Consider the following 144179-nt stretch of genomic DNA (forward strand, 5'->3'; position numbering starts at 1 on the left):
ATCACAAAAGCAACACATCCTACGAAGCGCTAAAAACAGGCATGCCAAAAATAGTGCAGAATATGCAGTATTATAATCAAAGTAGCACTAAAGGTGCTGTTCAGATCAAAATTAAATTGGAGAAAATTCTCCTCATTACCTGCCTATATAAATTGCAATTTATATATCAATTCAAAGGACACAAATTGACTAGTCACCCAAAACACGAGAGCCACAGTAAGTGGTGAAACAAAGGCATCAACACCCACAGCAAGTGCCGTAAAACGGCTCTTACCAATCACAGGGCGTCCAGGTTTCAACTGCCAAGTTCTAAAAGCGACCAAATGGTCACTGCATGACGAATGAACAAAAAGGATCTCAGTCGAGGACCGGCGCCACCTGGATGGTCAAATCAGAAAGAAGGGAAAAACGCTGTGGTTGCCAAGACTCGGGTCTCCTCAGGCATTGATCTTCCGCAGCGAGATCCCAATCCTTCGTCGCGACCAATCCGTCGGGCGTCAAAGTCGCCGATGAGTCCCTGTTCGGGCACCAATTTGTCGTAGCAAGCCTCAGCAAGGCCTACTAGTGCAAGGGGTTCGCCCTTCTCTGCACAAAGTCCTCAGACCAAATAGGAAGAAGTTGGCACAGAAACTGAAATAAAAGACAAAGGCCCTCATTCTGACCCTGGCGGTCGGTGATAAAGCGGCGGCCAAGCCGCCAACAGGCCGGCGGTCTAAAATATGCAATTCTGACCCTGGCGGGAACCGCCAACACAGCCCGCCGTATTAACACTCCGCCCGCCACGGCGGTACAAACAAACAGCGCGGCGGTTCCCGCCAACAGCCAGGCGGCAGACAATGTACCGCCCACCCTATTACGACCCACCAATCCGCCACCTTTTCCGGGGCGGGAGCACCGCCGATAAGAACACGGCGGAAACAGACTACGAACGGGAAAACGCTCACCTCTACGCACTCCACGCGAGATTCCGGCAGTATGGAACCAGAGTTGCAGGTCATCCCCGCACTCCTATACCTGCTCATATACCAGGAGCACGCCCGGCGGCGCGGAAGACATCGGTGAGTACTGCACCTACGACACAGGGGAGGGAAAAGATTACCGGCACACACCCACCCACCCACACCCACTACAACACACACATCAATGCATTCCCACAGATCACTGTCACAACCCACAAACCACCCCCCTCCGAAATAATGCAAAGACCAAAAGAAGAGATCATAAACGGGCAGATATATTGAAATATGTACACCAGTAATCCCAATAAATAAATAAACTATGTACAAAATATATACAGCTACTAAATGTAGTCCAACCACTGTCCGTGGATCACAGGGGTCCTGTGCAAAGGGGCAAGGCCCAGTCCCACGACAAGAACTCCACGGAGAGAACACTGCAGGGGCATCAGAAAGAAAATAGGACAGGCACCTCAGGGGGAAGGGAAGGGGGGGCACCTCAGCCACTTGAGTACACGACGCCAGATCCACGAGGGGACTCCATGACCACTGGGCCATCCTGGGGAGAGCAAAGCCACAGTCCAAACAGTCCATACAGTGGGTGGCCTGCCCACTGGGCCATCCTGGGGAGAGCAAAGCCACAGTCCAAACAGTCCATACAGTGGGTGGCCTGCCCACTGGCCCATCCTGGGGAGAGCAAAGCCACAGTCCATACAGTCCATACAGTGGGTGGCCTGCCCACTGGGCCATCCTGGGGAGAGCAAAGCCACAGTCCAAACAGTCCATACAGTGGGTGGCCTGCCCACTGGGCCATCCTGGGGAGAGCAAAGCCACAGTCCAAACAGTCCATACAGTGGGTGGCCTGCCCACTGGGCCATCCTGGGGAGAGCAAAGCCACAGTCCAAACAGTCCATACAGTGGGTGGCCTGCCCACTGGGCCATCCTGGGGAGAGCAAAGCCACAGTCCAAACAGTCCATACAGTGGGTGGCCTGCCCACTGGGCCATCCTGGGGAGAGCAAAGCCACAGTCCAAACAGTCCATACAGTGGGTGGCCTGCCCACTGGCCCATCCTGGGGAGAGCAAAGCCACAGTCCATACAGTCCATACAGTGGGTGGCCTGCCCACTGGGCCATCCTGGGGAGAGCAAAGCCACAGTCCAAACAGTCCATACAGTGGGTGGCCTGCCCACTGGGCCATCCTGGGGAGAGCAAAGCCACAGTCCAAACAGTCCATACAGTGGGTGGCCTGCCCACTGGGCCATCCTGGGGAGAGCAAAGCCACAGTCCAAACAGTCCATACAGTGGGTGGCCTGCCCACTGGGCCATCCTGGGGAGAGCAAAGCCACAGTCCATACAGTCCATAACAGACCCCACTGCCACTGGAGGAGGCAAGTTGGCCAGAGGACATCCTGCAGCCCTGCCCGAGATAGATCCTGCCCTGCCACGTCTGCCAAAGGGCCAGCGGTTCTTGCCTTGAAGGGCCCAGTTCAGCGGTTCTTGAGACGGCGGGGCCCAGTTCAGCGGTTCTTGAGACGGCGGGGCCCAGTTCAGCGGTTCTTGAGACGGCGGGGCCCAGTTCAGCGCTCCTTGCCTTGAAGGGCCCAGTTCAGCGCTCCTTGCCTTGAAGGGCCCAGTTCAGCGGTTCTTGAGACGGCGGGGCCCAGTTCAGCGCTCCTTGCCTTGAAGGGCCCAGTTCAGCGCTCCTTGCCTTGAAGGGCCCAGTTCAGCGGTTCTTGAGACGGCAGGGCCCAGTTCAGCGCTCCTTGCCTTGAAGGGCCCAGTTCAGCGGTTCTTGAGACGGCGGGGCCCAGCGGAGCGGTTCTTGAGACGGCGGGGCCCAGCGGAGCGGTTCTTGAGACGACGGGCCCAGTTCAGCGGTTCTTGAGACGGCGGGGCCCAGCGGAGCGGTTCTTGAGACGGCGGGGCCCAGTTCAGCGGTTCTGGAGACGGCGGGGCCCAGTTCAGCGCTCCTTGCCTTGAAGGGCCCAGTTCAGCGGTTCTTGAGACGGCGGGCCCAGCGGAGCGGTTCTTGAGACGGCGGGGCCCAGCGGAGCGGTTCTTGAGACGGCGGGGCCCAGCGGAGCGGTTCTTGAGACGGCGGGGCCCAGTTCAGCGGTTCTTGAGACGGCGGGGCCCAGCGGAGCGGTTCTTGAGACGGCGGGGCCCAGCGGAGCGGTTCTTGAGACGGCGGGGCCCAGTTCAGCGGTTCTGGAGACGGCGGGGCCCAGTTCAGCGCTCCTTGCCTTGAAGGGCCCAGTTCAGCGGTTCTTGAGACGGCGGGGCCCAGCGGAGCGGTTCTTGAGACGGCGGGGCCCAGCGGAGTGGTTCTTGAGACGGCGGGGCCCAGTTCAGCGGTTCTGGAGACGGCGGGCCCAGTTCAGCGCTCCTTGCCTTGAAGGGCCCAGTTCAGCGGTTCTTGAGACGGCGGGGCCCAGCGGAGCAGTTCTTGAGACGGCGGGGCCCAGCGGAGCGGTTCTTGAGACGGCGGGGCCCAGCGGAGCGGTTCTGGAGACGGCGGCCGGTCTATGGCCAACTGCTCATTGCCTGGTGGTGCCCTCCTGGGCAGCGGGGATGGTGCTCCTTCAATGCCCACCTGGGCTGTGGGTGGTGGGGCCCTCCTGGCCAGCTGGGCTGGGTCCTCCCTGGGCAGCGGCTATGGGGGTGGTGGGCTCTCCCGGGGCAGCTGTGCCGGTTCCTCCCGGGGCAGCGGCTATGGGGGTTGTGGGCTCCTCCTGGGCAGCAGGCCTGCTGCCTGACCTCTCCGACTTGCTGCCCTTGCCCTCCTTAGTCGTGGGCCTGTGGCCCTTTCCTCCCTTTGGAGCTGTGGCTGGTGACTGTCTCTGGGTGGTGTCCGGGGGGGATGTAGAAGGCGGGCTCCTGCGGCGCCCCTTCCGCCTTCTGCTCCTCTTCCCAGGGGGTGGGCTGGCTGTCCCCTTGCTGCTGGGCGAAGATCCAGACATGCGGGCTGGCGGGCTCCAATACCCCTGCACCCTTGTCAAGGGGGCTGCAGGGCTGGTGGTGGCTGAGGTGCTCTTCTTACCCCGACGAGAAGGAGGGGGGGGCTCAGGGTCAGGAAAGAAGTTAGTAGTGGCGAGGAAGAGCTTCTTGGGACAATGGAGAGTGGTAGGTACAGTGGAAATGGGAGTGGAGGGAGAGGATGTGGTTGTAGGTGAGTCACGTTTGCTGTCTTTGGGTGCAGGTGCAGGAGGGATAGGCTGTCGTGAGGTGGATGGCTGTTGGGTGGGTGGGTGGCTGCGTTTGTGTGGTGTGGAAGAGGGGGTGACAGACACAGTGGGAGAGGACACAGGGGACGTGTAAATGGCAGTGGGGGTGGTGACTGCACGTGTGCGGACTGGAGTGGAGGGTGTGCTGGTGATGGAAACACTGTCTGATGGTGAGGTGAATGGAGGTGTGAGTGTAGACGTCACAGGGAGGGAGGAGGGAGACGAGGAGGTGGGGGTCACAGAGGTGGTAGTGACTGTTGGCATGTCTGCATCGGAATGTTGCGTGTGTGAATGTCTGCGTGATCTGTGGTGCTTATGTTTGGATGAGCTTCTCTTGGGTGTTGAGGTGTGTGCAGGCTGGTCTGATGGTGTGGGTGGGACAGGCAGAGGAACAGGAGACTGGGAGGAGGGAGTTAGTAGAGGCAGGCAGGAGACAGGGACAATGGCTGCCGTCAGTGCTGAGGCCAGAGCCTGGAACGATCGCTGATGGGCAGCCTGACCCGAATGAATGCCCTCCAGGTACGCATTGCTGCGATGAACCTCCCTCTCCACCCCCTGGATGGCATTCAAAAGGGTAGTCTGCCCAACAATGAGCGTTCGGAGGAGGTCAATGACCTCCTCACTGAGGGCAGCGGGGGTAACAGGGGCAGGGCCTGAGGTGCCTGGGGCGAAGGAGATGCCCGGCTTCCTGGCAGAGCGGGCACGGGGCGAACGCTGAGGGGCTGCTGGGAGGGCGGAGATGGTGCGCTGGGTGGCGGCTGTACCTGTAATGGCGGGGGGCACGGATGGTGCCACCCCCGCAAGGGAGCCCCCTTCCGAGGACGTGTCCGTGTCGCTGCAGGGTCCAGTCGTCCCCGTCGTGGAGCTCCCCTCGCCCTCCGTCTCACTGGTCCAGTCTGACTCTGTGGCATGGCCCTCCTGGGCCATGTGAGATGCAGCTCCCTCCTGCCCCGATGCCACTTCTCCTCCGCCTGATGATGCTGATGCACACAAGCACAGAAAGACAAACAAAAAGGGGGGGGGAGAGAGAAATAAAGGGATATTGATTACATGGATCTCCGGTACAGTTAGCGGACATGACAGACACAGATGCCCCCTGCACTAAGTTGCGCACTTGGGGTCCGCTACGCATTCCGTGGAACATGCCCTACACGCCTAGAGTTGACAACTGCACCCATGGATGACACGGCCCAGGGATGGCTGTACTGACAAACTACTGAGGGTGGTGGCTGGGGACACAGGGGCTTACGGGGGTGCCCAGCCTACAGATATCGCCCTGGCCTAGGGGGACCCACAGCCCTCCTCCCCCACCCAGACACCTCCACTGCGCGACAACAGAGTAGATAATGCTTGGACTCACCCCCTTGTGTCTGCTGTGCTGCCCTCACGCGCCCATCCAAATCAGGGTAGGCCACCGCCAGGATCCGGAACATCAGGGGGCTCAGTTGACGGCAGGCACCCCGCCTACGTTGGGAGGCCATCCCCAGCAGAGACTCGGCGGTCTTCTTGGTCCCGCGGCGGATGTCCTCCCACCTCTTGCGGCAGTGGGTGCCCCGTCGATGGTGGACCCCCAGGGTCCAGACTTCCTTGGCGATGGCACGCCAAATCCCGATCTTCTCATGGGCGCGGACCTATGTGACACGTACAGGGAGGGAGAAATACCACGTTCAAGTTTGTCAGCATTTTCCTTGCCAGTGGCCCAACGCCCCCCATCCCCGCCAGGCCCCCCGCCATGCCCCCGCCATGCCCAACATGCCCCCCATCCCCGCCAGGCCCCCCGCCATGCCCCCCGCCAGGCCCAACATGCCCCCCATCCCCGCCAGGCCCCCCGCCATGCCCCCGCCAGGCCCAACATGCCCCCCATCCCCGCCAGGCCCCCCGCCATGCCCAACATGCCCCCCATCCCCGCCAGGCCCCCCGCCATGCCCCCCGCCAGGCCCAACATGCCCCCCATCCCCGCCAGGCCCCCCGCCATACCCCCCTGGAGGACCGTAGAGTAGCGCATACTGGGGGAGGACCCCATCCACAAGTTTCTCCAACTCCTCTCCAGTGAAGGCAGGGGCCCTTTCCCCAGGTGCAGCAGCCATTGTCCCTTCCAGACCGAGGTCACAGCAACACTTGCAGTATAGGTCCTCTCCTGTGAAAGTTCAAGTCGCAAGTGGATAAGTAGGTAGAAAATGGCGGTCACGTCCGCGGCGGTGCGTACCGCGGCGGTGCGTCCCGCCACCGCCGGCGCCCTTCGCCATTGGCTCCTGAAACCCATAGGCTTCAATGTTAACCAATGCGGCTTCGCGCCGCGGTCTTCGCCCGCCGCGGTGTGCCACGCCAGCGCATTGACCTCACATCCCATTGTCACATTTCACAGGTCAGGCAGCCGCCATTTCCAGGGCCCACATGGCTCAATTTCAACTGCGTCACACAGGCCTAGGCCTTGCATAGCCACTCAGACACGCCATTCACTGCATAGAGAATCGTTTACTGTGCTAGCTGTGAGTACGTACCTGTGGGTTGCTTGACTGTGTGCTCCATGTTGTCCTTCCTAGGCACCGTCCGCTGGGTTGGGCGAGGAGACGGATGAATCCTCCCGTGTACCGACCGCTGGTGGACCTGTCGACAATGGAAGAACGCCACATTATCCTGACCTACCGTCTTAATCGTGCCACTATCCATGAACTGTGTGCCCAGCTGGAGCCCGACCTGATGTCCCCCATCCGCCAACCCACAGGGATTCCCCCTCTGGTGCAGGTCATGTCAGTACTCCATTTCTTGGCAAGTGGGTCATTTCAGACAACAGTGGGAATTGCTTCTGGGATGTCTCAGCCCATGTTTTCGAAGGTGTTATCCAGAGTGTTGTCTGCCCTGATGAAATCCGTGAGGAGCTACATCATTTTCCCTGAGGTGGGCGAATTGGCTACAGTGAAGGGTGATTTCTACGCCCTTGGACATATTCCCAACGTAATTGGTGCCATTGATGGGACCCATGTGGCTTTGGTTCCCCCAAGAGACAGGGAGCAGGTGTACAGGAACAGAAAAAATTACCATTCAATGAACATCCAGGTGGTGTGTTTGGCTGACCAGTACATCTCGCATGTAAATGCCAAGTTCCCAGGGTCAGTGCATGACACCTACATCCTCAGGAATAGCAGCATCCCTTACGTGATGGAACAGCTACAGAGACACCGTGTATGGCTAGTGGGGGACTCTGGGTACCCCAACCTGTCGTGGCTACTGACCCCAGTAAGGAATCCCCGGACCAGGGCAGAGGAACGGTACAATGAGGCCCATGGGCGTACTAGGAGGGTGATCGAACGCACCTTTGGCCTCCTAAAGGCCAGGTTTAGGTGCCTGCATATGACAGGTGGATCCCTAATGTACTCACCTAAGAAGGTGTGTCACATCATCGTGGCCTGCTGCATGCTTCACAACCTGGCTTTGCGCCGCCAGGTGCCTTTCCTGCAGGAGGATGGTCGAGACGGTGGTGTTGTGGCAGCGGTGGAACCTGAGGAGAGTGACGAGGAGGAAGACGACGGGGCTGAAACAGACAACAGGGACAGAATCATTGAACAGTACTTCCAATAGGACACAGGTAACATTTCAAAGATAATTTAGTAAATGTTAACTACTCTCCTGCATCTCTGCTGCCTGTCTATTTGCCCCAGTGTATGATGACTGAGTTTTGGCTTTTCCCTCCCTATTTCAGATCTGGGGTCCCCACTACGAGTCCTGTGCTTCGTTTCCCCATGGACTACAGCTTTGTGGCAGCTGTTTGTTGACTTCACCATGTACAAGGACATATTTGCACTGTCATGTCAATTACAATATATTGAAATCACAGCCAGACTGCAGATATTTTGGTGCAAAATAGGTGTTTATTTAAGTGCTCAAAATGGGATGGGTGGTTTCAAGTGGGTGGGGGCTATGGTGAAGGAATGTCCATGGCAGAGTCCAGAGTAACAGTCACACAGGTGCATTGTCCAGAGGCCTGTGGAGAGATGGAGCATGGGCAGTTCAAGGATGGACAGGGTGACAATGTGGGACAGTGGGATGACATCAGGTGGTATCCATTGCTGGCGGGGGTCTTGACATCCTACTCTGTCTTCTTGCGAGATCTCAGGGCCCTCTTGCGGGGTGGTTCTTCTCCTGCAGGAGGTGGGGGTCTGGTGGGCTGCTGCTGTGCGGGGGCCTCCTGTCCACTAGCGCCGGCGGAGGTGGTTGGCTGTTCTTGGTCCAGGCTAGTGGCAGGGGCCCTTGGGTGTTGTTGAGTGTCCGCCCTGGTGTTGACGAGGTCCTGCAGCAGCCCTACCATGGTAACCAGGGTGGTGTTGATGGCTCTGATGTCCTCCCTGTACCCCCGATAGTGTTCCTCCTGCAGTACCTGGATCTCCTGGAACCGGGCCAGTACCGTCGCCATCGTCTCCTGGGAGCGGTTGTATGCTCCCATGATGGTGGTGAGGACCTCGTGGAGAGTGGGTTCCCTGGGCCTCTCCTCCCCCCCCTGTCGCACAGCTGCCCTCCGAGTTCCCCTGTTTCCCTGGGCCTCTGCCCCCTGGCCGGTGTGCCCACTACCACTGCCCCCAGGTCCCTGTTGTTGTTGGGGTGGTGGGTTATCCTGGGTGCCCTGTAGTGGTAGACACACCGCAGATTGACGCGCCCTGGAGACAGAGGCATGGGCCCGCTGGGTGGGAGCTGTGCTGGTGTTCCCAGAGGGGTTTGGGTCTGTAGTGGCCTGGGCCTGTGTGAGGGGAACCGACTGTCCAGAGGTCCCCGATGGTCCGGGCTGGTCATCGGTGTCCAGGTCGACAGAGCTGCTGTCATCGCTGACGGCCTCTTGGGTGGGGGGTGTGGAGAATTCTGGCCCCTCCGCCGCGGTGTGTTGACGGTCGGGTCCTGCAGGGGTATAGAGGTATGGTTATAGTTTCAATGTGTGGCATATGGGTGTATCTATGGGTTCTCGTGTCCCCAAGTGCTGGCATTCGTGTGTGGGGGCTTTGGTGAGGGTGGCTTGTGGGGGGGATGTGTATATGCATTGGGCATGCTTTGGTGATGGGTGTCCATGCTTAGTGGACGCATGCAGGCCTAGGTTTTGGGATGTGTGGGTTGTGATGGTGAGACATTGGCGGGGAATAGGTGTGCTGGGGGTGGGGGTGAGGATGGTGGTGGGGGTGAGGATGGTGGTGGGGGTGAGGGTGGGGGTGAGGATGGGGGTGGGGGTGGGGGTGAGGGTGGGGTTCGAGGATGGGGGTGAGGGTTGGGGTATGATTTGGCATGCAGGTGGGGGGGAAGCAGTAGTGAAGCTTCAACTTACCAGTATCCATTCCTCCGCCGACTCCTGCGAGGCCGTCAGGATGCAGGATGTTCAAGACTTCCTCTTCCCATGATGTGAATTGTGGGGGTTGAGGTGGGGGTCCTCCGCCAGTCTTCTGCACGGCGATGTTGTGCCTGGATACCATGGAACGCACCTTCCCCCGTAGGTCGTTCCATCGCTTCCTGATGTCTTCCCGATTTCTGGGGTGCTGTCCCACTGCGTTGACCCTGTCGACAATCCTCTGCCATAGCTCCGTCCTCCGGGCAATGCTGGTGTATTGTATCTGTGTGCCGAACAGCTGGGGCTCTACCCGAACGATTTCCTCCACCATGACCCTGAGTTCTTCGTCTGTGAAGCGGGGTTGTCTTTGGGGTGCCATGGGGTGGTGTGTATGATGTGTGGGGTGGAGTATGTGTATTTAAGTGAGTTGAGTGTGGTGGTGTGTGTTGTTTTGTGTGTGGATAGTGTGTGGGTGATGGTGTTGAGTGGCTGTGGCTGTTAGTTTGTGGATGCTGGTGTCTCGCTCTGGCCTTCTTTCAGAATTTTTTTGCGTTGGGGTTTGTGGGTTATGTGGGTGGGTGTTTTATATTGTATTGTGTGTGTGAGAGTGGTGTGTGTATGTGTATCAGGTGTGTGGGATTCAAATCGTCCAATGTGGCTGAGTTTTGTTCGTTTGTGTGTATTCTGACCGCGGCGGGGTGTCCCGCCAATGGAATACCGCGTTTGAATGACCGCCGCGTGGATTCGTGGGTCGTAATGGCATGGGCGTATTTCTGTTGGCGTGGCGGTGGAGGTTTGGTCACCTCCACCTTTCCGCCGACCGCTGGTCTGGCGGTCGGTTGTGGCGGTCGGATTTTCGGAGGTTTGCCTTCTGCGGGTCAGAATGACCGTGGCGGGTTTCCGCGGCCGCGGCGGTGTAATGGCGGTCTTCTGACCGGCGGTAAGTGCATTTTACCGCCGGGGTCAGAATGACCACCAAAGTTTATTAAACCTCATGAGGTGGTACCACAGTTCAAACAGCACCCTTCGGTAATGTTTGAAGTAGCACACTGAACTAAGAGAGCATGGTCCTTTTATACCCACGCTGGGGCTAAAAAAAGGTGGTACAATTATAGAAGCAAGACTTATATACATATAAGGTCATATGGAAATGCACAGTCGACAGGCAGGAGGGGCTAACAGTTTTCAAGGACTAGTAGACACATTACTGTCGGTTACTAATTACTAACAGCTGCAGACCTTACTTGGGCATGTGCAAAGTGGGAGATGCTAAATATAACTTGTCACTAGACAGATTTTCAAGAGTAGTTAACAGGAAGGTAGGACAGAGCACATGGCGAGCACATGGCAGCATGTGGCAGAGATAATGGCTGCCATGAATACAAAATGGATTCCGCGAAATGTTCACAATAGTTGCTAAATACAAGATGTCCTCTGCTAAGGCTTAATCTAATCGCTACTAAATTACAACAGGGTAGTCCTAGCTGCAGTGGTCACTCCTCCTTGTTTTGCCTAATTTTCACACCGGACCTTCCCCCAAAAGTGGGGTTTGGTCCGGGGGAGTGGGCATCTCCACTAGCTGGAGTGCCCTGGGGCACTGTAACAGGAGGTCTGAGCCTTTGAGGCTCACATTCAAGTGTTGCAGTTCCTGTAGGGGAGAGGTGTGAAGCATCTCCACCCAGAGCAGACTTTGTTCCTGACCCCAGAGAGCACAAAGGCTAGTGGCAGGCTGGTACAGACTGGTAATGCTTACACTAAGGGGCTGGGTAAAATATAGGGGGTTTCTCTCAGATGACCTCTGTGTGTGTTTTACAATAAATCCCACACTGGCATCATTCTGGCTTTATTGTGCTGAGAAGTTTGATTCCAAACTTCCCAGTCTCCGGTGAAGCCATCATGGACCTGTGGAGTATGCAATGACAGACTCCCAGCCCATGTACGTAATATGGCCACACTGCAGTTACAATGTCTATGAGTGGACTTAGACACTGTAGGGGCACCCTGCCTTAGGTCTGCAAGGCCTGCTAGAGAGGTCACTTACCTATGCCACAGGCAGTGGTTTGTGGGCATGGCACCCTGAGAGGGATGCCATGTCAACTTTACCTTTTTCTCCCCACCAACACACAAATTCTGTAATGGCAGTGTGCATGCATTTAGTGAGGGGTCACTTAGGGTAGCACAATACATGCTGCAGCCCTTAGGGACCCTCCCTGGCCACAGAGCCCTTCCACAAGGGACTTAGCTGTCTGCCAGGGCTGTGCCAATTGTGGAAACAATGGTACAGTTTGGGGCTGGTGCTGGGGCCTGGTTGGCAGGATCCCAGCACACACCCAGTCAAGTTAGCATCAATACCAGGTAAAAAAGTGTGTGGGGGTAATCATGCCCAAAAGGGGCACTTTCCTACAATCCCAAAGCCCTGCAAGACGGGTAAGACCTGTAAGTGAGAATTTGAGGGACCGCTGTCCGATTCAGAATGGGCCAGGGCATCTGAGTTGGTGCGTACTGTCTCATGTAATAATAGATTTAAGTTATTACATTTCAAGTGTTTACACTGCACCTGTGTGGCCCCCTATAATTGAATAAAATGCATCCCTCTAGGGATGCCATATGTAAGCACTGTGTGGGGGGGGGTGGTACCACTTTCTTAGATATGGCATGGTCATGTGTTGGAGTGCAACAATATTCAAGGGAGGCGGTCCCCAGAATTGAGGAGGTCACTTGTTTGAAAACAGCTATGACACCGATGGCCTGTTTGCTAGGAGTGGTGGTCAGGCTGAGGGGGTGGAAGATCCCATATAAACTTGCATAGCTCGCTCGCTCGCTTGCATAGGGTCTCTAGTTGGCAGAAGTATACACCCTTGTCCAAGTAGGGACCACAATCCTAGTCATGGCAAGTCACACACAATCCAAATTATCCTGTGCCCACCCTCTGGTAGCTTGGCACAGAGCAGTCAGGTTTAACTTAGAAGGCAATGTGTAAAGTATTGCAATAAATCATATAGTAACACAGTGAAAACACCACAGAGGTTTAGAACAATAGAGAATATTGATCTGAATAAACTAATGTTGAAACAATGAAAATCCAATGTACACAAGCAAAGTTATGAATTTGTAAAGATTAAATCCAACTAAAGCGCCTAGAAAACACAATAGATCCAACTGGGGCTATCATGGCATTGTTAATGGAGTTGTTTCCAAAGAATCAGACACCACCGGTGCCGGTCACAGAGTCACATGGCCCCCTGAGTCCCCTTACCGCCAGCCTTTTCCTGGCGGTGCAAACCGCCAGATACAGGCTGGCGGGAGGGGAGTCATAATCCCCAGGGCAGCGCTGCTTGCAGCGCTGCCCTGGCGGATTATCACCGCCAGGGCTAAAATGGCGGAATACCGCCGTCCCCGGCCGCCGCGGTCCAAATATGGGTTTTCGTACCGCCAGCCTGTTGGCGGTACGAACGCCACTTTAACCCTGGCGGTCACCGACCGCCAGGGTTGAAATGACCCCCAAAGTTTTTTAAACAATATAACTGACAAAGTCAGATTTGACTACAAATATAATTACAAATAACACACATTAAAAACACGTAAAATACATTGTTAGTGTTTAGCAATCAATCTATCAATCAGGATTTATAATCACGGCTAATCACCCGATAGGGTATCCAGGTGCTTGCAGGTCCCAGAGGCTTATTCGAACAGCCAGGTCTTGATAGCCATTTGGAATTCCAGAAGTGAGGTGATGGTCCGGAGGTGTGTGAGGAGGCTGTTCCAGGTTTTTGCAGTAGTGTGAGAGAAGCAGTGTCCTTCACTTCTGCTTCTGTAGATGCGGGAAGCATGGGCAAGTGAAAAGGAGGCTTGGTTATCAAACCAAGTGATAGAAATCTCCTATGTTGTGGTAGTGACACTGGTAGAATAAGAACATATGTGTGTGTATTTATGTTGTGTCAAATTACCTATTCTGTGTGTTGTCCTACTGAACTTGCAATTACTCTTGCCTCAGCTGAAGAAACCAATATACTCAAAAGAGTACCTGTGTAAAAACAGAAGTAAAATCAAGGTATTTATAGGGTTTGCGTTAGAGGGTTTCTGAAGGATATGTAGGTGATGTGTGCCTAACAATGTGGGTGTGGGAGAAGGACAGACATGAGTGAGTAATTGTAGGTTAGTTTTAGTGAGATGAGTTTAGAGTTTTTTTGGCACCACATTAACGTTGGCCAAAAGAGGCAGCCCATATAGCAAGTCAAGGCACGATGTGGAGGAGGCAACCTTCTTGAGAGTAGTGAGATGGAGACGGGATCCAGGTGCACCTCCAGGACACACTGGTGTCAGCTACATCCTGGTCACCCTTTCCATCACCCACCTCTTAATTTGCCATTTTGTTAACATCTCCATGGTGTGTGCCTCCTACCCAAATGTATCAACAGAGTCTGTCACCTCTTGTCATAAGGCTGCCTTCTGTGGTTCACTGAGGGTGAATGGAGGCTGCCCATGTAGCTATTTGTAATGTGTACCAGAAATGTAATTATGAGGGCTGATATTTCTCTTCACAAATGTGGTCTTCATTATTACAGAAAGATTTGGTGGCTGCAGGATCTGAAAATACACAGAGGAAAAGCAGAGCCTATGGTGTGAATGGTATTTATGTTGTTGGAAGGGAATTGGTGTTAGTTGTGTGTATGATTTGATTCACTTGTATATAATTCTGATTCCCTTCCATGTACAGGTCTGTGGCCCAGTTGCAGTGGTCTACGACCCTATTGTGGAAGTCTCCAATAGGTGTGTGAATCATAAAATATGGTTGAAAAAGTTACTAGCTGTAACATTATAATTATACATTATGTTTATGCAGACTTCTTGAATTTGAAAGAGAAATTAAATGAGCTAAGGAGCTCAGCTGAACTAATTAATTTTTACCTGTGCTTCTTTATGTGCAGCTGTTTCTACGGTTGTGCAAACTTGGCCAAGCAAGACTGCACATTAGTGAATGTTTGCCTTCGAAGATGCCTGAAATAGATAAGCTGAAAGACAAGAGGGGTCAGAGTCGTTTCTGGGAGATGCCGGGATATACCAGAGCATGTCTAGGTTTACTCTTATCTACACAAAATGTATGATTTGTTGTGAAAGCTGTCTTTTTCAAAAAATTCCTTCCAACTTTATGTGAAAAGTGTATAAATATTATCTGAAGTACTCTCTTGGATGTCTGCTGGGAGCATTACACTACATTCTACAATGCTAACAACTGACGCTGATTCAGAACATCATTGGTGCCTGTTTTATTTATTGACCATCGAGGTAACCCAGAGCCTTGGAGCTACAAGCTCCTTTGTCAGTTCTGTGGCATTTTCCTAGTGTCAGAAGTGGGATTGCTTGGTTCTCTGTCCACAGGGGCCACTGTGACAGGACATAGAAAGGTTGGGTCAGTTGGCTGAGGCTGGGGAAGTGGGGGAAATTCTTCTTGCCCTTGAACCCATCCTGGACAGCAAGTCAGCAATTGAGAAGTGTCCAGGTAAGGTGCATGGGGACCAGATGATTGATTGAGAGCCTGTTAAAATGGACCTCCTCCTCGTGTGTCTTCCCTCAAAATAGTCCGGACCTAAGGGTGGTGGGGAACTGATGGTGTGTGGGTGAATCCCCACTTGAATGTCTTTTCTGTCTGAGTATGTGATCTCTTGCCTCCAGGTATATGGTTGTCAACTGCCCCGACTGCAGTGACTAGGTGAGTTCCCTGTAATAACCCGCTGATAGGGCCTCCTTGTGTCTGACTTTGTCTTAAACAAATACTCCATTTCTTTGTCTCTTTGGTACTTTTTCTTCTCCTTTGTTGGTTGAAAGGATGGCAGTCATTCTGTGACCTGACACCTAGAGCGCCTGCTCTCCGTATGAGCGTGATGGGTGTGTTTCAAAGTGAAGTATGACCGTTGCAGCAAAAAATAATTAGAGGTGCAGTTATTGGGGGGAAATATTTCCTATCATACTGAGAACAAGCCTGTGGCATATATGTGTAAACACTTCTCTGTATTTACTGAAACTGGGGACTTGTCATCACAAATATTGGTATCACTGTGCCATTTGTGGAATGGATATACTGTTGACAAACCAGTATTGCAATTTCCTGACAATTGTATATTTGATCATAACAAATTGTGATATATGCAAGGTGGTCTGGAGGTTCCACCACCCAGGGCAACTGAACTATTATTATTTGTGCTATAATGAAGCTTAAAAAAAGACATGATTAATTTGTGATTAGCAGATTGCAAAACTCTAATAAGATACGTAAAGAGCAGCTACATGACCTCAAACAAGAGACTAAGAAGGATTCGGGGTGCTTTAGCCCGCACTTATGAGTTGCCGCTGTCCAGGGAAAAGAGACTCACTCCATATAATGAGGATATATTAGACTAATACCTGGAACAGGCCCTACCACTCCGCAACAGCAGCAGGTAGACAGGGGGGCAGCCTACCGCTCTGCAATAGCAGGCGAAGGGGGAACACCCTAATGCTCCACAACAGAAGGTGGGAGGGGGGACATTCAGGAGAAGATTATGTATTTCAGGATGCTGACTTTGGTGGTAATGGTAATGTGTCCAACATGGAGTCAGAGATACCTGCACAGAGTTCAGTGGCCAGAGTGAAGAAGGGGACAGAGTCCAGTAAAGGAGGGAAAATTACTTTGAGAACTTCTGCCCCTTAGGGCATAACTGCCAGCAGCTGACAGGGGCACACCCACTAGTTTATCTTCTGTGGACCACCTTCAACCTCATTCAATGACAACAGACCTTCCCAAATTTAGAGAGCATTTCATTATGTAATTTCAGGCTATTTGTAATACACATGATCCCAATTAGACAGAATCCAATAAGATGTTAGACACTCTTTTTACACCAGCAGAGAAGAGAGCAGTGATTGCCCAAACACTTAAAGTTAACACTGATAATCCTACTACACCAGTATGGCCTCTGGGGAAGCCACAAGTACATTGGCTAAAAGTAGACACATGCATGCATAGCGTAGATATGAGCTCCTGCTGATTTTGCTTCTAGAGTGGTGGATACCAATAGAGCACATATATGGGCCAGGGAATCCAGATTCAGAAGACTTTGCACCCTTAATGGGTATACAGTGTGGGGTGGCAGGTTATGGGATTCTGGCAGCTTGCCGCCATTGCAGTCCACTTATGGCAAAGAATGCAGAAAAATAAGCTGAAATAGATATATAAGGAAGGCAAGGTCCTTACTCTGCAGCTTAAAAACTTACAAGCCATAACTCAGGTAAAGGGGATATAACACAGGCAGTGGGGAAGATCGGGTGGGCTCATACAACAGGGGCCCTGCCCAGAGGATGATTGTAGGTATTGTTGTGGAGAAGACAAGCGGCACAGTCTTGCCCAAGAATTATATCCCAGTCCTGTGCACCTGTCTGAAGCTTCCCATCTTGCAAACCCCACAATTCCTGTTACTGATCCATTTAATTTCTGGTGGTCTTCTCCACACCTATGGTGCCTTGTGCTAGGATGCCCTGTTATGTTTTGAACCCTAGGACCCTCACATTGCCTTCAATATTGACAGGTATCCATATGAGATGCTGATCGGCACTGGGGCGTTGCTGAGCTCCCTGGGGAGATAGACAAATACCACCATCAGATGTTAACACTGCGGTTCAGCGCTTTGCTGGTACCCCAATGAATCTCCAACTTTTCCAACTTTTTGAACCCCTTTCAATCTCTTTCGGTACCATAACAGACAAACTTGTTTCTTCTCAGCCCACAAGCATCAACTTACTTGTCAGGTTGTGCCTTCTGTGCATAATGAGAGCCACAGTTTATTGTGCACCCACAGAGATGTGCGCCTTTCTCCCAAATGACAAGCTGCACAGCCTTTGTTCCATGTTAGCTGCAGAGTCATCTAAAGATACAGGACTTGACTTACCTCCCTTTATACAGCCTACCTGCCATTGTCACCCAAAGTAAAAGAATAGAAGCCCCCTGGAAGTATCTATCGAGGTCTCCAGTGGGCCCTCATAGGGTTGTATACACCCCTGTGAGGTACGCAGGAGGGGGTGTGAACAACATATCTAATGTCACTTAGACATGTGACATGTGGTTAGCTGCGTGGCAGCCCCATTGAACCCTGGTGTCTAATGTTCTGGACCATCTGAGTTGTTTTACACATTTGGAGAAAATGCTAGGAAGACAGCTTTCTGGTATGTTCTTTCAGCATTACTCTCTGTGATGTAATTCCAGTGCATAATACCTGCAAGATTTTGAGGAAGGCAGGGTTTTAACAATACCACCAGAAGCTGGGATTTGAGGGGTAAATAACTGCAGAGTAAAATCTGGACCTTTGAGACTGAGCAGCAGGTTCTCAAATTTCCGGTCCATTATTGTAACCTGAAGATATGAGGGATACTGTGCTGATTGCTTCTGATGGGCCCCTGTATGATCTATGCTTGAGACCCAGAGTGACAGTGCTATTGTGGCACTAACATTTTCCAGACTGATTGAGTTCCCACTCTTGACTACCCGATTTTCATATGCTTCCCCCAGGCGAATGTGACTAGCCTGAACACCACTTGGAGTAGTAGAGTGCAGCATGATCTACCATGTGGGGTAGAACTTCCTACTGGTGAGACCCACAAGGTGGATACCCACTTTCAGGGAGAAATGTGCTTTGTGTGTGGCACCAGCGCTTATAAAGTACTCCCCAAGAACTGGGAGGGGACATGCGTTATCTCACACCCAATATCAGAGTGGTGATGTGTATTGCTGCCAATTCACCTCTGAATCTGGGTAGTTTTGCCCATCAGTATAAAGGAAAAGCACATCTGACAGATACTCGAAAGTCAGGTTTTTATAAGTTTGTTTGTGGGTTGATAACAAGAATAGGCATGTATGATTTGCAGCACGCTATCATTAACATTCAGCAGAATTGCAAATGCCTTCAAATGGAAATGGCATTCAGGAACAGCAGGTATCAGCTAACTTAGTAGTAGTAGTAAGCAGCCATGACCATCCAGAATAGAACGGCCTAGGATGTGCTAATGGAGCAGCAAGGATGGGTGCGTGCTATGAAAAATTAGGCATATTATTATATCAATACGTTTGGAAACATAGAGACTCATGTAAGTTGAATAAATGAAGCCATAGAAGAGTTTTCAAAGAGAGACGGCTAGGAAAGCACCAGGAGCATAGATTTGTCTTGGTTTTGGTCTGGACTGATAAGAGGTGTATGAAATGGCAGTGATAGTAGTTAAAGGCATGGTCACAACAATCCTTTGGGACTGTTCTTTATTGCAACAACCCTGCTGGTGAGGTTTATTTACCCATCATCTGCGATGATATTGCCACAACAGAACATAGAATGCTCCAAATGTATTAAAGGCTTCGAGTGAAAGAACTTGATGAGAAGCGAGAAATAAATGGACTAATGTCAATAAACATGTAAGTGTAAGTCATAAAGAGCAGAGGCTTTCCTGGCTCACAAGGGTAATTACTAGAGAAACTAAACAAACTAAGGAGCTTTGCTGAACTCATAAATGTTGCTCTGTGTGTGGTTCTGTGGAACTATTTCTATGGTTGCCCAAACGTGATTAGGCAAGACTAATGTAGTATCAGGGTTGGCAAAATGACTGACACAGTAGGCATAAGAAGAAATACTTGAAAGGGTTTATTGTAGAAGTCCAAAGGTAGAGACCCAAAGGCAGAGCTCCTGCTTCAGTAAAGAGTCAGTAGAAACGTCACATAGCAACCAGCTCATAGGTTCTACAGATGTATAGAACACAGTATATGCATTTCAATTAGTTAAAGAGATAGCAAACATAATAAGCCAAACAACACTCTGTAACATAAAGAAAAGTAAAGGAATAATAAATGTTAGGCTCTACATCATCTCCCTACTCCCATTAAAACATTTTGCTAATTCACAATCTTTGAATCTTACAGAACACCAGGAGATTCTCTTAGTTGGCACTGGTTCCTGCAAAGGGGTGAAAGTTAAATTATGTGACACAAGCATATCATCAGAATTGTTAGGTTGATCAGTGTGACAGTAACTCACAGGAGCACTGGATGATGTTTCAATATTAATATTAATTTGAGAAGACATGTCAACATTACTAGCAGTCTGAGCCTCGTAAAAAACAGTTTTCGTGTGGAGTACTACTGGTACATTCGAAAATCTTCAATTGATAATTAGTAATAGGTACCAATTTGCTTTTGTTTCACCAACCCTTTCTCTGTAATAATACAGCACTCCTTCCCCCACACTCATTCTTGAAAGGAGAGGTCAACACAGATTGTCCTTTTTTCACTTTGAAAGGTTTCTTGATGAGAACTGAGTTGGCTATAATGAATTCTCTCTCAGATGTGTTTGAAAGCTTCATGATAATGTTTTTCCTGTTTTGTTTGCACTCTTGTATTCAAAACCAAATGTTTTCCTTAATTTGAGAGTGATCACTCAACCAAGTAGGAAAAACTTTTGATCTACACTTTCTTCCTCTCAACAATTCAAAAGGAGTGAAACCTGTGGTGAAATGTGGTGTAGAGTGATAAACAGATATTTTTTCTATCACAAATTGTTTATCATCTGCACTTGATGCTAAAGCAGACTGGATACCTTCTTTGTTAAATCTGTTGGCTCTTTCTATCAACCCATTGGCAGAAGAGCTATATAGTGCCACCTGAATATGCTTGATATCATACTTGGAGAGGAAGGTTTTCATTTGGGTAGAAGAGAAGTGAGTGCCATCGTCGGTTACAATTTCCTCAGGAGTTCCCTCAGTGAATAAAACATCCTGAAGGAAAAGTAAAATGTTCTGTGTGGAAGCTGAATCAGCAAACGAAAATTAGATCCACTTAGAAAAGTAATCTATTAAAACAATTAAGAACGTGTGATACATTGGCAATAGATTAAATGGACTGGCAAAGTGGTTTTTCGTTCTGTTTATCAGAAACTGTACATTGGGGACACTGATCAATGAATGATGTGACTTGACTATTCATGGAAGGCCACCAGTAGTGTGCTCTCAATTTCTTATACGCAGCTGTGATTCCTAAGTGAACTTGATGTGCTAAGGTCCATAAGTTAGGTGGAATAAAACAGCCATTTCTGGTACATATACCATTTTTAATGGAAAGTTCAGAATACATTTGAGCAAAAGGTCTTAAAGTACCACAAAGATTCCAAGCAGGAAGCCAACCCTTTTTGACAAAATCCATAACTTTAAGTAAAACTTCATGTTGAGAAGTGGCATCAATTTAGTCTTTTTCCGTATCAATGGGTGCCACAGAACACTCAAATTCATCTTTAATATCATCACAGGTGGGTAATGGTAGGTGTGAAAGACAATCTGCATTAATGTTTTACCACCTTGTACGTATTTGATGGAAAAATCATATTCCTGTAGTTTGGAGAGTAAACGTACAAGGCGAGCAGCCACTTTACCCAGACCATTCCCATTTAACAAGTTTACTAAAGGCTTATGATCAGTGTAAATTTCAAAAGAAGTGCCCCACAGATAGGTTTTAAGTTTGTGAACAGCCCAGAAACAGGCCAAGGCTTCTCTTTCTATTGTACTAGAATGTTTTTCAGGTACGAGTACATTTTTTAAAGCAAAGGCTATAGTGATTTGTTTGCCATAGACTCTCTGTCCAAATACATATCCCAAACCTACCATGTTAGAATCAACTGAGATAACACATTTCTGCCCAGCAACATGAGGACATAGAGCAGGAACATTTACAGCTACTTCTTTATTGTTGCTGAATGCTTCACTGATTTCTGAAGTCCAAACACATTTGACCACCTTTTTAAATAAATTCCTTAATGGTTGCAATTTGGAGATGGAGTTTGGTACGAAACTGGCATAATATTTACACCAACCTAAAAAAGGATTTCAAGGAATCCCTATTATTAGGTGGAGGTGCTTTAAAGATGGTTTCAATGTGACAGAATTTGGGTTTGATGCCATTAGCTGTTATGGTGTGACTTAAATAATCGATTTGTTGGACTAAACATTTAAATTTTTCAGGTCTAACTGTAAAACCTATAGAGTTTAAAATATTGAGAACCCTTTCTAGCACTATGAAATGTTGTTCTTTAGTTTTGGTAAAAATAAGGATATCATCCTGGAATGCTTGAACAGAAATTACAACCTTGAATAAGATGTCCATTACCTTCTGAAAAACAGTCACCACCGAAGTGGGGCCAAAAGGTAGCCTTAAATATTTATACACTCCAGAAGTAGTGTTTAAGGCTATCTGACAGTAGGCGGAGTATAAATCAATGGTAGAAAAGTACTTTGTTTCCCCAATGTTGGCTAGCATGTGTGGCAATCAATGAGTATGTTGTTATTGAGTGACCTCAAATCCACACTGAGACGTAGTTCCTCAGTCTTTTTTTTTTTTTGCGAGGACAATGAGTGAAACCCATTCTGAGGAACCAGTAGGTGTCATTATGCCTTCTTCTATAAGTTTGCTTAAAAGTTTCTTGAGTCCAGGACGAACACTGATACAAATTGGTTTCATCTTGTGAACCACGGGTATGGCTTGACTTTTTAATCTTATTTTATGTTGAAATCCTTAAACGGTTCCTATCTTATCTTTAAAAATGTGTCAAAATGTCAAAGTCAGTGTCAATTGAAAGAACGGGCATTTCATTTAAAACAATAGGGTTTTTGTGGCCAGGCTTTAAATAAATATTGAATCTGGCCCACCAATTCTTTTCCCTTTACGGCCTCATAAACCTTAGTGCAAATGCTTCTTCCCAGAATGCGTAGTACAGGACAAAAGACACCTAGTAGATCAATAACTTTATCCTCAACAGCTTAGGGACGTATATCTGAAGCTTGTAGTTCAAAATTCCATATGACATCACTGCTAGGAGAGAATATTATATGGGAAGATTATCAAAAATATTCTGGCCAGCAACCTCCCGGAAAATTAAAAAGCAGTGCAAATTTCCTGGAGTAGCATAATCAAGACCATCAATGGTAGACAAACAATTTTTGAAAATCCAAACCAATTGTTTCCGTTTAATTCCGTTTGATTGCCAGGTCTTTTCAGGTATGGAGGAGGATGAAGAACATTTTGTGTAGTGGCCATGTCTAAATGTGGAATTTACAATAATAGTTCAGAAGGCAATAAGGTGAAATATGATGAGATACTCAATGGTTCATCCTCTTCTGAAATGGAAAAGTATAAAATTCAGCCTTGGTACAGTAAAATGAGGATTTAAAGCAATTTGAATCAAATTCAATGAAATATGGCCATTATAAGATTGCCGCTCTGCGTATGACTTAAACGTGCTATTTGCCATGATCCTTAGAGGGCGCTAGGAAGCATGCTGTTGTTATCCCTAGCTGGAGCAAGATATTGCTGCGGAGTGCAGCCTCAAGCTGCCACAGCTGGTAAAGCATAGAGGTGCGTGCGTGGCTGGAGCGAGGTACCAGTGACAATACAGCCTCACTCCCACAACCTATCAAGAGCACGGAACTGGGATGACGTGGTGGTTGCTGGGCAAGTGTAAATAAGGTGGGTCATGCGGAGTAGCTATTCAAATGGTGCGATGAGCGGGCAGCCGAATCCCAGCAACGGAAGGAGTGAAGTAGAAGCGGCAACGGCAAATGGAGGATTTAGTAGAAATAAAAGCAGGCACAGAGTGCAACACACCTGGTAAAAGGCAGGCTTTGAAGTTCCTCATTAGATTAAATGTTCAGGCTGTGAGTCAAACAGCATGTCCAGGAGAGTGCTAAAGGTCATGTAAATCGCCTACCCTGCTCCTGGTACCATATTTAGTATCGGGGTTGTTAAAGCAGAAATCTCGGCTATATTTTAGTCATAGCAGACTAGATAGCAGATTTCATGCATGAGGTCGATGAACCAAACCAAATCTGTTTAAAAGAAAACATCATAGAAAACATCATAGGCATCAAATCAAACACCAAATGATTCACTAGTCATCATTATAAGACCAATATGACATTAATACCCACACCAGTTTATTATGAAGTTAAAATATTTATTTCCCTATATTAACAATGCTAACGTCATGAATAGTATTCTCAAGTTTAATTGATACATGCAAAGAAACAATAAAGGCTGAATAATTTACAAATGAAAAACGATTTGATTAATACTATGAATGTGATAATCTCAATAGAGAAAATACAAATCAACAACAATAAAATCTGAACAAGAGAAATGTAATACATTGAAATTAACAAATAGAATAATCAATAACCATCCATGAGCATGAGAGAAGATAATAACTCACTAACCACTAATTAGCATTAACATGTTGGGCTTCTTGTAAAAGATTTAGGGCTACATGTACCAAAGTTTGGTTTTGCAACTCTCAAATTGCGAGTCAGAGCGACTCGCAATTTGCAAGTCGCAAAACCTTATGTTGCATAGTGTCAATGACACAATTTGCGATTCACAAGGGGGTCCCAAATGCCCACCTCATGAATATTCATGAGGTAGGACCCCCTTGGGAATGGCGGCCCTCACAGGGATGGTGGCCTGCTGGAGACAGCAAACCACCATGTCTGTGACTGCTTTGAAATAAAGCAGTTTTTTTGTTTTGAAATGCAGCCCATTTTCCTTAAAGGAAAACGAGATGCATTTAAAAAAAAAAAAAAGAAACATTTTCGTTTCATTTTTTCAGAGCAGGCCTGCTCTGAAAAAATGTTTTTACTGACATTCACAAAGCGGAAGGGGACCCATGGGGCCCCTTTCCATTTGCGAATGGGTTATTGATTGTTTTGCGACCGCATTCGCAGTCACAAAACAATCATACATGGGACTGCGAGTCGCAATTAGGAAGGGAACACCCGTTCCTAATTGCGACTCGCAATCCCTTTTTGCAATTCGGTAAATAGCTTACCGAATCGCAAAAATAGTTGGAACATGTCAAATTGCATTTTGCACATCGCAAACGTCCCGATTCGCTGTTTACGATGTGCAAACTGCTTCGTACATGTAGCTCCAAGTAACACAAATTTAGAAAAACATCTAGCTATGGCGCTATAAAAAAAATAGGCAGCAGTATTAAACAATAGTAGTTGGTACCTAGAAAACAAAAGACAAACACATTATACAGATCCATATAATTACCTATCCTTAAGGTAATAAGCAATCAGAATATAGCTTCATCAGGGGGACAGCGACATCATCATCAGGACAGGAACAAGGTAGGGAGATGGTTTAGAGTTTGGTCTAGAAGATTACTAAACCATCAGGACATTAGTTGAGCATTTAAACATAGTAAACTCAGAAAATAATAAAACACCAGAATGTCAGTAGACTAACTGGCAAAGCATGAAGTAAAGGCTCTGAAAAGAAATCACTCTTGATCTAAAACAGAATGAACAAAGAATACCTGAAGTCTGAATCTCAACATTAAATTAAACTTGCTAAACCATTCTAATTGGACAAAACTATCACCCGAGAGGGATGACCAATTACATTCATAAACATTATACAAATTTCACAAAATGTTAGCATCCACTACATCTATTGATTTGTATATTTCTGACAAAACTAATACTAATGCAAGATGTATCTTGCATGCTTCCTTCACCGGCTGCATCTGTGGACCCATTGTTTGGCACCTTCCGAATATGCTGTTGCTAGACAGTGATAACAAGGACATAGAAACATTTCTTCCGTAGCTTTCCCTCTGAAAGAACACACAAGTTAGAGACATAACTACAGGAAATACGTAAAAGCAATGAATGGAGTCTGGGTAAGAAATGGATATGAGAATACACAAATGTATCTTTTACAAGAACATCACACACACTGTGGCCTTGTCTGTTTGAGGCGCAGCAGAGAACAAGAAAATGCTTGTATTATTTCAGAAATTGAGCTCTACAAAAACAGTTTAACTCTTAGCATCACATTTACTATTTCACAGTTAGTTTTCATGTAGACTTCACATTAGCTGGTGGCCAATTTAAGAAACCAGATTCCACATAACATATCAAATTTAACATGTAATACTCTATATTTTGAAACATAAGCATGACTACGTGTAGGAAAATATTAATACAGAAACTTTGCTCTCTCAATCCCTCCTCTGATGACTATGTATGTCATCACACATAGAACCCCAAATAAATTCATTTATTTCAATGCACAATTTAAAACCTAGTTTCATTCACATTTTTTAAAGTTTTCTTTCTTCTCTAATTTTCCCCATAAAGTTTTTCCCTTTGAACATCTACCCTCCTCTGATTCTTTTAAAATCTTCTTCTTTTGATGATTTGAAATATTTTATACATCCCCCAAATTCCGATTAAACAAAACACTATAATTGAAATCCATTTGATTAATTTTAACATAATACCTCCTCCTAGGTTTCCAATCCAATTTCCCATTGACACAATTCCATGACCTGCCTTTTCCCAAATATTAGTTTCACTTAATTCTTTTAGTTCTGAATCAAGTTTTGTTATATTATTAATCAAACTTCTAACTATTTACTATTGTCCGGTATTTATGAACAACAGTGACGCGGACCAAGCAATTTATAAACTCTGCCCTCCGTTGCTAAAAGTATGTCTAACGCAATGAGGTTCTGAAGAGTTAGCTCTTGTTGCAGCCATTTCAGTATCTAAGAGGAGTATAGCTCCTGAAAAATCCGTTAACACATTATGTACTACTGTAGACAACCTTTGTATTTTCATTGAATTCAGAACAACTCCCACTGAAGGAATTATTGCTCCACATATGTCACCCACACTGCTAGAAACTGATTTTCGCTTGTAATTCTGTAAATTTAGGAAATGTACTTACGTCATCTAGTTGGTACATTTTCAGAAAGACTATTCCCAAATAACATGTGCCATTCCATCCTCTAGGAAGACGGTAAGAAGTATTTTTCCCACAGATGGGTGTTTGACCCCTGGTGGGTCTTGACCATTTAACATAAATGTCCATTTACTCTGAAACAAAAACACATATCTGCATTCACTTGTTCCTACGTATATTCTATCATAGTAAGATTGCAGTGGATATATACAAATCTTACCTATATGTTGTGCATCTAAAGCTAACCTCCCTTGTTTAGTGATGCCAGTATAAGCATGATCATTTCCAGGGCTTCGTAGAACCATTCCCTTATCTATCTTAGCTCTCACAACCCTTCTTCTTTCCTCAGTGTTCTCTAAGAAGGTCTTTTCAACAGGTGTTAGAAAGCAGGTTAGGTTGTTCAATTGAGCATACACCGTGCCAAAGGTTAATGTGGGTTCATAGAATCCTCTTACTAAAACTATGTTATTACCCTTAGCTACTCTACTCAAATATATGATTATGGGTACAAAAGAAAATACAAGGTCGTGATTCGAATAGAAATACTGAAAACTCTCTTGATTATAGAACTTTGTTAGTAAAAGACTGCAAGTTATGCCATAGGTTTGATAAGAAATTTCCTCCTCAACAGAGGTTGGAATCTGCGTACAAACATAGCAATCTCTTGCATCCATTGTGTCAACATACTCGCGCAATAAGCGATAGAAGACATTAAAAGCTCTTTCTCTTCGTGTAAGTACTTTCCATCTATTTTAAACCTATCTATTGCTGAAGGAGTAGTAATTGATTTTGATGATGTAGTAGTTGTATGTACAGCTATGATATGGTTGGCTCCATTCGAATCAAAGACAATCACACTCACAATAAATAAAAAAACAAACTATTGCACAAACAAACGCCAAACCAATGCCTATGAATTTACAGCATTTGTTTCTAGAGTGTTGCCTACTAGAGTTTTCCATGGTCTGTAAGGAATCATAAAGTAAAAGCAAAAACAAAAGCATGGCTACACAGCAAAAATCAAACAAAAAACAAAAAGGAAAATAAATGTTTTTTGGTTTTTTTTCTCTTCAACTTTCAATCTTCTCTCTCAAATCCCTCCTAATTTTTTTTTTCTAAAGTTCATTGAAATTAACAAGACCCTTTGTCAAAGTTCAGTAGAAGTTGTCAAAACCAGTTTAGCAGCTCATCAAATTAGGTTACCAAAGTCTTTTCAAGTACCATTCAACAAAGTCTTTTCTCCTTCCTTTTCAAATTTTCAATTCTTTCTCAACAAATCTTCATCAGCTCTTTAATTTGCCAACATATAGACCTGGAATGTCTCTATCAAAACAAAAATTCAAAAATTCTTCTTGCCATTCATTAGTAGTTCCATATGCCCATTCAGGACCAGAGTTATTTTATTGGCAACTCTTTTCCTTTTCAATCTTCGACCACTATTTGCTTCTCCCTTCACTTAGATCTTCTTCTCTATTTAACTCATGTTCTTCCTGAATTGGTTGCACCACATTAATCTTTCCTACCTCTAAACTTGTCTCTGGCCAGTTGTCACCTTTCAGAGGTTTTCTCGTTAATGCTTTTTTCAGAATTGAACTCACATTCTTTTCCTTTGACGTTCCTGCAACTGGCTCAGGAGGAGTCAAACCCTCTTGGCTTAGATCTGTCTCAGCTCCCTTTCCATTGGGGTCAGTCACTTGTTCAGTCTGGTTTGTCAGACCATCTGCTTCTGAGGACACCCTCTTCTAAGCAGGTTTCCTCTGGACTGGTACTCTATCTTGTCCTTGGTCTGGTTCTTTTATTGTTTCATTTGAGGATGATTCACCCTCATCTTCCAGGATACCATCCACTTTGTCTGATTCAGGAGTGGGTAAGTTGAATGGAGCCTTTCCAGGTGCAGCCTCCATCTCTACATTTCCTCTTTGTTGACCTGGAATACACTTAGGTGCGGGTAATCTCAACAGCTCTTTTTCTTACTCTGTTGGAATATTTACTTTCTGAATATGACTTACGTGAATCCAGGTTGGAAGTTCTGCACACTTTACAGCTGTAGTAGTTATTAATATCACCTGGTAGGGTCCCTTCCACCGAGGCTCCAAACATGATTTCCTCACATGCTTAGGGATTACAACCCAATCACCAGCCTTCAGGTTGTGTCCTTGGCCTTGAGGTGCTTGAAGTGTGGTAGCTTCCACCTGAGACAAAGATTGTACTACATCAGCTAGACACCTGCCGTATTCTAACACCTATGCCCCTGACTAGTGGCCACAACCCTGGCATAAAACTCTTCTCCCACATGACACAAGGCCCTAATGAACTGCAGACCTGCCCCTAATCATCTCAGTGCCCATGGGGGCAGGACTGCTGGCAGACACCTGTCAGAGCACCTGGCACTAGACAGCATACATACTACGGCACCCTCAGACATCCATCAAAGAGGCATGAAATGGTGTTGGTACTCATCCCCTTGTGGCTGCTGTGGTTCAAGCGCCCATCCAAATCTGGATATGCCCCCGCCAGAATGCGGCACATTACAGGGGTCAGGGCCCGACGGGCACATGTTCCTCGTTGGGAGGACTTCCCTAGCTGGGCCTCGCAGTTCTTCCTGGCCCAGCGCTGCAGATCATCCAACTGCTTCCTGCAGTGGGTGCTCTGCCGGTTGTAGACCCCTATGGTCCATACCTCCCTGGTGATGGCCTGCCAGCGTGCCCTCCTCTGATGGGCGCTGACCTGTATGGGACACACAGAAAAAAAACGCAGAGTTCAGGATATGGCCATGTGATACCGCTGACTATACGTCCCCTATGGGACGGACACTTCACAAGATCATTTCACCACCTCACTCACCGTACTTGCCACACAATCTACATCTGTGAAGGTAAATGTCGACCACACATGCATACAGGCAACCGCCACCATCACACACATGCACGTCATCCGCCTACTCACCTGCACCTCTGGTCATCCATATAACTTGGCATACAGGGGTAGGACCCCATCCACCAGCTTCTCCAGCTCCTCCGTGGTAAAGGCCGGGGCCCTTTCCCCTGTGACACATGCCTTTTGAGTTACCGGAGTCAGGACACAGCAGCACACTCAGTGGAGTACTTCCATGCACGGGATCCAGGAGTCAAGTGAACTTGGGGTGAAAACATGTTGCGCTCTGCGGCGGTGTGCACCGTTACCGCTGGCGGCAATCATGATAGGCCCTGGTTCCCCATTGACAACCATGTTAACCAATGAATGGGTGCATGGCGGTGAACACCGACTTACGCCATAACAACAACCGCCAACGGAATAAGGTCACTTCCACTGCTACATATCTAGATGGCGGGAGGCTGCCATTTTGCTAGCACAACACCGATATTTCCTGGTCATGGGCCCCATTCAGGCCCTATGGACCCAAGCCCTTGGTCGCATGCCCACATGAGTGTTTGTTCCCCACTGCAGTCCAGACGTATCACTTCATACATGTCCCTACAGTTGTTCATCATACATCGCTTGTGTTTATAACCTACATATTGTACAGCAGTTATTCATACGCAACATGTTGTGCATATGCATGTGTGTCCCTCACATGTGTTCCCTCCTCCCCCTAGGTACAGACTCATGTGGAGAGGGAGGGCCCCATCTGTGTACAGACCTCTTGTTGATTTGGAGACCATAGTGGAATGTCACATCATTGTCAACTACAGACTCAATCATACAACAATTCATGAGCTATGTGCATTACTGGAAACAGTACTGAGACCAGCTAATCGGAATCAGCATGCCATCCCTACTGAAGTGCAAGTGCTCTCTGTGCTCCATTTCTTGGCCACGGGCTACTTTCCGGTGACACTGGGCATGGGTGCAGGGTTCTCACAGCCAATGTTTAGCCTCATCCTGTCCAAATTCCTGGATGCATTTGTAGTACACCTGCAGACATATGTAAAGTTTCCCTAAGGGGCTGAACTTCCTGCCATCAAGTCTGACTTTTATGCCTTTGCTAACATACCCCATGTGAGAGGTGCCATCAATGGCATCCACATAGCTCTCATCCCCCAAGAGTAAATGAACAGGTGTACAGAAACAGGAAGAACTTCCACTCAATGAACATACAATTGGTGTTTAGTGCAGACCAGTAGATATCACATGTGAATGCCATGTTTCCGGGATCAGTCCATGATTTATTTGTCCTCATAAACAGCAGTGTACCACACATGATGGATCAACTACAAGAGGACAGAGGATGGCTCATAGGTGAATGTGTATGACACTTGATCTGTACATAGCTGACAGCAAAGCTGTCTGCAAGTAATGGCAGTTTGTTACAGTCCTGTTTCAAACACTTTTGCAGGTGATTCAGGCTATCCCAACATGCAATGGCTCCTGACACCTGTGAGAAATCCCAGGACAGATGCAGAGAGGAATTACAATGAGGCCCATAGACATACTAGGAGGGTGATAGAGCGCACTAAAGGTCTCCTGAAGGCTAGATCCTGTTGCCTCCATCTCTCTGGAGGTTCCCCGTGCTATAGCCCTGAGAAGGTGTGTAGAATAGTGGTGGCCTGTTGCATGCTGCACAACGTGGCTATGAGGAAAGCTATCCCCCTATTGGAGGAGGAGGGTGCTGTATATCCAGACCTGCTTCCTCTGAGAGGGGATGAGAGTGATGGTGAGGATGATGAGGGGGAAGATGTCCACTCCAGGAACCAGCTGATCCACCTATACTTCCAGTGACTATGAGGTACTGTTCACTGATGATGTTGTCTGCAATGCATAATGTCTGTCTGACTTATTCACTATGGAGATGTGGGGTCTGTAGTCATTGGCAATGTTACCTGAAGAATAAGGTGGCATTTGCCATGAAAACAAACATGGTTGACTCCACACAATGTTGTGCGTGGGGTACCATTCCTACAATAAAGGTCTGATTATGGAATTGACAGGCAAATGCATTCACATTTACAATTGATTCATCATTATGACAGGTGGCATATTAATTGGTGTACATGTGTTTTATTTGGTGTCCTAAATGCATTGTTGAGCTTTACAGAGATGGGGAGTGGGCTAATGGTGGATGTCCATACTAGGTGCATGGGCTCAGCGATTGGTGGCAGTGGGTATAGGTCCATCTGTCCCTTGCAAGTTGTTATGTTGCTATTGGCGGGTGAGGATGGTGGCACAGTGGCACACTTGGGAGACAGTCCATGTCAGAGTCACTTCTTAGTGGGGGCCTTGGCCTTGGCAGGTGTTCCAGTGCCATATCTGGGTCTGAGGAACCGTTTGAGGGTCTGGTGCTGGACTGCATGGATAGGGGTGCTGGTCTCCTGTGTGTCCTTTGCCAGTGCCACCCGTCCAGTTGCTGCTGCTGATGTCGATGGCTGGTCTGTGTCCTGGGCAGTGGTAGGGGCTTCCTGGTTTGTGGGGGTCTCAGGCTGGGTTAGGTAGTGGTGCTACAGCACCCCTGCTACAGTGGCCATGGTGGCATTCAGTTGTTTCCACTGCTCCATGGTCTCTTGATGTTGGGCTATCTGCAGCCTTTGAGTCTTTTCAGGGTGGCCAGGATCTGGTCCATCCTGTTTTGTGTATTGTGGGATGCTTCCAGGACCTCAGAGATCACCTCCTGGGCTGCAGCATCCATCCTTTGGCCTCCCCCCGGGCCACTAATACCCTCCCACTAGGCCTATCCCTCTGTGCCTGTGTCCCCTGCACAGGTCTGCCAGTACCACTTGTATTGGGGCCATCGTTATCCTGCCTGTTAGTAGGCGGAGACTCTGACCTCTTTACTTGTGTTCCACCAGTCTGTGGCCTGGAGACACTGGTGTGGGGTCGTTTGGCCACAGCTGTTGTTGGTGGCTGGATGGTAGAGGTGTCAGTGGTGTCCTGGGTGGGGCTGCTGGAGGGTGACAGTCCAGGACTGTGTCACGGTCCTGGGTATTCCTCACTGTCAACACTTTCCTCTCCAGTGTACTGAGTGGGCCCTCTGTCTCCATGTGGGGAGCTGGCACTCCTTGGCCTTTCCGTCAGGGTGGTATGAGTGGTGGTGCCTGTTGGGGGTAATGGACATGTATGTTACATGTACTAATTTGAATGAGGATGCACTGTTCTGTCCTATTTTGTGCAGTTTATTCCCCTCTTGGGCCATGCATGGACCTATAGTGGGGTTGCCATTGCATTTTGCATGTTATGTGGAGGTGCATTGTGGGTGGTGTAGTGCCATTGTGATTCCTTGCAGGGGTAGGGGCTGTGTACAGGGGGAGAGATGTGGGCCTGTTAGTGGGTTTGTAGGCATGCAGGGTGATTGGATGTATTGATTGTGGCCTGGGTGGGGTAGTGGTCCTGGTGGTAGTTGAAGTGGTACATGCATTACAGGTCCGGTGGATATGGGGTAATTGTAAATGATTTACCAGAGTCCATGACGGTGACTGTTATTATCAGATAGTTTTTAAACTTGAATTTTAAACTATAGTGACCATTTTTGAAGTTTTTTAAAGCTGGTGGTTAGTCACCTTCTCTGTAAAGTAAAGTTTTAGGGGACGCTTTATTTTTCTTTGCTCTTTTTTTTCACAAAGATTGCCTATTTGCACAAATAATAGTTGGAGTTTGAGGGACAATTTAGTAGACAGAGAGATCAAGAATTTTTTTTTATTTTTTTTTAATCTGTTTATTGAAGTATTTAATAATATACAGTGATTACATTATTTTATCAGTCTGTGTTATAAGTCGTTTCGCTTTAAAGTTGCATTTCTTCTGTTTAACACTTTAATCACTTATACATTTGGTTTGTTCTGTGAATTACACCCGACAACACTGTTACATTTAAGAGTAAGAGAAGATTATAGCAAAGATGAGGGAAATAGAGAGGGGGATATTATATAAGGGGATAGCAGGGGAGGGTTGATGCGGTTGGGGGAATGCTTTATTGGGATTCTTGGCGTCACATTTTTGGAGGCCTGAGAGGCAAGAGGGACGTGGTGGTCCAGGGGGTACAGCATGAGGATCACATGTTCTTATCTTTGAGGGGGGGCATCAAACAATGAGGGAGGGGTTTCTCAGTCGGGGTATCTTGTATCCTTATCTTTTGGTGTAGGTGTTGTGTCGGTGGTCTAAGGTTAGCGTATGTCATCTTTTTCCTGTAGTTGTTCTAAAAAGATATCCCATATGTCTGCGTTTTTTACTTCAATCCCGATGTCCCATAGAGTACGTAGTACTTGTATTTCTGCGTTGGTCCAGTGAGTCAGACCTTTGGTCCATCTGTGTATTTCTGGGGTTCAAGGCCACTTCCATTGTGTTGCAATGAGTTGTTTAAGTGTAATGAACGCTAAATCCGCACATCTATGTTTTTGTTTGTCTTTGTTATGCCTACGGCGTATTCCTAGTATACAGGGTTCAGGTGTGGGATTCAGCGATAGGCCTGACCACTTAGCTATCTGTTGTGTGGCGTTGTTCCATATTCAGAGTAATGGAGGGCAATTCCAGGTCATGTGGTAAAAATCTGCCTCCGTGTTTCCACACCTTGGGCATTCAGATGTAGCAAGTGGAAACATATGTTTTATACGGAGTGGAGTTAGATATGTTTGGTGTAGATAGTTGAGTTGGGTATATCTGAAGCGGGCATTGCGTGATATTTCTCGTGTGGTTGTAAGGGCCATGGACCATTGTTGCGCTGTGAGGGGTGTTTGTAAGAACTTGTCCCATCTGGTCTTTGCTTGTGTTATGTCCGGACAGGCCTGTAGTGTGCGGTATATCCAAGAGATGCTTGTTTGCGCACCAGCGCCTGTTATCCATTCGTGCAGTGTGGGTGATGTTGGTGGTTCTGAATTACCGTGGACCCATGTTTTACGTATTAGCCCTTGAAGTGCCCCGTGTGTGATGAATCCACCCGGTCCTAGAGTGTATGTCTCTGCAAGTTTCATGTATGAGATAAACTGGTCTTCATCAAACAGGTCACCAACCTGTTGTATGCCTTTTGTAGTCCATGTCACTAGACCCGGTCTACCGTGTAGTTTATGTATTCCTGGTATAGCTAGTAGTGGAATCTTAGGTGAGTGTAATGGTGTGTGGGCACCCTTTGATACATAGCGATTCCATGTACGTTCGGCTACTGTTATTAGAACGTTGTTGTGAGGCGAGAGGGGTTCGCGCCCTATGAGCCAGCCTAGCACCTCTGTGCGTCCCAGTTGTGATCTCACTTTGTGTCCCTCTGGGTTTAGGAGGTCTTGTAGCCAGGTCATGATCCAGTGCAGTTGTGCTGCTGCATAATAGAGTTCAAATTGTGGTGCGCCCATACCCCCTTTCTCTGTTGGGAGGTAGAGCTTGGTCATGGCTACTCTTCTGCGTCTGTTGGCCCATATCAGTTCAGTCAGCAACTTAGTTAATTGTGCGAAAAGTGTTTTTGGTAGTATGAGTGGTAGCGCAGCAAAATAGTACAGTAAACGAGGGAGCACGATCATTTTGGCCAAGGCTACTCTTCCCATGGGCGAGAGGGGCAAGGAACACCAAAAGGGTATGGAGCTTTTTATTGATCTGATTGCTCTGTCTAAGTTACCTTCTTTTAAATCGGAGGCACTATGTTAAATGTGGACACCTAGATATTTAAAAGTTGTGTGTTCCCATTTTAGGTCGTTGTCAATTGTCGTGTTATCATGTGGTTCTGGGGATGGTCGCATGGGGAATATACATGATTTGGTCCAATTAACCCGTAAGCCGGACAAGGCCCCGTAAGTATTAAGTAGGTGTAATATGTGTGGAAGGGATTCAGTGTAGTTGCGTAGGTATATTAATGCATCGTCTGCATATAAAGAGATGATGCGGAATTCCTCTCCATCTGGGATGCCCCATCCTGCTGCTTCATTGCGCAATCTCGCTGCAAGTGGTTCTATTGCTAATGCGAACAGTAGTGGTGATAATGGACAACCCTGTTGCGTGCCACTACCTATGTCAAATTTCTCCGATATGATAGCGCCGGTTTTGACTCGTGCTTTAGGGTTAGTATATATTATGGATATCCAGCGCATGAATCCTGCACTGAATCCCATTTTTTGTAATGTTGCCATCAGAAAGGGCCAACCCAGCGTGTTAAAGGCTTTTTCCATGTCTAGTGAGACCAGCACGCGGGAGTGATCCAGCTCGGAGGTCTCAGTCATGATGCGTAGTAAGTTCCCGATGTTGACAAAGGTATTACGTCCGGGTATAAAACCGGATTGGTCGGGGTGTATCAGAGTAGTCATCAGTGGTAGGAGGCGGTTTGCCAGTATTTTCCCTAGTATTTTGTAGTCTGAGTTTAGTAGGGATAAGGGTCGGTAGGAGCGAACGTTCAAGGGGTCGTGGCCTTTTTTATGTAGGACTACGATTGTCGCCTCACATTGTGATTCTGTGAGTTGTCCGTTTTCGTATGCCTCTTCCAACATTGTTTGGAATGGCGTGATTGTCTGTAGCGTGAAGTTCTGGTAACATTCGATGGGAAGCCCATCTGTCCCTGGGGTTTTGTTGTGTGTCAGCTGTTTTAATGCCTGTAGTATCTCCTCCCTTTCAATGGGCTTGTCTAGATCTATTAATTGTTCTGTGTGTAGTCTCATCAGTGGGGCGTGGCGGAAGAACTCTGCCAGTTGTGTCGGTTGCGGGGGCTTCAGCTTTGTATAGTGTGCTGTAATATTGTTTGAAGGCGTTGTTAATCTCTAGTTGTGTGTTTACTGTCGTGCCTGTATCTTGCTTAATGGCGTTTATGGGGGTGGCTCTTTGAGTCCCTTTTGCTAGCCATGCCAGCATTCTACTAGAGCGATCGCCTTCAGCATGTTGGCGTACTGTGTAGTGTCGGTAATCGAATTTTCGCAAGCAGGCCTCAGTTGCTTTCCATTGTTTTTTAAGGTTATTTAATTTGTCGCTGTTAACTTTACCCGAGGCTAGTTTGCATTTCGTATTTTCCCTTCAATGTCATGTAGCTCTGTATTCAGTTCCCGACGAACCCCACCTGCCATTCCCATACACTTGCCCCTCATTACTACTTTATGTCCATCCCATTCTGTTGCGCGTGATGTAGTTGTTTTTGTGTTTATTGCAAAGTAGGATTCTATTTCTTCTGCTATTTTAACTCGGAAGGGGGGGATTGCGTAGCAGGGTGCGTTGTAGGCACCATGTAGGAATCCGTGTTGGATGTCTGCCCCATTTTAGTGTTGCCATAAAAGGGCTATGATCCGATAAGGTTTTAGCCATGTATGATGCACTGTGTATCATGTGTGTTAACCTAGTTGAGCATAGCAGCAGGTCTATTCTCGTATGGAGTTGGTGCACCAGTGAATAAAAGGAGTATTCTTTATTTGTGGAGTGTAAGCGTCTCCATACATCTTGTAATTCCCTTTCGTGCGTCCAGTTGCTAAGTGCTCGAGATAAGTTCCTGCACTGGGCGTCTTTTATTGGGGGATGCGATCTGTCCATTGACACCTCTATTACGCTATTAAAATCACCACCCCAGATGGTGAGTGTGGTCAGGTCATACGGGATGTGTGTAGTAGTCGTCCGAAGGAACTCTCCTTGTCCCGAATTGGGCACGTATATCCCAATTATTGTTAGCTGCCTTCCGTCTAGTTCTCCGACCAGGCAGGTGTATCTACCATTATTATCTATGTGCACGTCTTGAATTGCATATGGAACGCCGGGGGCGATCCATATTAGTACACCCTTCGCGTATGTTGAGGTTTTAGTGCCACATACCATGCCCGACCAGTTTTTATCTATTTCGCCCAGTTCGTGTGCTGTTGTGTGTGTCTCTTGTAGTATAGCGATATGTACCTTGTGCCGTTTAAGGTAGGTGTGTATCCTGCGTCTTTTGGTTGAGTTAGCTAAGCCCCATATTACTATGTTATATGACGTCATTATGCATGAGTTACGTGGTGTAGTATGTTGCCCGCCCTGGGAATGAGCTTGTTGCACCCCAGACCTTCCGCTGTATCAACCAAAGCCCACCCGACTCTCCCGCGTGAAAGAGTATAGAGCATCTTGTAAGGAAAGGGAGAGAGAAAGATATGATATAACTTACATTGGTTATTTTAACTGGGAACTGCAAGGCACAACTGGTGCAACTGTATACATTGGTTCCATCAAGGTCCATTCGGTAACCCAATTGGGTTAGGGGGGTGTTGATGTGTAGTCCGAGTTGGCTCCTGCGTTTCAGCCCGTTCGGATATGTCTGGTTCCCATCTTGGGCTCTGTATTGTGTCTTTTGAGGTCGATGTTCTCGCATTGCAGTAGGTTTTTTATTGGTGTGCCCCCTACTTGTGTTCCTTAGGGGACTTTGGTTGAAGTTGTCCAAGTGACGTTATCTTTCGAGGAGATTGGACTTGTGTTATATTTGTTGTGCTGTAACAGTTACATAAGTACCTGGGTTTGTGTGGTGGAAGTCCTGGCTTGTTGCTTTAGAGGTCATCTGCTGAACGTGAAGTGAACATTGGGCAGGTGGTTAGCGGCGACGTGAATAGGCCATGTTGACTAGTTGAGTCAGAGTCCGAGTTGTTGGTGTCTTGGTTGGGTTGTGGGCATATACACGCGAATCTGTTCACTACTTTTAAAGCTTGAGCTTGCTCATCGCTGCTTGCGATTTAGTTGGGCCTGATTCAGTCCTGAGCTTTGATCTTTTTTTGCGGCACGGTTGTTGAGTTAACCATTCTTTTTGTACTTGAGTTTCGGCTGTTGGGTCTACAAGTCCTTTCGCGTGTATCCAAGTCCATGCGTCTTCTGATGTTGTGAATATCTGAGATCTTTCGCTATCCACCACTCGCAGTCTGGTCGGGTACATTAGGGAGTATGAATAATTTTTGTCTCATAGTACTTCCTTTGCTGAGTTGAAGGTGGTGCGTTTACGTTGTACTTCGGCAATGTAGTCTGGGTAAGCCGTGATTTTTGTATTTTCTATGTCTATTGGGCCAGATGTGCGAAAGCCCTTTAATACCTGGTCTATGTCCCGGTAGTTTAGGAATCTCGCTATTAGTGGTAGTGGAGGGGCGCCCGGGTGGGGAGGGCCCCCTGGTATTCAATGTGCATGTTCCACTAGTAGGAGTGGTGGGGTCTCTTTTGTGAATATGTTTTCTTTGAGCCAACGTTCCAGGAATGACTCTGCATTTGGGAGTGCAATCTTCTCAGGGAACCCAAGGAATCGCACATTATTGTGGCGTGAGCGGCCTTCTGCTTCATCAGCACGTTTGCGCAGACGTAATATTTCAGATTCCTGGTGCTGAAGTCGAAGTTTCATTTCTGCGATGTCTGGTTTTGTCCTGTTGAGGGTTGTTTCTGCTGTAGTGACCCTAACTGCTAGCTTCCGGTGTTCCATACGAAGGATATTGACTTCAGCCACCACTGTGTCTATTTTGCCCTCTAGTGATGTTCTGGTGTCGAGGATTGCTTGAAGTACTTTCTCCATTTGTGTGGAGTGGGCAGCTAGTGTCTCTGTCACTTTGCGTAAAGCGTTTGAGTGGTGTTCTGTGTCCATTTCTAGTGATGGAACTGTGGGTCTGGCTTCAGGTTGAGCTCTTTGGGGTTTCGGTTTCACCAAGATTATGGGGGTTATTCCAACTTTGGAGGAAGTGGTAATCCGTCCCAAAAGTGACAGTAAAGTGACGGATATACCACCAGCCGTATTACGAGTCCATTATATCCTATGGAACTCGTAATACGGCTGGTGGTAAACCCGTCACATTTGGGACGGATTACCACCTCCTCCAAAGTTGGAATAACCCTCATTGTCTGTTTTAGGTTCGTTGTGCATCGATTTGAAGTCAAGTGTGTGCTTTGCTTTGTGTTTTGTGGAAACTGCAGATTTGTCGCGGGTCATTGAGTGATCAAAACAATGCAATGCAAGAGTGTCGATTTATTTTAGCCCTGGGTACACCGGTTCTCATGGGTTTTGCTTTTAGCTGGGTGAGCTCGAAGAGCTCTTCATACAGGGGGGAAATCCGCCCTGTATCAACAGCAGTGCGGCGTGGTACGGGTAGGTGCGGGGGTGAGAGTGCCCTTAAGCAGTTGTACTATGTGAGGCTGAATCGGGCTATAATATCCAACCGGGCCACTATCGCGCGTACTTTGTAGGAGTCTCTTTTTGTGGGCCTCCTGACTGGATTCGTGTTCATGCCACCTAGTACCGGCACGACACGTGCTCCCCAGAACGACTCTTCGCGTCCCTTAGGTCTCGTGGGATGGACCTCATTGCAGATGGGCCCCTGCGTGGTTTTGAGAAAAGTTTTCTTTTTTTTCCCTTTCTTTGTTCTTATGGTTTTCCCTTTTATTTTGTTTTTTCCGCCTTTTTATGCCTCTCTCCCATGTGTCCTGACCTTATTTACTCCTGGAAGTGCTCGTCGTCGTACTCGATCAGTACAGAGTTCTTTGACATCGGTGAATTCAGCAGAGCTACTCCGTGTTCTTGCCTTTATCTGCGCTGCCAGGTCGACCCGCAGCTTGGCGCCTGCTTCGTCCGTTCCTCCATGGTATTCCGGCCTTCTGCTCAGGTCGGGTGCCCGCCTCGACATTTCGACGGATGTCCATGTCGCAGATCACAGCGGGAGCCCGAGACCCTGACAGCCCCTTGCTCCGGGAATTTTCCAGGTCCGACCGTCGTCCTCACCAGTGCCGGCGGTCGGATTGTGTCCGAGCTTGGGAGGGCCCGGGTGTGGGCGTCACTCCGTCCCCAGTGCGATCACGGTCCAGTTCGCGTCTGTAGTGACGCAGATCTTCGCTGGCCGGCCTGTACTTTGTTATAGCTCACGGCGCTCTCAGTTCTTTATATTTCGAGTCAGAGTGCCCGGGAATTAAGCGTTTTTACAGGATATTTTCTTGGGCCATGAGCGGAGCTCTCTGCTGAGCGTCCTCTCACGTCGCCATTTTGGTCCGCCCCGAGATCAAGAATTGTTAAGCTTCTATTGGCATTTTTGACCTCACCTTCGTCCGTGTTCAGTGGCCTGGTGTGGGGAACTGAGAATTCAGACCGCCATTTTTTCTCTGGAGGAGAAGCACTTTTACAGCCGCCATTTTGGGGAAGGTTGGCAGTATAGTGTCTCTCGGCATTTAGGCTATTTCTAGCCCAGATGCAAGCGACGCGCAGCGGACGGGGAGTAGTGTGGGAGCACTGTTATTATCAGATCATTTTTAAACTTGAATTTTAAACTATAGTGACCATTTTTTATGTTTTTTAAATCTGGTAGTTAGTCACCTCCTCTGTAAAGTAAAGTTTTAGGGGACCCTTTTTTGTTCTTTTTTTTAACAAAGATTGCCTATTTGCACAAATAATAGTTGGAGTCTGAGGGACAATTTAGTAGACAGAGAGATTGAGAATTGTTAAGCTCTTTATTGGCATTTTTGACCTCACCTTGGTCCGTGTTCAGTGGCCTGGTGTGGGGAACTGAGAATTCAGACCAACATTTTTTCTCTGGGGGAGAAGCACTTTTACAGACGCCATTTTGGGGAAGGTTGGCGGTATAGTGTCTCTCGGCATTTGGGCTGTTTCTAGCCCAGATGCAAGCGACGTGCAGCGGACGGTGAGCAGCGGGGGAGCACTGTTATTATCAGATCATTTTTAAACTTGAATTTTAAACTATAGTGACCATTTGGGAACTTTTTTAAACCTAGTGGTTAGTCACCTTCTCTGTAAAGTCAAGTTTTAGGGGACGCTTTATTTTTCTTTGCTCTTTTTTTTTTTTTTTTACAGAGATTGCCTATTTGCACAAATAATAGTTGGAGTTTGGGGGACAATTTAGTAGACAGAGAGATCGAGAATTGTTAAGCTCTTTATAAGCATTTTTTACCTCATGTTGGTCCGTGTTCAGTGGCCTGTTGTGGGGAACTGAGAATTCAGACTGACATTTTTTCTCTGGGGGAGAAGCACTTGTACAGCCGCCATTTTGGGGAAGGTTGGCGGTATAGTGTCTCTCGGCATTTGGGCTATTTCTAGCCCAGATGCAAGCGACGGACAGCGGACTCGTGCAGCGGGCGCGCCGATGGCGCGCCAACGGTGCACCAAATGCAAGTCTGTCTGCACCCGTCCGCCTCTGAACGGGCCCCGGGCCCAGTTCCTCTGCCGAAACCTCAATAAAATATGGAGGGATTAAGTAAATAGTCCAGCCCTTTGGGCTAACTTTGGTGTCTTACGCAGATGACACACAACTAGTTATATCTCTTTCATAGGATTCCTGCTCTATAGAGTCAGCATTTGCTCCATGTCTCAAAGAGGTGGCAGCATGGATGAGAGAAAGTAAACTCAAATTGAATGACAATAAAACAGAGGTGATGATTTTTGGACAATCAGGAAAGCCCATAATGAATCCGTCCGTGACTGAAGAAATGGGTTTTCTACCTCCACCTAAAGATTTTATTAAAAGTCTAGGGGTTTGGCTCGATCCACAATTCTCAATGGCGCATCAAGCTAATAAAATAGCGGCTTCCTCTTTTGGCCTTCTTAGATTGTTGAAAAGGGTCTTTACCATCCTACCGCTCACAGCTAGAAGGATAATTGCACAAGCATTAACTGGCTCCCAAATTGATTATGGGAATGCGCTGTTTATGGGCTCACCGGGTTATGTCATTAAAAGATTGCAGAGTCCAAAATGCTACAGCATGTCTGGTACTGAATATTCCTAAAAAGCAATCCATTAAAGATGGAATTGCATCATTGCACTTGCTGCCAGTAGACAAGTGGATACAGTTCAAAACATTATGCCATATGCATAGAGCTCTGCACAACTGAGGTCCTGTAATGCTGAGGTCATTAGCGACCTTTTACATCCCCAACAGATCACTTAGATCCTCATCAGCATATCTGGCAGTCATTTCTAAAGTGAAGAAAGCCAGATGGGGGGGAAGCTCTCTGGCATATAAGGGGACAAGGTTGTGGAACTCACTGCCGACTAGCTTACAAGCAATGGACCATGAACTATCTTTCCGCAAAGCCCTCAAAACATGGCTATTCAGGGTCTGAACTTTTATTTATTTTTGCTGTATGTTTTTGCTTCAGGTTTGAGTGCTGTGAGGCCTTTGGGCAGTTATGCGCTATATAAATCCAAATACCATAACATAACATTCCTCCAGTGAGTCCAGTGAGGCCCTCAGGGTGCAGGATGGCAAGTACCATTTCCTGCCAGTCGGTGTAGTTGGGGGTGTAGGTGGGGGTCCTCCCCCAGTCTTCTGTACCGCAATGTAGTACCTGGATGCCATGGACCTCACCTTTCCACGCAGGTCGTTCTATCTCTTGCGAATGTTGTCCCTCGTGCGTGGATGGTTTCTCACTGCGTTGACCTTGTTGACAATCTTCTGCCATAACTCCATCTTCCTGGCGATGGGTATGTGCTGGACCTGTGCCCCGAATATTTGGGGCTCGACCTTGAGTATTTCGTCCACCATTGTTCTTTGCTCCCTATCTGTGAAGCGTGGGTGCTTAGGGGGTGCCATGGTGTGTGTTGTGGGTGCTGTGTTGTGTGGATATTGGTGAGGATGCTGGTGTGTGGTTGGGTGTGTGACGTTCTGTGTATGCGTGTTGTGTTGTCAGCCTCAGTTGTCCTATTGGCGATGTAAAGGATTGTGGGGAGTGTATGTAAGTGTTTTATAGTGTTGTGGATGTGTGTCAGGTGTGTGGATTTCGAACTTGCCAATGTGTGCATTTCTTGCTGTTGGGTCCACTTGCTGGCTGTGGCGGTCCGTACCGCCAATGGCCGTTCGACATCTACTAACCGCCACGGTGATTTGTGCATCATTATTTGGAGGGCGGGGATTTGCCTCCTTGGCGGTGGTGGGGTGTGCATCCTTTCTGCCATCAAGGGCCCTGGCGGTGGCTGGAGGTAGCAGAATGTTTGGCGGTTTCTGCTTTTGGTATCATTATTTGGCAGGTTTCTGTTCACGGTTTTTACCGCCATGTTCATAATGAGGGCCTTTATGTCCATTGTCTCCAAGGAAATTTAACAAAGTAACTGTATCGTATTTACACCCTTCTTTTGTTTTGGACGCAATTAACAGATCACCAATGTATTGCACGAATGTTGACTGATAAGGCATCACTAATGATTTTAAATTATTTTTCAAGATCTGGTTGAAAATAGATTGTGACTCTGAGAACCCTTGTTGAATCCTACACCAACAGTAGACTTTGTTCACAAATTTAAAACAAAAGAGATATCTGCTGTCCTCTTAGTAGTAGTAGCACACGTCGCAATTTTCACTGTCTGCTATGCAGACAGTGAAAATCTTTGTGGGGCCCTGTTAGGGCATGGGCAGTGCAGGGGCCCCCAGGGGCCCCACGACAGCCGTTCCCGCCATCCTGTTGGCGGGAAGGGGGTCGGAAACCCCATGGCGGCGCTGGCCCAGGGGAAATCCGGCGGGAAACCGCCGGATCCCCTTTTCTGACCGCGGCTTTACCGCTGCGGTCAGAATGGGCACTGAACCACTGCCAGCCTGTTGGCGGTGCTTCTGTTGCCCGTGACCCTGGCGGTTTAGGACCGCCAGGGTCAGAATGAGGGCCTTAATCACAATGTCATTTATTTTTCTCAGATCCTGCACAAATCGAATTTTCCCACATAGTTTTCGTAACCTATTATTGGTGAGTTACATGGGCTACTCAACACTTCTTTCAAAATTCTTTTCTCCACAAACTGTTCTATTGAGGGTTTCACATCCTCGATTGCTTCAATTGTCATTGGATATTGTGGAGTCTGAGGGAAAACAGCATTTGGCTTCACTGCGACTCGAGCTGGCTCTGCTCCTTTTATTAAACCAATTACCTTTCCTGAAAGATCCCAAACTTTAGACTTAACAGTCTTTTTCAAATCAACAGGAAGATCTTTCACTTCAAAAACTGGAAAGAAACTAATCAAAGGAGCTTCCTCAATCACTGGATCATCAAAACTATTCAAAGGAAATTCTTCAGACATTGTCTAGTTGCTGATAGTAAGTGTTGGGTCTTCTTCATCATCACTGTTTGTTTGAATTTCAATTCTCTCATCTGAACAGGATGAGCATCTTGTTTTGCACAATAAGTCCCTTCCTAGTAGTGACACTGGACTTGAATCACAAACCACAAACTTGTGAAAACCCTTAAAATTACCAATTTTAACCAAGACTGGTTCTGTAATTGGGTTAATCAAATACTGATTAGCAACTCCCACAGTCTGAATTATTTTCCCTGATAAGGGCAAATCTGGAACCTCTGCAGATCTCACTGTTGAGCGAGTAGCTCCAGTATCAACCAGAAAAGAAACTTTGTGACCATGCACCTTTCCCTTAACATAAGGACCCTTATGATCCACTTCTAAAGAAGGAGCCATCATACCTTCTTCCTCATCTGAACTATCTGACAGCCATACATCGTTTATTCAACTCTAACTGTGTAAAGGAAATTGGTGTACTGCATTATTACTCTGATTTATTTTCTGACCTGTGACCACCTGAAAAAGTGCCACCTGTTGCTGATGCATAGGAGACTGCGGTACTTGCAACTGTCTAGGCATTTGATTTTGTTGTGCAGGCACCATCTGCACTTGTGGCTGCATCCGTTGCAATTGGGGTAATTGGACTTGTAGTACCTGTGGTTGCACATTTTGCACATGTTGCACGGGTTGTAAGGGTTGGAAACCCTGCATCAGATTTATATTATTCTGTAAATTTAAAATTTGACCTCTCATTCTTGGTCCTCTCATATTCTGAAAAGCATTGACACCATTTATCTGTTGGACAACACCTCCTTGATTTAACACTGGGCACTGCCTTTTCCAATGCCCGATTTCCCCACAAACATGACAAGGTAACATTCCTTTTCCCTTTGGCTCTCCTAGCATCATCACAGAATTCAAACCAGGACCATAATTAACACTTCCCATACCAGTACAACCCCTACCTCTGCCTCCATTCTGAAACGTTCCTTGATTCTGAAACATGCCATTTCCCTGTTGCTGTTGAGGCTAAAAACTTCCCTGAATCCCTGTCTGTGCAGCCTTGATCTGCATCACCATCGCTTTCTCCTTCAACATTTTCTGTTTCAATTCAATTCCCATTTTCCTAATGCTCTCCAAATTTGTACTTACTCAAGTAATTCTTTAAGATGTGCTTTTATCCCTGCAGACCTCATGTGTTTAAAATCTTCAGTTTCGAAATTTAATCTATGACTTCTTTTCAGGGTTTTTTTTCCAGAAGATATATTCCATATTTATCTGCTACTTCTTCTAGTTGCTGATGTACCTCAGCTGCTCCCTCTGTAATTAATGGACACAAATATCTCAGCTCAACTTCATTGTAAGATTCGAGTCTATTGGTTCCCATTGTCCCTTCAAGAAGCTCACCCAATTCTATTGACAATCTTGTCTTGTTTATAAACTCCTTTTCTTTGAACTGACTCTCTGGGACACTTGAAACACTTAGGCTCTCATTACAACCCTGGCGGTCGGTGATAAAGTGGCGGTAATACCGGCAACAGGCTGGCAGTAACCACCGCCAAATTATGACCATGGTGGTGAGAACTCAGATAGACAGCCACTTTATCACACCGACCGCCATGGCGGAAACGACAGCCACCACGGCGGTAGCCAGACGGAAGTCAATGTTCCGCCCACCTTATTATGAGACAGGAAACTGCCACCTTTTGCAGGGCGGTACCAACAACATCAAAAGCCTGACGGAAACAGAGCACAGAAGTCAAAGGACTCATCTTTGGAAACACAGGGAAGAACCACGCCGCCATGGAGCCCGAACTGCAAATATTTCCAAAGATTTTCTACGTCCTGCTCCACCACGAACACCAACAACGGCGAAGATGAGCACGGTGAGTACAGCCGCCTAGCACACAGGGGAGGGGGTGAGGAAACAGAGAGTGACACACACACCTACTCCCAACACCATACACACAATCAGCTGCAGTACTAAAACATATTTACCCCGTACTCCTGAGGAATAATGCAAGGACAACAGGAATGTGCTAAAGTGAGTATAATAATACCAACACAATAGAAATACGAAAATGCAATGTAACTGGTATATACATATGTACAGTTCAAGGGACACTGCCCAGTCCTCATTGTGCGTGGGTCACAGGCCAAAGTCCAATGCCCCACTTGTCACCTGCACCAACACGGAGAGAACACTGCAGGGGCATCAGTTGGAAAATAGGCATGCACCTCAGGGGGACAGGGAACGGGGGCACCTCAGCCAGCAGATGGAACAGGACCACTGGTTCTGGAGGAGGCAACATGCCCTGTGCTTGGTCCTGGGGACTGCAAGGCCACAGTCTCTCAAGTGGGTGACTTGCCCACATGCTCTGGAGGGGGAAACATGCCCTGTGCTTGGTCCTGGGGAGGCTTGGGTTGGTGAGTGTCTTACCCACTGGTTCTGGGCGGGGCATCATGCCCTGTGCTCTTGATCCTGGAAGTCTGGGGTTGGTGGGTGTCTTACTCACTGGGTCTGAAGGGGGCATCCTGCCCTGCTGTTGATCCTGGGGAGGCTGGGGTTGGTGTGTGTCTTACCCACTGGTTCTGGAGGGGGCATCGTGCCCTGTGCTCTTGATCCTGGGGAGTGCAAGGTCACAGTCTCACAGGTGAGTGTCATACTCACTGGAATTGCAGGGGCCAGGCCGCACAGCAGCCCATGAAGGCAGGACTACCTACTGTCCGCGGCCAGAAATGGCTACTCAGTGGTGGTAGTAGTGCTGCTGCTGGTGGTGGTGGTCGGGGAAGACCCAGCCCATCCCCTGCAGCCTCAGATGGCTGCCCACTGGTGGTGGTGGTGCTGCTGCTGCTGGTGGTGGTGGGGGGAAGCTCCAGCCCATCCCCTGCAGCCTCGGATGGCTGCCCACTGGTGGTGGTGGTGGTGCTGCTGCTGCTGGTGGGGGGAAGCTCCAGCCCATCTCCTGCAGCCTCGGATGGATGCCCACTGGTAGTGGCGGTGCTGTTGTGATGGTGAGGGGGAGGCTCCAGCCCATCCCCTGCAGCCTTGGACGGCTGCTCAACCATGGTTGGTGGTGGGAGCTCCGTCTGAATCCCTGTACCGGGCCCCTTGTCCTTCCTGCCTGCTGGTGCTGGCTCATTGCCCTTCCTGATAGCAGCTGCAACAGGCTCCTTGCCCTTCCTGGCAGCAGCTGGGGCGGGCTCCTTGGTCTTCCTGGCAGCAGCTGGGGCAGGCTGTTTGCCCTTCCTGGCAGCAGCTGGGGCAGGCTCCTTGGTCTTCCAGCACGCAGCTGGAGCAGGCACCCTTTCCTTGAGGCTGCCTGGTGCAGGTTCCTTCAAACTCTGGACATGTGCCCAGGATCCTTTTCAACCACGAGTGGGTGTGGAGACTACTGGGCCCGTGGACTGGGTGGCTGAGGTTCTTGCCTGGGTTTTTGCCACCCTAGCCAGACGTGAAGGACAGGGGGAGGGGTAGGGAAGAGGTCAGTGGTGGAGAGGAAAAACATCTTAGGGACATTGGGGCTGGGAGAGGGAGAAGGTTTGGGAGTGGAGGAATAGGGGGTGGTTGTAGGAGGTGTCCGTCTGCTGTGTTTGGGTACAGGTGCATGGGCTGGATACTATTGTGAGGTGGATGACTGTTGGGTGTCTGAGTGCTTGCCTTTGAGTACCTTGGGAGGGGGGATGACAGACACAGTAGGAGAGGACACAGGGAACGTGTGCATAGATGTTGTGGAGGTGTCTGCCAGTAAGGTGTGTGTTCTGCTAGGTGTGGCGATGATGCTGGTGGTGAATGAGGATGTAGGGCATGCAGGTGTGAGTGCAGACGGAACTGGGAGAGAGGTGGAGAAGGAGGAGGAGGGGAACACAGTGGAAATTGTGGATGTTGGTATGTCTGCATCTGGATGGTGTTTGTGTGAGTGCCTGTGGGATGATGTGTGGTGCTTGTGTTTGCCTGTGCCACTCTTGTGTGTTGTCTTGGGTGCATGCTCGTCTGCCTGTGTGCTTGGGATAGGTTGGGGTTGAGGGGAATGGGATTGGGAAGAGGAAGTTGGAGGGGGGATTGTGGTAACAGTGATAATGGCTGCCATCAGACTGGAGGCCACCAAGCCAGTGTGAAAGCCCTCCAGGGATGCATTAGTTTGTTGCACCTGGGCTGCCAGCCCCTGGGTGGCATTCACAATGGTTGACTGCCCTACAGAGATGGATCTCAGGAGGTCAACAGCCTCCTCACTCAGGGTAGCAGGGCTAACTAGGGCAGGGTCTGAGGTGCGTGGGGCAAAGGAGATGCCCACATCCTGGGTGAGCGGGCACAAGCAACTCGCTGAGGGGCTCCTGCAAGGTCGGTGCTAGTACGGGGATGGCGGCTGTACCTGTAGCTGGGGTAGGCACAGAGGTGTCTGCCACTACCAGGGAGCTTCCATCGGAGGAGTTATCTGTGTCCGAACTGTCTCCTCCAGTCTCCGCCGTGGTGCTCCCCTTGCCCTCCGTCCCACTAGTGCCCTCAGCGTTGGTGGACTCTCCTTCCTGGGTCCTGTGGGATGCAGCTCCCTCCGTCGCCAGTGCCTCTGCTCCTCCGCCAGATGATGCTAATGCATATAAGGACAGGGTGACAAAACAAAAAGGAGGGGAAGAATCAAAGGATACACTGGGTCATTGGCTGCAACAACACCACCGTTGGCGTACACACCATCCTCACACACAGGGAACAGCCCTACGCACTATGCATTTGACTAGCAGTTATAATGCTAGCCACCAAGGCAAAGGGAGGGGCACACACAGCCATATGCAGCACACCTGGGACCCACACAGCCCTGACCAGTTGTGGATGCCTACGAGCTAGGTAGCAGGATTTTCATTTCAGAACCCTGGCCAACATGGGACCTACTCTGCAATGTCGGGCCTAGCCTAAGGGTACCCACTGACACACTTCCCCCACCCGGGTACCCCCCTACCATGCATAAGTTATAATGGTGGGCACTGTACTCAACCCCTTGTGGCTGCTGTGATGCCCTCAAGTGCCCATCCTGCTCCGTATAGGCCAGTGCCAGTATGCGGGCCATCAGGGGGGTCAGGGTTCGACGGGCACCCCTTCCTCGTTGGGAGGCCATCCCCAGCTGGGCCTCTGCCGTATTCTGTGCCCACCGTCTCAGGTCCTCCCACCATTTCCGACAGTGGGTGCTCCGCCTGCTGTAGACCTCCATGGTCCACATGTCCTTGGCGATGGCACGCCATATACCCTTCTTTTGATGGGCGCTGACCTGCAGATGAAATACACACAGGAAATGGTATCAGTCAGACCGTCCTGCCTTTTACAGTTATGGTCCACCATACCCCTTCACATCACCATTTACACACAGATGGCCCAGCACACAAGCTGTACGCCACACAGGAAACATCCACCAACCTCCCTACACGAGGCCTTCACACACACCCTCCATGCATTCATGCCACATGCATTGTGCCGACAGTGTACTCACCTGTTGGTCTGGAGGCCCATCCACCAGTCGCTCCGACTCTGCTGAGGTGAAGGCCGGGGCCCTTTCCCCAGTCATGCTGTCACTGCCGGCGTACATCAACATTGGCCACTGTACCCCATAGGGCCCAATTTTAACCGATGAGGAGTTGCACGGCGGTTCCCGACCGCCTACCACAACGGCGCACAAAGTCAGCGGAATTACCTCACTTCCACCTGTCCCTCCACACAGGACAGGCGGAATCCATTTCAGGGGGAACAGGCCCTGGATAATAACTGCGTCACAGTTAAAAATAGGACACACAGGACAAATCCCACTTAACCATTACAAATTAACATCATATATTGTACTGTTGTGTCTCCAATGTGAAGTTTGTGACCTGCTCCTCACTCTTTTGTCCCTTGGACTGCAACCGCTGCGGATGAATAGGAGATGGAGACATACCCCCGTGTACAGACCCCTGGTGGACTTAGCAACAATGGAGGACAGGCACATCATCCTCACCTATATACTTGACAGGGCCACAATCACTGAGCTGTGTGCCCAACTGGAGCCTGACCTGATTTCTGCTATATCACCCCACTGGGATCCCTCCATCTTGTGCAAGTCTTTTCTGTGCTCCATTTCTTGGCAACTGACTCTTTCCAAGTGACAGTGGGCTTGGCAGCAGAAATTTCACAGCCAATGTTCTCAATAGTACCGACAAGAGTGTTGTCTGCCCTGATTAAACACATGTGCAGCTACATTGTATTCCCCCAGGTGGAGGATTTGGCCACGGTGAAGGCTGACTTCTATGCAATGGGACATATCCCCAACATAATTGGGGCGATTGAAGGAACTAATATTGCATTTGTCCCCCTCCCTCGGCAAAATTAACAGGTGTTCAGAAATCATAAGATTTTCTACTCCATGAATGTACAGATGGTGTGCTTGGCGGACCAGTACATCTCCCATGTCAATGCTAAGTATCCAGGGTCGTTGCATGATTCCTTTGTCCTGGGCAATAGCAGCATCCCAAATCAGATGGCCCAACTACAGAGGCTGTGGCTAATAGGTGAGCCCTGATTCCCACCCAGTAGATGTTGGTGTATGGGTATGGTGTGGGCCATATAGGATAGTGTGTTCCTAAATGTTGTCCCTCGATATTTGAGGGTGACTTAGGTTACCCAACCTATCATGGCTACTGACCCCTGTGAGGAATGCCAGGTCAAGGGCAGAAGAACATTACAATGAGGCACATAGGCGAACAAGAAGGATAATTGAACTGACCTTTGGCCTCCTGAAGGCCAGGTTCAGGTGCCTCCATCTAACTGGGGGATCCCAGTGCTACTCACCCAAGAAGGTCTGCCAGATAATCATTGCATGCTGCATGTTGCACAACCTTGCCTTGAGAGGCCATGTGCCTTTTCTGCTGGAGGAGGAGGAGGCTGGAGATGGCTGTGTAGCAGCAGTGGACCCTGTGGACAGTGAGGATGAGGAGGCAGAGGATGAGGACAGAACAGCAGTGATACGACAATAATTCCAATGACACATAGATAAGACAGTGTTACTTCACATTTTATTGTCATTATTTAGATTATCTTTAGCACTGGCATGCTGTTATTCCCACTTCTATGCCCACTCACTGTACCCTCTGGCAATTCATTTTGCAGTAGTTGGTGCCCCACTATCGCTCCTGGTGTGATCACTGCAGCCAACTACAAGTGTTTCCTATGTGAACATTACTGTACAGTTGAATTGCAATGTTTGAACCTGGTTAAACTAATAGATAGTTACTAAATTTGACATACTCCATACTTATTTTTTCAAAGGGTGTTTATTGAAGTGCTAAGAAGAGAAGGGGCAAGTGCATTGGGATGGGGTAATGATGGAAGAAAGTCCAGGGTATTGTTCCAGTCTATTTGGTGCACAGGTGCTTTGTCCAAGGGGACATAGGAAGGGAAGTAATGGCAGTTCAAGGTGGACTGGGTGACAGAGTGGGACACAAGGGTGACAATCAGGAGAGTCTTATTTTCTGGTGGGGTCTTGGCACTAGTCTCTGGCTTCTGCCTGGATTGCAGGGAACGTTCACCTTCTGCAGGGGGAGGGGTGCTGGTGGCCTGATGGTCCTGTGGCGGGGCCTCCTGTCCACTAGCGGCATCGGAGGTGGAAGGCAGTTCAGATGTCTGGCTAGTGGCAGGGGTCCGCTGTTGTGAGACTGCCTCCCTCATAATGTTGGCCATGTCTGCCAACACCCCTGCTATGGAGACCATGCTATAGTTGATGGCCTGCAAGTCCTCCCTGATCCCCTGGTCATGTCCCTCCTGCAGCCACCTGTTCTCCTGCACGTTGTCCAGGATCTGGCCCAGCGTATCCTGTGAATGTTGGTAGGCTCCCAGAATCTCTGCAAGTGCCTCCTGGAGAGTCGGTTCCCTGGGCCTGTCCTCCCCCTGGCGCACAGCAGTCTTCCCAGTTTCCCTGTTGTCCTGTGCCTCTGTCCCCTGAACCGTGTGCCCACTGCCACTGACCCCTGGTCCCTGATTGTCTTGGGTATGAGGTGTAATTACATGAACACCTCCTAAGCTTCCAATCACTTGAATCCTTCAATGTCCTTGCACTCCAATCTGCACCCTAATTGCTTGGACCCTTTAATACGTTGTGCATAAATCATAATGTCCCTGTCTAGGTAAAAATGGCAAAACTCCTTGGCCAACTCTTAACAGAATGCAGCAACTGACTCAATCCCGCTTCAGAATCTTGCGAGTGAAGGAGACAATTTATATGCATTCCTATCTCCATCTTTGACCACTTTCCCCTGTTGCCACCTCTCTGCGCCTTGTTTCCCAGCCTTCCAGGCTAGCATTAGACTCTGTAATCATATTTGTAAATTAACCAAATACCGCCCAGCTGTTGCATGCCTCTATGTTTTCTGTCCATCAGCCAAGCTCCTCCAAAGCCTCCTAACTTAACAATGCTGTATTTGAAACCCATTTTCAAATGGTAAGTCTTTAACCTGTGCCATGACCGGTAATGAAACAGAGTTAGAAATATCACTTGAATTGAGGCTGACAGTGCTCCTAGTATTCTCGCCAACTGACGCTAAGAAACTCAGTCCGCAACCAACATCCACCTGATTTCCCTGCAAATCTTGTTTATCTTCTCCATCTGTAATTTCAATACGCAATTCAAGGTCTGAATCTGAAACTTGTCTGTATCTGTAGCTTTTTGTAGCTCTGTAGCTTGAATGTGAGGTCAGCCTTGTGACCCTTGGAGTCAACGTCTTTGTAATGGGTAGAAGAGAGAGATAAGGCCCTGTCCTCCTGTGCTCTTCTCAGGTTAAAGGCATCAGTTTCAGTACTCTACTGATCTTCCTCAGGTCAGGAGTGGTCTGGAGTGGATTCCTGGAAACGAAATGCCATATTTATGCCTGGCACAAGCTAGTGAGTGGAAATGACCGCTGGACATGGCCTAATCAATGGAGTTAAGGTTCCTGATGCAGACTCCACCCTCTGTGGGCATTTTCAAGATGGTCTTCGGCCACACCAAACTAGGGTTCAGGCAATTAAGGGTGTGTGTAGGGAGTATACTATGATAATCATTGTGTCCTCCCACAGCTCACAGCAATATCCAGCTTAATGCAGTTCCTATACCCCCAAGAGACCTAGAGACAGAGGTCTCATAGAACAAAGCAGGGTTTATCAGCAATCAGAAAGTAGATATGCAAACATTGTTTTAGCATCCTGCTCTCACCCTTTGAAGTGCACCCCACCTGTGATTTGTAAAACTCCAGCAGACCTATCAAGCAGATTTTGAGACTCTAGAAGGATTTGACTCTGTGATGTGAACAAGAAGCTCACTGTGATTGGGGATGGTCTGGCTTGAGGGAACAAAAAAGGGTGCAAGTCTGAGTGTTAGCTATATCTGCTTGTGGCAGGATAGGCTTCTTTGAAGTTAAGTCAGATTATCACCTGTAACTTTTTCACTGGAGTGAAATGATCACGATGACAAGTTCCCAACTTCCAAACAGGGCACAAAAGCCCAACAATGTCAAAGCTTATAGTGACCCACCGGGAATAGGTGATGGAAGGAGACAGGCAACATCACAAGAATATGGAGACCTCTGCAGCTCCTCGCTCTTTCTCCTCCTAAAATCAAACAACAGTATCTAATGTGAGAATACTAACAGAAGAGCCTGTGACCTGTGTGGTGAAATATACCTTGCATCCCCTCCTCTGTCTAGCTGATGTTAGTGAGTAGACAAATGATGTATCTACGCTACCTATAACACAAAAACAGGCTTATGAGATTCTGGAATACCTAAATAATCTAAAATGTATAATCTGCACTACATGCGTTTCACATACCTATAATGTGAGTGTGCTTGAGCATATACCAATCTCTGGAACTTGAAGATTGTCATATAACATAAATTCATTCACTATCCTGTAGATGCATTAATATACTTATACCTTAAGAAACATTACTAATATCAACATAGCCATTACACATTCAGCCTTCATTGGAGTGTTAAAGTCCCAATCTCAAAACCTTCATAGTATGCAGAAAACAACTTAAATAGTCAAAAGCAGAATATAATGTTCATAAATAAATCAAACCACTTCTCTTTTCTTTCTTTTTCAGGTCCCCAGTTCCAAGCACATTACTCTAAGAAGTTCTAGGAAGACACAGTCAGATAAGTACATTACGTATACTAAAGTGCACGCAGAACATTACCCCGAGTAGAACAGTTGCAGGCTTATCTTAATCTTGAATTCTTGTGTTTCTTTTCAGGCAACTGAGGATTGTATGGGGCAAGCAATTAAAGCTCAATGTGACCAGACACTGAAAAACAGAGGAATGCCACAAGAGCAGCACAACGCTCCAGAAGATCCACAGGACACCAGGAGGATGTGGAGTACAGGTAAGAAAGGAAATGCTTCAGAACTCCGTGCTGCTTCAGAGGTGTAACGCACAGCCTTAAAGGCTATGTGCTTCACCTCCTAAAGGAGCTGCATGCCCAGGAGCCCCTGTTCGGGCAATCCCGACAAGTTAATGAAGTTCCTGGGCCCAGAACAGGCCATTCTATTAAGGGGACAACAGCACCCCCCCCGACCAACACCCTTTTGTTCCTGTCCTGGAAGCAAGGTCACACCTCATTTACTCCTTTTCAAATGCTAATTACTGGATGGCAGAAATGCAGATTAGATTCCAGTGACTTAACACAGGGAAAAGGTAACTTTATAAAACTATCTTTCCTTAATAGTTATGCAAATATCAATTTCATCATTAAATATGATTTTGAATAACTATTAAAAAGTGTCCTTGAAGTATTTTCCTCTCTGCTTTAGAACTGAAATTAGCATTATTAAATGTAATAACGTAACCCATGGTTTTCCAATACAGCAGCCAACCTTACTAAGGTGTAAACAGCTTTTGGATCTGTTTCACTGTAGGAACATATGAAGCAGTAAACGTTTATGTGTCCTACTTTTAAATACCATGCACACTACCTTATGCGCAAAATAAAGCTGACTTTAGGGGTGACTTATTAATATTTAAAATTAAGGTTTTCACCTGTCAAAAAGAGTTTATTTTGACTGGTCGAATTGACAGTTCAATACTTCACATCCAGACTACAAAGGTGGGCCTGGACACATTTCCTGCTTCACTGCATTGGATTGCACAATTGGTCCTGCAGTCCACCAGTTACATTTAACTTATAGGCTCTAGATACACTAAGTACCATAAACTAGGGAATTACAGGTAAATTAAATATGCTAATCAGGTGTATACTAATTCCAACATGTTAAAAGGGGGTGCACAGCACTTCACTGCTAGTTAGCAGGAGCAAAGTCTGCGGAGTTCTATGCCAATAAAGAAATGGATCAGTAAAAAGACAATCCAGGATGTACCTGCTGAAAAGGGAAGTTTCCAACACTTCCTAGTCTGGGCCATAACCAACAAATCCACTGAATACCCTATTGGATGAAAACCTCTTAATAACATTTAAGTCACAGCCGGTCTCACTACCTTTGAGAAACACTAAGGCGCTAAGGTCAGTCCAAATGGAAGACGCAAGACTCTCTAAACCCTTCCCTGCCAATGGAACCTTAGATGATCTTGAGGCGCCCAACAGATTGGAACAGTCGAATTAGCATCCTTTAAGTCCGGTTGAGTCAACCAATCTCCTTTCCTCAGTAAGTCCTATCACAGATGGGCTCCTTCCATCTCTCAATGTTAATACATCACCAAATGATTAAGCTTTAGAAGGTTTAGCACAGGTCCTTGTGTTTCTTTTCCACTAGGAATATATTTTAGACAAACCCATTTGAACCATCTTGACCCAATTTTATTGCTCCGTTTTTAAATAAAACCAATACCACTTATACTACCACAATTCTCTCTTCTGCCGAAAACACTAGCCCTCTTGGTTCACAAACCTGTGCCGAAGGCTCTTTGAATTCTGTCATATCCCTGCACCATCTCCAACACCCAAGCATCCTGTGTTATCTCTCTCAATCTATGAACTGGGCAAGACTGACACCCAGCTTTGAAGGAATAGACATAACGGGGCATGTTTACAAAAATTGACGCATCGCTGCTGCAAAAAAACGTGCACTGTTTTACGACATTTTTCTATGCCATGGATGCTTCGTATTTAAAACACAGCATACAGTGGCATAAGGTCACATGGTGCGTAAAAAAAAATTACCCATCCGTGGGAGGAATGTTGTGAGGAAAACTGATGCATGTGCTGCAAATGTGATACATGGCTGATTCGCAGCATGTAAAGCAAGGCAAATAAGCCATGCTTCACTTTTCAGTGTGTAACACGTCAGAAATCCTACAAAAAGTGATGCATTAAAAAATTGATTTCCCCATTCATGGAAAGGAAAATATAGAGCAGGCAGCAGCAGCCAGGGTAACAACCCCAGCACCAGCCAGGATATCCAGGCAAAGTCCCAGGGGAAGAGGAAAAGGAAGGGTAATTTTACTGAGAAGGAGAATCAAATACTCATTACAGAGGTGTCAAAGCATGAATATCAACTCTTTGTCACCTCAAAATTGCCATCAGGGGAGAAAGAGGACATCTGAAAGTCCATAGTGGATAAAATCAACAGTGTAGGGCATGTCAAAAGGACAGTGACAGACAGCAAGAAGCGCTGGCACAACTACAAGCGCAGGACCAAGGAGAAACTGGCCAGCAATTTGAAGGCCGCCATGCGGCCCAGAGTAGGAGGAGAACCTGAGGTCCAGTAGGAGCTGACATCCTTGGAGGAGCGGGTGGCGTCAGTCATGCCAGCGGAGCTGGTGCAGGCGTGGAAGGACATGACAGTGCAGCCTGTGAGGGTAAGTAGCAACAAGGTAATATCAACAAATATGTCAGGTTCAGCAGCACAGCATGCTACGTTTCTGTGTTGCAGTGCCTTGAGTGTAAGGGAAAGAGATGGAAATGGCCACATGTCCAGTCACACATCATACAAATGTAACTAAGAGAAACACTTACATGTTGCAAATCCGTTATGTGTGTTCAGTCCATGTGTGATGTGCTGCACCAGTCCAGCTTCATCGTTGGATCTTGAGTTTTTTTGGGCAAAGTATAACATGAGTACTACAAGCCCAACAATACCAAGCAAAAGATCTGAAATGGAACACCGCAACATGGCCAAACACTGGAACCCTGACTTGGATAATGCATGCCACCTTGCACTATGATGCTAATGGGTTTCTCTTGTGGCCATGCAACCAAATCTTGACTGCAAAGCAATGAAATGGAATGTGGGTGTCTGAGGATCAATTCCGCAACTGAGAGGGGAGTCAGGTGTTTGGCATGTGAAGTACCACCACATAGGACCACGTGCAGAGCCACATCCAGAGGGGCATAAGTACAACATAAGTACAACAATAGTGGCCCAGGGCAGCACAACAAGGGACCATACTGTGCTGCCCTGCACCACAGGGAAGGGGCAGAACTGCAACGTATTTTAAACAAACGGTGGATTCCTGTTCCTTACCCAAGTGCTGGTGCCCTTATGGCTGCCTAGCGTCATTGCAGGTACACTTTCAACATGTTGCAAGTGAGCCTGCGTTGCATGCAGGAATGTCTTTGTGCAGGAAGGCATTTGTTCCTGCACAATAAAAGTCCATGGAGGCATGTACCTCTTCCCATCCGTGCAGCACAATGCAGCACATGTGGAAAGAGGCAAAAAGGAGGAGAAATTAAGTTATTTCTCCTCATTTATGTCTGCCCTGGGTAGGCAAATGGTTTTTACGCATTTCCAGGTTTGTAAAATCTGGGAATGAGTTGAAAGCCATGGGGGTTGCTTTGGAAAACCCACCACAATGCCTATGGAATGCCCCCTGATGCAGACTAAGGCAACACAGCCATTTTCACTGCCTTGCCTTACTCCATATCTATGAGGTCAATCAAAGGCATGAAAATAGCCTTTTGGGTGGCTTCCTAGATAGGGTTCTGCCATCTGCGCCCCAGGTGCGCATGGGACTTGTAAATATGCCCCTTGGTCCCTAGCATTTACTACATTGCACACAGCTGCATTAATGTGTGGGGTGTAAGCACACAGGTGTAGCCTGCTGTGGTAGCCAACACCCTAAATCCTGGTACGTAAAAAAATCTCAGGGGGGGGAAGCAAGTGATGCATAAAATTGTGAGCTTTGTGTTTTGTCAAGCAATAGATGGTGTGTGAGGGAGGTTGTCCCCTGGTAGTGCTGTTTAATGTAGGTGTGGCTGGACACATGGAACTATCACTGTGTTTGAATGAGTCACATTGCATAGCAAGGAGGTGAGCAGTGGTGTGAGAACTGCAAGGTAGTCTGAGACATCCATATGCACTGCTGTGTTTGATAGTGCCACACATCTGTTGCAGGTGGGAATGGATGACATAGAAGAGGGCATGGGTGTACTACATCCTACATGTGATTTACACCAGGAGGAAGATTTAGCAAGTGTCAGGAGGGAGATGGAAGAAGAAAACTCTTTCCAAGATGCATATGTCAAAGCAGGAGGAGGATAAACAGGGAATTCAGAAGTGACAGGGTGAGCTAGGTTGCCATAACTATGGCCAGTAATCTGTGATGGTTTGAGGCTGCGAAGTATGGGTAAGGTTGTGTGGCAAACCAGAGTAGGTACATGTCATGCATTATCATAACTACTGGCATGTGTGAGTCTAGCCTGACACATAGCTCACAAATACATGCAGCCATGTTAGGCAGTTGGAAGTGGTGAATGTAAATTTAGGTGTTCTGTGTGAGCCACTCCCCTGAATTCCAGGTGTTCAATGGAGCAATTACAATTCCCTAGTCTCGGTAAGGACTAACGTGACGGCGATGAAGAGTACATTGCCCTCTCACAAGTCCTCAAAAGGAAGGGGTTTTTGGGAAGTGAAAAAGACAAAATACCAGCTTCTCCTTTGTGTAGATTCTGGGCAGAGGGATTAGCATGAGTGAAAGTGGAGGGTTGAGTACCAAGTTTTGGGGTATTAATAATGGGCCTTGGACCTGAGGGATCCCTCCATTGCGTGAATGATGTGGAACGTGTTAGGGTCTCCAGGAGCTCTTGATTCTCGGTTTGTAATTTCAAGACTTGTTCCTGCACATTTTGTACTAGAACTGCCAACTGCTCAGTAGAGGTTAATTGATCTGAATCACTTACAGACTCGTGATCCATGATGACTTTGCCCCAAGGGAATTTTAATGTTGTGGCTTTCTTTTCAGTGCGAACCACTCATCTGAATTCCAGGCGTTCTGATGGGGAGATGACAATTCCCCAATCCCGGTGATGACTAACGTGACTGTGACCAAGAGTACACTGCCCCCTCGCAAGTCCTCAAGGGGGAGGGGGTTTTGGGCAGAAAAAAGAGAAAATACCAGCTTCTGCTTTGTGGGCTGCAGAATCGGACTGCTGGACCCTGAACTGTGTGTTGTGTTGGGCGTCAGGACTTCTGATTTCTCAAAATACTGTGTTCTTGGTGTTTTAGGATTCTGGGCTGCAAAATAATGACTTCATTAATACATTGAACTTGCATAGACCATTGTACATTGCATAATGCCAGTTGTTGGTAACACATTGTGCATACGTTTATTTAATGCTGAACAAGTCTCTTTCTTTTTTTACAATACATTTGGAGTCTCTGAAGCAATGTCCAAACTCAAAAAAAACAACTTGACTAAAGGGCTTTTTTGTGTTCTGGCGCAATCTCTTGACAATAATAGTTCTGATAAAGTTGTTCTATTTCCAATCTCCTAATTCTCAGGGAGTGCTTGCTACAGGAAATATGTTTTTCCTTAATGTCTGTTTAGCAGTATCTTGGCTTCCCACCCAAACGATAAATCATGGTAGTTCTTATTGTCATAAATTATTTTAAAGACAGAGATCTGTTTTGTTTCATTTAAGCGATTCATCTTTCTTTACCTTGAAATAAAGTTACTAGCTCGAAAATTTTAGAAGAAGCCAAACTGGGTTTTTTCACCTTTCTTATTTCCTCTCTTTTACAGGAAACACCGGATCATTAACAGAAGACGGAAGAGGAGAGCTAGGACTCTGCAGGAAGCCGACCGGAGGGTGAGGATCACAGGAACTCAACTGGAGGCTGTCCGGAGGAGAAATGTTGGGTCTAGACTGGAAGCTGGTCTGAGAACTAGGAACACTGGAACTCGACTGGAGGCAGGCTTGAGAACAAGGAACTTGACTTGCACTGGAACTTGACTGGAAGTAGGCTGGAGAACAAAGACCTCAACTTGACTGGAAACAGGCGTGCAGAGCAATAGATACAAAGCCAAGCAAGGCCTCAGACTCACAAGTATCCTTAAATAATAAAATGTACACATGTGCCTTTTGGCAGCTGATTGCTTTTTGAAGAAACGAGCAAGTAACCTCTTGGTTGAGGCACATGTTCAATACAGATCACTTTGTGAAGTGCACATGTTTTGGCAGTTACAGTTCCAGCAAGGGGAAAGGTAGTTGGTTACTTGTTAAGGAAATTAGCAGTTACAGCTGGAGCAGGTGGAATACCATGTGCATAATCAACAAGCATTGGTTATAATAAATTAGACATTTAACAAGCATTGGTCATTGCAAAATTGATATTCAAGGATGTAATGAATATACTCAAATAAGTCTGAATGTTGCAAGCAACAGCATCTTACTGTAATTAAGCTCTTGGATGTGCTAGTGCACCCACCACAGTAGGCTTTGGCGTCACATGTGAATCAATGTATGATAAGACTTCCATCTGTGTGTGACAATAAGTGGAGTCACTGAGCCTAAATGTGGATTGCCAGAGGAGTCATTTATGCTTTCAAGTGAGTGGGTCTGATACTCAGCAGATAACCAACTCTGGCAATGATGAAATGGAGTGAGCATCAGTGATAGTTCTCTACCCAGTTTTACTGTGAATATCTCCTCGGAGTTAGCACACACTGTCACCTGTTTACAGAGATATCACACCCATGGTAAGTACATGAACTTACACATTCCAGCAGTGTCGCTGTGTAGGGTAGTGTGGATGCATGCCCAAAATTAACCTTGGCCACATGAATGCACAATGTGATGCACAACAGCACAACGGGACAGACTGCCATAATGTAGCATGTGTAAGGCTGACAGCAGGATCAAATTGAATATATCAAGAAACCCTGTTCACTTTCACAGGAGCTGTGGCCTGAGTAGTGGCCACAGAGAATGCTTGGCACACTGGTGACTTGGGACAATGTTGGTACAATATGCACAGTAGTACTGTAAATACATGAAAAAATGTTAGGAATATCCATCATGAAAAAAAGTGAAAATAACCAACCTTGATGTGTACCTTACCTCAACATTTCTGCTCTGGCAGGACAGGCCCCTGTCACACAGTGGCATGTGAACAATACACAGATACTGCCATCTGAAAGGCAGCTACAGTGCCACTCCTCCTAAATAAATACAAGTCACATAGGTACCACACAGCAATTTTGAGATGAAAGTGAATGACGATAAATACTGTACTACTACTACTACTGCTGTCAACATCTAGCATTGGGTGACATTGACAAATATCCATTTAATTGCAGAGGGAGAAACAACTCCTCCTGACCAGCTGCCTGTCCAGGATGACCAATCTGCTGCCAATGACATGATGCCCCTCATGGATGAAGACACTTTTCAGCCAATCCTGGACTACATTGTCTCACCTTCTCCGGGGTGGAAGGGGCTGACAGCGTCATCGAGTCTCCAGAGGAACTGCCTACAACCCAACCTACCCCATCAGCAAGTCCCAGGCCAGCTCTAGACTCTGAGGATCCACAGGTTGTATTTCAATGCCAGGCGGTAGGAGTCTAGCAGCAGGTGTTGGATGAGGTGCGGCCGGGGTTGGAGACCATTGTGGGCACACTAGAGGGAGTCCATAGGTGCCTCAGTCCCAAAAAGGGCACCTCCAATGCAATTAAAGGCACCTACACTCTGCTCTAGAGAAACAGTCCCTGACTGACATCATAGGTGTAATGAGGCATAGGCAACAATAACAACCCTGCCAATGTGGCACCAGTAAGGTTGCCACCCAGCAGGGGGCTATACTCACCATCCTATAATCTACGGAGCAGAAGCAGGATTCCTATATTACAACAATGGGTGCCGTCCACCGTGACGTTGCTGCTGTGCTGACAAGCCAGCAGGCCTTTCTCAGCACTGTGCTGCCTTCCTTGTTGGCACAGGCAAATGCTGCTTGAGACAGGGGAGCCACATCTTCACCTCCTGATGTGTGTGTCTCAAATGCCTTCTGGCAAACACCACCACCCTGAGGGGAGGCACACCACACATCAAAGGAGTAAGAAGTGAATTTAACCACTTTCAAGCGGGGAACTTCCCACTAACCTTTGTCTGTGGCCCTTGGCCAGTTTCCCATTGGACCTGTGTTGAGTAACATGCCATCCTTGTTGTCATCTGTCACTGTCTACTTTGTGTTTGTCCACCTGTTCCTTTAATACATATCTGGGCTGTCAATGTGCCCTCCCTTCTCTAATGGCAATTTGGATCTCCTCCTCACTGGAATACTCCTCTTCTCCACATGTATCATGACATGTACCTCCCTATGGACTCGGTCTGGACATCCTTTAGTTCTAAAATAATGTTGGGGTTGTTGCTGAAATAACTGCAACTGTGATCCTTCATATTTAACATATGTAAATAAATGCACGTTGTATGTCTGTTGATGATTGGACTAAGTAGACCATGGTGGATGTGCTGACCCCAAAGGCTCTGCCTACTATTTAAAAGCAATTGTGTTTCATAGAGGCATGGGCAAATCTACACGAGCTAAGAGGAATAGTTTATGTGAACCCTATGTGCATCTAAATTAACACATAGTTACCCAAGATCACAAGCATGAAGTGCAACAATTAGTAATAAGTCAATGGTAAGGGTCAATGAGGTTTATGCACAGGTGGGGGCCACCTCCCTGGATACTAACCAGCAAACCATGCTGCTGTGACAATAAAATGGTGCAAGAGTGAGTGTGTAAGTGGCTGGCATCAGTGTATGACCCAAAACCTCCTTCAATAGTGACAATTGTTTGACATAATCACCCATACAATACATATAGCATAACATACACACACAGTGCGACTATATAGGAATACCTGTTTTGTACTATGGGGTCATTACAACATTGGCGGTAAAAGCCGCTTACCGCCGTGCAGAAGACCGCCAACACACTGCCGTGGCCGAGGAATTCCACCACAGCTATTATGACCCACATCTAAAAATCTGACAAAATTCAGACACCCACACAAGTCCGCCACACCAAAGGTCAGTGATAAACTGGTGAAAAAAAACCTCCACCGTCACGCCAACAGAAATACGCCCACGCTATCACGACCCACGAATCCACGCGGCGGTCTTTCAACCGCGGTATTCCATTGCCGGTACACACCGCCACGCTCAAAATACACACACTTCTACAAAACACCGCCACATTGGACAATTCGAAATACACACACCTGATACACATACACACACCACTCCCACACACCCATTACAATATAAAACACACACCCACATTACCCACAAACCCCTACGACCACTATTACTGAGAGAAGGCCAGAGAGAGACACCACCATCCACAAACTAGCATCCACAGGCACTCAACACCATCACCCACACAACTTCCACGCACAAAACACCACACACCACTACATATCACCACACTTATCACCACATATACCACCCCACACATCACCTACACCACCCCATGGCACGGCAAAGACACCCCAGGTTCTCGGAGGAGGAGCTCAGGGTCATGGTGGAGGAAATCGTCCAGGTAGAACCACAGCTATTTGGATCACAGGTGCAGCACACCTCAATTGCAAGGAAGATGGAGCTATGGCGACGAATAGTCGACAGGGGCAACGCAGTGGGACAACACCCAAGGGACGACATCAGGAAGAGGTAGAACGCCCTACAGGGGAAGGTGCATTCCGTGGTCTCCAGACACCACCTGGCGGTTTAGCGGACTGCCGGCGGACCCCCACCTCCTCACCCACAACTAACAACATGGGAGGAGCAGGTCTTGGTGATTCTGCATCCTGAGGACCTCACAGGAGTCAGTGGAGGAATGGACTCTGGTAAGTCAAACCTTTAACTACCATATCCCCCACCCTACCTGCATGCTATCACATACCCCCACCCTTGCCCCCTCCCCTATCACTCCAACTCCTCAGAAATGTACCAATCACAAACCACACATCCCAACACCAAGCCCTGCATGCAACACCAACGCATGGACACCCATCACTAAAGCATGTCCACTGCACATACACCCCCCTAAACCATCATCACATAAGCCCCCACACAGGAATGCAAGCACTGGGGTACACGGTCACCCACCCATTGCACACCATGACACACACAGATGCAATAATCATGCTTTTCCACCCCTGCAGGACCACTACCCAACGTCACCAGACAGGAGGGTCCAGACATCTCCACCCCACCCACAGAAGAGGCCCACAGTGATGACAGCAGCTCTGTCCAACTGGATCTAGATGACCAGCCCGGACCATCGTGGACCTCGGGACAGTCGGTTCCCCTCACACAGGCACAGGCCACCACAGACCTTCCACCCTCTGGTAACACCAGCACAGCACCCACCCAGCAGGCCCATACCTCTGTCCCCAGGACACGTCAATCAGCTGTGTGTCCACCACTACAGGGAACCCAGGATAACCCACCACCCCAACAACAACAGGGACCTGGGGGCAGTGGTAGTGGGCACACGGTCCAAGGGACGGAGGCCCAGGAACACAGGGGAACTGGGAGGGCTGCTGTGCGACAGGGGGCGGACAGGCCAAGGGAACCCACTCTCCATGAGGCTCTCTCCTCCATCATGGGAGCATATCACCACTCCCAGGAGACAATGGCAAGGGTCCTGGCCAAGTTTCAGGAGACCCAGCGCATGCAGGAGGAACAGTATTTGGGGTTCAGGGAGGAACTCAGAACCATCAGCTCCGCCCTGGGCACCATTGTAGGGGTGCTGAAGGAAATACTCAACACCAGGAGGGACACTGTGGCACTCCAAGGGGCCCCTGACACTAGCATGGATGATGAACTGCCCACCACCTCCGCTGGCGCTAGTGGACAGGAGGCACCGCCACAGGACCACCACACCTGCACCCCACCTCCTACAGATGGAGAACCACCCCGCAAGCGGTCCCTGAGATCCAGGAACAAGACAGAGCATGGTGCCAAGACCCCTGCCAAGAAATGAGACCACCCTGATTGTCAACCCACTGTCCCACTTTGTCACCCTGTCCATATTGGAACTGCCCCAGCTCCACTTCCTATGCCCATATGGCCAATGCACCTCTGAGACAAATAGACTGGACTCTGCCATGGACACTCCTCCGCCCTCACCCCTCACCATTTAACTTCCCCCTCCATATTTTGTATGTAAATAAACACACCTAAAGCACCAAAAGATCTGGAGTCTGTCTGTGATTTTGAAATAGTGTATTTGCAATTACAGTGACAAAATTTCCAGGAAATAGTAATGTCAACATACTTATGTCACACAGCTCTAGTCCATGAGGAATCTAAGCAGATGACACACGTTGGGACCCACACCTGTGAAACCGTAAGGGAAAGTGACAACTCAGTGACCATACACTGGGTGAAATCGACAGACAGGTTAGAGGTAAAAGTGTAAAAGTACTTGTAGTAAGCAGGAATGTATTCTCACCTGTGTTTCACTGGAAATATTGCTGGATGACTGAGTCCCTGTTGTCAATGTCTTCTTCCTCTGCTTCCTCCTCATCACTGTCCACAGGCTCCACAGCTGCCACAACACCGCCATCTGGACCATCCTCCTGCAGAAAAGGCACCTGTCGTCGCAAAGCCAAGTTATGAAGCATACAGCAGGCCACGATGATCTGGCACACCTTCTTTGGTGAGCAGAATAGGGATCCACGTGTCATATGGAGGCACCTAAAACGGGCCTTCTGGAGCCCGAAGGTGCGTTCGATCACCCTCCTAGTACGCCCATGGGCCTCATTGTAGCGTTCCTCTGCCCTGGTCCTGGGATTCCTCACTGGGGTCGGTAGCCATGACAGGTTGGGGTAACCATAGTCACCTAATAGCCACACCTGGTGCCTCTGTAGTTGACCCATCACATAAGGGATGCTGCTATTCCGCATCATGTAGGCGTCATGCACTGAGCCAGGGAACATGGCATTCATATGGGAGATGTACTGGTCTGCCAAACATATCATCTGTACATTCATCGAATGATAACTCTTCCGGTTCCTGTACACCTGTTCACTCCTGTTTGGGGGTACCAAAGCCACATGGGTCCCATCAATGGCACCTATGATATTGGGGATATGTCCAAGGGCATAGAAGTCACCTTTCACTGTAGGCAAGTCCTCCAACTGAGGGAAAACGATGTAGCTCCGCATGTGTTTCAGCAGGGCAGACAACACTCTGGACAATAGGTTGGAAAACATAGGCTGGGACATCCCTGATGCCATGGCCACAGTTGTTTGAAAAGACCCACTTGCAAGGAAATGGAGCACTGATAGCACCTGCACTTGAGGGGGGATTCCTGTGGGATGGCGGATTGCTGACATCAGGTCTGGCTCCAACTGGGTACACAGTTCCTGGATTGTGGCATGGTCAAACCTGTAGGTGATGATCAAATTTCTTTCCTCCATTGTTGACAGGTCCACCAGCGGTCGGTACACCGGAGGATTCCACCATCTCCTCACATGTCCCAGCGGACGGTGCCTATGAAGGACAACAGCGAGCACAGAGTCAAACAACTCAGAGGTATGTACCCACAGTCTACACAGAACACAATTAATTCACAGAATCTGGCCTGTATGTGTGTTGAGAGTAGGCCTAGGTATGTGTGACGCAGTTGGTAATTAGGCCATGTGGGCCCCTGAAATGGCGGCTGCCTGACCTCTAAAGTGGGACAATGGGATATGAGGTAACTGCGCTGGCGTTGTACACCGTCGTGGTAGGCGGTCGAAGCCCGTGGCGCAATGCTGCATTGGTTAACATTGGACCCTATGGGTCCCAGGAGCCAATGACGATGTACGCCGGTGGTGATGGTACGCACCGCCGCTGACGTGACCGCCGCGGACGTGACTGCCATTTTCTATCTGTTGAATCACTCGATACCTGATCTTCGACAGGAGAGGACCTACACTGCAAGTGCTGCTGTGACCTCGGTCTGGAAGAGACAATGGCTCGAACGTCTGGGGAAAGGGCCCCTGCCTTCACATCGGAGGAGTTGGAGAAGCTTGTCGATGGGGTCCTCCCCCAGTACACGCTACTCTACGGTCCTCCAGACCAACAGGTAAGTACACAGGGAGCATGTTGTATGGGCTATGCCTGTGTGGAGAGGGCTGGTTGTAAGAAGGAAGGGGGCAGAGTTCTGCTTGCATGAAAGACGGTGGGGGCATGTGCCACATGGCAAGGGTAGGGATGGGGGCCACTCACTTTGACGGTGCAGTTGTTAATGACTTCTCTTCTTCCCCTGTACATTTCATGTAGGTCAGCGCCCACCAGAAGAAGGATATTTGGCGTGCCATCGCCAAGGACGTCCGGACCCTGGGGGTCCACCACAGACGGAGCACCCACTGCCGGAAGAGATGGGAGGACATTCGCCGCTGAAGCAAGAAGACGGCGGAGGCTCAGCTGGGGATGGCCTCCCAACGTGGGAGGGGTGCCCGTCGAACCATGACCCCCCTGATGTTCCGGATCCTGGCGGTGGCCTACCCTGAGTTGGATGGGCGCTTGAAGGCATCACAGCAGACACAAGCGGGTGAGTACACTCTCATTCTGCTGACTTTGCGCTCAGTGGAGGTGTCTGGGTGGGGGAGGAGGGCTGTGGGTTTCCCTAGATCAGGGCGAGTTCCGTAGGCTAGGCCCCTTCGTAAGGCATGGCCCGGTGGTCCCCCACCCCACCTCTGTAGAGTGCCAAGTACAGCTATTCATGCACCTGTGTCATCTATGTGTGCAGATGTCGTTCATAGCCTTGTAGGCCATTTCCCAGGAATTGCACTGTAGAGCCCAACAGCGCGACGTAGTGCAGGGGGCTGCTGTGTCTGTCTTGTCCGCCAACGGTAGCGGTAATCCATGCACTCAACCTGTCTTTCTTCTGTTTCCCCCCCCTTTTTTTGCGGTCTCCCTGTTCTTGTGTGCATTAGCATCATCAGGCGGAGGTGCAGTGGCACTGGAGCACGAGGGAGCTGCATCCCACATGGGCATGGAGGCCCACACTACGGACTCTGAATACACCAGTGGGACGGAGGGTGAGGGGAGCACCACGGCGGTCACAGGATCTGCAACCAGCGACACGGACTCGTCCTCCGATGGGAGCTCCCTTGTGGTGGCAGCAACATCTCTGCCCACCACTTCAACAGGTACAGCCGCCACCCCCCCTACCAGCAACGCCCTCCTAGCAGCCCCTCAGCGTGTGCCCCGTGCCCGCTCACCCAGGAGGGTGGGCATCACCTTCGCCCCAGGCACCTCAGCCCCTGCTCCTGTCACCTCTGCTGCCCTCAGAGAGGAGGCCATTGACCTCCTCAGGTCCCTCACTGTTGGGCAGTCTACCATTTTGAATGCCATCCAGGATGTAGAAAGGGAGTTGCAACACACAAATGCATTCCTGGAGGGCATTTATTCTGGTCAGGCTGCCCTTCATCGAACCGTTCAAACTCTGGCCTCAGCACTGATGGCAGCCATTGTCCCTGTGTCTAGCCTCCCCCCTCCAACTTTCTCCACCCAGACCCAATCCCCTGTACCTCTGCCTATTCCAAGCACACCATCAGACCAGCCTGCACACAACTCACCACACAAGGGAAGCTCAGGCAAACATAAGCACCACACATCCCACAGGCACTTACGCAAGCATCACACACATACAGACACACCAAAATCCACTGCCTCCACTGTGTCCCCCTCCTCGTCGTCTCCCTCCTCCCTCCCAGTCTTGTCTACACTCACACCTGCATGCACTACCATTACAGCCACTACGTCCCTCTCCAGCACACCCTCCACCACACCCCGCTCATGTGCACTCACCACTCCCACTACCATTCACACGTCCCCTGTGTCCTCTCCCAGTGTGTCTGTGACGCCCCCTCCCAAGATACACAAACGCAGGCACACACCCACCCAACAGCCATCCACCTCACAACAGCCTCCAGCGCATGCACCTGCACCCAAATCCACAAAAGTTACACCTCCTACAACCACCACCTCTTCCTCCACTCCCAAACCCCCTTCAGCTACCCGTCCCAGTGTCTCCAAACAACTTTTCATGTCCACCCTTAACCTATTTCCCACCACCCCCCGTCCAACTCGTAGGTCCCGTACTAGCACCTCAGCCACAAAATCACCGGGACCAGTGGTGCCTGTTGTCACAGGTATGTGGAGTGCACCGGCCACCAAGCCAGCCAGTGTATCACGGAGGCAGAGCACAGCCAGTCCCCCCCCCCCTGTGAAGCACCAGAAGTTGGCCAGTGCCCGGCGGGAGAGGGGGAAGACTCCAGCCACCCAAGCCGCTCACAGGGGTCCCGGGGGGAGTGTGGACTCAGCTGTGACTCCTCCCAAGGTAGGGAAGGGGCAGAAGAAACCCACAAAGTCTGGGAGGACCAGCACGGCGGAGAAGACCGCCATCATCCCCGCTGGCCAGGAGGTCACCGCCAGTCCCATCGTCGCTGTCCAGGAGGACCCCGCCAGCCACAGCCCAGCTGCCCAGGAGGGCCCCGCCAGACACAGCCAAGCTGCCCAGGAGGGCCCCGCCAGCCACAGCCCAGCTGCCCAGGAGGGCCCCGCCAGCCACAGCCCAGCTGGGCAATAAAGGACCGCCAGCCCCAGCCCAGCTGGGCAATGAAGGACCTCCAAGTCAAGCACCGCTGAACAGGGCAAGGACCGCCAACTCAAGCGCCGCTGAACAGGGCAAGGACCGCCAACTCAAGCGCCGCTGAACAGGGCAAGGAACGCTGAACAGGGCAAGGACCGCCAACTCAAGCTCCGCTGAACAGGGCAATGACCGCCAAGTCAAGCACCGCTGAACAGGGCAAGGACCGCCAAGTCAAGCACCGCTGAACAGGGCAAGCACCGCTGAACAGGGCAAGGACCGCCAAGTCAAGCACCGCTGAACAGGGCAAGCACCGCTGAACAGGGCAAGGACCGCCAACTCAAGCACCGCTGAACAGGGCAAGCACCACTGAACAGAGCAAGGACCGTGAACTCAAGCACCGCTAGCCCATGAGCAGCAGGGGCAGTGACGCAACAGGGACCGTCACGGGTGAGTGATGCACTCTGGGCACCAGTCCCCCTCCAGAACCAGTGGAGACATGCATCCACTCTGTCTGTCCTGCACAGGATGAAGCTCTCTGGGCACCAGTCCCCCTCCAGAACCAGTGGAGACATGCATCCACTCCGTCTGTCCTGCACAGGATGAAGCACTCTGGGCACCAGTCCCCCTCCAGAACCAGTGGAGACATGCATCCACTCCGTCTGTCCTGCACAGGATGAAGCACTCTGGGCACCAGTCCCCCTCCAGAACCAGTGGAGACATGCATCCACTCCGTCTGTCCTGCACAGGATGAAGCACTCTGGGCACCAGTCCCCCTCCAGAACCAGTAGAGACTGTTATCCACTTGAGAGACTGTGGCTTTGCACTCCCCAGGATACAGCAGTGGGCAACCCACCAACTGTAGAGACTTGGGAGACTGTGGCTTTGCACTCCCCAGGATACAGCAGTGGGCGAACCACCCACTGTGGAGACTTGAGAGACAGTGGCTTTGCACTCCCCAGGATGGTACAGTGGGCAAACCACCCACTGTAGAGACTTGAGAGACTGTGGCTTTGCACTCCCCAGGATGGTACAGTGGGCAAACCACCCACTGTAGAGACTTGAGAGACTGTGGCTTTGCACTCCCCAGGATACATCAATGGGCATGGAGCCCCCTCGTGGATCTGGCGTCGTGCACTCATCCGGCTGAGGTGCCTCCCCTTCCCTTCCCCCTGAGGTGCCTGTTGTATTTCTATCTGATGCCCCTGCAGTGTTCTCTCCGTCATGTTCGGGTATCTTGTGTGGGCCTCACCCATGCATTTTGGGCCCAGTGGTCCACGGACTATGAATGGTGCATTACCAGGACTACTATTCGTGTTGTATATTTTGTTAATAGTGTATATATGTATATATTTGCTCCCTCTATTTTGATATATTACAATGGTTACACTCATTTCCTTTTGTCTTTGCATTCTTTTGGGAGGGTTGGGGGGTGTTACTGTAATGTTTGGATATGCATTGGTGTGTGTGTTGTAGTGGGTGAGGGTGGGAGTGGGGGTTGGGGTGTTGCGTGTGTGTCTCCCTGTTTTTTGCCTCACCCCTCCCCTATGTCGAAAGTGCAGTACTCACCGTGGTCTTCGCCGCCGGCGTTGGTGCTCCTGGTACAGGAGCAGGAAGACTAGCGCAGGAAGAATATGGAGTTCCGGCTCCATGGTGTCGTCGTTCCTTGTGGAGTGTGTAGAGGTGAGTGTTTTCCCTTTTAAATGCCTGTTTCTGCCGTGTTTTTATCCGCGGTGAAACGCCCTGGAAAAGGTGGCGGATTGGCCTGTCATAATAGTGTGGGCGGTACATTGTCTCCCGCCTGTCTGTTGGCGGTGACCGCCGCGCTGTTTGTCTGTACCGCCGTGGCGGTCAGAGTGTTTAAGTGGCTGTCTTTGTTGGCGGTTTCCGCCACGGTCGTAATTCCAAAAATATTACCGCCGGCCTGTTGCCGGTCTTACCGCCGCTTTAACACTGTCCACCAGGGTTGTAATGACCACCTATGTGTCTATTCACAGTGTCCATTCACAGCAAGAGTGCTACTTACATTGTACAGTCATGTTTGAAGATCCCTTAAGTGACTCTATTACAAACTTGACAGGATTTTCTCCGTAGGGGTTTTACCTAGTTGCACATGTATACAAACACTGCCTGGAAAACCCACAGCATGTGCTTAACACAACCTAACAATATATGTTAATTCCTACACAGTAAATCATGAAGCAGTCGTGAAAGTAGAAAACTTTGTATATTATTATCTACGTAAAACCTATAAAATCTAAAACTGACTACACTACACTCCCTTACTTATCTAAACTTAGACAAAATTAACCTATGCTAACTAACCTACACTAACTTAACTAGAATCTATCTTAACCTACCTATCCTTAACATACTACTCTACACATATACCACAACAGGCATGTTAAACATCAACCCTCAATCCCAATACACATTTTCACACGATACTTACATGAACTACACCTATACACAAACTACCTAAACATTGAAACCTAAACAAATATGTTTATGTATTTTGTTTACATTTTTTTATTTTTTTAAATTAAACATCAGAACAACCTACCCACCCATATCCCCACCTAACAACAAATCACTAATAAAATGTTGAAGTTACTAGTACTAAACTAACTTATCCCCATGCTACAACCTATCCTAAGCTTTGCTAAAAAACAAATCTCTAAAAACAATATATAACAAACAGGGGAAGTTCAGAAAGTCCAAAGGAGAGGCCTAAATATAGTCAGCAATCAGGTCCACCAACTGCTGCACAGTGTTCACCATCTTCATAAGAGTGGCTCTCTGTAGTTCCATGCCAGCCACACGTAGTTTCAGTTCAGAGAGGTCTGTAAGGGCCTTTTTTCGAATGCAGAGGGCTGTCCTGGGGTTGTGGTCTGGGGCTGTTGTGCATTTGTGCTGTAGAGGTTCCTGGCTCTGCCACTATAAGATACATTGACTTCCTGGCAGGTACCTGCCTTTTCCAGTCCTTGGTGCTACTGAAGTCCAGACTTCCATGTCCCAGCCGCCCTCCCCTCAACGTATATATGGCCCATCCATCAGTAGGCCCGGGCAACATGCCTGACGTGCCGGTATCTTTCCAGGTGGATACCATATGTTTTTTCCTGGGCAGGCGTCACGTTGTAGGAATTAAGGCCCTCATTCCGACCCTGGCGGTCCAAGACCGCCAGGGCCGCGGGCAACGGAAGCACCGCCAACAGGCTGGCAGTGCTTCATTGCCCATTCTGACCGCAGCGGTAAAGCCGCGGTCAGAAAAGGGGATCCGGCGGTTTCCCGCCGGATTTCCCCTGGCTGGGCTGAACATCCATGGCGGATTCCGACCCCCTTCCCGCCAGCCTGTTTCTGGCGGTTTTTACCGCCATGAACAGGATGGCGGGAACGGGTGTCGTGGGGCCCCCTAACAGGGCCCCAGCATGATTTTCACTGTCTGCATAGCACCCGTCGCACACCTGCAACACCGCCGGCTCCGAATTCTGTATTGCAGGCCTTTTCCCGCTGGGCCGGCGGGCGCTCTCTTGGCGGGCGCCCGCCGGCCCAGTGGGAAAGTCAGAAGGGCCCCCACGGTCTTTTGACCGCGGGGCGGCCATTTGGCGGTTCCCGCCAGGCGGGCGGCGACCGCCGCCCGCCCGGGTCAGAATGACCCTCTAAATATGTATCCGACAAAGCTGAACATGTACATGATGTAATCACTACAAGGCTTAAGTTACCAAAACCATCACATGTGGAATGTCCTGCCAATACAAAAACAGTTTTAAATATAAAAATAATAAACCCTCACTAGAAACATATACTTCTCCTACTGTAACAATGCATAGGTACTCATGTGTGGGTATTGTAGGTATATGAAATGGCAGTGTATGCCTAAATAAATGTATACCCATAATAATACTAAGACTGATTAGGAACTGTGGTGGTACGTACACATAGAATGGTAAACATGGTCTACATAGCTACTTCATGGGATTTGTCATACTGCATGCAAGAGAGTATACTTTATGGTCAGTAACCTTTGTAAAATAAGTAATTTCTAGCAAGTACAGGTATTTTGCCTCAGCATTACGTAATTGATATGGCAAACACACAAGGCCCACAGCATAAACTGACTCTGTACCAGGTAGTTGAAACATAGATGGAAGGTGGCTAGTGATCCTCCAATTAAACTGGTCTATTGGACACTTCTCCAGTATCAGCTCATGGGAATACCTGGAACCCTATTATAGTTCATGTAATCAAATTCAAACAATACCATGTGGCCCTTTACATATCCTAGTGTCTGTCCATACATGTCCGTACGGAATGTTACCTTGAGACACATAAACTGAAACCATATTCATGTGATAAGTGTGTGCATGAATGCTGTAATTCTCATATGTATGAGTATCTTGTGGTGTATCTTGCAGGTATTTGCAAAAATGAATCAAGGGTGACAGTTTTTTAGGGACACAGTTTAGGTAACTCCAGCAATAGGTGGACTGTGTAATGGGCTGTATGCTGACAACACAGTTCCGACACGCATGTGGTGCTTTACACATTGGCCTTTTACATCACAAAATACTACAAAGGTATCATCATGTGTCAATTATAGGACACTGGGTATATGAGGGCATGAGTGAGGCCTTTAACTGCATTCCCATGTATGGGCTGGTGACATCTGCTACATCTACTCATATCTATTCTGTCTGCACTGAGGTAGGAATCCTCACATCCTGTGTGGACCTGCCACACAACATGACCTTACACTGCCATGTGTACAACTACTCTACCAATATTCATCAGACAGGCAGATTGACTTTGAACCATCTAAAGACATGTTCACATAGACTTTCTCTCCAACATCCTTAAAACCAACATGGTGTTAAGGAAATTGCCCCTTTGCCACCACATCTCACATGTCACTGATATGCAGCACTTTGAGGGATGCTAGATGACAGTTGCCGCATATCATGATAAGTGTGGTCTAAGTGGTGAACCCAAGTGAATGATCCCAATGCACAATGCACGTACACACTCACAGCAACACACAGGTATATGGCATTTGGCCACAGGATGTGCTATAATGAATGATAGATATTAACTTTGCCTCATCAGAATATATTTGCAGCATCTCTACTAGGAAGGAATTTTGTTTTGAAATGCCTATCCTGCTCGCATAATCACACAAGTTTATTGGATATCACACTTTGGCAAGACACCTAGCTACTGGTACATGTATGGATCCAAAAGCATTTTGCTGTTTGAATGGCATGAATGTCTGAACATGCCTTCAGTCCTTCGCACTGCACCAATGACAAACGTATTCTGCATTTATGGGTGTAGTATGATGTGGAAACACAATATGAGGACTATTAAATTATAAAACATGTTCACTGTGTATTTGTTCCCATAAACATGTGTTGTTGACTATTGATAGTGTTCTCTGGGGTATGTGTTACACCCCAACCACATGTGTGACCTGCTCAAATTTGTACTTGGGCAAATATACTGTGTCTTGAAAATCTCAGCCTATCTCGTGCAATTTTTCTGTCACATGATTTGTGAAACTTGTATTTACTTTCTGTACAAGGTATGGGTGACAGACATTTGAAATTATGATCACCTGTTGGTTTTGGGGCCAATGATGGTACATCTGTCATAAGCATCCACACAACAGCTAGCCAAACATTACCACACCAAATTCTGAGCCATCCATCATATGTCCCTCTATACATTGGCAATACATGCACATTTAAGTTTGTCCCTATCAATTGCACATGCAACTTTTTCCTAATTCCTTAGTGATGTAACACGTAATGAACATTGTTTTTAGACGAATGTTGGTGGTATATACGCTTCTTTCTCCTGTGCTGCCTATGTGGTGGTGGTGAAGGAGGTGGTGGTGGTGGTCTTCTCCCTGCTCCTAGCTGAAGTATTAGCACCTCCATAGCATAGCTGAGCTTGCCAAAGTGCTTTGGGTATGTTCTGTTTATATGCCAGTGCCAATGTATCATTTTCTTACTCCTTGTAAATATCACTGTGTCATTTGTACGTTAGATTTTACAAAGGAACAGCTACCTTGCATAGATTTAAAATGTAATGAGTTCAGGTGCAGGAAAATTCCAACTAAGGCCTACGTAAAGTGGAAAATTGCTCTAGATGCGTCACCTTGTAAATATGGAGCACTGATAGTGTAACCAAAGCATCAAACAAAATGATGCAACAGTGGTGTAAGCTCCTTGTAAATATGCCACATAGTCTCTGCTTCAACATACTTGAAGTTCCTCTACACTTCCACACTTCCAGTCCCTCAAGAAAATCAAGCCCGGGATCTGTCATTGGAGGAAAAACCCAGCTGACCCTTGTTGTCTTTCAAAGGGTCTACAGTCTAGAAGCACAAGTGACGTCTCGGCCGTGGCCAGGGAAATGACCTTGCAATCTCTGGTCCCGCTAAAAACATTTTCATCAAAAAACATTTCCAATATGTCTCTGAATTCTTCTGAATAGAATTAAATGTCCCAACATATCTGGACATATCCTTCACAAAGTCTACTCTGAACAACATGACTTGACAAGAGGTACCTCCTTCCTTGCTAGCGAACTCTGCAAGTTTTGGGTCAATTTTCATAAGGATGTTTAGTGCCTTCTCCTGCACAAAGTTGCATTGGCATTTCCTAAAAAGCACACTGCTCTCTGCCCCCACTGGTGCACATCAACACACATCTTCTCCAAATAAGCATACTCCTCCATATCAAAACATTTTGTCAAAGGTCCCAACACATTAAAAAGCCTGTTGTGGCAATCTTTGAGACCAATATCCAGATCCTTTCTTGGGTCACGGCCCGAATTTTTAAGAATAATCAGCATTTCGGTTCAACTCAAGGACCACCGCCATCTTACTACTTAAGGTTGGCTTGGGACACTCTGATATCATATGAGTTCTCATTTCTTTTGACATCTCCTTTCTGATCCAGTACTCTGCATACAAGGCCACATGCACAGCCAGGGACCATTGAGGCAAAAGATGATTTTGAATTAGTAATCAAACATATAATTCCGTAAAGGATCCACAAGACCATTATACCCCTGATCCTTTGATTCTCTCTCCATCTCATGCTTTTTTGTCTCGCTCAGCTCATCCTCTGAAACAGAATCCAATTCTGAGGCGCAACTGATCTCACTACTTGAGGATTCATCACATGCCATCACTCTATGGCCCCTCTTCTTGGCCTTTATTGCCTTCGCACAAATCCCTTTAGGAATACCTGATACTTTTTCAGAATTTGGCCTGGCATGCCCCCTCCTCTGGCACAGCATTCAGTTTAACATCCACATGATTTCTCTTATGAGACACCTTAACCACTGCAGTGCCCCTACTTTTCACAAGGTACTTTGTCTTCCCTACATACCATAACTTTTCTTCCTCACAGGAAACCTCCCTCTATTTTGTTTCATAGTTCAAATCTCTTTATTAAGTTTAACAGCAACACATAAACTCTCCTATAACCATTGGCTGGTGAGTCAGCAAATGCATTAGAACAACAACTGGGTGGGAAAGGCATGTCGGTATGGAAGCGAGGGTGGGCGGGACATGGAAGGAGAGGAAATCTGGGGAGGGGTTGGAGAGATAAGGTGACCAGGAGGCAGATATATGTCTATTGAATACTCTGTATAGGTCCGCAGGTGTGTGGGTCAGCGAGGTAGTATCATGTTACTATTGTTCCTGGGGCTCTTTACCAGTCAGTCTAAGCACCTTGAGATACATTGGGTATCTGAGCTCTCAGAGGTCATGGCTAGAACTTGGATGCAAGGGGCCCGCATCCAATCAAAGTGGGGTAATACCCCTTCCACAGAGGCTGTGATCGTCTCCACTGCCAATGTGTACCACAGTTTATGTAACCTGTCCAAGTGCACTGGCACAGTATCCTTGCCCCAGTTCGATAAAAGAGCTTGTCTAGCCACCCAGAGAGCTACTGTAATGACTGTGACACTAGCGTAATTAAATGGATATGTCAGTGGGTTAGGAAGACTGTAGCTAGGGACGTGAGGAATCTCGTCTACACCTCAGAGGGCCTATCTTTTTTGTTGCAGAACAAATAGCCGGACTCAAGTTATCAACACATTAATTAATAAGTTTACCTAACTGCTCCACCAAGAGAAATGAATAAAGCCTTGAATTTTTTATGAACAGTCCTTATCCCAGACAGAGTTTCTAACTTTTGCCCTCTTCATAATACATACATACATTAGGCAGATCTAAACTGACTGAAGGAAAATTACAGCACCTCCTCATCCTTCAATCAAAGTGCAAAACGTCAAAATTAAAACTACGTGATTGCTATAGGCAATATCAGCCTGAAATATCAACTGTTGCTGCAGTATTCTCAAACCCTCACTAACAGTCCTAAAATCCTGTTGGGAACAAAATGGCTTCTAATATCCAGAATAGGGCTGCCGTTACACCCTATCTAGATATTGGGTCCTTTCTCAATCATCAAAGATGGCCATCACTAATACACCTTTTCAGGCATGTATGGTGGACAAAATTATTCAAAATGCTGATGCTCTCAAGGCCCCACATGACGTGGTGGCAAAGTCTGCTTCCTCCCCATCTGTTGCTCACTCCAGCAAGTAGCCAAGCTAGAACATGTTACAAGCTCCTTGGGCCTCTAGTCCCAGGGGACGCTCATCTTTCTGCAGCTCAAGATCCACAGGTAAACACCGACAAAATATTCTGCTACGCAATGCTTTCATAAGGGGCTACAGTCCCAGCAAAGACAAAATATAATCATAAAGAGAATGAAAGGTAATAAAATAAAAAAAATGTGTACTATGTACACTTAAAAATCGATCATATCATATCAAATCATCCCAACCATCCCAACCAACGGTGTAAACCGCCAGGAACAGGCTGGCGGGAAGGGGGTCGGAATCCCCATGGCGGCGCTGCAAACAGCGCCGCCATGGAGGATTCCCTGGGCCAGGGGAAAACTGGCAGGAAACCGCTGGTTCCCCTTTTCTGACCGCGGCTTTACCGCCGCGGTCAGAATGGTCCGGGAAGCACCGCCAGCCTGTTGGCGGTGCTTCCTCTGCCCTCCACCCTGGCAGTTTGAAACCGCCAGGGTCGGAATGAGGGCCATAGTCAAATTATAAATGTTTATATACACAGGGATATGCTGTGCATTAGTGTTTGAGTATGGTGCTTATGTAGGAAAGAGCTGACACTTAAGTAGTCTTCTGAAGAAAAGATAGCTACCCGTGGGTCCTATGTTTTGGAGTAATGAGTTCCATAGTCCATAGTTTGGCAGCTTGGATGGAAAAGGATGTGCCACTTGTGTTCTTTTTTCTTGTATGGCGGGTTTTTGGATGGAGCGGAGGTTCATTTGTTGAATGTATTTGGTCATTTATTCCTGATGAACAGTGGTCCTTTTCCATGTATTGCATTGTGGTTGATACAAAGCAACTTTAGGGTGGATCTTCTGGCAACTGGTAACCATTGCAGAACCCTCAAGGCAGGGGAGATGTTGGTTTGTGGCTTTACATGTAGGAATAGTCTGGCAGCATATTTCTGAGTCCATTGCAGTCTTTTTATAGTTGATAAAGATGATCATAATCAAGCTTAGACAGTACAAGAGAGGTAGTAGCCTGGACAATGCGTGAAAATCCCAAGTGGGGAAGATGCATTGCAGAGTATTCATAGTAACAAAGCTTGATCTTGCTAAGTTGTCCACTTGGCCATTTATTGATAACTTGGAATCCATGATAATTTCAAGGCTTCCTAATTTCTTAGCTCCTTTAAGACGTGGTCCCAGATCATCAAGCCAGGTTCAGAGTGGGTCATGATTTTTTCAATCACCACATGTTAGTATTTCATTTTTGGAAGCATTCAGTTTGTTATGGCTCCATGTCATCCACTGATTAATGCCTCTGAGGCAACTGAAGATTTTTGAGTTTCTAATGTCTTTGGGGCTTTCCAGTTTAAGAAGTATGTGTGTGTATTGTGCATAGTAATAGCATGTGAACTGAAATTAATTGATCATTGTCGGTAATGACTTCATGTAGATGTTGAAAAGCATGGGTGAGATGATAGGGCCTTGAGGGACCCCTGCTTATGTGAAGTACGGTTTGGATGAGAAGGGAGGAGTATAGGTGACATTTGTTCTGTTGTGAAGGTAGGAAGTGATCCAGTCGAGAGTAGACCCTTCTTTGCTGGCTTCGTAGAGTGTTTGTTTTAGAGTGTCATGGTCAGTTGTATTGAAGGTAGCTGAGAGGTCCAAGAAAGGTAGTGCAGTGACCCCATTGCAGTCTGCTGCATTTTTAGGGTCATCCCAGATTGCAATGAGGGCAGATTCTGTGCCCATTCCTGAGTGGAATCCTGTCTGGTAGTCTGAAAATATGGAGTTATCTTCAACGAATTGTGACTCTGGGCGAATGCTGCTCTTTTTAACAGTGTACTGAGGAAAAGCCCATTTGTAATCAGTCTGTAGTTGTTGGGGTCATGTGGGGTCCAGGTTTGTTTTCTTAATAATGGGCATATGTATGCCTTTGTTAGGTCTTCAGGATAGATTCCCATAGAATTATTGATGATTCTTCTTAATGTGGGGTAGTTAGAAGAATGTTCTTGTAGATTTGTGGTGGGCAAGGGTCAGAACGGCAGTTGGCTGGCATGGTTGCCCTTACCAGTTCCATGAATACACTTGGTGTATTTGTTAAAAGAAATGCAGATGCTGGGTTAGCCTGCTCTTGGAGAAGATTTTTGGAAATGGGTTGGTGCTGGTGCTGTTCCTTTGTTTTAAATAGGAGTCCAACGTGTTCACTTTCGTTGCATATTAATTTGCCAGTTTGTCAGTGAATTCTTGAGTAATGTGATGAGTTCCTTCTGTGCTTTCAGGTTTATGAAACTCAGTGAGAATTTTATAAAATTCTTTATTTGTACAATTTATCTGAATAGTACCTTTTTTAGTTTTTTTGATTGTTGACTTGTTGTAGGACATTGGCTCTGTATGTACTATTTCAAAGTAAGAAATAGCATGCACAGAGTCCAAGGGTTCCCCTTAGAGGTAAGAAAGTGGCAAAAAGAGATACTTCTAATGCTCTATTTTGTGGTAGTGTGGTCGAGCAGTAGGCTTATCAGAGGGTAGTGTTAAGCATTTGTTGTACACACACGGGCAATAAATGAATAACACACACTCAAAGACAATTCCAGGCCAATAGGTCTTAGTTTATTTTAAGAACCACAGGTTCAAGATTCACAAGTAATACTTCAAATTAAAGGTATTTCACTCAGGTATCTTAGGAACTTTGAATCAACACAATATCATATACAGTTTTGGTAAAAATGGCAATAAGCTATTTTAAAATTGGACACAGTGCAAAATTCAACAGTTCCTGGGGGAGGTAAGTATTGGTTAGTTTTTCAGGTAAGTAAAGCATTTACAGGGTTCAAAGTTGGGTCCAAGGTAGCCCACCATTGGGGGTTCGGGGCAACCCCAACGTTACCACACCAGCAGCTCAGGGCCGGTCAGGTGCAGAGGTCAAAGTGGTGCCCAAAACGCATAGGCTTCAATGGAGAAGGGGGTGCCCGGGTTCCAGTCTGCCAGCAGGTAAGTACCCACGACTTCGGAGGGCAGACCAGGGGGATTTGTAGGGGGGGGGCACAAGTCAGCACAAAAAAGTACACCCTCAGTGGCACAGGGGCGCCCGGGTGCAGAGTGCAAACAGGCGTCGGGTTTGCAATAGGTTTCAATCGGAGACCCAGGGTCTCTTCAGCGATGCAGGCAGGCAAGGGGGGGGGGCTCCTCGGGGTAGCCACCACCTGGGCAAGGGAGAGGGCCAGCTGGGGGTCGCTCCTGCACTGGAGGTCGGATCCTTCAGGTCCTGGGGGCTGCGGGTGCAGTGTGTTTCCCAGGCGTCAAGTTCTTTGAAGCAGGCAGTCATGGTCAGGGGTAGCCTCTGGATTTTATCTGCTGGCGTCGCTGAGGGGGGGGGATCAAGGGGGTCAACTCTGGCTACTCACAGGGTCGCAGTCACCGGGGAGTCCTCCCTGTAGTGTTGGTTCTCCGCAGGTCGAGCCGGGGGCGTCGGGCGCAGAGTGGAAAGTCTTATGCTTCCGGTGGGAAACGTGTGATCTTTAAAAGTTGCTTCTTTGTTGCAAAGTTGCAGTCTTTGTGGAACAGGGCCGCTGTCCTCGGGGTTTTTTGGTCCTTTTAGATGCAGGGTATTCCTTTGAGGCTTCAGAGGTCACTGGACCCTGGGGGACACGTCGCTGTTGCAGTTTTTCTTGAAGTGGGGAGACAGGCTGGTAGGGCTGGGGCCAAAGCAGTTGGTGTCTACCTCTTATGTGCAGGGCTTCAGGTCAGCAGTCCTTCTTCGTCTTCAGGTTGCAGGAATCTATCTTGCTTGGTTCTGGGGGGCCCTAAATACTCAATTTAGGAGTGTGTTTAGGTCTGGGAGGTTAGTAGCCAATGGCTACTAGCCCTGAGGGTGGCTACACCCTCTTTGTGCCTCCTCCTTGAGGGGAGGGGGCACATCCCTAATCCTACTGGGGGAATCCTCCATCTGCAAGATGGAGGATTTCTAAAAGTCAGAGTCACCTCAGCTCAGGACACCTTAGGGGTTGTCCTGACTGGCCAGTGACTCCTCATTGTTTTTCTCATTATCTCCTCCGGCCTTGCCGCCAAAAGTGGGGCCGTGGCCGGAGGGGGCGGGCATCTCCACTAGCTGGGATGCCCTGTGGCGCTGTAACAAAGGGGGTGAGCCTTTGAGGCTCACCGCCAGGTATTACAGTCCCTGCAGGGGGAGGTGAGAAGCACACCCACCCAGTACAGGATTTGTTAATAGCCACAGACTAACAAAGGCACTCTCCCCATGTGGCCAGCAACATGTCTGGTGTGTGGCAGGCTGGTAAAACTAGTCAGCCCACACTGGAAGTCGGATATGTTTTCAGGGGGCATCTCTAAGATGCCCTCTGGGTGTATTTCACAATAAAATGTACACTGGCATCAGTGTGCATATATTGTGCTGAGAAGTTTGATACCAAACTTCCCAGTTTGCAGTGTAGCCATTATGGTGCTGTGGAGTTCGTGTTTGACAGACTCCCAGACCATATACTCTTATGGCTACCCTGCGCTTACAATGTCTAAGGTTTTGCTTAGGCACTGTAGGGGCATAGTGCTCATGTACCTATGCCCTCACCTGTGGTATAGTGCACCCTGCCTTAGGGCTGTAAGGCCTGCTAGAGGGGTGACTTATCTATGCCATAGGCAGTGTGAGATTGGCATGGCACTCTGAGGGGAGTGCCATGTCGACTTAGTCATTTTCTCCCCACCAGCACACACAAGCTGGCAAGCAGTGTGTCTGTGCTGAGTGAGGGGTCCCCAGGGTGGCATAAGACATGCTGCAGCCCTTAGAGACCTTCCCTGGCATCAGGGCCCTTGGTACCAGGGGTACCAGTTACAAGGGACTTACCTGGATGCCAGGGTGTGCCAATTGTGGAGACAAAGGTACAGTTTTAGGGAAAGAACACTGGTGCTGGGGCCTGGTTAGCAGGCCTCAGCACACTTTCAAATCATAACTTGGCATCAGCAAAGGCAAAAAGTCAGGGGGCAACCATGCCAAGAAGGCATTTCCTTACACAACCCCTCCCCAAATGAAAGAGGATGAGACTAACCTTTCCCAAGAGAGTCTTCATTTTCTAAGTGGAAGAACCTGGAAAGGCCATCTGCATTGGCATGGGCAGTCCCAGGTCTGTGTTCCACTATAAAGTCCATTCCCTGTAGGGAGATGGACCACCTCAACAGTTTTGGATTTTCACCTTTCATTTGCATTAGCCATCTGAGAGGTCTGTGGTCAGTTTGAACTACAAAGTGAGTACCAAAGAGGCATGGTCTCAGCTTCTTCAGGGACCACACCACCAAAGGTCTCCCTCTCAATGGCACTCCAACGCTGCTCCCTGGGGAGTAACCTGCTGCTAATGAAAGCAACAGGCTGGTCAAGGCCATCATCATTTGTTTGGGACAAAACTGCCCCTATCCCATGTTCAGAGGCATCAGTCTGCACAATGAACTGCTTGGAGTAATCTGGAGCTTTAAGAACTGGTGCTGTGCACATAGCTTGTTTCAGGGTGCCAATGGCCTGTTGGCATTCTATAGTCCAGTTTACCTTCTTAGGCATTTTCTTGGAGGTAAGTTCTGTGAGGGGTGTCACTATTGATCCATATCTCTTCACAAACCTCCTGTAGTAGCTAGTCAAGCCAAGGAATGCCCTGACTTGAGTCTGGGTTTTTGGAGCTACCCAGTCCAGAATAGTCTGGAACTTGGGCTGGAGTGGCTGAACTTGGCCTCCACCTACAAGGTGTCCCAAGTAAACCACAGTTCCCTGCTCTATCTGACATTTGGATGCCTTGATAGAGAGGCCTGCTGCTTGCAGAGCCTTCAAAGCCTTTTTAAGGTGGACCAGGTGATCCTGCCAGCTGGAGCTAAAGACAGCAATATCATCAAGATAAGCTGCACTAAAGGACTCCAAGCCAGCAAGGACTTGATTCACCAACCTTTGGAAGGTGGCAGGGGCATTCTTTAAGCCAAAGGGCATAACATTAAACTGATGAAGCCCATCTGGTGTGGTGATTGGTGTCCTTTCTTTTGCTCCTGGTGCCATTTTGATTTGCCAGTACCCTGCTGTCAAGTCAAAGGTACTTAAGTATCTAGCAGCACCTAGTTTGTCAATTAATTCATCTGCCCTTGGAATGGGATGGGCATCTGTCTTGGTGACAGAATTAAGTCCTCTGTAGTCCACACAAAACCTCATATCTCTCTTACCATCCTTGGTGTGAGGTTTGGGGACTAAGACCACTGGGCTAGCCCAGGGGCTGTCAGAGTGCTCAATGACTCCCAATTCCAGCATCTTGTGGAGTTCCACTTTGATGCTTTCCTTAACTTGGTCAGACTGTCTGATTTTTTTTTTGACAGGCATGCTGTCTCCTGTGTCCACATCATGTGTACACAGGTGTGTCTGACCAGGGGTTAGGGAAAAGAGCTCAACAAACTGTTGTAAGACTTTCCTACAGTCAGATTGCTGTTGGCCAGAGAGGGTGTCTGAATAGATCATTCCATCTACTGAGCTATCTTTAGGGTCAGTGGAGAGGAGATCAGGGAGAGGTTCACTCTCAGCTTCCTGGTCCTCATCTGTCACCATCAACAGATTCACATCTGCCCTGTCATGAAAGAGTTTGAGGCAGTTCACATGGATCACCCTTTCGGGGGTCCTGCTAGTGCCTAGTCTACCAGGTAGGTGACCTGACTCTTTCTCTCTAGCACTGGGTAAGGGCCACTCCATCTGTCCTGAAGTGCCCTGGGAGCCACAGGCTCCAGAACCCAGACTTTCTGCCCTGGCTTAAATTCAACCATAACAGCCTTTTGGTCATACCACATCTTCTGGAGCTGTTGGCTGGCCTCAAGGTTTTTACTTGCCTTTTCCATGTACTCTGCCATCCTGGAACGTAGGCGTAGTACATAGTCCACTATATATTGTTTAGGCTCATGAAGAGGTCTCTCCCAGCCTTCTTTTACAAGAGCTAGTGGTCCCCTGACAGGATGGTCAAACAGAAGTTCAAAGGGGGAAACCCCTACTCCCTTCTGAGGCACCTCTCTGTAGGCGAAAAGCAGACATGACAAGAGGACATCCCATCTCCTTTTGAGCTTTTCAGGGAGCTACAAGATGGAGGATTTCTAAAAGTCAGAGTCACCTCAGCTCAGGACACCTTAGGGGTTGTCCTGACTGGCCAGTGACTCCTCCTTGTTTTTCTCATTATCTCCTCCGGCCTTGCCGCCAAAAGTGGGGCTGTGGCCGGAGGGGGCGGGCAACTCCACTAGCTGGGATGCCCTGTGGCGCTGTAACAAAGGGGGTGTGCCTTTGAGGCTCACCGCCAGGTGTTACAGTTCCTGCAGGGGGGTGACTTATCTATGCCATAGGCAGTGTGAGGTTGGCATGGCACCCTGAGGGGAGTGCCATGTCGACTTAGTCATTTTCTCCCCACCAGCACACACAAGCTGGCAAGCAGTGTGTCTGTGCTGAGTGAGGGGTCCCCAGGGTGACATAAGACATGCTTCAGCCCTTAGAGACCTCCCCTGGCATCAGGGCCCTTGGTACCAGGGGTACCAGTTACAAGGGACTTACCTGGATGCCAGGGTGTGCCAATTGTGGAGACAAAGGTACAGTTTTAGGGAAAGAACACTGGTGCTGGGGCCTGGTTAGCAGGCCTCAGCACACTTTCAAATCACAACTTGCCATCAGCAAAGGCAAAAAGTCAGGGGGTAACCATGCCAAGGAGGCATTTCCTTACATTTGTATATTGCATTAAGTTTGTCAGTGAAGTGTGCCTTGGTTACTGTTTGTTTAGAGCCAGGTGCCTTGCAGCTTTCTAATTTGTTGTTTTATATTGCTCCATTGTGCTTATTTTCTTTTTCCCTGTTATGTTGTTCTATAAAGCTTTTGAACTGAATTTATGGTGTCTAGATCTGTATTGGATGTTAGTTGTGGTTCAAAGTATTCAAAATTGAGTTTGTTCCACAGTCGATAGGCGTATGCATGCAAGGTGGTCTTAGGTGTGTTGGTTTGTTATGTTATATGTTTAAAATCTAACAAATGGTAATCTGAGTAACTGGAGTAAGCCTTAGAAAGGTAACTAGTTCTTGATTAGCAAAAATGACATCTAAAATGTATCTAGTGATATATGTGAGTTTGTGTTTGGACAGATGTAGGTTCATTATGACTAGGCCAGTGATGATGTTTTTTGGATGGGGCATAATGGGTTTGTCAAACCAATTATTTAGGTCGCCAAGAATGCATAGATTGGAAGGTAGGGTTATAAAGTTTGAAACTGTGTCACAAAATGTGTCTGGGAATGTTGCATTGCTACATGGTGGTCTGTAAAGGAGAAGGAAGTTACAGGAGGAGGTTGGTGTAGGGTTACATCTTATGATGAGGGCCTCTAAACATTGTATGGAAATATCATCAGCTTTGATGAGATTTATTGTTTGGTTGAATATAACACCTAGCCCACCTCACTTTTGCCTATACCATTTTGTGTGACAGTTTGATAGCCTGGATGAATGACTTCATGCAATATTGGGACCATGTCATCTCCCAACCTTGATTCAGTTATGAAAAGTAAGTCAGGTTGTGTGTCAGTGAGTAGGTCATAGATGTGGTGCTTGTTTTTAGAGAGTGATTAAGCATTTATTAGCAGACAGTTTAGAGTCTGTGTTTTGTTGGTGATGTCACTGTTTTTGTAGAACAAAAGCAGTATTCTCTGAACTTGTAAAAGGTGTGCTGTTAGTGCTGGTATTAGCTGTATCAGGGTTGCTATGAGGTTTTTATATATGTATTCATCATCCAGCAGGCTTGTAAGGAGGTTTGAAGGGTCTCCATGTGTAGGTGGTGGAGATGGTGGTTGAGAGTGAGTTGGTGAGCTGTGTTGTTTTTGTAGAGTAGCCTTGTGCAATAGACATGAGGAAGCGAGGTTGTGAAGACTGACATGTTGTTTATTTTGTTCACGTCTGTTTAGGGTAGAAATTGTATGGATTAGGGGTGGTAGTGGAGCATATGGGTCGTGTTTAAAGGCTCTAAATTGTGCAATGGGTGAGAGCTGGGTGAATGAGAGTTGTTGTGGAGGCTTATTTGAGGTAGGTGTGGGTGAAGAGAAAAAACTTGGGAGTAAATATGGGTTAGGAAGTATATTATTTATATAGATAGGAGGGTCTGAGTGGGTATATGCTTCTAATTTGTGATGGAATGTAATATGAAATTGTGTGTGAGATCTTGAGGCGCTGGTGTGTGTGTGTTATGTTTTGTGTTGTAGTGAGAGGAGATATTGATACAGTGATTTTTTAGAAGGATTTGCATGTAAATTACTGTAGGTGAGTGGTAGTTGAATGGTAAAGGGGGTGGTGATGTGTTTTGTAGAAGAGTGTATGAGGTGTGTGAGAGGAGAGGGATAAGAATTATGAGTGTGTTTAATTTGATAGCTTGATAGATATAAGAGATATTATGTGTGGTTGATTGGAGTGTAAGGATTGTTGGGTTGTGTGTTTTTGGTAAAATGAGGAGGAGTTTGTTGGTGGAAGATATGATGGAAGGCTGAGTATACATTTGAGTGTGATAGAATGGTGTTTTGTATGAACAGTGATCTCTTGATGCGTTAAAGTTATGTATGATGTGGTTTTGTGCTGTGTTGGTGATGTGTGGTTTTGTTATTGCTATAGGACAGAGAGGTTTTTGTGTGAGATTGAAGGTGCCATTGTGTAGTAGTTAGGGTAGAAGGGTGCATAGGTATGGTTTGCAGGGTTTTGCAGTGGTTGTTGAGACATTAAAATGTGGATATGGTTTGTTTGTAGTAACTGAGTAGAGTGCATTTGCTGAGAGTATGTTATTATGTTTGAGGGTCTTGACTGGTTAAGGTGGTGGCTAGTAAACGACAAGAGGGGCAGCATTTCTGGCCCTATGCCCGACCCAGCCAAAACCGGCCAAAAAAGGTAGCTGCCCTTGTCCTCTCTGCCCTTATCCTCGATGCCCGGGCTGAAACGCCCTGAGCCATAAGATTATATAGCCCTAGATCTGGTTGCACCTTTGGCCAATGGGAACGCTAACCCTAACTCTTACCAGTCAGAACCCTAGCCCTCAGCTCTAGGAGCACTGGGAGACCTGGCCCTTTCACCCATTCACAGCCCTTCAAAACCCAAACCCTGAGCCCTACGTCCAACAGAAACCCTAGGCTTAGAAACCAATCAGAACCCCAGGACGATCCACCAATCAGAGCTCCAGCCCTAAGTACAATAGAAACGTGAGCCCTAAGAACCAATCAGAACCCTAGATTTATCATTCAATCAAAATTCCAGCCCTAAATCCAATAGAAACCCTGGCCCTAGAAGCCAATCAAAGCACAGATGCAACAGCCAGTAAGAAACTTATATAAAGGGCTTGTGACCTTAAGCACAGGCTGGTGGGGATAGAGAACTGCTCCTCAACTTAGAATCTCCTTGGATACAGACAGGCTCAATCCACAATCTGCAGGCCCTGTTCAACCTTGCAGGTAAGGTCCAAATCTTAAGCCACTATAAACACTGCTTTTAATGCACTTTCTCAAAACACTTTTTCTAGGCAAAAATGAGTGCTATGTATACTTTCCAAACACAGTTTGAACCATAAAGCAGATTAGGTAGTCTCTTACAAACTACATTTCCCCAAACAATACAGGGATGTCATTAGGAACAAAATACCCATAAAGTCTACCAATCATTCTGTGCTGTCCTCTCTATCTCTCTATGACATCTGTTGCTCTTTCTTCAATGCTCTGACAATTAACTATATCATATGGGTTTTGCTATCAAACTGTTAATGTTATTAAAACTATAAGGGGGAGGAAGCACACTTCCTCTCATCCTAGTACAGTTTACCCCATTGAATCCTGGGAAATGCAGTACGCTTACTTCAAAGTTGCTGTAGTTTTTAACCAAAGCTGGTGCAAATAGTACTGTTATCTCTAGACATGTGTTTCCGGGCTTGGCCGTTCATCAGTAGAGAGCAGAAGTAGTAGAGAACAGAGAAAAGTCATCTGGGGCTGCCCAGGTCTTCACAGGTCACAGTACCACTCCACAGGCACACAGGTGCATCTCATGTGAGCTCAGAGGGCAGTGTGTCTGCTGGAAAACTGTAGTTGCCCCTGTCAGCAGAGCAATGTAGGTCTCTTTTTATAAAAATTGACCTGCAAAATTGGGATCTCTTAACATCAGAAGCATGAGCCATTACCAGGGTTCGGAGTTTACTGTCATAATGAACTGGTGACGTTTGTGTCAACCTAACCTGCATTAGACAAGGTACATAGGTCCATAAATAAATATTTGCAAGGAAGGTTGATAGAGGGAAGAATGGGAATGCATCATGTAGAGACACACACAGATCTAAGACCCTAGACTCCAATGCGGACATTTCAGTTAGAGATAGTTTTAAATCTATGTAAATAGTGGCAGAGCCAACATGGAAACAAATATACGTGCTGAAAAGAAAACAGTTGGTTCAGCAGAGGCTGGCAGGTCACATGTAGGTCACATAGCATTCTTCAGTTTCAGGAAACTGACAGAACATTTCATGGTTAGATTAGCTGTGCTGCTGCATGAAAGTAGATTACCATAATCCTCATCAGCTAGTGAACTGAGCCGAGATGCTTCTCACTTTAAAGCCTTCTTCCCTACTAAAGCAATGTAGTTACTTACACCTCTTGCTTAACCACATACATAGGAAGAAACATTAGGTGAACATCCTGCCTTAGAACATATACTGACAAGATGTGCACGCTTCTGCAAGATCACACCTAAAGGTTACTCACTTCTGCAGAAACCACACGGCTTGACCCAATGAGCCTTTTTAGCAAGATACGGCCATACACTGTGCTATCACGTAAATATATGTTTGCTATGATTAGATTTCCATGTATCCTGTATAGAAATACCAAAAGGCCAATATGTCATGTGACGTTGTAGTTGTGAGTTGTGGTTTCTGGGCATAAATATTGGCTGCCTACGTGCAGTATTTCAGACATCAGATTGCATCTCCCCTGCAGCAATGGAGAAAAACCTGTCAGGAATCCCCAAGATGCCTCCTGCGTTATCTGTCAGCATCCCCAGGGATTAGGGTTAAATCATATCTCTGTTCTTGGTTAAACCTTTATCTTTCTAAGTAAACATAATGTGCTGTGTTACACAATTGGTTTTATCAATGCTTGTTTTACCAATGCTTGTTTGCTAATGTGAGCAGGTGTAGACATGTGCTTCTAATTGGGAGTGGTGTAGACATGTGCTTCTAATTGGGTGTGGTGACTCATCCACATGTGGAAATAACTGCTTTCCTGATTGGCTATAAATAGCAGAGTGAAGCATGCCTCCCTGCTTGGCTTTGCTTTGCTTCCTGATCTCAGCATCTGATTTGACAGTCGAGCCCCTGTTGTCATCCCTGTATTCAGGACTTTTGAGGCAATTCTTTTCTTCGTTCCTGTACCAGCTGACACCAGGGTTTCCTCCAGCACTCTGGAAAAGACTGCAGCTAAGTGAAAAGTATTCTCCAGGGAGTTTGTTCTTTGAGCGCTGCACTTTCCTAGAATAGCTGGTGTATTTCAGACTTCGTTTTTTGGCAGAGTGCTTATCTTGAAGAGACAAATGCATTTCTGAACATTCTACATTATTATTGTAGTTACCTGCCTAAGTGTGCTTCAGGTAATCTGCTTGAGCTCAAGTACTACAAAAAGTGACAGTGCAATTTTAAAAGAGCATTTACCTGACTTTTCTTTCTCTAATAGCATAACTCTTGGATTTAAATTGTGTCATTCATGCCTGTGTTTCAGGTTTGGGGAATTTGCTTTTGAAGGATTTTTCACACAAACAGTGAAACCAAACCAAACTGTGCCACCCCAAGTGTTTAAACCCAGAGTGGTTTTGGATTGTTTTTGTTCCTTTTAGTTTAACCCTATGCATGCAGGAAAGTTATATGTGATATAATTAATGCCCTTGTTTGACTTTCTTGTGCATGATAATTGCAACCACAGTTCTAATTGTAGTGTGCAACAGTAAATCTCTGTGAAGCCAGCCCTAGTGTTGCAGTACTTATTGTTATTGTACTCAGTTTGAGTTTTTGGTAATGCAGTGTTAGAAATTGTGCCAACAGTTATTATTATCCCAGAAAAGTGCTGGAGCATCCTGGTGTTTTTCTACCGCTCCCGTGCCCATATCAGAAAGAGAGATTCCGTTTCAAGGAAGTTGAGTGCACTAACTCTACTATCACTCTGTCAACAACGACCTGCCCCCCGAAGATACAGGGTTCCTGGCTGGACCTGCAAGATGTGGCAGTGTTTTGTCTCTTTCTCTTCCACTCCCCCTTTCTTTTGGGACACCTGCTGGGGTTTCTGTGTCCACTAGGAAGTGCCGAGAGGTGTTCCAGGAGGTCGGGGGGAATACCATCGCCCCTGCAGACATCCTGCTTTTCAGGTGATTGGCCCAGTCTCAACAAAACCTATAGGACTTTGTCAAATGTGTCTTGCTTTTCTTTAACAGATTTCTAGTTTCAGACAGGACTTCCACGTGGCCTCATCGATTGTCACCATCCAGAACATGCCTCGCTCCAAAGAATGGATTGCACACTTTGTAAGAAGGTAAGCAGACTTCAATTTTATTTAAAAGTTCTGCTCATTCCTAGGGGCGGTTAGGATCTGGAATTGCCATGATTAAGGTGAGGACAGTGCAAAGTCCGTTCCTTTTTATTTACAGACTTTACATTTGGCATTGTGATAAGGATGATTTTGGTATTCAAATACAAGATTGTGTATGAATGTATGACACAATATTTAAGGACCCCGGTGGTAAGTCGGAAGATACAGGGAACTCGACTAAACAGTCAAAAGTGCTCAAAGGCTTATTAAAACTTGAGGCTCGGCAACCAGCACATGTTCTGACGTGAGTCAAAGGGACAGTTCCAAAAACCGGTGTCAGCATACTTCACCCTGTGTAAGATCAAAACACACAAGTCACTTTTGCAATTCCAGACCTTAAGTCTGGATGTCACAATTTGTATTTACAAATAGTGAATGTTTATCCTCTCTTTGACTCCGGAGGGAAGTGGCCAGTGCTTGTTTGTCCTAGTATGTAGTTTAGAATTTATGAATATGTATGTACATATGTAAATAGAAATGTGGCCACAGTGTAATGTCATTTCATAATTTTATTTTATGTAGTTATAATTTAGGAACAACTTAACACATTTCCCATCTTGTGAGGGATAAGGTACAATATTAGAAAAGAAAGTTTAAGTAATTGATTGTGTTAGGCAAATGTCTCAACGAGTGATCAACCACAACAATTGATTATCCATTTTTTATAATGGTTAGGCTGTTGCCCTCTCCAACGCTTAGTAGACCATCAATACCAATATCACGTAATACCCCCTTATGTGTTTCCCACTTTTGGGATATCATGTACGTTTTAAAATTTTCCTTAACGCCACATAATACATAGTGCCTATTTATTTCCTGCTGGTTGTGTTGGTAGGCAGTAACTATTCTTCTTTTCCGATTATTCCCCGGGATAGGACTTTGGGACCCTCTGGTGTGTGGGTAGGACACACTTAGGCTATTAGGTTAGGGTCACTTCCTGCTTCCTTGTGCATGAATGTATATGTGAATGAAAGAGGGTTCACCTGAGTATGCATGCTTATGGTAAATTCATATCACAAGACCTGGTCCCTGGAATGTTGATTTAACTGAGTGCTTTTCTTGCATACTTCTAATAATATTGCGAAGGGCTGAATGCATAAGAGATAAATGTGAATGTGATTTCCCCATATCATCCATGGGTATGAGCTCTGAGAACTAGTCCCAGAGACATTCTATTGCTTCCTTTGTCCAGTGTGGGTGAAAATGTTTGTTACGCTATAGGAACAGTTACTATATCAATGACTAAGGGGATTTTGGACACTAACAAGGACTGTCCAGAACGTTGACACAAGTGTCCTGGTTTGGTTCTTGAAACATTGCATACTGTTCATGTGGTTAACAGCCAGTTTCAAAATGTGGCAAGGGGAGGAAACTGCAGCACCGATCTGTTCTTCTTTTGCAACTTTATGTGCACAGGGGTTGGGAGACAAGAGTGGAGGTGATTTAGTGGCATCAAAGAGATCAGCATTCTATGCAAGGTTGCCAGAATCGACTCCAGCAAACATTTCTTCAGTTATCCCATAAAGAACCTGCAACTAGGTACATGAGAATACCTTGTACAACATATTTCAGGCTGCTCATAGACACTTGACAAATGTTCATCACGTTCTCTACAATATTATTCACCAGCATTCCAAAAAAGGTGTAGGAATTCCCACCTGTGTGACACAGGGTCTAACTATCCTCCGAAACATGATGATCATTATTTCCTGTCCCTAGTGAAAACCTCTGCACGTAATTGTCTCATTTTGAAAATTGTGTGACTTATGTATCAGTATAATATATTCCAGAAGTTGAAAGAGACTCACCATAATAAAAGGGACCAGAAGGAGAGTGCAAAACCCTTCCCATACAAATGCTTGCTAGTAAAGCCAGTAAAAGGATGTACAGAACTGTTAGATAAACCTACTGACTCACAACTTGAAATTTTGCAATGGCCTCCATCTGTGGGTTCCCGAGATGAGCTGGCTGAATTACTGCTCCTAGTGCGTGACTGGGCAGAAGAAGACTCTTGTCTCTTTTATGGCCTCTACGTCCACTACATTATAGTCTTGGTATGTTGTTAGAAGTTAGCCTGAGAAACAACAGCATGTCTCATAAGTTTAATGTGCCCTCTAATGTGTGTTGTTTTACTGCAAGGGAGTTAAAGACATGGGATTCAGTAAAAATACTGTCTCACCTTCTGCAAGCGGTAGTACAAATACAAATATTTAGAAAATATATTCAAAACCTTAATGGCCAAATATTTCAGTTACAAATACAAGAATATATACCCCCTGGCACTTTGGTATCAAGAGAAATAGAGAGTGAAACAACAAACCCGAACTGTTCTCCTTTTCTTAGTTCTCCATGGGGAAAGAGTGCTATTCTCCATTTCAAGAACATTAGGACAGTTGGGAGGGGGTCACATAATGCATTTATATTCATGTTAAGACATACCTTAAAAAGTTGCAGCAATGTGTACCAAGCTTCAGCTGTTTTTGCGGTGCTCGTGGTCTGAGGAAGGAGTAAATGTGCGACACCATACTTGTGTAAGAAGGGGAAGTGGTACCCCACGCTAGCTATGCCTGCAGTGCACCAGCCCCTCTAGCCTCACAGCAAGAAAGGAATAAAAGTGAGAACATCTCCACCTCATGCTTCTGCTGTTATCCATTAATGTGAAAAGTGTGATAGCCACAATCCATACAATATGAAATTAATGGTGAAATTGACAGAATTAAAAGATACAGATACTTTCATATTAAGCTCATATTCAGCTTAACTTTTTTCAAGGCTCACCACAAACTCTGGGCTCTGCTCCAAGGGCAAGGCCACAAATCGTTGCAATATCCTGCAACAGGACAAATAGGTGTACTATGCACAGTAGACAGGATAACTTAGTGGGTTAAGTGTTTGTTCTGGTAGTGGAGGAAGCACAACATGCACCACAAATGTAAAAACTGAACTTAATCTTAAGGTTTGTATTATTATTTTCATATACCGTGGATGCCGGGATGTGTATATACAAATAATATTGATGGTAAAAGTTATTGGTTGGTGCAAAAGTATTTTTCATTCCATGTTTTTCCTAGGGTTCTTAGGGTTCCTAGGGTTCAGTTGTGTTTTTCTGTATTTGCCTGTCTGCGTTCCGTTTATGTTGTTTTCATTGCTTATGAGAGTTTTTGGGGTACATCTTGGTATATCAAGTACAGTGACAAGAAACGGGGGTGAGAATAACAGTATACTCACACTCAGCTGATGTCACAACCACAGAACATCCAAGTATCATCAGTTGGAATAGAAGGGGGTTTCTTAAACCAGATGGCAGCCCCAGCAGGTAGCACGATTTTCTGGAAATCTCAATAGGAGATTTAGACCTAACACAAGCAGTTGCAGTGGTCAGATGTACTGCACACAGAAACGGCCAGGACTTCATATCCAGGAAAATGCCTTAACAGACTAGGCTGATAAGACTGCGGTGTCAAATCATCACCTTGCCCTCCCACGAGTACCCACCATGTCCCTATACTGCTTGCCACAGAAATACAGCAACTAGCTTCTTGCCCAGATCCTTCCACATCATACACAGAAACTGCACATTTGTTCCTCAGTGAATTGCAGGAAAGTCCCCCTGAACACAAGAAGGATCTGTATGAGTCCAGGGGCTGCTCTCAGACAACCCCGGACGTCATTTATAGGCAAGTGTCCACGGGCATAGCCGATATGCCCCAGTCCCTCCTCCTCATTGCCCTTAACCAACTATACCTTCCCCCACATACATCAAGGGACAACATGTCTGTGATCAAGTTTGGTTTGGTCCCAACTTACATGAGTTACTAACAATATACGTCCACAACTGCTCAATATGCCAGCAGTGTTCGCCCAACCCCACCTTGAAGGTAAGAGCCTTCGTCATTCTGTGACCGCAGGGGTCCTTCAAAGTCCTACGCCTCAACTTCATCGACAGAATTGAAAGGCATAATAATTATTGTTACCTCGTTGTTGTCTGCCCATTTACCAAAGCTGGACTTTGTGTCCATTGTGATGCAAAGTCTGCTGCTAATTTTCTGGTCTGTGAGGTGATACTCCATTGAGGGGATCAGATCTGGGAATAGCACACTTCTGTTAATAGCATCTTTTTTGCCAACTTCACCACTACGCTTCGCATCACCCACACACTTTCTTCAGTCTACCACTCCCAAAACAACTGAATTGTTGAACGCTTTAACAGCCTCCTGAAAAAATTAAATACTTCTGTGCAACACCACACAAGAAATGGCTGTTCTGCCTCCCAATAACTTTGTTTGATTTGAGGAACAACCTTAGTTCCACATGGTTCTTCTCCAAACAGGTCACACGCATCTGAAAAGTGCGCCACCACACCTTCAGCAAATGAACAACAGGCGCCTCTGCCGGTGGGAACTCCAGTCTACAGAAATAACTTTGTTTGCAAGTGAAAGGACACCTTCCTGTGACAAACAGAAAACAGCTACAGGTGTGGGGGTCCAAGGCCACAAACCATGGATACATCTCTTGAACATCCGCCTGGACCCAGTAGTGACGTTCAACTCTCGACACCGAGCAGAAAAAAGAGGGGGAGAAAAGGAAAAGGAGCCAGAGTAAACCCCCCTAACCCTGCCGCTTCACTAAGGGACAATACCTATTTCAAGTTATGCATTAAATTTTTGTGTTTCCTCCTTGGTGTACTGCTAATAATGATTTTAGTCCTTGTTATTTCGATTTTCTTTTTTCCTACACCAATTATTACACACACAGGAATGTTGATAATGGTACTGACCATCACCTTCTCCGCACTGCTTTGTTTGAGAATATGTGGTACCATAAATGTACAATGAAGGCACGTCTACGTTCAATGCTGGCTGTTATGTATGCTCCCTTCCACGTACTAAGGAAGCCAGGGTACAGGATAGTGAGTACAAGGTTATCCCCATAGGAGGTGGGAGGTTTGGAGAGGTAGTTGAAGAATCAACTAAATGGGGAATGATAGAGGGAAGAATGGGATGCATCATGTAGAGACCCACACAGATCTAAGACCCCAGACCCCAATGTGGACGCATTTAGCATTTTTAGCATGAAATAGCATTATACAGTCCAATCACGTAAACATATTTTTGCTACGCTTAGATTCAGAGAACAGAAACCCACGCGCCTTTGTATGCTTAGATTCCAGGAACAGAGACCCACAAGTGTGATTTCCATGTATCTTGTAAGGAAATACAAAAAGCGTCAATATGTCATGTGACATTGTACTTGTGGGTTTTGAGATGTGGTTTCTAGGCACAAATATCGGCTGCCTGCGTGCAGTACTTTCAACATCAGATTGCATTTCCACAGAAGTGACTGATCCCCGTGCTGTAATTGGGTAAACCTATATCGCTTTGTCAAATATGTCTTGGTTTTTCTTTAACAGATTTCCCTCCAACAAGGTTTTGCCCAGGGAAGGACGAGGCAGGGGCTGCTCTTTTGGCCAGCCCTTTCAACAAGGTTTCTTCCAAGGACAGTGCAAGAGTAACAGTGGCTAGAAAGATGGATGACAGGTAGGAACTTTCTTTCCCTCAAGAGGATTTTCAGAGGCAGGCACAGCAGAGGAATTTCATGTTCATACTCCATGTGTAGGGGTTCCCTATACCCGGTGAAGGAAGACAAATACACCCACTGGTCATTACATGGGGTTTTTATTCAGTTTTTATTTGTGGGTTTTCAAGATAATCAAATGTGCTCAGTCCTTGTTGCCTAAAGTTCTGCCTCTTCATGGGGGCGGGTAGGATCCATAGTTGCCGTCTTTAAGGTGACAATAATATGGACTCCGTTCCATATTTTGTATGTTGTATGAAATGTCTCTTTGGCAATTGTGAATGTAGATGTAATGTAAATAAGGTTATTGCATGCAAGATTTTGTACAATCATTATGCAATATTAAGTTAAGGAGCTGCATAGTCTGTAGTGTGTTTATCCCAATAAAATGTTGGAAGTGGTCAAAGTGGGTAATTCAAAGTTGGGAGTCCAATATGGGTTCCAATATTTTGACATAGAAGGACAGCTGAAAGGCCAATGTCACTAACGTTTACCTCTAAATACGATCTGAATACTCGAATCACCACCCTGCAATAATGTCCAGAAGTTATTCTATGGTCTATGAGATGCATGGTTTGAGGGTTATCCTCTCCTGAGGGCGGAGGGAAGTGACCACTAGCTACTGACTTAGTTTACAGTTTAGGGCAGTGGTTCCCAACCTTTTGACATCTGTGGACCCCCACTTTATCATTACTGGAACCTGGGGACCCCCTCTGAATCATTATTGGAATCCGGGGACCCCCTACTTACTAATTACTGAAAGTTGGGGACCTAGTTTGCTAATATTATTTAATTTTGTAAGCAGTCGTGGACCCCCAGGGGTCCCCGGACCACAGGTTGGGAACCACTGGTTTAGACTTAAACAATTGTGATTAACATTTAGAAGTAGTTGTGTTTATATTTTGAAAAATATGTTGATGAAAAATGCGCGTGTGTGCTTGTAAACAGAAAATGTGGCCACGGAGTGATTTTATAGCGTTATGTTGTTGAGGTATAATGTTTAATATATGAAAGAAAGGACAAATTGACAGAATTTTTATTTGTAAGGACTAGTGTAAGAAATTAAAAAAGATTGATTAGACAGATAAAAGATGATGGGGTCATTATGACCCCAGTGGTCGGCGATAATAAGGCGGTAGTACCGCCAACAGGCTGGCAGTACTTACCACTACATTATGACATTGGCAGGTTGGCTAAAGCCAACCCGCCAATGTACCACTCCGACCGCCACAGCAGTAACAGCCACTGAGTTGGAAATATCTATCTCCAGCCCGGCGGCCGCCATTGTGCCGCCTGTGGGATTATGACCCCGCCTACCGCCATGGTTTTCGTGGCGTTCATAACACCACGAAAACCATGGCGGTAGGCCATATCAGTGAGAGGGAATTCCTTCCCTGTCACTGGTAGGGGTCCCCCCTACCTCTCCAGATACCCCCCGCCCCCTACCTCTCCAAAGCCCCCACCCCCTTACATACACGTCCCCATCACACACACGTATACACACACTCACTCACACATAGATACACGCATGCATACATCCATTCACAGACACATCCGTACACACTTCCAAAAATACATACAGACACACATTCATATTTCACAACATACACGAACTCACACGTCTGTGCATGCACACACGCAACACACACCTGCATTAACGCACACACATACATTAACACCCCCCACACACACACAACACCCCCACCCCCCTTCCCTGTCGGAGACCCCACTAACGTGGATCCAGGGGGTCCTCCGGCAGGATACAGGATCGGGCGCTGCTGCCGTCAGCAGGGCCCGCCAGCAGAACACTGCCAGGCCATGTTATTTGTCATAATACGGCTGGCGGCGGTCTACTGGCCTGGCACTGCTGGTGGTAGCAGCGTCACCTTACCGCCATCCGCCGGTATGACCACAGATGGATTTCCGCCATTCTTGTGGCGGGAATCTGGCTGTGGTCATTAGCGGCCGTCGCCACGGTGGTAGGCGGTTTTTACTGCCGATGTTGTAATGAGGGCCTATATTATCAAAGCTGCTGGGATTACAGAGGACTATGGAAACTTCCTTAGAACACTTGCAAAAGACCTTTCAGGTGAAAAGAAAATGTTACAAACGTACTGTAAGGAATGATTGAAGGCCACTCAGAAACACATGTATCCCTGGCAAAGGAAGGGACATTTGATGATAAAATATTAGAACACATTGTTACACGTCTCAAGAGTAAACATGCAGGAGTTACATTACAGAAACAAGAAGCCACCTTAGCCCTATGGCGAGTCTTTTGTAAAAAATCTAAGGATTCCGCAAATGCTGACACATCTAGTACCTGGTCTACTCTCCTACCACCATATGACTATACAAATATTTCTCATAGTTACCTCATATTTAGCCATTGGTAAAGCTACAGGAAGCTGCAGTGAGATTTGAGAATCTCACTGAAATTTGAGGTAGAGAGCCCTTCACAATCTCTGAAGGGATCCTCTAGTGTTGCCCCATAGGTGCCAAAAACGAAACACATGCGTACTCCCAGACAACAAGTAAGGGTGGGTGACTCCGTTTTCAGGACAATTAGAAGCACAGTTAACACTACATTTAGACCCAGCCTATCCCAAAGAGGACAGGGGTGAACAGAAGGGTACAAGAGACAGTGACAGCCAGTCATTTGTTTCATCAGCAATGTTGCATTTGTTACAGAACAGACATATAATAGGAAGGGTAGTTAAGGAGCATATGTCTGCTCCACAGCGGTGAGATGTAGATGATGCTACACGGAGTGACTATGTAGAGAGGACTGTTAGTATGGCGTGATGTATCCCAAGAAAGAGATGATGATTTTAGAAGGACAGAAGATAATCTTGGCAGAAGGAGAAGGGCAGTGTAATAGTTTCATTAGAGAGTGTTTAGGAATGGTTGTCACAAAGTGAGGATAGAAGAAATGCGAGGGAACCAAGGAGAGAAAGGTATTGTGATCATTTGTTAGGACAGATTCAGGGAAGTTGTGGGAGGATGGCAAATAGAGTAGAGTCAATAAAAAGGCATGTAGACAACATTGTTCAAATACTTCGATCTCCAGAGCTAGGCACCCTACTTATGAGATCAGGACTCAAGAAAGGCCACTTATCATTCATGACTATACGAAGGGAGCAATGGGATTGACTAATCGCACCAGCACTAGAGAAGGAGAGCAGGGTGTGTTCTCTAAAACTAGGAAACCCCGAGCAACAGAGCTTGAGTGGTTACGATTCAAGGGAACACCTGGTCAGCCAGATCCCCGGATGGGATCTTGCAAAGCTATAGAATGATTGACATTACATGATAAATCAATGCAGCAGATGAGTGTTCAATCAGTTCTATGTGGCACTGATCTCACCCCTAGTGAGATAGTCGCCAAAGGGGAAAATAGTTGGTACAGTGTGGATAATTAGCAGGATAATTCAGCATGATGGACTTTAGGTTTAGCTACGCAGATGAGTTCATGGCCATAGGAAGGGTGTTTGGATCCATGTGACATGACAAATGCTGAGGATGGCATTCTTTATGGTGAGGGAGATCCAGATTGGGACTACCCCTATATCCGTAAATGTTTGCGCTTGTGGCAACAATATACCAGGCACCACAACCCCCAATATTCTGTTACTCCTGTATGTCAGATGCCCCTGATACACACTCATTATGCTCCTTTTCCACAAATGGACAAAGAAAATCTTAAAAGGTTGTTCCCTCCGCTCACAGAGGGAGCAGGAAAATGGATAAGGTCCTTTGAGAAACAAACTGCAGGCATCACCTTGGCAGTAGAGGACATTGAGGCCCTCATTACAACATTGGCGGTAAAAGCCGATTGCCGCCGTGCAGAAGACTGCCAACACACCGCCGCGGCCGCGGAATTCCGCCACAGCTATTATGACCCACATCTCGGAATCCGCCAAAATTCAAGAAATTCACCCACACAAGTCTGCCACACCAAAGGTCAGTGATAAACTGGCGAAAACAAAACCTCCACCGTCACGCCAACAGAAATACGCCCACACTATCACGACACACGAATCCATGCGGCGGTTTTTAAGCCGCGGTATTCCATTGGCAGTACACACCACCGCGCTCAAAATACACAAACATTTACAAAACACAGCCACATTGGACGATTCAAAATACACACACCTGAGAAACATACACACACCACTCTCACACAGCCATTACAATATAAAACACACACCCACATCACCCACAAACCCCCACAACAAAAAATACAGAAAGAAGGACAGAGAGAGACACCTCCAGCAAGTACAACAGCATCCACAGGCACATAACACCATCACCCACACAACTTCCACGCACCTCACACAACACACCACTACATATCAGCACACTTATCACCACACACTCCACCCCACACATCACCTACACCACCCCATGGCACGGCAAAGACACCCCAGGTTCTCGAGGAGGAGCTCAGGGTTATGGTGGAGGAAATCATCCGGATAGAGCCACAGCTATTCGGATCACAGGTGCAGCACACCTCAATTGCAAGGAAGATTGAGCTATGGCGAAGAATAGTGGACAGGGTCAACGCAGTGGGACAACACTCAAGAAATCGGGAGGACATCAGGAAAAGGTGGAACGACCTACGGGGGAAGGTGCATTCTGTGGTCTCAAGACACCACCTGGCGGATCAGCGGACTGGCGGCAGACCCCCTCCTGCTCCCCCACAACTAACAACATGGGAGGAGCAGGTCTTGGCGATTCTGCATCCTGAGGGCCTCACAGGAGTAGCTGGAGGAATGGACTCTGGTAAGTCAAAGCTTTACTATTACATTACCCACCCTACCTGCATGCTATCACATACCCCCACCCTCGCCCTCACCCCCATCACACAAACTCCACACAAATGTACCAATATCACAAACCACCCATCCCAACACCAAGCCCTGCATGCAACAACAAAGCATGGACACCCATCACTAAAGCATGCACACTGCACATAGCCATACACCCCCCTAAACCATCATCACACAAGCTCCCACACAGGAATGCCAGCAATGGGGTACACCGTCACCCACCCATTGCACACCATGGCACACACAGATGCAATAATCATGCCTTTCCACCCCTGCAGGACCCCTACCCAACGTCACCAGACAGGAAGGTCCAGACATGTCCACTCCACCCACAGAAGAGGCCCACAGTGATGACAGCAGCTCTGTCTAACTGGATCTAGATGACCAGCCCGGACCATCGGGGACCTCTGGACAGTCGGTTCCCCTCACACAGGCACAGGCCACCACAGACCTTCCCCCCATACCTCCGTCCCCAGGACACGTCAATCAGCTGTGTGTTCACCACTACCTGGAACCCAGGATAACCCACCACCCCAACAATAACGGGGACCTGGGGGCAGTGGCAGTGGGCACACGGTCCAGGGGACGGAGGCCCAGGAACACAGGGGAACTGGGAGGGCTATCGTGCGTCAGGGGGCGGACAGGCCAAGGGAACCCACTCTCCACGAGGCCCTCTCCTCCATCATGGGAGCATACCACCACTCCCAGGAGACGATGGCAACAGTACTGGCCAGGTTTCAGGAGACCCAGCGCATGCAGGAGGAACAGTATTTGGGCTTCAGGGAGGAACTTAGAACCTTCAGCTCCACCCTGGGCACCATCGTAGGGGTGCTGAAGGAAGTACTCAACAGCAGGAGGGACACTGTGGCACTACAAGGGGCCCCTGACACTAGCATGGACGATGAATTGCCCACCACCTCCACCGGCGCTAGTGGACAGGACGCCCTGCCACAGGACCACCACACCAGCATCCCACCCCCTGCAGACGGAGAACCACCCCGCAAACAGTCCCTGAGATCCAGAAACAAGACAGAGAACGATGCCAAGACCCCCGCCAAGAAATGAGACCACCCTGATTGGCATTCTACTGTCCCACTTTGTCACCCTGTCCATAATTAAACTGCCCCAGCTCCACTTCCTATGCCCATATGGGCAATGCACATGTGAGACTAATAGACTGGACACTGCCATGGACACTCCTCCGCCATCACCCCTCACCATTTAACTTCCCCCTCCAATATTTAGCATTTAAATAAACACACCTAAAGCACAAAATGATCTGGAGTCTGTCTGTGATTTCGAAATAGTGTATTTGCAATTACAGTGACAAAATGTTTTTGAAATAGTAATGTCAACATACCTATGTCACGCAGCTCAAGTCCATGAGAAATTTAAGCAGATGACACACAGTGGGACCCACATCTGTGAAACCGTAAGGGAAAGTGACAACTCAGTGACCATACACTGGGTGAAAACGACAGACAGGATAGCGGTAGTAGTGTAAAAGTACATGTAGTAGGCAGGATTGTATTCTCACCTGTGTTTCACTGGAAATATTGCTGGATCACTGAGTCCCTGTTCTGCATGTCTTCTTCCTCCTCATCACTGTCTACAGGCTCCACAGCTGCCGCAACACCGCCATCTGGACCATCTTCCTGCAGAAAAGGCACCTGTCGTCGCAAAGCCAAGTTGTGAAGCATACAGCAGGCCACGATGATCTGGCACACCTTCTTTGGTGAGTAGAATAGGGATCCACCTGTCATGTGGAGGCACCTGAACCTGGCCTTCAGGAGGCCGAAGGTCCGCTCGATCACCCTCCTAGTTCACCCATGGGCCTCATTGTAGCGTTCCTCTGCCCTTGTCTTGGGATTCCTCACTGGGGTCAGTAGCCATGACAGGTTGGGGTACCCAGAGTCACCTGCAAATGGCGAGGGACAACTGTTAGACACACACTAACCTGTAGGGATAACCCCGGACAACCATTCTCACTGTCTTGCTTCCAGGGGCTCACCTAATAGCCACACACGGTGCCTCTGGAGTTGACCCATCACATAAGGGATGCTGCTATTCCGCAGAATGTAGGCGTCATGCACTGAGCCAGGGAACATGGAATTCACATGGGAAATGTACTGGTCTGCCAAACATACCATCTTCCGGTTTCTGTACACCTGTTCACTCCTGTGGGGGGGGGGGGGAAACCAAAGCCATATGGGTCCCATCAATGGCACCTATGATGTTGGGGATATGTCCCAGGGCATAGAAAGCACCTTTCACTGTAGGCAAATCCTCCACCTGAGGGAAAACGATGTAGTTCCGCATTTGTTTCAGAAGGGCAGACAACACTCTGGACAATAAGTTGGAAAACATAGGCTGGGACATCCCTGATGCCATGGCCACAGTTGTTTGAAATGACCCACTTGCAAGGAAATGGAGCACTGACAGCACCTGCACTTGAGGGGGGATTCCTGTGGGATGGCGGATTGCTGACATCAGGTCTGGCTCCAACTGGGTACACAGTTCCTGGATTGTGGCACGGTCAAACCTGTAGGTGATTATCAAATGTCGCTCCTCCATTGTCGACAGGTCCACCAACGGTCGGTACACCGGAGGATGCCGCCATCTCCTCACATGTCCCAGCGGACGGTGCCTATGAAGGACAACAGCGAGCACAGAGTCAAACAACTAAGAGGTACGTACCCAAAGTTTACACAGAACACCAATCATACACAAAAGGTGGCCTGTATGTGTGTTGAGACTAGGCCTAGGTATGTGTGACGCAGTTTAAAATGAGGCCATGTGGGCCCCTGAAATGGCGGCTGCCTGACCTCTAAAGTGGGACAATAGGATGTGAGCTAACTGCGCTGGCGTTGTACACCGCCGCGGTAGGCGGTCGGAGACCGCGGCACAATGCTGCATTGGACCCTATGGGTCCCAGGAGCCAATGACGATGTACGCCGGCGGTGATGGTACGCACCACCGTGGACGTGACCGACATTTTCTATCACTTCAATCACTCGATACCTGATCTTCGACAGGAGAGGACCTACACTGCAAGTGCTGCTGTGACCTCAGTCTGGAAGAGACAATGGCTTGTGCGTCTGGGGAAAGGGCCCCTGCCTTCACAGTTGGAGAAGCTCGTTGATGGGGTCCTCCCCCAGTACACGCTACTCTACGGTCCTCCAGACAAACAGGTAAGTACACAGGGAGCATGTTGTATGGGTTATGCCTGTGTGGAGAGGGCTGAATGTAAGAAGGAAGAGGGCAGAGTGCTGCGTGCATGTAAGACGGTGAGTGAATGTGCCACATGGCAAGGGTAGGGATGGGGGCCACTCACTTTGACGGTGCAGTTGGTAATGACTTCTCTTCTTCCCCTGTACATTTTATGTAGGTCAGCGCCCACCAGAAGAAAGATATTTGGCGTGCCATCGCCAAGGATGTCCCGACTCTGGGGGTCTACCACAGACGGAGCACCCACTGCCGGAAAAGATGGGAGGACATTCGCAGCTGGAGCAAGAAGACGGCGGAGGCTCAGCTGAGGATGGCCTCCCAATGTGGGAGGGGTGCCAGTCGAATCATGACCCCCCTGATGTTCAGGATCCTGGTGGTGGCCTACCCGGAGTTGGATGGGCGCTTGAGGGCATCACAGCAGACACAAGGGGGTGAGTACACTCTCATTCTGCTGACTTTGCGCGCAGTGGAGTTGTCTGGGTGGGGGAGGAGGGCTGTGGGTTTCCCTAGGCCAGGGCGAGTTCCGTAGGCTAGGCCCCTCCGTTAGGCATGGCCCTGAGCCCCACACCCCACCTCTGTAGAGTGCCAAGTACAGCTATTCATGCCCCTGTGTCATCTATGTGTGCAGATGTCGTCCATAGCCTTGTAGGCCATTTCCCAGGAATTGCACTGTGGAGCTCCAGAGCGCGGCGTAGAGCAGGGGGCCTCTTTGTCTGTGTTGTCCGCCAACGATAGCGGTAATCCAAGCACTCAACATGTCTTTCTTCTGTCTCCCCCCCCTTTTTTTGGTCTTCCGGTTCTTGTGTGCATTAGCATCATCAGACGGAGGAGCAGTGGCACCGGAGCACGAGGGAGCTGCATCCCACATGGCCCTGGAGGGCAAGACTACGGACTTGGAATTCACCAGTGGGACGGAAGGCGAGGGGAGCTCCACAGCAGGGACAGGAGCTGACACCAGCGACACTGACTCGTCCTCTGATGGGAGCTCCCTTGTGGTGGCGACAACATCTGTGCCCCCGCATCTTCAGGTACAGCCGTCACCTCCCCTACCAGCACCGCCCTCCCAGCAGCCCCTCAGCCTTCGCCCCGTGCCCGCTCACCCAGGAGGGTGGGCATCACCTTCGCCCCAGGCACCTCAGGCACTGCCCCAGTCACCCCTGCTGCCCTCAGTGAGGAGGCCATTGACCTCCTCAGGTCTCTCACTGTTGGGCAGTCTACCATTTTGAATGCCATCCAGGGTGTAGAAAGGCAGTTGCAACAAACTAATGCATTCCTGGAGGGCATTCATTCTGGTCAGGCGGCCCTTCACCGAGCTTTTCAAACTCTGGCCTCAGCACTGATGGCAGCCATTGTCCCCGTCTCTAGCCTCCCCCCTCCAACTTCCTCCACCCAGACCCAATCCCTTGTACCTCTGCCTATCCCAAGCACACCATCAGACCAGCCTGCACATACCTCAACACACAAGGGAAGCTCAGGCAAACATAAGCACCACACATCCCACAGGCACTCACACAAGCAACACACACATGCAGACACACCAACATCCACTGCCTCCACTGTGTCCCCCTCCTCATCGTCTCCCTCCTCCCTCCCAGTCTTGTCTACACTCACACCTGCATGCACTACCTCTACAGCCACTACGTCCCTCACCAGCACACCCACCAGCATACCCCGCTCACGTGCAGTCACCACCCCCACTACCATTCACACGTCCCCTGTGTCCTCTCCCAGTGTGTCTGTGACGCCCCCTCCCAAGATACACAAACGCAGGCACACACCCACCCAACAGCCATCCACCTCACGACAGCCTCCAGTGCATGCACCTGCACCCAAAGTCACCAAACGTACACCTCCTACTACCACCACCTCTTCCTCCACTCCCAAACCCCCTCCAGCTACCCATCCCAGTGTGTCCAAAATAATTTTCCTGTCCAGCCTTGACCTTTTTCCCACACCTCCCCCACCCATCTCATAGGTCCCGAAGTAGCACCTCAGCCACAACATCTACGGGACCAGTGGTGCCTGTTGTCACAGGTATGTGGAGTGCACCGGCCACCAGGACAGCCAGTGTGGCACAGAGCCAGAGCACAGCTAGTCCCCCCCTGTAAAGCATCAGAAGTTGGCCAGTGCCCGGCGGGAGAGGTGGAAGACTCCAGCTACCAAAGCCGCTCCCAGGAGTCCCGGTGGGAGTGTGGAGTCAGCTGTAGCACCTCCCAAGGTGGGGAAGGGCCACAAGAAACCCGGCAAGTCTGGGAAGAGCTGCACGGCGGAGAAGACCGCCATCATCCCCGCTGCCCAGGAGGCCAGCCCCAGCCCAGCTGCCCAGGAGGCCCCTGCCAGCCCCATCACAGCTGCCCAGGAGGGCTCAGCCAGCCCCAGCCCAGCTGCCCAGGAGGGCCCCGCCAGCCCCAGCCCAGCTGCCCAGGAGGCCACCGCCAGCCCCAGCCCAGCTGCCCAGGAGGCCACCGCCAGCACCAGCCCAGCTGCCCAGGAGGCCACCGCCAGCCCCAGACTAGCTGCCCAGGAGGGCCCCACCAGCCCCAGCCCAGCTGCCCAGGAGGCCACTGCCAGCACAAGCCCCGCTGGGCCATGAAGGACCGCCAGCACAAGCCCCGCTGGTCCATAAAGGACCGCCAGCACAAGCACCGCTGGGCCATGAAGGACCGCCAGCACAAGCCCCGCTGGGCCATGAAGGACCGCCAGCACTAGCCCCGCTGGGCCATGAAGGACCGCCGCCAGCACAAGCCCCGCTGGGCCATGAAGGACTGCCAGCACAAGCCCCGCTGGGCCATGAAGGACCGCCTTCACAAGCACCGCTGGGCCATGAAGGACCGCCAGCACAGGCACCGCTGGGCCGGGCACCGCCAAATCAAGCACCGCTGAACAGGGCACCGCAAAATCAAGCACCGCCAAATCAAGCATCGCTGAACAGGGCACGCCAAATCAAGCACCGCTGAACAGGGCACTGCCAAATCAAGCACCGCTGAACAGGGCACTGCTAACTCAAGCACCGCTAGCCAGTGAGCGGCAGGGGCACTGACGCAACTGGGTCCGTCATGGGGTGAGTGAAGCACTCTGGGCACCAGTCGCCCTCCAGAACCAGTGGAGAGATCCATCAACTACCTCTGTCCTTCACAGGATGAAGCACTCTGGGCACCAGTCCCCCTCCAGAACCAGTGGAGACTGTTATCCACTTGAGAGACTGTGGCTTTGCACTCCCCAGGATATGGCAGTGGGCAACCCAACCACTGTAGAGACTTGTGAGACTGTGGCTTTGCACTCCCCAGGATTGAACAGTGGGCAACCCACCCACTGTAGGGACTTGTGAGACTGTGGCTTTGAACTCCCCAGGATTGAACAGTGGGCAACCCACCCACTGTAGAGACTTGTGAGACTGTGGCTTTACACTCCCCAGGATTGAACAGTGGGCAACCCACCCACTGTAGAGACTTGTGAGACTGTGGCTTTGCACTCCCCAGGATATGGCAGTGGGCAAACCACCCACTGTAGAGACTTGAGAGACTGTGGCTTTGCACTCCCCATGATTCAACAGTGGGCAACCCACCCGCTGTAGAGACTTGAGAGACTGTGGCTTTGCACTCCCCAGGATTGAACAGTGGGCAAACCACCCACTGTAGAGACTTGTGAGACTGTGGCTTTGCACTCCCCAGGATTGAACAGTGGGCAAACCACCCACTGGAGAGACTTGAGAGACTGTGGCTTTGCACTCCCCAGGATTGAACAGTGGGCATTGAGCCCCCTTGTGGATCTGGCGTCGTGCACTCATCTGGCTGAGGTGCCCCCCCTTCCCTTCCCCTCAGGTGCCTGTTGTATTTCTATCTGATGCCCCTGCAGTGTTCTCTCTGTTTTGATCGGGTATCGAGTGTGGGCCTCGCCCATGCATTTTGGGCCCAGTGGTCCACGGACTATAAATGGTGCAATACCTGGACTTGTATTATTGGTGTATATATTTGTTTATAGTGTATATATATTTTTGAGTACTGGATTTTAATATATTACAATGGTTACACTCATTTCCTTTTGTCTTTGCATTCTTCCAGGAGGCTTGGGGGGTGTAACTGTAATGTATCAACATGTATTAGTGTGTGTGTTGTAGTGGGTGAGGGTGGGGGTGGGGGTATTGCGTGTGTGTGTCCCTGTTTTTTGCCTCCCCCCTCCCCTGTGTCGTAGGTGCAGTACTCACCGCGGTCTTCGCCGCCGGCGTTCGTGCTCCTGGTAGAGGAGCAGGAAGACTATCGCAGGTAGAATTTGGAGTTCCGGTTCCATGGTGTCCTCGTTCCTCGTGGGGTGTGTAGAGGTGAGATTTTTCCCTTCGGAATTCCTGTTTCTGCCGTGTTTTTATCCGCGGTGAATCCGCCCCGGAAAAGGTCGCGGATTGGCCTGTCATAGTAGTGTGGGCGGTACATTGTCTCCCGCCTGTCTGTTGGCGGTGACCGCCGTGCTGTTTGTTTGTACCGCCATGGCCGTTAGAGTGTTAAAGTAGCTGTCTTTGTTGGCGGTTTCCGCCACGGTCGTAATTGCTATTTTTTTACCGCTGGTCTGTTGGCGGTCTTACCGCCGCTTTAACACCATCCGCCAGGGTTGTAATGACCCACTAAGTGTTTACTTAGCTCTCTTATGAGAGATGAGTCAGATACTGTTTTCCATAAAGCTGGAGTGAGAAATGTTACCCTCCCTGAGACTAGGTGTGATGGTTCCCCATTCAATTTAGTTTTGACAGTAGTCTGAGATCAGCTGAGGAAGATGTATCATGATAGGCTGGACGTTGTGTCCCTCATGACTAAATCAAAGCAGCCGAATGAGGACCCTGCTTAGTTTCTCAGTAGGGTGAAAGAAAAATGGATTAAAGAAGTAGATCAGGGTAAAGAAGTTCTAGGGGGAAATTGTAGGAAGTTGGCTCTGTATGTATTATTTCAAAGTAAGAAATAGCATGCACAGAGTCCAAGGGTTCACTTAGAGGTAAGATAGTGGCAAAAAGAGATAATTCTAATGCTCTATTTTGTGGTAGTGGGGTCGAGCAGTAGGCTTATCAGAGGGTAGTGTTAAGCATTTGTTGTACACACACAAGCAATAAATGAGGAACACACACTCAAAAGACAATTCCAGGCCAATAGGTTTTTATATAGAAAAAATATCTTTTCTTAGTGTATTTTAAGAACCACAGGTTCAAAATTTACAAACAATACTTTAAATGAAAGGTATTTCACTCAGGTATCTTAGGAACTTTGAATCATCACAATAGCATGTACAGTTTTGGCAAAAATGGCAATAAGCTATTTTAAAATTGGACACAGTGCAAAAGTCATCAGTTCCTGGGGGAGGTAAGTATTTGTTAGGTTCACAGGTAAGTAAAGCACTTACAGGGTTAAAAGTTGAGTCCAAGGTAGCCCACCGTTGGGGGTTCAAAGCAACCCAAAAGTTACCACACCAGCAGCTCAGGGCCGGTCAGGTGCAGAGGTCAAAGTGGTGCCCAAAACACATAGGCTTCAATGGAAATAGGGGTGCCTCAGTTCCAGTCTGCCAGCAGGTAAGTACCCGCGACTTCGGAGGGCAGACCAGCGGGGTTTTGTAGGGCACGGGGGGGACACAAGTCAGCACAGAAAGTACACCCTCAGCGGCACAGGAGCGGCCAGGTGCAGGGTGCAAACAGGCGTCGGGTTTGCAATAAGATTCAATGGGAGACCCAGGGGTCTCTTCAGTGATGCAGGCAGGCAAAGGGGGGGCTCCTCGGGGTAGCCACCACCTGGGCTAGGAAGAGGGCCTCCTGGGAGTCGCTCCTGCACTGGAGTTCGGTTCCTTCAAGTCCTGGGGGCTGTGGGTGCAGTGTCTTTACCAGGCGTCGGGTTCATTAAAGCAGGCAGTCGCAGTCAGGGGGAGTCTCTGGGTTCCCTCTGCAGGCGTCGCTGTGGTGGCTCAGGGGGTCAACTCTGGCTACTCACGGGCTCACCGTTGCCGGGGAGTCCTCTCTGTAGAGTTAGTTTTCCACAGGTCGAGCCGGGGGCGTTGGGTGCAGAGTGGAAAGTCTCACGCTTCCGGCGGGAAACGTGTGGTCTTTCAAAGTTGCTTCTTTGTTGCAAAGTTGCAGTTTTGTGGAACAAGGCCGCTGTCCTCTGGAGTTTCTTGGTCCTTTTAGATGCAGGGTAGTCCTCTGAGGCTTCAGAGGTCGCTGGACCCTGGGGGACGTGTCGCCGTTGCAGTTTTTTCTTGAAGTGGGGAGACAGGCCGGTAGGGCTGGGGCCAAAGCAGTTGGTGTGTCTCCATCTTCTCTGCAGGGCTTCAGGTCAGCAGTCCTTCTTCGTCTTCAGGTTGCAGGAATCTATATTCCTCGGTTCTGGGAGCCCCTAAATACTCAATTTAGGGGGGGGTTTAGGTCTGGGAGGGCAGTAGCCAGTGGCTACTATCCTTGAGGGGGGCACATCCCTATTCCTATTGGGGGAATCCTCCAAAATCAAGATGGAGTATTTCTAAAGGCAGGGGTCACCTCAGCTCAGGACACCTTAGGGGCTATCCTGACTGGTGGGTGACTCCTCCTTGTTTTTCTCATTATCTCCCCTGGACTTGCCGACAAAAGTGGGGGCTGTATCCAGGGGGCGGGCACCTCCACTAGCTGGAGTGCCCTGGGGCATTGTAACACGAAGCCTGAGCCTTTGAGGCTCACTGCTAGGTGTTACAGTTCCTGCAGGGGGAGGTGTGAAGCACCTCTACCCAGAGCAGGCTTTTGTTTCTGTCCTCAGAGAGCACAAAGGCCCTCACCACATGGGGTCAGAAACTCGTCTCTCAGCAGCAGGCTGGCACATACCAGTCAGTCCTGCACTGAACAATTGGGTAAAATACAGGAGTTATCTCTAAGATGCCCTCTGTGTGCATTTTCTAATAAATCCAACACTGGCATCAGTGTGGGTTTATTATTCTGAGAAGTTTGATACCAAACTTCCCAGTATTCAGTGTAGCCATTATGGAGCTGTGGAGTTCGTTTTTGACAAACTCCCAGACCATATACTTAATATGGCCACACTGTACTTACAATGTCTAAGAATAGACTTAGACACTGTAGGGGCATATTGCTCATGCAGCTATGCCCTCACCTGTGGTATAGTGCACCCTGCCTTAGGGCTGTAAGGCCTGCTAGGGGGTGACTTACCTATGCCACAGGCAGCATTTTGTGTGCATGGCATCCTGAGGGGGATGCCATGTCGACTTTGCCTTTTTCTCCCCACCAACACAAACAATCTGCAATGGCAGTGTGCTTGTGTTAGGTGAGGGGTCCCTGAGGGTGGCACAACATATGCTGCAGCCCTTAGGGACCTTCCCTGGTCACAGGGCCCTTGGTACCACTGGTACCTTTTACAAGGGACTTATCTGTGTGCCAGGGGTGTGCCAATTGTGGAAACAATGGTACATTTTAGGTGAAAGAACACTGGTACTGGGGCCTGGTTAGCAGGGTCCCAGCACACGTCTCAGTCAAGTCAGCATCAGTATCAGGCACCAGGTGGGGGGTAACTGCAACAGGGAGCCATTTCCTTACACCCTCATCACAACATTGGCGGTAAAAGCTGCTTACCGCTGTGCAGAAGACAGCCAACACACCGCCGCGGAAATCCGCCACAGCTATTATGACAAAGAGCTCGGAATCCGCCAAAATTCAGACACCCACACAAGTTCGCCACACCAAAGGTCAGTGATAAACTGGCGAAAACAAATCCTCCACCGTCACGCCAACAGAAATACGCCCACACTATCACGACCCACGAATCCACGTGGCGGTCTTTCAACCGCGGTATTCCATTGGCGGTACACACCGTTGCGTCAAAATACACATACATTTACAAAACACAGCCACATTGGACAAATCGAAATACACACACCTGATACACATACACACACCACTCCCACACACCCATTACAATATAAAACACACACCCACATCACTCACAAACCCCTACGACCAGAATTACTGAGAGAAGGCCAGAGAGAGACACCACCAACAACTACCAAGCATCCACAGGCACACAATACCATCACCCACAGAACTTCCACGCACCTCACACAACACACCACTAAATATCACCACACTTATCACTACACACACCACCCCACACATCACCCACACCACCCCATGGCACGGCAAAGACACCCCAGGTTCTCTGAGGAGGAGCTCAGGGTCATGGTGGCATAAATCGTCCGGGTAGAGCCACAGCTATTCGGATCACAGGTGCAGCACACCTCCATAGCAAGGAAGATGGAGCTATGGCGCAGAATAGTGGACAGGCTCAACGCACTGGGACAGCACCCAAGAAATAGGGATGACATCAGGAAGAGGTGGAATGACCTATGGGGGGAGGTGCGTTCCGTGGTCTCAAGACACCACCTTGCGGTTCAGATGACTGGCGGTGGACCCCCACCTCCTTCCCCACAACTAACAACATGGGAGGAGCAAGTCTTGGCGATTCTGCATCCTGAGGGCCTGGCAGGAGTAGATGGAGGAATGGACTCTGGTAAGTCAAATCTTAACTATTACATCCCCCACCCTACTTGCATGCTATCACAAATGCCCACCCTGACCCTCACCCCCATCACTCCAACTCCTCACAAATGTCCCAACATCACAAACCACACATCCTAACACCAAGCCCTGCATGCAACAACAAAGCATGGACACCCATCACCAATGCATGGCCACTGCACATACCCATACACCCCCATAAACCACCATCACATAAGGTCCCACACAGGAATGCAAGCACTGGGGTACACGGTCACCCACCTATTGCACACCATAGCACACACAGATGTAATAAACATACTTTTAAACCCCTGCAGGACCCCTACCTAACGTCACCGGACAGGAGGGTCCACACATGTCCACACCACCAACAGAAGAGGCCCACAGTGATGACAGCAGCTCTGTCATACTGTATCTAGATGACCAGCCCGGCCCATCGGAGACCTCGGGATAGTCGATTCCCCTCACACAGTCACAGGCCACCACAGAGCTTCCCCCCCTCTGGAAACACCAGCACAGCACCCACCCAGCGGGCCCATACCTCTGTCCCAGGACACTTCAATCAGCAGTGTGTCCACCACTACAGGGAACCCAGGCTAACCCACCACCCCAACAACAACAGGGACCTGGGGGCAGTGGTAGTGGGCACACGGTTCAGGGGACAGAGGCCCAGGGAAACAGGGGAACTGGGAGGGCTGCTGTGCGACAGGGGGAGGACAGGCCAAGGGAACCCACTCTCCACAAGGCCCTCTCCAACATCATGGGAGCCTACCACCACTCCCAGGAGACAATGGCAACAGTACTGTCCAAGTTTCAGGAGACCCAGCGCCTGCAGGAGGAACAGTATTTGGGCTTCAGGAAGGAACTCAGATCCATCAATTCCACCCTGGGCACCATCGTAGGGGCGCTGAAGGAAGTACTCAACACCAGGAGGGACATTGTGGCACAAGGGGGCCCTGACACTAGCCTGGACGATGAACTGCCCACCACCTCCGCCAGCGCTAGTGGACAGAACACCCCACCACAGGACCACCACACCAGGACCCCACACCCTTCAGATGGAGAACCACCCCACAAACGGTCCCTGAGATCCAGGACAAAGACAGAGAACAATGCCAAGACCCCCACCAAGAAATGAGACCGCCCTGAATGTCATCCTTCTGTCCCACTTTGTCACCATGTCCATCCATCAACTACCCCAGCTCCACTTCCTATGCCCATTTGGGCAATGCACCTGTGAGACTAATAGACTGGACTCTGCCATGGACATTCCTCCACCATCACCCCTCACCATTTCACAGTCCCCTACAATATTGAGCACTTAAATAAACACCCTTGAAGCACAAAACAATCTGGAGTCTGTCTGTGATTTTGAAATAGTGTATTAGCAATTACAGTGTCAAAATGCTCTTTCAAATGTAATGTCAACATACTTATGTCACACAGCTCTAGTCCATGAGGAAATACAGCAGATGTCACACAGTGGGACCCACATCTGTGAAATCGAAAGGGAAAGTGACAACTCAGTGACCATACACTGGGTGAAAACGACAGACAGTAGAGAGGTAGTAGTGTTAAAGTACATGTAGTATGCAGGTTTGTATTCTTACCTGTGTCTCACTGGAAATATTGCAGGATCACCGAGTTCATGTTGTCGATGTCCTCTTCTTCAGCTTCCTCGTCTTTACTGTCCACAGGCTCCACAGCTGCAACAACACCGCCATCTGGACCATCCTCCTGCAGAAAAGGCACCTGTTGTCGCAAAGCTAAGTTGTGAAGCATACAGCAGGCCACGATGATCTGGCACACCTTCTTTGGTGAGTAGAATAGGGATCCACCTGTCATATGAAGGCACCTGAACCTGGCCTTCAGGAGGCCGAAGGTCCGCTCTATTATCCGCAGAGTTCGCCCATGGGCCTCATTGTAGCGTTCCTCTGCCCTTGTCCTGGGATTCCTCACTGGGGTCAGTAGCCATGACAGGTTGGGGTAACCAGAGTCACCTGCAAATGGTGAGGGACAACTGTTAGACACACACTAACCTGTAGGGATATCCCCAGACCCAGTAAACCATTCCCATTGACTTGCTTCCAGGTGCTCACCTAATAGCCAGACACGGTGCATCTGGAGTTGCCCCATCACATAAGGGATGCTGCTATTCCGCAGGATGTAAGCATCATGCACTGAGCCAGGGAATTTGGCATTAACATGGGAGATGTACTGGTCTGACAAACACACCATCTGCACATTCATGGAATGATAACTCTTCCGATTTCTGTACACCTGTTCACTCCTGCGGGGGGTACCAAAGCCACATGTGTCCCATCAATGGCGCCTATGATATTGGGGATATGTCCCAGGGCATAGAAGTCACCTTTCACTGTAGGCAAATCCTCCACCTGAGGGAAAACGATGTAGCTCTGCATGTGTCTCAGCAGTGCAGACAACACTCTGGACAACACGTTGGAAAACATAGGCTGGGAGATCCCTGATGCTATGGCCACTGTTGTTTGAAATGACCCACTTGCAAGCAAATGGAGTACTGACAGCACTTGCACTTGAGGGGGGATTCCTGTGGGATGGCGGACAGCTGACATCAGGTCTGGCTCCAACTGGGCACACAGTTCCAGGATTGTGGCACGATCAAGCCTGTAGGTGATGATCACATGTCTTTCCTCCATTGTCGACAGGTCCACCAGCGGTCTGTACACCGGAGGATGCCGCCATCTCCTCACATGTCCCAGCAGACGGTGCCTATGAAGGACAACAGCGAGCTCAGAGTCAACCAACTCAGAGGTATGTACCCACAGCTTACACAGAACACGAATCCTAATCCAAAATTTGCCCTGTATGAGTGTTGAGGCAAGGCCTAGGTATGTGTGACGCAGTAAAGAATTAAGCCATGTGGGCCCCTGAAATGGCGGCTGCCTGACCTGTAAAGTGGGTGTGGCAGTGGGTCAGGTGATAATAAGGACTCGGATGCTTGGGTGGGTGAGAAACGGTGAATTTATTGAAGTTTTAAGGTTATTTGCTTTGTTCAAATTTATAGGGGTGGTGCCCTCCTCCTCACAGAATGTCTCTTCTCTGTCTTTTCCCAGGTTCCCTCTTGGTCGGCGAAGCTTTTCTTCTTGGGCTCCCAGACGCACCGGAAAAGAGGAATGGAAATAAAGGTAAGTTGGGGTTGTAACGAGGTATAAGTCGTATTAAGAGTAGAGTAGAGAGGGGGAGAGAGAGGGAGGGAGAGGGAGAGAGAGAGAGAGCTCCCAGGGACGTGTGTAAAGTTGTGAAATTAGCAGATGAGTGAACAATCACCTCTTAGTGCTCTTTTCAGAAAATAGGGTTCTATCCCAAGTGCTCTTTAAGTTTGGCTGAGCTAGGGAAGTCTTAAGTTTTTAAGTCCCCTTTTCACCTTAATCCTGCTCTTCTCCTTTTTGCCCTCTCCAGATTCTTCCCTCCCCTCTCCCCGTACTATCCCTCCCCTCTCCCCTCCTGCCGTCACTCTCCCCTTTTTGAAAGAAACTGTCCTTTATGAAGGACCGTACCTTTGATAGCCACGTCCCTCCTGGGACGTGGCAGAGTTTGCGCGTTGCAGATCTCTTCTTTGCCCAAGGATGGCCGTTTATCTTCAGGGGAACCTCGCTGTTCCCGTTCCTGCTCCCGTCTTCCGTGTCTTCTCTCCTCTCCTCCTCGTTGTCGGTGTTATTTTCTTCCTTCGTCCGTCGCGCGCTGAGTCCGTCGTCTATTTCAGCCCTTTCGGGAACCCGGACATCCGGGTTCCCTAGTTGGTTTCTGGCGTCCCCGTTGCCCTGGCAACTGGGCGAGTTGTCGTCCCTGCCGCAGGAGCGGAACACTGTTTCCGACTCTGCGGCGTCCGGAGCCGCGTTATCAGATAACCGGCTACACACCCCATCCCAAGATTGGGACTGATACAGTGCCAAAGGATCCGGAATGCGAGACAGATAGTCCGCAGGCCCCTGGAGAGTACCCGGAATATGACGGATCTGAAAAGAGAAGGGCTGAAGTTCCATAAACCACCAAAGTATTCGGGAGTTGGAATCCTTATTGGAGGCTAACCAAGTCAAAGGAGCATGATCTGTAAACAGCACGAAAGGGCGGCCCAGTAAATAATACCGGAGATTGTCCACAGCCCACTTGATAGCCAAACACTTGCGTTCAATAATCGGATAATTACATTTCCTAGGAAGCAATTTCCTACTAATGTAAACAATGGGGTGGTCCTGCCCCTCGTCGTCGGTCTGTGAAAGCACAGCCCCTAACCCCAGGTCCGAAGCATCAGTATGGAGATGGAAAACCTTGGAAAAGTCAGGACATTGTCAGACCGGTTCTGTAGTGAGGCTTGCTTTCAAGTGGTGGAAACTAGATAATTGTTTATCAGATAGGGAAGGTATTTTTGACGGGAAGTTTTTCTTGAGGAGATCAGTGAGGGGGCGGCTAAGGTAGAATATTGAGGTATAAAGCGACAGTAATACCCAATTAACCCCAGGAAGGAGCGAAGCTCCCTTTTGGTAGTGGGTATAGGAACATGCTGAATGGCCTCGACCTTGCTTTTCTGTGGGCGGAGCTGGCCTTTCCCTATGAAATATCCCAGATCTGCAATGTGGTCATATCCCAGATTGCATTTCTTTGGGTTGGCTGTGAGACCGGCTTTATGTAGTGTGAGGAATATTTCATGGAGGTGGGTAAGATGGTCATCCCAGGTGTTGCTGAATACCACAATATCGTCTAAATATGCGGCAGCAAAATTTTGGAATGGTCTCAAAAGGTGGTCCATTAGTCTTTGGAATGTGGCTGGGGCCCCATGGAGTCCGAAAGGGAGTACCATAAAGTGGTAGAGCCCTGACTGAGTGGAGAACGCTGTTTTTTCTTTATCAGCTGGCGCGAGGGGTATTTGCCAGTATCCCTTGGTTAAATCTAGGGTTGACATATTACGGGCTTTTCTCAATTTTTCCAGTAAGTTATCAACTCTGGGTATGGGATATGTGTCAAATAGTGAAATTTAATTCAATCGGCAGAAGTCAATACAGAATCGTATTGAACCGTCAGGCTTTGGCACTATGACAACGGGGGAGCACCAAGGGCTCGTCGATGGTTCTATTACTTTCAGTTTTAGCATATTTTGTACTTCTTCTTCTATTAAGTGTCGGCGGGCTTCGGGAATAGGGTAGGGTCGTAATCTTATCACTTTTCCCTCAGGTGTTCTTATATGATGTTGGATTAGATTGGTTTTTCCAGGAATATACGAGAAGAACTGTTTATGATTTTTTAACAAGTTCTCTAGTTGGGTCTTCTGATACCCTGTGAGATCGGTATTGATATGGGGATTCTCTACTTTCTCCTCAGTGTCTGCAGGATATAACTCTATGTCTAATGGTTCTTCCGGGGTTACTAGGAAACCTGTAGCCGACTGGTTTGGTGCTGTTGTAGGTTCTTCCCAAGGTTAACATGGTAAATCTGTGTTCTTTTGGGGTGTTGGGACAACTCTATCAGGTAAGTAACCAGGGATATGACTTTTAAGATGGTGTACGGGCCCTGCCATCTAGCTCAGAGTTTATTATCGGAGCAAGGCCTTAATATCAGAACCTTATCATTCGGTTGGAAATACCGGGGTTTTGTTCCTTGGTCGTAATACCTTTTTTGGTTACTTTGGGACTTTTCTAGACGTTTACGCATGTCTTCCCATACGGACTGTAGGTGAGTTTTCAGTTTATGTATGTATGCTAATAGAGGTTTTTCCTCCTCCCCCTCTTCTTCCCATAATTCCGCTGCCATGTCTAACAGACTACGGGGTTGTCTATCAAAGACCAGTTCAAAGGGGCTGTGTCCTGTTGAAGCCTGTTCATGTGTTCTTATGGCATATAGGACTAAAGGGAGCTTTTGATCCCAATCACGTCCAGATTCAGAGCCTGTTTTCCGTAGCAGTGTTTTTATAGTACGGTTATACCGCTCAACCAGCCCATCCGTCTGGGGGTGATAAACCGAGGTCTTTATTTGCTTGATCCCAAGGATCTTACAGATGTTATTCATTAGTGAAGACATAAAGGGTGTTCCCTGATCAGTCAGGATTTCCTGGGGAAACCCGACTCTGGAAAAGAAAGTGATCATAGCTTGTGCTACTGTTTTAGATGTCATACTAGAAAGGGGTATAGCCTCAGGATACCTTGTAGCATAATCTACTAACACTAGAGTATATGTGTCCTTTTGTGGAGGGTAAGAGAGGACCTACCAAGTCCATACCTATCCTGGAGAAAGGGACTTCAATGATAGGGAGGGGATGAAGTGGTGCTTTCCTTTGGGGTCCCGGATCTATTAATTGACACCAGGGACACTGGGCACAGTATCGTCTAAGTTGGGCATAAACCCCGGGCCAATAAAATCTCCTCAGTAAATTTTCTTCGGTCTTTTCCCTACCATAGTGTCCCCCTCCTGGTTGGTTGTGGGCCAAAAAGAGTACCTGTAAGCGATAGGGTTCAGGTACTACTAGTTGTCTTTTCTCGATGTTATTATGTTTTACGAGCCTATAAAGAAGATTTTTATGTACAATGAAGTAGGGACCCACCTCATTAGTAGACTCAGATTTCGCTGTTCTCCAAGCATTACATAGTGATGGATCTTCTCGTTGACTGATTCTGAAAGGTGGGGGTGGAGGGACTGTAAGGTTGGCCACTACCTTCTCTATGTCCTTTCCCTTTCTAGTAGTCCAATATTGTTGCTTTATTTGTCTCTTTTACCGTCTGGTAGGTTTTGGACGATATGGTTTTTCTTCAATAGGACTATCATGAAATGGGGCTTCTGCCTACCAAGTCTCTGGCCTAGTTTGCGATTTCACCCTGTTCAACAGCTCGGGGAACCGTATATAGTCCGTACCCAATATACAGTCTTCCACTAAGCGGTCCATAACCCCTACTGACAGTAAGTCATGGGTATCTTCCCACTCTAGGCTTACGAGGGACGGGGGTAGTTGTTTTTGTCCCCGTGTATACAACAGATCGATACCCATTGGTTGGTGTTTTGTTCTGAGGGGTGTAGTACATCAGCTCTAACCACAGATTGACTACACCCGAGTCTATAAGAGCCTAGAGCTGTCTCCCATTTATCTTAACGGTTTGTTTGTATTTAGGATCACCCCCACCGGTACACAAGACTCTTCCTCTAGTAACCCCGATCTCCATGGTTTCAGGGTTTTCCTTTTTCCGGGGGCATATTCGGGCTATATGGCCCCACTCGCCACAGCTATAACACTATGGTTGCTGCATAGGTGGATTTTCTCCGAGCCTGGGATGTCCAGGTTCTTCTATGGGTTTCCGCAAAAAGTTCCTTAACGGCACAGGTGGGGGTCTCAGTGATGTCTTAGGGCTTAGGTTCTTGAAGTCGATTGACCTGTGGTAAGCACAAGCTAAGTCCACAGCCATATCAGTATTGACATTTGGGTGTTGTCTTATCCAGCTCCGAGTGGAGGGTGGAAGAGATTCCAAATATTGTTCTAAGATTACTGCCTTTATAATGTCCTCCCTCTCTGTACCTATAGGTCCCAGCCATTTCAACCCCAGGTCCTTGACTTTATAATAGAATGTTCGGGGATCCTCTGTCTGTCCCCATTTAATCTTCTGGAATCATAGACGATAGTACTCAGAGTCATGACCTACCCTCTCTAATATGCTCCTTTTAACGTCTTTGTAGGGTGCGGTGCCATCCGGATTAGCGGCCTGATAAGCCGTTTGGAGGATACCAGTCAACAAGGGTGCTATGTATTGCCCCCACTGGTCTTCTGGCCATTGGGCAGAGGAGTCCACTCTTTCATAGTTAGTAAAGAAAGCGTCTGGATCCTCTCCTTCTTGGTACTTCTGGAGGACTGAGCTAGGTACATTGGGATGGACCTTGCTTGCTGCAATGGTATCCATGAGCTTTTGGAGGGCCGTCTCATGCACTAATTGATTATTAGCCATGATGGTGGCCTGGCTTTTTAGCGCACTCTGAAGTGCCTCTCGGTCCTCCTTAGCCTCCCTTTGATGGGCCTCCCATACTAGCTGAAGGTGTTGTTGCCCTTCAGCTAGCTGTTGTATCATGTCCTCCAGAGTGGGTTTGTCCCCCATTGTCTCTTCCTTTCCGTGTATCCTTTTATCACCGTTCAAAATCCCACTTCTGACACCATTGTGGCAGTGGGTCAGGTGATAATAAGGACTCGGATGCTTGGGTGGGTGAGAAACTGTGAATTTATTGAAGTTTTAAGGTTATTTGCTTTGTTCAAATTTATAGGGGTGGTGCCCTCCTCCTCACAGAATGTCTCTTCTCTGTCTTTTCCCAGGTTCCCTCTTGGTCGGCGAAGCTTTTCTTCTCGGGCTCCCAGACGCACCGGAAAAGAGGAATGGAAATAAAGGTAAGTCGGGGTTGTAACGAGGTATAAGTCGTATTAAGAGTAGAGTAGAGTAGAGAGGGGGAGAGATATATATATATATATATATATATATATATCCCTGGGATGTGTGTAGAGTTGTGAAATTAGCGGATGAGTGAACAATCACCTCTTAGTGCTCTTTTCAGAAAATAGGGTTCTATCCCAAGTGCTCTTTAAGTTTGGCTGAGCTAGGGAAGTCTTAAGTTTTTAAGTCCCCTTTTCACCTTAATCCTGCTCTTCTCCTTTTTGCCCTCTCCAGATTCTTCCCTCCCCTCTCCCCGTACTATCCCTCCCCTCTCCCCTCCTGCCGTCACTCTCCCCTTTTTGAACGAAACTGTCCTTTATGAAGGACCGTACCTTTGTTAGCCACGTCCCTCCTGGGACGTGACGGAGTTCGCGCGTTGCAGCTCTCTTCTTTGCCCAAGGATGGCCGTTTATCTTCAGGGGAACCTCGCTGTTCCCGTTCCTGCTCCAATCTTCCGTGTCTTCTCTCCTCTCCTCCTCGTTGTCGGTATTATTTTCTTCCTTCGTCCGTCGCACGCTGAGTCCGTCGTCTATTTCAGTCCTTTCGGGAATCCGGACATCCGGGTTCCCTAGTTGGTTTCCGGCATCCCCGTTGCCCTGGCAACTGGGCAAGTCGTCGTCCCTGCCGCAGGAGCAGAACACCGTTTCCGACTCTGCGGCGTCTGGAGCCGCGTTATCAGATAACCGGCTACAGTGGGACAATGAGATGTGGGGTAACTGCACTGGCGTTGTACACCGTCGCGGTAGGCGGTCGAAGACTGCAGCGCAATTCTGCATTGGTTAACATTGGACCCTATGGGTCCCAGGAGCCAATGAACGCCGGTGGTGATGGTACGCACCGCCGCAGACGTGACCGCCATTTTCTATCTGTTCAATCACTCGATACCTGATCTTCGACAGGAGAGGACCTACACTGCATGTGCTGCTGTGACCTCGGTCTGGAAGAGACAATGGCTTGTGCGTCTGGGGAAAGGGCCCCTGCCTTCACATCGGAGGAGTTGGAGAAACTCGTGGATGGGGTCCTCCCCCAGAACACGCTACTCTACGGTCCTCCAGACAAACAGGTAAGTACACTGGGAGCATGTTGTATGGGCTATGCCTGTGTGGAGTGGGGTGGATGAAAGATGTGGGGGGGAGATTGAGGCGTGCATGAAACGACGGTGAGTGCATGTGCCACATGGCAGTGGTAGGGATGGGGGCCAATGACTGTGACGGTGCAGTTGGTAATAACTTTTCTTTTCCCCCTGTACAATTCATGTAGGTCAGCGCCCACCAGAAAAAGGATATTTGGCGTGCCATCGCCAAGGACGTCCGGACCCTGGGGGTCTACCACAGATGGAGCACCCACTGCCGTAAGAGTTGGGAGGACATTTCGCCGCTAGAGAAAGAAGATGGCGGAGGCCCAGCTGGGGATGTCCTCCCAATGTGGGAGGGGTGCCCGTCGCACCATGACCCCCCCTGATGTTCAGGATCCTTGCGGTGGCGTACCCTGAGTTGGATGGGCGCTTGAGGGCATTACAGCAGCCACAAGGGGATGAGTACACTCTCATTCTGCTGATTTTGCGCGCAGTGGAGGTGTCTGGGTGGGGGAGGTGGGCTGTGGGTTTCCCTAGGCCAGGGCAAGTGTGCTAGATAGGTCCCCTTGTTCTGGCAGACCCTGTGGTACCCCACCCCACCTGTGTACAGTGCCAAGTACACCTAGTCAGGCTCCTGTGTCATCCATGTGTGCAGATGTCGGCCAGAGCCTTGTAGGCCATGTCCCAGGTGGAGCCCAAGTGTGCGGCGTAGTGCAGGGGGCTTCTGTGTCTGTCGTGTCCGCCAATGGTAGCGGTAAGACTCAACATGTCTTTCTTCTGTCGTCGTCCCCCTTTTTGTGGTCTCCCTGTTCTTGTGTGCATTAGCATCATCAGGCGGAGGAGCAGTGGCACCGGAGCAGGAGGGAGCTGCATCCCACATGGCCCTGGAGGGCGAGACAACGGACTCGGAGTTCACCAGTGGGACGGAGGGCGAGGGGAGCTCCATGGTGGGGACAGGAGCTGACACCAGTGACACGGACTCGTCCTCTGATGGGAGCTCCCTTGTGGTGGCGGCAACGTCTGTGCCCCCGCATCTACAGGTACAGCGGCCACCCCCCCACCAGCACTGCACTCCCAGCAGCCCCTCAGCCTTTGCCCCGTGCCCGCTTACCCAGGAGGGTGGGCATCACCTTCGCCCCAGGCACCTCAGGCCCTGCCCCAGTCAGCCCTGCTGCCCTCAGTGAGGAGGCCATTGACCTCCTCAGGTCCCTCACTGTTGGGAAGTCTACCATTTTGAATGCCATCCAGGATGTAGAAAGGTAGTTGCAACAAACAAATGCATTCCTGGAGGACGTTCATTCTGGTCAGGCGGGCCTTCAGCAAGCTTTTCAGACTCTGTCCTCAGCACTGATGGCAGCCATTGTCCCTGTCTCTAGCCTCCCCCCTCCAACTTCCTCCACCCAGACCCAATCCCCTCTACCTCAGCCTATCCCAAGCACGCCTTCAGACCAGCATGCACACACCTCAACACACAAGGGAAGCTCAGGCAAACATAAGCACCACACATCCCACAGGCACTCACGCAGGCATCAGACACATGCAGACACAACAACATCCACTGCCTCCACTGTGTCCCCCTCCTCATTGTCTCCCTCTTCCCTCCCAGTCTCGTCTCCACTCACACATGCATGTACTACATCTAGAGCCACTACTTCCATCACCAGCACACACACCACCACACCCCGCTCGCGTGCAGTCACCACCCCCACTACCATTCACACATCCCCTGTGTCCTCTCCCAGTGTGTCTGTGACGCCCCCTCCCAAGATACACAAACGCAGGCACATACCCTCCCAACAGCCATCCACCTCACGACAGCCTCCAGCGCATGCACCTTCACCCAAAGTCACCAAACGAACACCTCCTACAACCACAACCTCTTCCTCCACTCCCAAACCCCCTCCAGCTACCCGTCCCAGTGTTCCCAAGAAACTTTTCCTGGCCAACCTTGACCTCTTTCCCTCACCTCCCCCACCCCATCTGTCTCCTTGGGCCCGACTCTCCAGGTCCCAACCTAGCACCTCAGCCACAACATCTCCGGGGCCAGTGGTGCCTGTAGTCACCGGAATCTGGAGTGCACCGGGCCACCAGGGCAGCCAGTGTGGCACAGAGCCACAGCACGGACAGTCCCCCACCTGTCAAGCATCAAAAGTTGGCCAGTGCCCGGCGGGAGAGGGGGAAGAATCCAGCCACCAAAGCCGCTCCCAGGGGTACAGGTGGGAGTGTGGAGTCAGCTGCGACACCTTCCAAGGTGGGAAAGGGCCACAAGAAAGTCAGCAAGTCTGGGAAGAGCAGCACAGTGGAGAAGACCGCCATCATCCCCGCTGCCCAGGAGGCCACTGCCATCATCTCGCTGCCCAGGAGGCCACCGCCAGCGCCAGCCCTGCTGCCCAGGAGGCCACCGCCATCATCCCCCACTGCCCAGGAGGCCACTGCCATCATCCACGCTGCCCAGGAGGCCAACGCCATCATCCCCGCTGCCCAGGAGGCCACCGCCAGCACCAGCCCTGCTGACCAGGAGGCCACCGCCATCATCCCTGCTGCCCAGGAGGCCACCTCCATCATCCCCACTGCCCAGGAAGCCACTGCCAGCCCTGCTGCCCAGGAGGCCACCACCATCATCCCCGCTGCCCAGGAGGCCACCGCCATCATCCCTGCTGCCCAGGAGGCCACCACCAACACCAGCCCTGCTGCCCAGGAGGCCACCGCCATCATCCCCGCTGGCCAGAAGGGCCACAGCCATCATCCCCGCTGCCCAGGAGGCCACCGCCATCATCCCCGCTGCCCAGGACAGGACCGCCAGCACCCGCCCCGCTGGGCCAAACAGGACCGCCAGCAGCTGAGTCACTGCAAAGGACCCCTCCGCCACAAGCACTTCTGAACAGGGCACCGCCGCCACAAGCACCGATGAACAGGGCACCGCCGCAACAAGCACCGCTGCCAATGACACCGCCGCAACAAGCACTGCTGGCCCATTAGCGCCAAGGGCACTGACGCTACTGAGTCCGTCACGAGCAGGATGAAGCACTCTGGGCACAAAGCCCCCTCCAGAACCAGTGGAGACAAACATCCACTACCTCTGTCCTTGGCATGATGAAGCACTCTGGGCAAAAAGCCCCCTCCCCCTCCAGAACCAGTGGAGACAAACATCCACTACCTCTGTCCTTGTCAGGATGAAGCACTCTGGGCACAAAGCCCCCCTTCAGAACCAGTGGAGACTGTTATCCACTTGAGAGACTGTGGCTTTGCACTCCCCAGGATGGAACAGTGGGCAACCCACCCACTCTAGAGACTTGAGAGACTGTGGCTTTGCACTCCCCAGGATGGAACAGTGGGCATGTGGCCCCCTCGTGGATTTGGCGTCGTGCACTCAACCGGCTGAGGTGCCCCCCCTTTCCCTTCCCCCTGAGGTGCCTGTTTTATTGCTATCTGATGCCCCTGCAGTGTTCTCTCCGTCATTTTGAGGATTGAGTGTGGGCCTCGCTCATACTGTGTGGGCCCAGTGTTCCACGGACTCCAATGGAGCACTACCTGGACTACTAATTTTGGTGTATATTTTGTTTATAGTGTATATATATATTTTTGCGTACTGGAGTTTAATATATTACAATGGTTTCACTCATTTCCTTTTGTCTTTGCATTCTTCCAGGGGGGGTGGGAGGTGTAACTGTAATGTATCATGCTGTATTAGTGTGTGTGTTGTCGTCGGTGAGGGTGGGGGTTTTGCGTGTTGCGTTTGTGTGTCACTGTTTTTTCCCTCCCCCCCTCCCCTGTGTCATAGGTGCAGTACTCACTGTGGTCTTCACCACCGGCGTTCGTGCTCCTGGTAGAGGAGCAAGAAGATAAGGGCTGGCAGGATGTGGAGTTCGGGTTCCATGGCATCCGGATTCCTCGTGGGGTGTGTAGAGGTGAGCGTTTTCCCTTCGAAGTCCTGTTTCCGCCGTGTTTTTGTCTGCGGTGAATCCGCCCGGAAAAGGTGGCAGATTTTTAGGTTGTGATACTGTGGGCGGTACATTGTCCTCCACCTGTCTGTTGGTGGTGACCGCCACGCTGTTTGTTTGTACCACCGTGGCGGTCGGAGTGTTAAAGTGGCTGTCTTTGTTGGCGGTTTCCGCCACGGTCGTAATTCCATTTTGTTTACCGCCGGCCTGTTGGCGGTCTTCCCGCCCTTTAACACCGACCGCCAGGGTTGTAATGAACACCAAAGTGTCATGCTGTGTGTTTCATGAAAACTGTACAAAATGTAAGCAGTCAGGTACATCATTCGACTGGGAGGCATGAGTTTGAAGAGCCTGGCAGAACTGTTGAAAGATGACTGGCACTCTTTCCTGGAGAAACAATTACCATTAACAACGGAATAGCTTCTTGAATGCCAGAATGAAGTTGCTAATTGGAATGTCAGATACATCATGGACTTCAGCAATTGGAAGTTGAATTGCAAAGTTTTGAAAACTATGATGGCCAGATGGGATCCATGTGAAACAGATCTCTGTTCACCTGGAGACCGGATCCGGGAGAAAGTGCTGTGGGAGCATTCCTGCATGACTGGGCGATCAGAAATATGCCCCCCACATTTGCCAGACAGTAGGGGTGCCCACACAGGTTAGATAGCAAATCAGATTCTAGTGACATTTGGAGGTTGCAGCCTTCTGTTCCTCATGCCAATTGAACTATCATGGAATTTCTTGATAGCTTAGCTGGTAATTGCCAACATTTTGGAGGTCTACGGCGGGTAGCCTCACCATCTAGAAATGCAATGCCATCTCCGATGGATAGTGTGGCACAATTCAGGGGTGCTGGGTGCTGGATGATTCAGTAGTTGCTGCACAGTTCATTCAGCAAACATGGGTAGAAGGTATGATCAAGAGATACCGATTGGCATGAAGGAAATGGTCTTGTCATTAGCAGGAGATCAGAAGGGGGCAGGAATTCTCCATTTCTTGAATTTCCTTTCAGAGAACACTGACATTGGACTAGCCTACAGGACAATGAATAAACATTTGAGAATATTTTGGGATATGTAAGCTAATAAAATGAATTAGGGGCCAGATGTATCAAGCTTTTTTGCATTCGCAAACGGTGCGAATTGCAAAATTCGTCCGTTTGCGAATGCAAAAATGCCTTTCACTGTGTATGAAAGGCATTCGCAGTGCAATTTTAAAGAATCGCTAAAATAGCGATTCCTTAAAATTGTGACCCCATTTAGAGAATCGCAAATTGCGATTCTCTAAATTGGAAATCGCAAATAGGGAATTCCTATTTGCGATTTCCAAAGCACATGTATCAGGCATTTCCTAAATGCGAATTGGGCATTTAGGAAATGCAATTATCACAAATTAAAGTTTGGTGGTAACCATGTGCAAATTTAAAAAATGCATTATAAAGGCATTTTTTAAATTGACATGTAGCACACACATGCCCCTAAGGCATGTGTATGCTTCACATGTCCGTAAAAATATTTTTGGGGTGCTGCAGAGTGGGCCTTAGGTCCCCAGCACCCTGGGATTTGCATTTCCTAATTTGTGAATTCCTAACTGGAATTAGCAATTTGGGAAATGCAAAAACATTTGCAACAGGCCCATAGGTGCAAATGGGGTTGTATTCTCTATTTGCGATTCGGTAATATAGCATTTGCGAATTTTAAGAAATCGTTATTACTGAATAACAAAAATCATACATACCATTTTTCATTTCTTAAATAGCAATTTCTTAAAATTCGCTATTTAAGAAACGCAAATAGTTTTTTTGATACATCTGGCCTTAGGTCATGGATACTCGCAAAAATTTTTCCAGGGGCCAAAACGTTTGGTCTGTGATGTGCCCGAGGGCCGCATCAATGCCAGCGGAAAGGTGGTCGGGTGAGGCTGTGGGAGGACTGTCGGTTAAATATTCCTAGGCGAAGCGAAGGATATACATCTAGTGGCTGAATTAAGCAATATGAAACTAGAAAGCCTGGGATTAATCTTGCGGTCCCCACTTTTACAAATTGTGTGATCGTGGGCAATTGCTTAATTTTAGGTTTAGGGTCTGCATCGAACAAATCTGCTCCTGTGTTTGATTTAATAAACTACAATGTTGTTCATCTATCATAGGAACCCAGATCACTCAAAAAGTGCACATAACATCTGACTTGCTTGTTTAATTCACTATTGGCTTATTTGTGAGGGTAGAGGTGAAAGTTTATGTTTCTAAATTCTTGTTTGAAAACTATCACATTTAAATGAATACTTCTCATTGTACTGACACAATAAATTATACTTAGGTGAAATGAACTTCATGTTAACTTAATACACATCTTGAATTTTGAAGTGACTGTTATATTTTTACACTTTTGCTGCAAGATATCTTTAAAAGTAAACTTGCTTCTAAAGTGAAGCTCAGGACTCCCTAGGTACTTCCTTTCCTCAACACCAGTTAACCTTGAAATAAACGATTGCCTCTCTATTTAGGATCGAGTGAACAGCAACCCTGTACTCCTCTAGCCCACGGGGCCGCATGTAAACGTCAAGGGGGCCGCATGCGGCCCCCGGGCCGTACTTTGAGTATCCATGCCCTAGGTTATCTAAACCTTTAGAAACCAGATTTTCTAGTATTCGGGGAATGGATTTGGTTTTGAATCTTTTGCTCACTTCACAAGATGATTTTTGTCTAAGAAGGAATCATTCGCTAAGTTGGCAATGTTGTTGTGTATGGGTTTGTGTAAAAGGGTGTCTGTTGTCACGGCAGTGGATATTTTTGCTTGTATGTTTATACCTGATGAAGTCACTTTTACTATTGCCAGGAGAACAAAGAATACCACGTCAGTTTTATATCCAGCTTTCATAGATAAACCAAAGTTATGTATAGTTAAGTGTATTAAGGATTATGAGAATATAAAAACAGTTCTAAGGCAGACAGGGGAGATACAGTTGCTAATTTCCCTAAAGAAACCTTTTAAAACAGTTTTATCTTCTATATTGTGTCATAGGTAAAGGTGATCATGCACAAGAGAGGATTAGGGCCCTCATTATGACATTGGCGGTAAATGCCACCACGCTGACGGCCGTCAACATACCACCATAGTGGTGAATATCCGTTCACCATATTATGACACACACACACTAATCCGACATAATACAGCCACATACACAAATCTGCCAGACCGAAGGTCAGTGCTAAACTGGCGTTCCCAAAACGCATACCGTTACGCCAACAAAACAACGCCCACCACATTATGACTCACGAATCACCATGGCGGACATTCAGCGGCAGTCAACCATTGGCGGTACATACCAGCACTCAGAATGGACACCCACATACAAAACAACACTACATTGGCCAATACTAAAACACACACCTGACACTCATACACACACCACACCCACAGCACCATAAGACACACACCCACATTACCCACAACCCCTTACCAACAACAATTACTGCCAGGAGATTGACACGAACAGCACAGAGACAACCAGACACACACACCACTCCCACCCATACATTCCTCACGCACTCCACATCACACACCCCACCACATTACTCAACACACTCTCACCAACACACACTACACAACACCCATGGCACGACAAAGGCACCTCAGTTTCACTGAGGAGGAGTTAAGGGTCATGGTGGAGGAAATTGTCAGGGTAGAGCCACAGCTGTTTGGAACACAGCAGATTTCCATTGCCCGAAATATGGAGCTATGGAGGAGAATTGTGGACAGGGTGAACGCCATGGGACAGCACCCAAGAACAAGGGATGACATCAGGAAGAGGTGGAATGACCTACGAGGGAAGGTACGTTGCATAGCAGCAAGGCACCAGCTCGCCATTCAGAGGACTGGCGGTGGACCCCCTCCTCCCCCACAGCTCACAGCATGGGAGGAGCAGGTACTGGCAAAACTGCATCCTGAGGGACTCACTGGAGTAGCCAGAGAACTGGACACTGGTAAGTCGACAATTACCCCTTGTCACCCCCATACCTGCATGCCATTACACCCCCTCACCCTCACTCCCATCACTCCACTACATCCCACGTACTGCACCTACACATATGACTAACCCGAATGCCAGGCTGTGCATGCTATACTAATACATGGAAACCCCTCCCAGCCCTGCATGGACACCCATCACTAAAGCATGCACAGCATAGGGAAACTAATAATCACACAATACATCACCATCCACAAGCAAAAGGTGGCAGGGCAACACCAACGATAGAGGGGAAGCCAGGGATGTACAAATGTCTCACACATGAAGCATAATACATCACTTACATCCCCACAGGTGCCCCAGCCAATGTCAGTGGAGAGGAGGTCCCATGACTATCCAGTCCCCCAACAGAATATGCCCCCAGTGATGACAGTAACTCTGGACTTCAGGATCTGGAGGACCTACCTGGCCCATCAGGGGCCACTGGACAGACAGTTACCCAAGCCCACTCACAGCCCATCACAAAGCCTCCCCCATCAGGATCCAACACCACAGCACCCACCCAGCGTACCCACACCTCTGTTCCCAGAACAAGTCAATCAACAGTATGCCCACCTGTACAGGGACACCAGGCCACACCTTGTCCCCAAAACAATCAGGGTCCTGGGGTCAGTGGCAGTGGGCATACCATTCAGGGGACGGGGCACAGGCCAACAGGGACACTGGGAGGAATGCTGAACGCCAGGGGGATGACAGGGCCAGGGAACCGACTATCCAGGAGGCACTCTCCGAGATCCTGGGAGCCCACCAACATTTTCATGGCATGATATGCCAGATCCTTGACAACGTTCAGGAGAACAGGCGGCTGTAGGAGGGACCGTATCAGGGGATCAGGGAGGACTTGCAAGCCATCAACACCACCCTGGTCTCCATAGCAGGGGTGCTGGCAAACATGGCCAACATCATGAGGGAGGCAACAGCACACCAGCGGGCCTCTACCACTAGCCAGTCAACTGAACAGCCCTCCACTTCTGCTGCCGCTAGTGGCCGGGAGGCCCCGCCACAGGACCCACAGGCCACCAGCAACCCTCCCCCTGCAGAAGGTGAACCACTCTGCAAATGTTCCCTGCGACCTAGACAGAAGCCAGAGACACTTGCCAAGACCACCCCCAGGAAATGAGACTCTCCTAATTGTCCCCCTTGTGTCCCAACCTGTCACCTTGTCCACCTTAAGCTGCCTTTGCTCCCCTTCCTATGGCTACTTGGACACTGCACATGTGCTACAAACAGACAGGAACAATAGCCTGGACTTTCCTCCATCATCACCCCATTCCATTGCACTATCCCCGCAATTTCTTAGCATTACAATAAACACCATTGAACACAACTCAAATACTTGTATGTCATGTGTTAAAACAGTGTATTAATGGAAACAGTTACATCAGTTGCAAATGAACTGTACATTGTGAGAGCATATAAATAATGACCTGTATCTGGCAGTAGTCAGCATATCAGAAAACAGTTGTCATTGCACCAACATCTGTAAAATGATATTCCATAGGTGGCAGCAAGTAGAGGTAAAAAGTGATTAATGCCATCATGGCACAGCCACACAGAATACAACAATAGTCATAGAAATGTGAAGTTGTACCGTCTCACCTGTGTGTCATTGGAAGTAATGACGGATAACTGTTGTTCTGTTGTCCTCATCTGCAGCTTCTTCATCCTCACTGTCATCAGGGTCTACCGCAGCCACAGGGGCATCTCCAGTCTCCTCCTCCTGCAGAAAAGGTACATGGCATCTGAGGGCCTGGTTGTGCAATATGCCACTACTATCTGGCAGACTTTCTCGGGTGAGTAGCACAGGGACCCACCTGTCAGATGGAGGCACCTGAACCTGGCCTTCAGGAGACCGGAGGTTCTCTCGATTATCCATCTGGTTCACCCATGTGCCTCATTATAATGTTCTTCAGCCCTTGTCCTGGCATTCCTCACAGGGGTCAACAGCCACAATAAGTTTGGGTAGCCAGAGTCACCTGCAGGAATTGAGGGACAACATTTAGCCACACACTATTCTATGAGGTTAACACCAGAGGCATACACTAACATACACTTAGTGGGGACCAAGGCTCACCTATTGGCCACACCCTGTGCCTCTGTAGTTGGGCCATTACATTTGGGATGCAGCTATTCCTCAGGAAAAAGGCATCATGCACTGACCCAGGATACTTAGCATTGACGTGGGAGATGTACTGTTCCGCCAGGCACACCATCTGGACATTCATGCAGTGGAAACTCTTATGATTCCTGTACACATGTTCATTCTGGTGGAGGGGGACAAACGCAATATGTGTCCTGTCAATCGTCAATAATATTGTGGATATGTCCCATTAAGTAGAATCCATCCTTCCCAGTGGCCAAATCTTCCGAAAGCTATGTGCACATGTGTTTTACCAGAGCAGACAACACTCTTGCCAGCACGATTGGGAACATTGGCTGTGACATTCCTGCTGCCAATCCCACTGTCACTTGGAAAGAACCTGTCGCCAAGAAATGGAGCACTGATAGCACTTGCACAAGAGAGGGGATCCCAGTCGGATGATGAATGGATGAGATCAGGTCAGGCTCCAACTGGGCACACAGCTCTGTGATTGTGGCCCTGTCCAGTCTATAGGTGAGTATAATGTGCCTGTCCTCCAGTGTAGCTAAGTCGACCAGGGGTCTGTACAGGGGGGTATGTCTCCACCTCCTATTCTTCCACTTCGGTAGGTATCTAAGGGGCATAAGAGTGAGTAGGCTGTCACAATTTAAACAACTAAACCTCAACATCAGTCCACATGGTGCACTTATGTATTAGGACAGTGTTAATGGCCAGGTATGTGCTAATCTAGGCTGTGACGCAGTTAATGTCGATATGCCTGTACCCCCCCTGAAATGTCCTGGATGGAGGGACAGGTGGCAGGGAGGTAACTCTGCCGATGTTGGGCGTCCTGGCGGAAGGCGGTCTTGCACCGCTGTGCAATTCCTCATTGGATAATATGGGGCTCTATGGAGTGTAGTGGCCAATAGGGATCTACGCCGGCATGACGGTGTACACTGCTGCGGATGCGACTGACATTTTCTATCTTAATCCTCACTTTTTTCCTGACCTTCAACAGGAGAACACCTACACTGTGTGTGCTGCTGTGACCTGTGTCTAGAACCTGCCATGGCCCGTGTGACCGGGGAAAGGGCCCCTGCCTTCACTTCAGGGGAATTGGAGCGACTGGTGGATGGGGTCCTACCCCAGTATGGACAGATGTATGGGCCTCCAGACCAACAGGTGAGTACACTCTGGCCATGATGCATGTGGCAAGGATGCATGGAGATGTGTGTGCAAGCATCATGTAAGGGTGGGTGGGGGGATTGTCTGTTGGCGGTGTACATGTTGTGCGCTGGGCTATGTGTGTGCCAATGGTGATGGAAACCGGTATGGTGGGCCATTTGTGTGACGGGCTGGACTGTTTGTTTAATGATGTTCTCCAGTCTATATTGCCTCTGCATGTCAGCCCCCATCAAAAGAAGGGATTATGGCATGCCATTGCCAAGGACGTGCAGACCCGGGGGGTCTTTGGCAGGCGGAGAACCCACTATCGGAAACAGTGGGAGGATCTGAAACGCTGGACATGGAAGACCGTAAAGGCCCAGCTGGGGATCGCCTCCCAACGAGAAAGGGGTGCCCGTCGGACCCTGACCCCCCTGATGGCCCGCATACTGACAATGGCCTGCTCTGAGCTGGATGGGCGCTTGAGGGAATCACAGCAGCCACAAGGGGGTGAGTACAGTGGGTATCAATACATATTTTGGCTGGTGGGATGGTATCCAGGTGGTGGATGTGTGTCAGTGATGGGCCCTGCAATGTCTGGCCTGGCCTTAGGGGCATCCACTGACACACATCTGAAGGGTGATGGGTACATAGCAAATACAGGTAGCCTAGCTTGTTAGCAGTCTATTTCAGGCAGGGCATTGTGGGTCCCAGGAGTGCTGCAGTTGGCGGTGTGTTGTCCTCCTCTTGCCTTAGTGACTAGCCATATCCCTGGTAGTGCAATGCATAGTGCTTAAGCCTGTTCCCTGTGTGTGACGGTGATGTGTATGCCAACTGTGGTGTTGGTGCAGTCATTGACCCAGTGTATCCTTTGGCTCTACCCCCTTTCTTGTTTTGACATCTTGTCCTTGTGTGCATTAGCATCATCTGGCGAGGAGCAGGGGCACCGGCGACAGAGGGAACTGCATCTCACATGACCCAAGAGGCAGAATCCACAGGCGCCGAGGGAACCAGTGGGACAGAGGGCAAGGGGAGCACCATGGCGGAGACGGGAGGAGACAACACAGACTCAGATACCGCCTCCGATTGAAGCTCCCTGGTGGTGGCGGACACCTCTGTGACCACCCCAGCTACAGGTACATCCACCACCCCGTACCAGCACCGTCCTCCCAGCAGCCCCTCAGCGAGTTTCCCGTGCCCGCTCACCCAGGAGGGCGGGAATCTCCTTTGCCCCAGGCACCTCAGGCACTGCCCCAGTGCGCCCTGCTGCCCTGAATGAGGAGGCTATTGACCTCCTGAGATCCATCTCTGCAGGGCAATCAACCATTGTGAATGCCTTCTAGGGGCTGGCATCCAAGATGCAGCAATGCAATGCATTCCTGAAGGGCATCCACAGTGGATTGGCAGCTCAACAGAGGTCGATTTAGGCTCTGGCCTCCTCCCTGATGGCAGCCATTGTCCCTGTTTCTGCCATCCCCCTCCAACTCCGACTTTCCAGTCCCATTCTCCTCAAGCCCAACCCATCCCAAGCACACATACAGACGAGCATGCACACAAGACAACACCCAAGAGTGTCACAGGCAAACACAAGCACCACACTTCATCCCACAAGCACTCACATAAACACCATACAGTTTCAGACGCAACAACATCCACTGCCTCCACTGTCTCCCCCCCCCACCTCCTACTCCTCCCTCCCAGTCATGTCCACAATAACATCTGGATGCACTACATCAATATCCACTACCAGCATCACCACACCAACCAGGACACACACCTGACTGGCAGACAACTCCACAACAGCCATTCGCGTGTCCCCTTTGTCCTCTCACACCCTGTCTGTCCCCCCTCTCCTAAAGGACACAAACGCAAGCACTCACACACCCAACAGCCATCCACCTCATATCAACATACTGCCCAGGCACCTTCACCCAAGTCCAGCAGACATACACCTCCAACAACCACACCCTCAACCTCCACTCCCATTACTCCTCCCTCCTCAATATCCCTAAAAGGCTTTTCCTTTCCCAAATTGACCTCTTCCCTACCCCTCCCCATCCTGCCCGTATGAGCAGGCTACCACGGAGAGAGCCCAGCACCTCAGCCACACAGTCCACGGGGACAGTGGTAGCACCACCACTCGTAGTGGTAAGGATACCACTCCTCCATTGAAGAAGGGAAAGGAGCCAGCACCACCAGGAGAGAAGGGGAAGGAGCCTGCACCACAAGGAAAGAAGGGGAAGGAGCCTGCACCATCAGGAAAGAAGGGGAAGGAGCCTGCACCACCAGGAAAGTAGAGGAAGGAGACTGCTCTGCCAGGAAAGAAGGGGAAGAGCCCATCCACCCCTGCCAGGAAGGGTAAGGGATCTACGCCCCATGTACTGTGGGACACGAAGCCCGCTACTCCAGCGGAGGCTGTCAGGGTAACACCTCCACCAACACCAGCTGTCTTGGGGCCCCCACTGCCAGAGCAGAGGCTGCCCAGGAGGCTTCTCCATCCACCACTACATTGCAGCCATCAGACAGTGCCTAGGCTGCCCAGGAGGCTCCTCCATCTACCACCACATTGCAGCCATCAGACAGTGCAGAGGCTGCCCAGGAGGTTCCTCCATCCACCACCACACTGCATCTGTCACCAACAGTGGACGCCATCTAGGCGACCCTCCAGGGACTGCTGTGCGAGTTGCCCCCTCCAGAACCAGTGGGAAAGTCACCCACCTGAGAGGCTGTGGCCTTGCACTCCCCAGGACAGAGCAATGGGCATGTTGCCCCCTCCAGAACCAGTGGGAAAGTCACCCACGTGAGAGACTGTGGCCTTGCACTCCCAAGGACAGAGCAATGGGCATGTTACCCCCTCCAGAACCAGTGGGTTTGTTCCCGCATCCGGCTGAGGTGCCCCCGCCGAGGTGCCTGCCTATTTGCAAACTAATGCCCCTGCAGTGTACTATCCGGATGTGGTCAGGATTCGAGTTGGGCCTTAGACTGTGCCCTGTGGCCATGTGGGCCCTTTGAATATTGCACTGGGCAGTGGCCCTTTGTGAACATGTGTACATATCTGTCTCATTGACAAATCAAATTATTGATTTTGAATTTGATCTGATTACAATCACGTTTGTCCATTCCTGTTGTCCTTGCATTATTCTGCCATTTTTCGGGGACAAATTGTTTTTCGTGTGTAGTTGGTTGTGTGTGTGGTGTGTGTGTGTCAGGTGTGCGTCGTGCATGTGTGTGTCACTCTCGTTTTCCTCCCTCCCTCCCTCCCTTGTGTGCTAGGCGGCTGTACTCATCGTCGTCGTCTTTGTCGGCGTTGGTGTTCCAGGTGGAGCATAACGTAGAAGATCATCGGAAAAACTTGCAGTTGGGTTTCATGGCGGTGTTGTTCTTCCCTGTATCTCCGAAGGTGAGTCCTTTCTCTTCTGTGCTGTGTTTCTGCCAGGCTTTTGATGGTGTTGGTACCGCCTCGGAAAATATGGTGGGCGGTACTTTGTCTCCCACCTGGCTGTTGACGGCTACCACCGTGGGAGTGTTGTTTCCACCCTGGCGGTTGGTGTGGTACATTGGCTGTCTATGGGAGTTATCACCGACATGATCATAATTTGGCGGTACTTACCGCCAGCCTATTGGCGGTATTACCGTCACTTTATCACTCACCGCCAGGGTCATAATGAGGGCCTATATGTTTCACACTTCGAGCACATTAGACTATAGGCGTAATGGCTTCCATAGCGGCTGCAGCCAGAGGATGATTGGAAGATATCATGAATGCTGCTGCTGGTCACCCAACTCGACCTTTACAAATTCTATTTCAAGCCTATTTCTGAAACGTCCCTGGTAGTAAGTAGGCTTTGACGGAGGTGAAGCTTTGGAGAGTTTGGGGTGTTACAACCCCCTATTAAATGTATTTTATGGTAAATAGTTGGGTACATGTGCTTTCAGTCAGATATGGTGATGTGTCTGTCGGATTTTAACAGGGGTTTTGACAAACACACAGACAAAAACACACACACACGCTCTCCCTCTCTCTGTTTTGGAAATCGTAAAAAATGGTGGTCAGTTTAAAAAATGTCCTGTTTTCCCTTACTTAGTACCCATACCAATCTGCATTCCTCTCACTTTCCACTACCCCTTAACCCACTCTCATGCGCCCTGCTTGTTGGATAATGTATGTTTAACATTATGGGGGTCATTACAACATTGGCAGTAAAAGCTGCTTACCGCCGTGCAGAAGACCGCCAACACACCGCCGCGGCCACGGAATTCCGCCACAGCTATTATGACCCACAGCTCGGAATCCGCAAAAATTCAGACACCCACACAAGTCCGCCACACCAAAGGTCAGTGATAAACTGGCGAAAACAAAACCTCCATCGTCACGCCAACAGAAACATGCCCATGCTATCACGACCCACGAATCCACGCGGCGGTCTTTCAACCGCGGTATTCCATTGGCGGTACACACCGCCGCGCTCAAAATACACACACATCTCCAAAACACCGCCACTTTGGACAATTCGAAATACACACACCTGATACACATACACACACCACTCCCACACAATCAATACTATATAAAACACACACCCACATCACCCACAAACCCCTACGACCAAAAATTTTGACGAAGGCCAGAGAGACAGCACAGCATAGACAACCCCACCACACAGAGGCACACAACACCATCACCCACACTACATCCACGCACAAAACACCACACACCACTACATATCACCACACTCATCACCACATACACCACCCCACACATCAACTACACCACCCCATGGCACGGCAAAGACACCCCAGGTTCTCGGAGGAGGAGCTCAGGGTCATGGTGGAGGAAATCGTACGGGTAGAGCCACAGCTATTTGGATCACAGGTGCAGCATACCTCCATAGCTAGGAAGATGGAGCTATGGCGAAGAATAGTCGACAGGGTAAACGCAGTGGGACAGCACCCAAGAAATCGGGACGACATCAGGAAGAGATGGAACGACCTACGGGGGAAGGTGCGTTCCGTGGTCTCCAGGCACAACATCGTGGTACAGCGGACTGGCGGCGGACCCCCACCTCCTCCCCCACAACTAACAACATGGGAGGAGCAGGTCTTGACCATTATGCATCCTGAGGGCCTCGGAGGAGTCGGTGGAGGGATGGACTCTGGTAAGTCAAATCTTAACTATCATATCCCCCACCCTACCTGCATGCTATCACAGACCCCCACCCTCACCCCTCCCCTATCACTCCAACTCCTCACATATGTACTACTAACACAAACACCCCATCCCAACCCCAAGCCTTGCATGACACAACAAAGCATGGACACCCCTCACTAAAGCATACCCACTGCACATACCCATAACACCCCCCCAACCATCATCACACAAGCCCCCACACAGGAATGCTAGCACTGGGGTACACGCTCACCCACCCATTGCACACCATGACACACACAGATGCAATAATCATGCTTTTCTACCCCTGCAGGACCACTACCCAACGTCACCAGACAGGAGGGTCCAGACATCTCTACCCCACCCACAGAAGAGGCGCACAGTGATGACAGCAGCTCTGTCCAACTGGATCCAGATGACCAGCCCGGACCATCGGGGGCCTCGGGACAGTCGGTTCCCCACACCCAGTCACAGGCCACCACAGAGCTTCCACCCTCTGGTAACACCAGCACAGCACCCACCCAGCGGGCCCATACCTCCGTACCCAGTACACGTCAATCAGCTGTGTGTCCACCACTACAGGGAACCCAGGATAACCCACCACCCCAACAACAACAGGGACCTGGGGGCAATAGTCGTGGGCTCACGGTCCAGGGGACGGAGGCCCAGGAACACAGGGGAACTGGGAGGGCTGCTGTGCGACAGGGGGCGGACAGGCCAAGGGAACCCACTCTCCACGAGGCCCTCTCCTCCATCATGGGAGCCTACCACCACTCCCAGGAGACGATGGTTACGGTACTGGCCAAGTTTCAGGAGACCCAGTGCCTGCAGGAGGAACAGTATTTGGGCTTCAGGGAGGAACTCATAACCATTAGCACCGGCCTGGGCACCATCGTAGGGGTGCTGAAGGAGATACTGAATACCAGGAGGGACACCGTGGCACTCCAAGGGGCTCCTGACACTAGCATGGACGAAGAACTGCCCACCACCTCCGCCGGCGCTAGTGGACAGGAGGCACCACCAGCACCCCACCCCCTGCAGACGGAGAACCACCCCGCAAGCGGTCCCTGAGAACCAGGAACAGGACAGAGCACGATGCCAAGACCCCCGCCAAGAAATGAGACCACCCTGATTGTCATCCCACTGTCCCACTTTTTAACCTTGTCCATATTGGAACTGCCCTAGCTCTACTTCCTATGCCCATATGGGCAGTGCACCTGTGAGACTAATAGACTGGACTCTGCCATGGACATTCCTCCACCATCACCCCTCACCATTTTACCACTCCCCTCCAGTATTTAGCACTTCAATAAACACCCTTGAAGCACAAAACAATCTGGAGTCAGTCTGTGATTTTGAAAATGTGTATTAGCAATGACAGTGACAAAATCCGTTCTCAAATGTAATGTCAACATACCTATGTCACACATCTCAAGTCCATGAGGAATCTAAGCAGATGACACACGTTGGGAACCACACCTGTGAAACCGTAATGGAAATGTACAACTCAGTTACCATATACTGGTTGAAATCGACAGACAGGATAGAGGTAGAAGTGTGAAAGTACTTGTAGTAGGCAGGAATGTGTTCTCAGCTTTGTGTCACTGGAAATATTGCTGGATAACTGAGTCCCTATTGTCAATGTTTTCTTCCTCTGCTTCCTCCTCATCACTGTCCACAGGCTCCACAGCTGCCACAACACTGTCATCTGGACCATCCTCCTGCAGAAAAGGCACCTGTCGTCGCAAAGCCAGATTGTGAAGCATACAGCAGGCGATGATGATCTGGCACACCTTCCTTGGTGAGTAGAATAGTGAACCACCTGTCATATGGAGGCACCTGAACCTGGCCTTCAGGAGGCCGAAGGTGCGTTCGATCACCCTCCTAGTCCAGCCATGGGCCTCATTGTAGCGTTCCTCTGCCCTGGTCCTGGGATTCCTCACTGGGGTCAGTAGCCATGACAGGTTGGGGTAACCAGAGTCCCCTAATAGCCACACACGGTGCCTCCGGAGTTGACCCATCACATAAGGGATGCTGCTATTCCGCAGGATGTAGGCGTCATGCACAGAGCCAGGGAACATAGCATTTACCTGGGAGATGTACTGGTCTGCCAAACATACCATCTGTACATTCATGGAATGATAACTCTTCCGGTTCCTGTACACCTGTTGACTTCAGTGGGGGGGGACCAGAGCTACATGGGTCCCATCAATTGCACCTATGATGTTAGGGATATGTCCAAGGGCATAGAAGTCACCTTTAACTGTAGCCAAATCCTCCACCTGAGGGAAAACGATGTAGCTCCGCATGTGTTTCAGCAGGGCAGACAACACTCTGGACAACACATTGGAAAACATAGGCTGGGACATCCCTGATGCCATGGCCACTGTTGTTTGAAATGACCCACTTTCAAGGAAATGGAGCACTGATAGCACCTGCACTTGAGGGGGGATCCCTGTGGGATGGCGGATTGCTGACATCAGGTCAGGCTCCAACTGGGTACACAGTTCCTGGATTGTGGCACGGTCAAACCTGTAGGTGATAATTAAATGTCGCTCCTCCATTGTCAACAGGTCCACCAGCGGTCGGTACACCGGAGGATTCCGCCATCTCCTCACATGTCCCAGCGGACGGTGCCTAGGAAGGACAACAGCGACCACAGAGTCAAACAACTCAGAGGTATGTACCCACAGTCTACACAGAACACGAAACATAATCCAAAAAGTTGTCTGTATGTGTGTTGAGTCTAGGCCTAGGTACGTGTGACACAGTTGAAAATGAAGCCATGTGGGCCCCTGAAATGGCGGCTGCCTGACCTGTAAACTGGGACAATGGGATGTGAGGTAACTGCGCTGGTGTTGTACACCATTGCGGTAGGCGGACGAAGACCGTGGCGCAATGCTGCATTGGTTAACATTGGACCCTATGGGTCCCAGGAGCCAATGACGAAGTGCGCCGGCGTTGATGATATGCACCGCTGCGTATGTCACCGCCGCGGACGTGACCACCATTTTCTATCTGTTCAATCACTCGATACCTGATCTTCGACAGGAGAGGACCTACACTGCAAGTGCTGCTGTGACCTCGGTCTGGAACAGACAATGGCTCGGGCGTCTGGGGAAAGGTCCCCTGCCTTCACTGCACAGGAGTTGGAGAAGCTCGTGGATGGGGTCCTCCCCCAGTACACGCTACTCTTCGGTCCTCCAGACCAACAGGTAAGTACACAGGGAGCAAGTTGTATGCCTGTGTGGAGAGGGCTGGTTGTAAGAAGGAAGGGGCCACAGTTCTGCGTGCATGAAGGACTGTGAGTGCATGTGCCACATGGCAAGGGTAGGGATGTGGGCCACTCACTTTGACGGTACAGTTGGTAATGACTTCTCTTCTTCCCCTGTACATTTCATGTAGGTCAGCGCCCACCAGAAGAAGGATATTTGGCGTACCATCGCCAAGGACGTCCGGACCCTGGGGGTCCACCACAGACGGAGCACCCACTGCCGTAAAAGATGGGAGGACATTCGCCGCAGGAGCAAGAAGACGGCGGAGGCTCAGCTGGGGATGGCCTCCCAACGTGGGAGGGGTGCCCGTCGCACCATGACCCCCCTGATGTTCCGGATCCTGGTGGTGGCCTACCCTGAGTTGGATGGGCGCTTGAGGGCATCACAGCAGACACAAGGGGGTGAGTACAACATCATTCTGCGGACTTTGCGCGCAGTGAAGGTGTCTGGGTGGGGGAGGAGGGCTGTGGGTTCCCCTAGGCCAGGGCGAGTTCCGTAGGCTAGGCCCCTCCGTAATGCAGGCCATGTGGCACTCCACCCCACCTCCGTAGAGTGCCAAGTACAGGTATACATGCCCCTGTGTCATCTATGTGTGCTGATGTCCACCATAGCCATGTAGGCCATATCC

The sequence above is a fragment of the Pleurodeles waltl genome, chromosome 1_1 (genome assembly GCF_031143425.1).
Source record: "Pleurodeles waltl isolate 20211129_DDA chromosome 1_1, aPleWal1.hap1.20221129, whole genome shotgun sequence".
Classification (NCBI taxonomy): Eukaryota; Metazoa; Chordata; class Amphibia; order Caudata; family Salamandridae; genus Pleurodeles; species Pleurodeles waltl.